At 34.7% G+C, this 144,179-nt stretch overlaps 8 protein-coding genes and 2 long non-coding RNA genes across 21 annotated transcripts; 5 read left to right on the top strand and 5 right to left on the bottom strand.

Annotated features, from left to right (window-relative positions):
• Positions 1–9,071: 9,071 nt before the first annotated feature.
• LOC130993576 (uncharacterized) lies at positions 9,072–11,829 on the top strand. Its single transcript, XR_009091717.1, has 3 exons — positions 9,072–9,196; positions 11,049–11,115; positions 11,720–11,829. It is a non-coding gene; the product is annotated as an uncharacterized LOC130993576 (long non-coding RNA).
• Positions 11,830–29,229: 17,400 nt separating this feature from the next.
• Positions 29,230–30,459, top strand: LOC130993575 (uncharacterized). The gene is made up of 2 exons (XM_057918503.1): positions 29,230–29,544; positions 29,769–30,459. The coding sequence occupies exons 1-2, from the start codon at positions 29,382–29,384 to the stop codon at positions 30,254–30,256; spliced, it is 651 nt and encodes a 216-aa protein (XP_057774486.1). The 5' UTR covers positions 29,230–29,381; the 3' UTR covers positions 30,257–30,459.
• A 24,576-nt stretch (positions 30,460–55,035) lies between these two features.
• LOC130993574 (beta-fructofuranosidase, soluble isoenzyme I-like) lies at positions 55,036–58,700 on the top strand. 2 transcript variants are annotated; one of them, XM_057918501.1, is made up of 6 exons: positions 55,048–55,440; positions 55,582–55,590; positions 56,681–57,540; positions 57,614–58,008; positions 58,089–58,176; positions 58,264–58,700. In XM_057918501.1, exons 1-6 carry the CDS (start codon positions 55,071–55,073, stop codon positions 58,462–58,464), a joined length of 1,923 nt encoding a protein of 640 aa, XP_057774484.1. In that variant the 5' UTR covers positions 55,048–55,070; the 3' UTR covers positions 58,465–58,700. The 2 variants fall into 2 exon arrangements, with proteins under 2 accessions (XP_057774485.1, XP_057774484.1); XM_057918502.1 differs by lacking the exon at positions 55,582–55,590 and having other exon boundaries at positions 55,036–55,440.
• Positions 58,701–74,142: 15,442 nt separating this feature from the next.
• LOC130993986 (uncharacterized) lies at positions 74,143–75,556 on the bottom strand. The gene is made up of 4 exons (XM_057919024.1): positions 75,426–75,556; positions 75,219–75,348; positions 74,633–75,127; positions 74,143–74,550 (listed from the first exon to the last, which is right to left on the bottom strand). Exons 1-4 carry the CDS (start codon positions 75,554–75,556, stop codon positions 74,143–74,145), a joined length of 1,164 nt encoding a protein of 387 aa, XP_057775007.1.
• Positions 75,557–76,794: 1,238 nt separating this feature from the next.
• LOC130993572 (uncharacterized) lies at positions 76,795–84,906 on the bottom strand. Of its 10 annotated transcripts, none has more exons than XR_009091711.1 (4): positions 82,378–84,430; positions 77,830–81,961; positions 77,342–77,413; positions 76,795–76,989 (listed from the first exon to the last, which is right to left on the bottom strand). It is a non-coding gene; the product is annotated as an uncharacterized LOC130993572 (long non-coding RNA). The 10 variants fall into 10 exon arrangements; XR_009091715.1 differs by having other exon boundaries at positions 76,795–76,983; XR_009091716.1 differs by lacking the exon at positions 77,342–77,413 and having other exon boundaries at positions 76,795–76,983.
• A 4,597-nt stretch (positions 84,907–89,503) lies between these two features.
• On the top strand, positions 89,504–95,371 carry LOC130993985 (uncharacterized). The gene is made up of 4 exons (XM_057919023.1): positions 89,504–89,564; positions 93,395–93,756; positions 94,207–94,850; positions 94,923–95,371. The coding sequence occupies exons 1-4, from the start codon at positions 89,504–89,506 to the stop codon at positions 95,260–95,262; spliced, it is 1,407 nt and encodes a 468-aa protein (XP_057775006.1). The 3' UTR covers positions 95,263–95,371.
• Positions 95,372–96,027: 656 nt separating this feature from the next.
• Positions 96,028–104,004, bottom strand: LOC130993983 (uncharacterized). Its single transcript, XM_057919022.1, has 8 exons — positions 103,744–104,004; positions 99,021–99,231; positions 98,393–98,919; positions 97,380–98,312; positions 96,995–97,291; positions 96,815–96,922; positions 96,546–96,734; positions 96,028–96,462 (listed from the first exon to the last, which is right to left on the bottom strand). Exons 1-8 carry the CDS (start codon positions 104,002–104,004, stop codon positions 96,028–96,030), a joined length of 2,961 nt encoding a protein of 986 aa, XP_057775005.1.
• A 1,958-nt stretch (positions 104,005–105,962) lies between these two features.
• On the top strand, positions 105,963–110,557 carry LOC130993571 (monocopper oxidase-like protein SKS1). Its single transcript, XM_057918500.1, has 9 exons — positions 105,963–106,465; positions 107,337–107,446; positions 107,557–107,827; positions 107,912–108,050; positions 108,322–108,688; positions 109,166–109,531; positions 109,616–109,694; positions 109,886–110,088; positions 110,169–110,557. Exons 1-9 carry the CDS (start codon positions 106,331–106,333, stop codon positions 110,266–110,268), a joined length of 1,770 nt encoding a protein of 589 aa, XP_057774483.1. The 5' UTR covers positions 105,963–106,330; the 3' UTR covers positions 110,269–110,557.
• Positions 110,558–120,009: 9,452 nt separating this feature from the next.
• On the bottom strand, positions 120,010–123,412 carry LOC130993570 (NAC domain-containing protein 7). Of its 2 annotated transcripts, none has more exons than XM_057918499.1 (4): positions 123,001–123,412; positions 121,327–121,499; positions 120,982–121,253; positions 120,010–120,903 (listed from the first exon to the last, which is right to left on the bottom strand). In XM_057918499.1, the coding sequence occupies exons 2-4, from the start codon at positions 121,484–121,486 to the stop codon at positions 120,343–120,345; spliced, it is 993 nt and encodes a 330-aa protein (XP_057774482.1). In that variant the 5' UTR covers positions 121,487–121,499; positions 123,001–123,412; the 3' UTR covers positions 120,010–120,342. The 2 variants fall into 2 exon arrangements, with proteins under 2 accessions (XP_057774482.1, XP_057774481.1); XM_057918498.1 differs by having other exon boundaries at positions 121,327–121,502; positions 123,001–123,312.
• A 5,651-nt stretch (positions 123,413–129,063) lies between these two features.
• On the bottom strand, positions 129,064–136,882 carry LOC130993565 (uncharacterized). The gene has a single exon (XM_057918495.1). The coding sequence runs from the start codon at positions 136,848–136,850 to the stop codon at positions 131,409–131,411; it is 5,442 nt and encodes a 1,813-aa protein (XP_057774478.1). The 5' UTR covers positions 136,851–136,882; the 3' UTR covers positions 129,064–131,408.
• Between the last annotated feature and the right edge of the window lie 7,297 nt (positions 136,883–144,179).

Here is a 144,179-nt window from a genome sequence, read left to right as displayed (position 1 = left end):
ACACCAATGAATATATATCATCTTTTTTTGTCTTCACCATCTCCATTGCAAGACTTCTGAAATTGTGCAAATTTAACTTCTTTATTTTCTTTCCGATCTCCATGTTAGACAAAAGAAAAAGAATGTAGTTTATCAAACTCAACTTTTTTCCAATCTCCACATTTTGCCCCTTTTTCTCAAAATTTTGGTGGGGCAAACTTTTTTTTAAAAAAATAATTATACATATATATTAATATAGTAAGTATGCTAAATTTTTTTTGAGGGGGGGGCAATTGCCCCACCACCTCATAGTGTAGCTCCGCCCATGAATGAGGCTCGGCCCTTAGTCTGCTTCTTGTGCTTTCAAGGGTTGTTTCCGGTTTTTCTTTCTTTATATAAAATCGCATTTATATATTTATTTTCTTAATTTTCAGTTTATTTATTTATTTATTTTCTGAATTTCAAGTTTATTTATTTATTTATTTTTGAATTTTTAGTTTATTTATTTATTTATTTATTTCCAGTTTATTTATTTATTTATTTATTTCCAGTTTATTTATTTTCCATTTTATTTATATATTTATTTTCTGAATTTTCAATTTATTTATTTATTTGTTTTCTGAATTTCAAGTTTATTTATTTATTTATTTTTGAATTTTCAGTTTATTTATTTTTGAATTTTCAGTTTATTTATTTTCCAGTTTATTTATTTCCAGTTTATTTACTTATTTATTTATTTATTTCCAGTTTATTTATTTTCCAGTTTATTTATTTATTTATTTTCTGAATTTTTAGTTTATTTATTTATTTATTTATTTATTTCCAGTTTATTTATTTTCCATTTTATTTATATATTTATTTTCTGAATTTTCAGTTTATTTATTTATTTTCTGAATTTCAAGTTTATTTATTTATTTATTTTTGAATTTTCAGTTTATTTATTTTCCAGTTTATTTATTTCCAGTTTATTTACTTATTTATTTATTTATTTCCAGTTTATTTATTTTCCAGTTTATTTATTTATTTATTTTCTGAATTTTCAGTTTATTTATTTATTTATTTTCTGAATTTCAAGTTTATTTATTTTTGAATTTTCAGTTTATTTATTTATTTATTTATTTATTTTCGAATTTTCAGTTTATTTATTTTCCAGTTTATTTTTATTTTTTTTTTGAATTTTCAGTTAATTTATTTCCAGTTTATTTATTTATTTATTTCCATTTTATTTATTTATTTTCTGAATTTCAAGTTTAGTTATTTATTTATTTTTGAATTTTCAGTTTATTTATTTTCCAGTTTATTTACTTATTTATTTATTTATTTATTTCCAGTTTATTTATTTATTTTCTCAATTTTCAGTTTATTTATTTATTTATTTTCGAATTTTTAGTTTATTTATTTATCAAGTTCATTTATTTATTGAATCGGCACTTTTGTTTAATGTTTTCTCATTTAAATGCTTTCATTTAATTCACCTAATAAAATAATGCCAAATAGTTAGTGCAAGATTAGTAAAAGTAACCACAATACATTAACACTACCCTTTTAGTCTTTTACACCACATTTACACCACCTTTTTCAGCTTTCTTAAAACTCGTGCCAGCACCCAAATGGGGCACTTTTTCGTGGACGGAGGGAGTATATATTTTTAAGGGAAAAATTAATAATGAAAATGAGTATGAGGAGTATTCAAAACCCTTACATGTAAAAAAAAAAAAAAAAGCATATTCTTTGAGGATAAATAGGACACATGTAAATTAGAAATAACATCAATCATGAATTGAGTAAACATAAGCGAAGAAAAAGATCGAATCTACTTCCATGATGGAATTTTGATTCATTCCACAATATTATCAACATTTGATCTGAACCCTTTGAAAATAACATCATTTCTTACTTGTCATATGCTCCAACAAATACACTAATAAATAATGTTAAAAATCTTCTTGTTGTCTTTTCCGTTTTGAATGCAAATAAATTGTGAAAAATAGCTCATAAGTGTAATAGATTCGGCCCTCTGAAACCCGAGCCATTCAAAGAACTTTCTCTAAATTTTAATAAGAGAATTTACAAGAATGCATAAGATTATCAACATTTTCCTAGGAATATGAGCACAAAATATATATTTTATACTGATCATCAATAACAGTCATCATTTTCACCAAATTATCTCTCGTAGCTGTGTTACATAGTGCATTCCAAATGAAAGAAGATACCTTACTCTGGACAAACTTTGCACCATATTTTGATCAAGAATATATATTAGTCTCTTCTACTGCAGATACCTTCTTGAAAAGTGAATTGTACATTGATTTCGTTGGGATTTATTACATTAACCAATTGAGGTGACACATGGCAAATTCCATAAATGTCCTCTTCTAATAAATATTGTATTCTCATAGTGATATTTTTTTCTAATGTTCTATTATTTTTTTGAGATACAATATGCAAATAATATCATGAAATTGAATATATATATATATATATATATATATATATATATATTATAATGAATTAATCAAGCTACTACAAACGAGACCATACACGAACTGATAATCATGCTAGTATATATTCATCCACAAAGAGTATACAATAACTACCTTATTTTGTGTCCATAAAGAATATACTGCAATTTTTTCTTAGCGCATGGCTCCACACTCTTTCTCTTATATTTCAATTTTACAAACTCATGTTTACCGAAAAATCATCATTGACCCACACTTAACAACCACAACTAATTATTATGGAACCTTGTATCCACTAAACATGTGCATTCATCAACTATTCTATTAAAATCCGTGTCAAATATAATGTTTTAAGTGCTTTATGGACAAATGGGGAATAAACTAGACCAAACAAATGAAAAAAATAATTCACATGACATTATTAGAATTTGAACCAATAACTTTTTAAAAAAAATGGTGCTCAATTATGTGTATTTGTTGGCCTAGTGGTAGATGGTTAATGCCCAAGGCCCGAAGTCTTGAGTTCGAGTTCACCGTAATATGATTTTTAATTTTTTTTATTTACTTGTATAATTTATATATATATATATATATATATATATATATATATAGGGAGAGGTTCAAGAAAGAACCATATGTAAAAGAAGACCGGAGAACCATTTTCAGCCATTCGATCATCAAGATCTACGGTGGATGCATCATCTTGTTTGATGAATGCAAATCCTGGGTTCGAATCCTGAAGGGAGCATTTTTTTAAATTTTTTTAGTGCATTAATTTTAACAGCAAATGCATTAATTTTTACAGTGGATGCATTAAATTTGATGGTTCTCCCGTTCTCACAAATAATGTAGTTCTCTCTAGAACCACACCCTATATAATATAATATAATATAAAAAAATTGATGCTCAGTTTTAGCCCTTGAGCTTGGCCTTGTCGACTCTACAATGGTTTATTTACGAGAATACAAGTGTACTATTCTACTACTTCCTTCGTCCATCAATTCGTGTTCTAATTTGTTATTTTGGTTCTTTCAACAATTCGTGTCATACCCATTTTTAGTAAACTATTACTTTAATAAATAAATCACTTTTTCTTAAAAGACTTACCCATTTTTCCACTCAACAAATAAATAATATATATATATTTTTAAAACGCGTGTTCTCTTTTTCTAGGACACGAATTGGTGGACGGAGAGAGTATTATTTAGGGTGATCATGAAAACGATTTATACCGATCGAGGTAAGATGTTTAAATGGGCTTCTTTGACTAACCGTATTAACAACTTTTCAAGGGAGCAAATCTGCTTCTTTGTTGACTAACGTGTATAGATGTGAGAAAATCAAGACAAAAGTTGAAGTATAAATGTCAAGTTATGGGTTTTTCAAGTGTGATACATCGTACACGTAAATTTGTCGCATTATAGATATTTATATTGGTAACTTCTCTAACTGATGATTGATGAACCATAGTTACGGCTTGTTAAGAAAAATCAATTATATTGCTTGCTAGATACTCAAATATCCATAATCAACAATAAATTTTAATTAATTGAACGGCTGAAGCAAAATACTATAGTGCCTAATTGTTAATCTTCAATCATTGTGGATGCAGTTAAAGGGGAAAGTGCATTAATACTACTTTTTAGATCACAATGTGAGACTTTTAATTAGATAAAATATTCGTCTTAGGTCGGAATATTCTATGTGCAGTCCGCATGGCTATAACTACAATCTTGAATTTATCTGTCCATGATTCCTATTTTCCAACTGACGTATCATCTTATTATTATTGTTCCTCTCTAAATCACTGATAGTTCAGTGTAGGAACGAAACCAAAATGTTGCAATTACAATAATATTTTTTTTAATTTAAAATTACGCTATACTTTTAATTGTTGCATTTACATTAATATTTTTCAATTCTTGGCTACAGTATTTTCGGAAGAGTTAATTTGAATATACATAATAATTTATTTAAGTACTTTTTATCAAGGATGTATTACCGTTAAGAATGTGTGGATGCCTCAAATATTGCCAAATATTCAATGCGGTGTTATATTTGCAGTATCCTAAAAATTATGTTGTAATTATAAATTTGCGTTAGATTGTATGTTTGCGAAATTTAACTGAGGCGCGCGACTATAGGAATTGTCATTATTATTTTAGGTGGTCTTGGATACAACCGAGTTTACCGTATAATTGAATTGTATGGTACAATCGGTCTTGTCATTTTCAGACCATGACCCACACATCTGACCCGAATTCGTATCCTGACTTGAACCTTATAACTTATAAGCTCCTCCAAACACCATCTTAGAGGGTGTTTGGCTGAGCTTATAAGCTCCTCAAAACAACTTATAAGCTCTTTCAAAGTGTGACAAAATAAGCTCTTAAACAACTTATAAGCTCCCAAAAACATAAGTTCCTCTACTCTAACTTATTTTTTTATAATCTCATGTGCAACAATCCTTTTAAAAATATTTTTTAACTATAATTTATTATTTTCATCATATATAATTCAAGATCATTTTTCTTCGATTTTCTCTCTCTAAAAAAATATTTTCTCTCTCTAGCAAAAAAAATCTCTCTCTAGCTTATAAACTCAATTATCCAAACACTTTGATAACTTATAAGCTTTTAAAAATTACATTTTATAAGCTCTTGAAACATCTTATGAGCTCCAAGAGCTTATAAGCTCTTTAAAATAAACTTAGCCAAACACCCTCTTAGTTGTGCTCTAAGTCAAGCACGCTTAATCATGAAGTTCATTTCGAGTGATCACCATTACAGAACACTCGTATTATTGATATATCTAGTACCTATTAATTTATTTAAACTCTATTTCAATATACAATATCATTAATCATTCATAACCATATAATATGTCGAGATAATATCTAAGACTTGTGGTGCCGGCGAAACATTGACGGTAAATATATGATCGAATTTAAAATAATAAAAAATTAATATTATCGTAACTAAAAAAAAAGAAAAAGAAAATATGAGTATGAAAAAAAAACAATCAAATATACAATAAAATCAATATACAATCAAATAATAATCGTAATATGCAATATTATCGTAATAAATTATTAATTATTATATTTATTTAGATTTATTAAATTATTAGATTTATTATAATTCAATATACAATATCACTCATTTATTAAATCAAATAATTTATTATTTTAAAATAATAATATTATTAATATTTTGAAAATAATGAATCTAATAATTTATTAAATCTAATAATTTATTACAATAAATCTAATAAATCTAATAAATCTAATAATTTATTATTATTTGCAAATATTATCCTATTTTTATTAATAATCAATATTATCTAATTTTTTAGAATAATATTATGAAATAAAAATCATTTTTAAAATATTCTCAATAATTTAAAAATAAGAATTAAAGAGAAAAATAATTAAATATTTATATATACAAATATAATAAATAAAAATAAAAAAAAAACAAAATTTAAAATTTTAAAAATAGAAAAAATAATATTAACGACCGATTTTTCGATAGTTAATAAATAAAATAACTAAATAAAACAATAAATAAAATGAAAATAATTTTAACGACCGAAAAATTCGGTCTTTAAAAAATAAATATATAAAAAATATCTTTTTATTCAAACAAATATTAAAAAAACTAAAAAATAAAAAGAATATTAACGACCGAAAATTCGGTCGTTAAAAAAAATTGAAAAATAAATTTAATTAATTTTTTTTTTAATTTAAAAAAAATATTAACGACTGAATTTTTTGTTGTTAAAAAATAAAAAATAATAAAAAAATAAAAATTAATTTTAACCACCGAAAATTCGATCGTTAGAAAAAATAAAATATTAAAATAATAAAAAATAATTAGCGACCGAATTTTCGGTCGTTAAAAAAAATTTGAAAAAAAAGTTCGGTCGTGAAACGGTCGTAAATAGGTCGTTAAGGCCGCAAATTTAACGACCGCAATTTTCGGTCGTTAAACGCGTGTTTTCGTGCAGTGTATCACTTTTATTTATAGAAACTGACACTTTTATCTGAGCGTACAGTAAGAGATAACTCTCATACCCCCTCCGTCCCACTATTGTTGGCCCAAAACTTTTTAGCACGGTAATTAAGAAGGTGTAAAGGGATAAAAAATGGTAGGACCTACATTTTTCGAATGATTATTTATTACTCCCTTCGTCCCAATAAAAGTGGTCACATTTCCATTTTGGTTTGCCCACTAAAAGTGGCCACTTTATCAAAATAGTAATGTTTATTACTCCCTTTGTCCCATTGATCTTGTCCCGTATTCCTTTTTTGTTTGTCACATTGATCTTGTCCCATTTCTATAAATAGTAACTAAACACTAAGAATTCTTAATTAACTTATCTCTCCTACTTTATCACTTTATCACACTCTCTCTCCTACTTTATCACATTCTATCTCCTACTTTATCACTTTATTACATTCTCTCTCCTACTTTATCACCTTCCATTTCTCTCTCCTACTTTATCTACTCTCCTTAATAACCGTGCCGAAACTAAATGGGACAAGCCCAATGGGACAGAGGGAGTATTTAATTAAGCCTAATTAGTTAATTTAATTAAAATTTCTAACTAACGATAAACACTCTTTAAATAAACACACACACACACATCACGCAGACATACACACACAACCGCCGTACCCTCTCCCTCTCGTCTGTGTTCTTTGGTCGACGGCGGCGCCGCGGCCGCCGTCTCCTCCCCCTCTCACACTTTCTATGTCTCTCCTTCTTTCACCCTCTGACTCTCTTTCTCATCTCTTGCTTATCTCTCTCTATCGACCTCTATGTCCACCGCTGTCGCCTCCTCCCTTCCACAGACACCTTGACAGCAGTGCTATCGGTGAGGCCCACAGCCACTCCATCTTCTGGGATCTGTAGCAGTAGCAGTCACCGCGGACGAAGCCACAACCATGGCTTGGAGCAAGGGACGATCGCCGGCTTCGTCGGAGCAGCGTCACAGATCTCGGTTTGCGATGCTCGATTCTTATGCTCACCAGAAAAATTATTGCCACAGCCTTAATTCACCGATTCTTTTTTATTTTTCTAATTTGGTTTTTGGTTTTGGTTTTAATTTCTTCAACCTCTGGTTTTGATTTTTGTGCTCTCCAAATTTGGTGATAACACCAATTTTAGGTTTTGATTTTTCTGCTCTCCAAAAAAATTATCGTCATTGATATTTGGGTTTTGGTTTTTGGGTGAGAACAATGTCTTATATTTACACAGAAAACGGAGAATAGAAGCAGTGAGAAGAAAAAGAATCGCCCAGATGTTGAAGAAGGTCTTAATTAATTCATTAATTATTTAAGGGTAAATATCACTTTAAACCCCAAACTATTTCCGCACTATTATTAAAATGCGTTTTTATATAAAAGGAAAAGAAAAAATGATCTCATGAAAGCACAAAGACGCAGACTAGGAGATCGGGACTCAAAAAAGAGATCAAGAAAACAACGAAAAAGAACTCACAAGCCAGAAATGTTTCAACACCCTAAACACACAACTAACTAGTAAAAAGGAAAATCCATATTTGTGTGCTGCTCTTGCAACTCCATTTCATCTGTCCATCTACCGTTGGCGATATTATTCATAACCTGCATACTAGCACTTCTGCCATGATCAATGACAAAGTCTCTAGGCTTATAGCCCATTTCCACTGCGTTCCTGAGGCGATTTTTTATAGTATCTTCTGAACTCTGTGGAACACGTGGACGTTCCATCCCCTTCGGAGGACGGCCCCGTCTCTTAGGCGTCACATTTTCAGCGAGCATTTGCATGCCCTGGTTAACTTGCTCCTCTAACCTACCTAGACGACTAGCAAAATCATCTGTCGTAGTAGTGTTCGAAACCCTGCCATCATGAGAAGTGATGTAATACCCGGGCTTTTGATGACGTGTTTAATTGCTTGAGTTTGAGTAATTAGGGTATAGATCCCTTGTTTGATTACTTGTACAAAGATGAGGAGTTATATGAAGTTTTCTTGTTTTTAAAAAGATGTTGAGATGTTCTTTTGATGATGTGGAATTTTATATCCGTAATTGAGTTTGAGTATTTGAATAATTCGAGATAATTATTTGAATGAGAACGGTGAACTCGGAAGTGAAATCTGAGTCCGTTAAGACGTTTTTGAAATTTTTGACTTTTTGACGATGAATAGTAAAAATACTGCTATTTCGTCTTTTGTCGATTTTCAAAATCTTACGTGCATGTCGTCGAGAAATATTCTTAGTTTTTCGATACGAGTCCAATAATGAAAGTTTTTATTTTTGGACGATGAGTGAATAGTAAATTGGGATTTCTCGATAAACGAACCGAGCTCGTTTATCAGAATTTCGAGAACGGGCATGCGTTTTCTATATTTATATAGAATTACGAGTGTAATGAAAGTGAGTAGGAGTTGAGAGGGCGAGTAACGAAGAGTATGAGTAGTTAGTCGTTAAGACGAGACGAGACGAGACGAAACGAGATATTTAACGACTAAATATCTAACCTACTCTACCCCTAACCACCCCCCCAACCGCCCAAACCCCTTTCCCCTCACTAACTTACGGCTGTTAGCAGCCAACACCCCTCACTTTTAATTTTTAATTATCTCACACACACTAAACACACACACAACTCACACATATCTCCATTGTTGAGGAGTTGGAGCTTTTGAGCTCCGTTTTGAGCGAGAAGACGAGCCCCGATCATCTTTTCGATCACGTATCTAAGTAGGTAAGATCTCTACCTACGTTTTGATGGTTTTCTTTTCGATTTCCGTCGACGTCGAAAAACGTCGATTCTCGACTTTATTTTGAAACGACGTCGGATCGTCGTGAAATTTTAGTATGTTGTTCTTGGGTAGATGTTGAGCATGTTTAATGAAGGGAGTAAGAACGGAACGAACCGTAGCTATGAAACCCATGAGGGCAGCCCCGTTTTTCACATATTAGCTTGTCTTTCGATTTTTGTTTGATCGTTTTGACTTGATATTTGTGCTTAAGGGTATGCTAGAATCGATATATATTAAATTCGTATTTTCCAAGCACGAAAATTGTATAAGTTTTTAGAGTATGATTATTTAAATTCGTGAAGTTTGAGACGTTGCATAATGAATATTATTGCGTATATGTGTTCTACGATATCACATGAGCATGCTAATTGATTTACAATTTATGGATGATAATTGTTGAACGAAATTAAAACTGGAATTCTGTCAAAATTTTACAGCAGTTTCAAGCTTATGTTTCGATGAGTTTTCATTGCTTGATGGCTCTGAAATTTTAGTATATTTATCTATGATATGTGTATTTCGTTGCTGCAAAATTTCATGTCTTTTGGATGATGTTTGCTATTTTAAAGATATTTTGAAACATCCTTGACAGAATCTGTCAACTATTGGTAGACTTTACAAAAACGTTTATATCTATTAATCCATGAAGGATTTTGCATCACCGTTTTTTTTAAACGAAACTAGACTTCAATACTTTTCTAAAAACATAAGATTTCGATTTTTATGACCTCTGAAACAGAGCAGTTTATTATTTCAAAAATGCCCTGTTCTGCTGTCATATTTTTCCAACAGTAAAAGTGTATGAGTTTCATTGTTTATTTGGCAGATCATATGAACGTTTTCTCTTGTGAAATTTTAACCAAATCTTCAAGGATACCTTTAGTTTTGGCTGATTAAATTTTATGGAATTTTATTAAGGTTTGCCTTGGTTTCTAATGGCCTAAACAAAATTGGCAGAGACTGTCAATCTTTGACAGCCTGCACTAAAAGAGCAATATCTCCAAAAACCTTTAACCTTTTTGGTTAACTACCATTTTTAGAGTGAACTACACTTCATGGAGTTTTTGAGATCAATTGGTATGAGAGTTCATGATGATTGAGTTGGTTGTTATGAATTTTTAAAGATGACACAAAAACAGCAAAACTTTCTAGAAAACAACTTGATTATATTTGTTTTGATGGATGATACGATATGACTAAATGGTGTGAGTTGTGAGAGTTATGATTAACGCACATAAATGTTGGTATCTGACACTCGAACAATTGGTGTCGAGTATAAATGATAGTTTACTGATAAAGAGTTTTGATGATTTTGAATTGTTTGGTTTGCGTTGAAAAGATGTCAAGATGTTAAGTTTTGAGTCGAGAGACGAGTTCACGTAGTGAGATTCACGCGTTGAAATCTCGTGGCTGACATTATATATGAATAGGTCATGCCGAAATTTTTAGTGAAATTAGAATTTGAGCATAGTCAATTCTTGTTGACCCGTGACTCAAATACATGCCTAATGGAAAGTTTAACTTTCTAATCGGTTAATTAGACGAGATGAGAGCGAATAAATCTGCTAAGAAAGTGGACTTTTCGATGTGTTAAATATTTCTTTTAATTGAAGCGCTGCTAATTATAACATAAGGATGTTATAATTAATGAGTAATGACGAGAGATAATAATTGTTATATTGATTAACAATCAAGAGAGATGAACATTAGAGATACTAATGTTTCATAAAAGAGATTAGATTATTAATCGAGGTTTCTTTTATAACTTCTCACCAATTCTTCATAACGATGAAGGTCCTTTTGGGAAGTAACGACTTGAGGGAGAGAGTGACGTTACTCATTGATACAGAGACACAACGAGGTGGGCATTACTTTTACTATACGTATATAGAGATCCCCTACGTGTCGTAGGCCTCTTATACGAATGAATGCATGAGATGATTTAACTGTTAATTTCAGTTTTATATATCTATCAAACGAGTTTAATGCTACCTTTGAACAAGTTATTTCGTTACAAATTTTTGAACTGGAAAATATTACAACTGTTGTCTTGCCATAAAATGTTTAAATTTTAGTATGATATCTATCTGCTTTGGCTTTGCCAATGATGCAATCGAATTCGAGTCCTGAGCAGTTGATAGCTATCCTGCCAGGGCTAGTGTACACCAGTGACCGTGAGTCATCTAGCGGGTTGGCCGGTCAAGTGACCGTGAGAGGTGGCCACCTCTCCGGCACACAGTTTCAGATATGATAGATTACAAAAGAACTTAGTCTGATCAGACGAACTTTAAGAATCACAAATGAACTTAGTAAGCTTGGGCCTTTTTAGCGAAAAAACTCCCTTGCTGTACTGATTATGATGGCATGACAATTTACAGTTTTGAAGCATGTATTTTTATACCTAGGCATACGTGCCCACTGAGTGCTTTTGTACTCAGCCATGCATATGTTTTCTAAATGTGCAGGTTGAGCTGATGTGATGATGGTGCTGCAATGAGCGGAGTCTCCAGGGTTGTTAATAAATAGTTAACCTGTCTAGAACATGTCTTCATACATATGTCTAGCTACTTTCCGCTGCAAGATGTTGTTGATGTTATAGTATGTTATGTCATACGTTGAGTCTTAAAAGAATGGTTTCATATGATGTATAACTTGATTAATGATATTAATTAAGTTTTATGTTGTCTTTCATAGACTGTTCAAAAGAGTATTAATGAGTAAATACGACGATTTTTCTTAGGTTGAGTAAGATTTACGTTTTCAAATGACGCCCCTTTCTTTCCCTTATTCTTTAACCCCATCCCTAGTCGTAGATCACTCGGCTTAACTATCCTTAGTTAAGGCGGGCTGTGACAGAGTGGTATCAGAGCGAAGGAAAGCTCTGAATTAGAAGTCTTGAGTTTAGTCTAGAATGAATCACTAGACTAATAGTTATTAACAACCGTGAGCTCAGCGCACCATCACACCAGGCTCAACGAGGTATGTAAAATTTCAAAGTTTATTTGACGTTAAATTTTGAAGAGCATGATGTTGAGGTTATATGATGAGTTATGATGTTACACTTTAAAGGTGCATAGTTTGAGTTTGAGGATGACAACATGATTAATAATGAGTTATTATGTTGTAAGAGCATATGTTGATGTTACATGATGAATCATGAGAGTGTTTATATCATATGATGTTATATGATTGAGGATGCATAATTATGAGTTATGATGTGATGTATTTGAGATGTTTTGTGATGAGAATTGTTTGAGCAGTTGTGATAAGTCACGATGATTTAGATGAAGGAATCTAATGTCATTGTTAAGAGAGATTTTTTTTACTAAGTAGAAGGATGAAATGAGAACTTGGAGCTAAAGCTTGAGAGAATTAGCAATTGCTTTAAGTACTTGTTGGTTTGAGTTATGAGTTTGAGTTATGAGCTTGAGTATAATAGCATGATTAATGATGAGTTATTAGCATGTTGCAATGAGATATTGTACGATATGTTGAGTTGTTTTGTGACGCGAGTTTTGCTAACGCAACCTTAATGGTACTTGAGGAGGTATCATGAGCCATAGTCTTTGGAGATGGCTTTGAGAGAGAATTGTTGAGTTGTCTTACTGAGTCACGATGATTTAGATTAAGGGATCTAATATCATTGTTTAGAGAGATTCTCTACTGAGTAAAGATGGGACGAGATGAGAATTTAGATGTTTTGAGCTTGAGTTTTAAGATAACAGTACTACTTAATAGGAGTTTTGCTAAGTTATGTTTTGTTTATTTCTGTTGCTGGAGCCAAGTAAAGTTAGTTCCTAGAGTCACCTTTAAGTTCTCCTTATAGGTTGGCCAAGACTGTTGGCACTGCACGAAAGTGGACTGCTGTGAGATCGAACTCAGGGAAGATCGGATACGAGGACGAGGCGTACAGTATGTGGTACAGAGATACCCTAGCAGATTTTCTAACACATGTTCAAAGACTATGAAATGATGAAAGCCTTATGGTTGTTACTAGATTGGATGGCATCGTGCACCTTATCCCCGTGCTACCAATCGAGTGGTAGGATTGAGCAAGGAAGAAAGCCTCTCAATATGATGGGACAGGTCGTCTTGAGCGCTGGACCCACAGGAGATGGGATTTGTTACAGATACCTAGATTTTTCTATGCGGATCTACTGACCGGATGCTTGTTTCCTACCAGGGACTCCAGAAGAGTGTAGTAGATATCGAGTCGATCCTTGAGTATCAGTTACCAAAGATGATAAAATGTTAAACGATAATGAGGATGAGAAGTAGCCGAGGAGGGCTAGAGTTGATGAGGATGAGAAGAGAAGCCGATGTAGGCTAGAGCTAAGGATGATCTTGAGAGTATGCGCGGTACACCCTCGTTTTTGATTAGTTGCAATTACATTGCGATGTATATAACTTACTTAGGAGATACTGGTACTTGAGATTTTGACATGATGATAGATAAGCATGCGAATTTAGTACCCTACTGATGTTAAATAGATGGATGTTCCTAGAGTGCTAAAGTAGCAACTAGATGAGTTAACTGGTAGCAATTACCGTAGGAGGTCCAGACCGAGACATAGTACTATTAATGGTGTCGATTTAGAAGGGACATTACGATAGATACTATGGTTTTTGTAGGGTTTATATAACCCCTTTATGTAAGTCCTCTAAAAAGAGGCATTCTACTGATGGATATATTAGGTTGACCAGAGTGGTCTTTTTGTTAGCATTTCGTGAGTGCTTATTGCCTTACAGATGAATGTTAAAGTGACCGTGAGGGTTTCCTTAAAGTTGAGTTAGTAAATTGAACTTGAGTTTCGAGGATGCTTAGAGCGTTGGTCGAGTTGAGTTTTCCTTTTGTGATTTCAAAAATGCCTCAAAGATGTCATCAAGAGTGTGATGTGAAGGATAGGCGGGATAATACTCCGCCACCACCACCGTAACATGAGAGGAGAGTCGAAAAATATTGAACTTTCGAAACAAGAGTCTAGAACATAGGACCCTGAGTTTAAGCTTTTAGCTTGCTGGTGCGAACTTAAGTTTTGTTATGTATAGTATGTTGAGGGTTTAGAAGACACAGAATTTCCAAGTTCGGGATAGTATATCCCGTGTGACTGGGGAGTGATTATGTTGGACCTGGCCAGTCCGCATGATCCAAATCTCAGTAGACGTGTTTTGGGTTTATAAACCCACGTGTTTCAACTTTCGGTTGAAAAGCCAGATGAGTTCTTACTCTAGGTCATTTTTGTTCGACCTGGTAGTTACTTCATTCCACCCTCTGGTCATTCATTTGAGTCTCTTGAACAATTTGTTTTGATGTCATTATAGGGTTGAACCCTTACAACTTTTGAGTTATCCTAGTAGATTCTTTTGATGTATAAGACTAGTGAGAGGCACGTCAGAGGACTTTAACACCCGAGCAACTGGTAAACTACACCTGAGAACAATTCAAGGCTACTCTTGAGAAGTATGTACCGAGGAGTACAGTAAGCAGCGAGAGGTTGATGATCGAAGTTTGATGCAAGGAAAGAAATCGATTGTAGAGTATAACTGAGAATTCTGTGAGCTATCATGATTTGCTCATCAGAAGATGGATACTGATGAAGAGATGTCTGAGTTTTATGTGCCGGTTTAAGGCAGGACTTTAAGGTAGTATGGGCAAGTTATTGGATGCATCAGTTAGAATCCTGTTTAATACAGGAGCCTCGCATTCTTTAAGTGTTTGAAGCATGTTACCTTCAAACTCGAACCAAAACGAGCTAGTCCCAAGTTGAGAGTAATCACTCCTGTAGGAAGAGCTACTACAGTTTCTCACATGATTTCTAAACTAGAGTTTGAGTTAGGATCACTAAAGATGAAAACAAGAACCTTGCACTTAATGCCTATGTGGAACGTAGACATTATTCTAAGGATGGACTGGTTAGCAGAGAACTTTGCCCCGATTGATTGTTAGAAGAGACAGATAACTTTCCAACCACCTGGGAAGGAACAGACATGTTTTCACGGCATTGATAGAAAGAAGAGAGTTCCAATCATTTCGGCACTTCAGGCGTCGAAATTGGTAAAGAAGAAAGGAGCACAAGCTTACCTAGTTTACTTGAATGATGAAGGAGAATCAAGTAAAAACTTTGAGGATGTAGTAGTGGTAAGGGAATATAGAGATGTATTTCCTGAGGTCTTACCAGGATTGCCACCAACAAGATAGTTGGAGTTCACTATCGACCTAGAACCTGGATCAGCACTAGTGTCGAAGGCACCCTATAGAATGGCGCCTAAGGAGCTACAAGAGCTGAAGATTCAGCTACAAGAATTGCTCGAGTTAGGTTTTATTAGACATAGTGTATCCCTGTGGGGAGCACCAGTCCTTTTTGTCAAAAAGAAGGATGGCACGTTGAGAATGTGCATAGATTATCGAGAGCTGAATAAATTGACACTCAAGAACAAATATCCTTTGCCGAGGATAGATGACTTGTTTGATCAATTACGAGGAGCGAGTTTTTCTTGAAAGTTGACTTGAGATCATAATACCACTAGTTCAAATTTTGACAGGAGGATACACCTAAGACAGCTTTTCAAATGAGGTATGAGCACTATGAGTTCATAGTTATGCCATTCGGTTTAACGAAGGCACCAGTAGTTTTCATGGATCACATGAATTGAGTTTTCATCAATAACTGGATAAATTTGTCCTAGTTTTCATAGATGATATTCTCATCTATTCGAAGAATGAGCAGGAGCGCCAAAACATTTGAGAACGATGTTGGAAACGCTAAGAGTTGAGATGCTTTTTGCCAAATTCACCAAGTGCGAGTTTTGGTTGAACGAAGTAACTTTTCTAGGACATATTGTATCATCCGAAAGAATTAAAGTTGACCCCGTCAAGGTACAAGTTGTACATGAGTGGAGATCACCAACTACGCCTAACAAGATTCTCAACTTTTTAGGCTTAGCAGGATACTATCAGAGGTTTATTGAAGGATTTTCCACGATAGCAAGACCGATGACACAATTACTTAGAAAATAAGCTAAATACAATTGGAAAGAGGAGTGTGAAAAGAGTTTTTAAGAGCTTAAAGGAAATTGACTACAGCACCAGTGCTGATAGTCCTAGAAATGGATAAAGAGTATACCATCTACGCAGATGCGTTAGAGAGTGGGCTAGGATGTGTTTTGATGCAAGAAGGAAGAGTTATAGTCTATGCATCACGACAACTTAGACCCCACGAGATAAATTATCCAACGCATGATTTAGAGCTTGCAGCCGTTGTGCATGCCCTGAAAATTTGGAGACATCATCTCTACGGAGTTAGATGTGAGATTTTCACGAACCACAAAACTTTGAAATACTTTTTCGAGCATAAGGATATTAACATGAGGCAAAGGAGATGGCTCGAATTAGTAAAGGATGTTAACTGCGACATTAATTATCACCTTGGCAAGGCCAATGTAGTAGCCGATGCATTGAGCCGAAAGGTCTCGTCAAAGTTAGGATGTCTTATCACGAGAGAGGATGAGCTTATAAAGGACTTTGACAAGATGAGGATAGAGATGATAAAACCACCAGAGACGATAGCGAGTATTGTTGCGACGATGCCTAGTTTGAGGAAAATGGTGATTGAAGCACAAGGAAAGATGAGACAATAAACAAGTTACGAGAAAGGATAAGAGCAGGAGATCTCAAGAGTTACAAAAAAAAAAAAAAATCAGACAATGCTATCTTATTTGAGGGGAGAAGATGCATTCCCCGCGATGATGAACTTAAGAATACGATCATGAGTGAGACTCATGACACGCCTTACACCGCCCACCCAGGAGGCACAAAGATGTATCAGGTTGTGAAAAATAGATTTTTGTGGGACGGAATGAAATGAGACATAGCTTCGTTTGTAGAACGATGCTTAGCTTATCAGCAAGTGAAAGCATTACACCAACGACCCTATGGGAAGTTAAAACCGTTGGAGATTCCCAAGTGGAAATGGGATCACATAGAGATGGATTTTGTGACAGCTTTACCCAAAAGTCAAAGAGGAAATACAACAATTTGGGTGATTGTAGATCGACTAACAAAATCTGCCCATTACATACCGATCCTAATCGCGTATGGACCAGATAAGTTAGCACAATTGTACGTTCGTGAGATTATAAGATTGCTTTGAGTACCGATGTAGATCACCTCAGAGAGAGATCAAAAAAAAAATATTACATCACGTTTTTGGATGAGTTACAAAAATAGTTGGGTACAAGGATGAATTTTAGCATAGCAGACGATAGAAGATATGATAAGAACTACTATCCTTGATAGAGGAGTACATTGGGAGAATGTGTTGCCACTAATTGAGTTTGCCTATAAGATGTGAGACAAAGTTTCGAGATAGGAGACAAAGTTTTCTTGAAGGTTTCACCCTCAAAGGGGATGAATAGATTTGGAGTTAAAGGACAGCTTAGACCCAGAGTTATAAGTCCTTACGAGATACAGCAAAAGATAGGTCCAATAGCGTACAGGTTGGCTTTGCCACCTAGCTTTGGAAACGTGCATAACGTGTTTCACGTGTCATATTTGAGAAGATATATTTGAGAAGATATATTTTCGACCCAAACCATGAGGTTTACTAAGAAGAAATGATCTTAGAACCAGACTTGAGTTATGAAGAGAGACCTCAGATGATGCTAAATCATAAAATTCGGCAATTGAGTAATAAGTCGATTGCATTGGATAAGGTCCAATGGAAATATGATAGTTAGAAAGAAGTGGAAAGAGAGCTTGAGGATAAGATGTGAGAGAAGTGCCCGAAACATTTACAGGAGGTACAAATTTCGGGACGAAATTTATTTTAAGGGGGAGGGTATGTAATACCCGGGCTTTTGATGACGTGTTTAATTGCTTGAGTTTGAGTAATTAGGGTATAGATCCCTTGTTTGATTACTTGTACAAAGATGAGGAGTTATATGAAGTTTTCTTGTTTTTAAAAAGATGTTGAGATGTTCTTTTGATGATGTGGAATTTTATATCCGTAATTGAGTTTGAGTATTTGAATAATTCGAGATAATTATTTGAATGAGAACGGTGAACTCGGAAGTGAAATCTGAGTCCGTTAAGACGTTTTTCTTACGTGCATGTCGTCGAGAAATATTCTTACGTGCATGTCGTCGAGAAATATTCTTAGTTTTTCGATACGAGTCCAATAATGAAAGTTTTTATTTTTGGACGACGAGTGAATAGTAAATTGGGATTTCTCGATAAACGAACCGAGCTCGTTTATCAGAATTTCGAGAACGGGCATGCGTTTTCTATATTTATATAGAATTACGAGTGTAATGAAAGTGAGTAGGAGTTGAGAGGGCGAGTAACGAAGAGTATGGGTAGTTAGTCGTTAAGACGAGACGAGACGAGACGAAACGAGATATTTAACGACTAAATATCTAACCTACCCTACCCCTAACCACCCCCCCAACCGCCCAAACCCCTTTCCCCTCACTAACTTACGGCTGTTAGCAGCCAACACCCCTCACTTTTAATTTTTAATTATCTCACACACACTAAACACACACACAACTCACGCATATCTCCATTGTTGAGGAGTTGGAGCTTTTGAGCTCCGTTTTGAGCGAGAAGACGAGCCCCGATCATCTTTTCGATCACGTATCTAAGTAGGTAAGATCTCTACCTACGTTTTGATGGTTTTCTTTTCGATTTCCGTCGACGTCGAAAAACGTCGATTCTCGACTTTATTTTGAAACGACGTCGGATCGTCGTGAAATTTTAGTATGTTGTTCTTGGGTAGATGTTGAGCATGTTTAATGAAGGGAGTAAGAACGGAACGAACCGTAGCTATGAAACCCATGAGGGCAACCCCGTTTTTCACATATTAGCTTGTCTTTCGATTTTTGTTTGATCGTTTTGACTTGATATTTGTGCTTAAGGGTATGCTAGAATCGATATATATTAAATTCGTATTTTCCAAGCACGAAAATTGTATAAGTTTTTAGAGTATGATTATTTAAATTCGTGAAGTTTGAGACGTTGCATAATGAATATTATTGCGTATATGTGTTCTACGATATCACATGAGCATGCTAATTGATTTACAATTTATGGATGATAATTGTTGAACGAAATTAAAACTGGAATTCTGTCAAAATTTTACAGCAGTTTCAAGCTTATGTTTCGATGAGTTTTCATTGCTTGATGGCTCTGAAATTTTAGTATGTTTATCTATGATATGTTTATTTCGTTGCTGCAAAATTTCATGTCTTTTGGATGATGTTTGCTATTTTAAAGATATTTTGAAAAATCCTTGACAGAATCTGTCAACTATTGGTAGACTTTACAAAAACGTTTATATCTATTAATCCATGAAGGATTTTGCATCACCGTTTTTTTTAAACGAAACTAGACTTCAATACTTTTCTAAAAACATAAGATTTCGATTTTTATGACCTCTGAAACAGAGCAGTTTATTATTTCAAAAATGCCCTGTTCTGCTGTCATATTTTTCCAACAGTAAAAGTGTATGAGTTTCATTGTTTATTTGGCAGATCATATGAACGTTTTCTCTTGTGAAATTTTAACCAAATCTTCAAGGATACCTTTAGTTTTGGCTGATTAAATTTGATGGAATTTTATTAAGGTTTGCCTTGGTTTCTAATGGCCTAAACAAAATTGGCAGAGACTGTCAATCTTTGACAGCCTGCACTAAAAGAGCAATATCTCCAAAAACCTTTAACCTTTTTGGTTAACTACCATTTTTAGAGTGAACTACACTTCATGGAGTTTTTGAGATCAATTGGTATGAGAGTTCATGATGATTGAGTTGGTTGTTATGAATTTTTAAAGATGACACAAAAACAGCAAAACTTTCTAGAAAACAACTTGATTATATTTGTTTTGATGGATGATACGATATGACTAAATGGTGTGAGTTGTGAGAGTTATGATTAACGCACATAAATGTTGGTATCTGACACTCGAACAATTGGTGTCGAGTATAAATGATAGTTTACTGATAAAGAGTTTTGATGATTTTGAATTGTTTGGTTTGCGTTGAAAAGATGTCAAGATGTTAAGTTTTGAGTCGAGAGACGAGTTCACGTAGTGAGATTCACGCGTTGAAATCTCGTGGCTGACATTATATATGAATAGGTCATGCCGAAATTTTTAGTGAAATTAGAATTTGAGCATAGTCAATTCTTGTTGACCCGTGACTCAAATACATGCCTAATGGAAAGTTTAACTTTCTAATCGGTTAATTAGACGATATGAGAGCGAATAGATCTGCTAAGAAAATGGACTTTTCGATGTGTTAAATATTTCTTTTAATTGAAGCGCTGCTAATTATAACATAAGGATGTTATAATTAATGAGTAATGACGAGAGATAATAATTGTTATATTGATTAACAATCAAGAGAGATGAACATTAGAGATACTAATGTTTCATAAAAGATATTAGATTATTAATCGAGGTTTCTTTTATAACTTCTCACCAATTCTTCATAACGATGAAGGTCCTTTTGGAAAGTAACGACTTGAGGGAGAGAGTGACGTTACTCATTGATACAGAGACACAACGAGGTGGGCATTACTTTTACTATACGTATATAGAGATCCCCTACGTGTCGTAGGCCTCTTATACGAATGAATGCATGAGATGATTTAACTGTTAATTTCAGTTTTATATATCTATCAAACGAGTTTAATGCTACCTTTGAACAAGTTATTTCGTTACAAATTTTTGAACTGGAAAATATTACAACTGTTGTCTTGCCATAAAATGTTTAAATTTTAGTATGATATCTATCTGCTTTGGCTTTGCCAATGATGCAATCGAATTCGAGTCCTGAGCAGTTGATAGCTATCCTGCCAGGGCTAGTGTACACCAGTGACCGTGAGTCATCTAGCGGGTTGGCCGGTCAAGTGACCGTGAGAGGTGGCCACCTCTCCGGCACACAGTTTCAGATATGATAGATTACAAAAGAACTTAGTCTGATCAGACGAACTTTAAGAATCACAAATGAACTTAGTAAGCTTGGGCCTTTTTAGCGAAAAAACTCCCTTGCTGTACTGATTATGATGGCATGACAATTTACAGTTTTGAAGCATGTATTTTTATACCTAGGCATACGTGCCCACTGAGTGCTTTTGTACTCAGCCATGCATATGTTTTCTAAATGTGCAGGTTGAGCTGATGTGATGATGGTGCTGCAATGAGCGGAGTCTCCAGGGTTGTTAATAAATAGTTAACCTGTCTAGAACATGTCTTCATACATATGTCTAGCTACTTTCCGCTGCAAGATGTTGTTCATGTTATAGTATGTTATGTCATACGTTGAGTCTTAAAAGAATGGTTTCATATGATGTATAACTTGATTAATGATATTAATTAAGTTTTATGTTGTCTTTCATAGACTGTTCAAAAGAGTATTAATGAGTAAATACGACGATTTTTCTTAGGTTGAGTAAGATTTACGTTTTCAAATGACGCCCCTTTCTTTCCCTTATTCTTTAACCCCATCCCTAGTCGTAGATCACTCGGCTTAACTATCCTTAGTTAAGGCGGGCTGTGACAAGTGATTCCCGCTGCCGCAAGTGCATCCTCATTCCCGCTGCTTGTCTCAAGAACCAAAGCCTTACGATCCAAATTTGAGGAAGTCAGGTCATTCCCCAAAGCAACCTCAGCTGTGCTTCCATCCGACATCTCAACCTGAATCTCCTCGTCCACCTCCACATCGCTCCCAGCCTGCTGAATATCATCCCCCTTGTCATCCGGAGCCGTCGCCGCAGCTGGCAAATCAGGACTATGAGGCCGCAGCTCCTGAACCGCCGAAACAACCTGGAGTTGTTGCTGCTGTATTTCCGCACTATATATCAATTATATCCTGAACTATTGAAAATAATTTTTTAAACCTTGAACTATCAATTTTGTATCAATTGTACCCTTTATCCATTTTTCATCCTTTGAATTTTTAATGAGCAATGTATATAATCACGTCGTTTTATATAATATAGGTCAAAAAAAGAATGGTTCTAAATACAGTGTGGTATCCGGTGAGCCACGTCAAATATTTGAAGCTCAAAAAATGAACGAATGGTACAATTGATACAAAATTAATAGTTCAAGGTTTAAAAAATTATTTTCGATATTTCAGGATATAATTGATAGTGCGGAAATAGTTTGGGGTTTAAAGTGATATTTACCCATTATTTAAGGGTGTTTGACGTGACAAACAAAGAGGCGAGGGAGGTGAGGGTGGCTGATGGCGGCGACTTAGCCAGAGGAGGGAGGCGGTGGATGAGAGGTAGGCAGGAAGAAGAAAGTGAAAGGAGGAACAAAGTCTCTTAATTAACTCATTAAATTTGGTGGGCCACACTCAATTTCTTAATCTCCGTGTCGAAAAGAATGTGGCCACTAATATTGGGACGGAGGGAGTACCTTATATGGAAATGGGACAAAAATAGTGGGACGGAAGGAGTACAATTTTTTTTCAATTTAATTAATCTTTGCGCGCACTAACACACACATAGAGATCTCTATAGATTAAAATAAAAATTCATTTTAAAATATAAAATAAGAATCATTTTTAGATTATTAAGATTTATTGGTTAATTTATCGATTGTTGGATGAATTTAAGGTATTGGGTTTGATAGTGAGCTAAAATTTTAATTTTTAAAATTCAAACATTTATACAGCGAATTTAGACGTATGATACATAGAATTCAGACATTTGCACTGCGATTGTCCAAATGTTAAATCTCAACCGTTAAATTATGAGTATATCAATGGTGTAAATATGTTTCTAGTTTATACCCTCATATATGGTGAGATTTTAGATTGATTTTTTGGTGTTGATTTAATATATTCTATGTCTGATATTTAGATTGAAGCTGAGCTTAAGTCGAGATTATGGAGTTGGATGACGATCCATAATGTGCAGAAATCATCCGAGGACTTCAGGAGCTGGTTCGGCGCAGCAAAACCAGGAGATTCTTGATGTGGCTGGTTTTTGGTTTTATTTTGTTGTATCTTCTTTCTCTTTTGCCTCTTCTCCTTTTGTACTATTTTTTGGTACTGCTGGTACCGGTTTTATGAAAGTTTCATCCTTTTTTCTACTCAAAAAATTTACCTGGTGGAGGAAAAAATTTACTTGGGTTCGAATCATGGAGTGAGAGAAAATTTTACTTTTTGTTTTAATATCGTTAATGAACACTATACACTAGTTTATTTATTATTTTCACTTCTCACGAGAAATAGCAATCTCACTAGAGCCTAACCATATATAGGGATTAGTTATACTGAAAATGCTATCTTTCGTGATAAATAATAATGATTGCATAAGTCAGTATATAGTGTTGCACAAATTTTTTACCTAGGTTCGAATCATGGAGAAAGCGAAAATTTTATCTAATTAATTGATTTTCGTTATGCAACCATTACAAGCAGCTCATGCAAATTACAAACATCTTATGCAACATATATATTGACTTATGCAATCATTCTCCATTCTCACCACAATTGTCCATTCTCATTTGATCTTATCCCTATATATATATACATATATTCAGGGCCGGTCCTGTATCTCACAGGGCCCTAAGCAAAAATTTAAAAATAGGCCCTTATAATTTTTTTTATATCGATAAAACAACAATAATATATTAACACAAACTTTTTCAACCAATTATTCAAAAGAGTTTTCAATCAAAAGAGAAGAAAATATAAGTTATTAAGAATTCAACATTAACGGTATGATCTAAATGAAGAAAAGAACTTTCATAAGACGAAGCTATGTAAATAAATACTTTATAATATGGTTCACCATAGTAGCAGTATTGAATGCAATCTGTCCTCACAATATCTAACCAAAACACAATTTCTTGTATATCTAGCAAGGATAAAAAGGACAAAAATATTAGAATTTTAGAAAAAATAAATAATATGAAATATTGATAGAACATACAATAAAAATTAGTTCAAAATAAAGATATGTTTCTTACTTTATCTAAATACAACACGTATTACAGTTTTAGAGGCAAATGTATTTATCAAGTTTGTAATCTAACTGATCAACCAATTTTCTTTCAATTGATAACATAACCAAACCATTCAACCCGTCTTGCGATATAGTTGATCGTAGATTCACTTTTTTTTAGAATATCTTTTCAGTTACTGCATATATTTTTGGAATACTATTTGTTAAACAAAAATAATTATATATATATATATATATATATATATATATAATTGGGCCCCCAAAATTTTGGGGCCCTATGCGGCAGCATGTTGAGCATGCCCTCAGGTACGGGCCTGCATATATTTATATATATAAGGAAGAGCTACCGTGAGTTTTATGTACAACACGCATGAATTCGCTGTATAAAGGTATGAATTCCGAAAAATAAATTTTTGCTACATTTGGGATTCGAACTCAGGACCATAAATTCATCCAACATGATGATGAATCAACCGTAGATCTTGATGATCTAAGGGCTGAAAATGATTCTTATTTTATATATTAAAAAGTGTACTTATTTTAGTCCTCCCCTATATATATATATATGTATATGTATATATATATATATAAGAATCATTTTCAGCCTTAGATAATTAAGATCTACGGGTGATTCATCATCTTGTTGGATGAATTCATGATCCTGAGTTCGAATCACAAATGTAGCAAAAATTTATTTTTCGGAATTCATACCTTTATACAGCGAATTCATACGTGTTGTACATATAAATTCATACATTTTTCCTAGTTCTTTATTTCTTATTTTAAGAGGTGCTCTCACGGTAGCCCTTTACTCTCTCTCTCTCTATATATATATATATATATATTATGAAATAGTTCAAATGAATTAAGGTTTCCCATAAAAAATTATGAATTGTTTAAAAAATATATTGATGAAATAAAAAAGAACAGAATCATCACCTATGGGATTTATCAATTTGAACTTTGGATTACGAATGAAATTAGAAAAATGACGAATTCACCGTAAATCTTCACGATCTATAAGGTTGAAAATAGTTCTTAAATATTTTATACGATAAATACTGATTTTTGTTATGGACATTGTAAATTATAAATAATTGTTCATTTTTTAATACTTTTAGAAAATTATTACGGAATAAAAATAAATTATTAAAATGGGTAATAATGTCAGTGTCTTTTTTCCTTTTCACAAAATCTTGGATACACTTGGGTGTACCGTACAACCGGGTTGACCCGTATCCATAATAGTATTATTTATATGGGTTAGGTCAGGATATGGATTCAAATTAGGGTATGGATCAAAATTTTAGTGAAGGTATAACCCGGTTGTACGGTACACCCGGGTGTACTCAAGATCACCTCTTTCCTTTTTGATAACCCAAACTCAAGTAATGAGAAAGGAAAAATCTTCTATACACAAACTTGAAGAGACGACAATTTATTCATGTCACGAATATCTCGTCTTTCAACTCATATAGAGCAGTTTACACTATTTTAGTTTACACCCTCCTTCCCCGAAAGCGTCTCATTTGAAGATTAATCATATTCTAAGAAGTGTCTATGGCATGAATTTATAGTAAATGTAGTGAAATTTTCCTCTTTCTCTCTTTTTTAATTTTTTTTAGTATAACATAAATCTCTATACTTTTTCAGTTTTCAATACAATAATTAGAAATAAGAAAAATAAAATTATTGTACGAATTTTGAGCCGAGATAGGTGAGTGTAATTAATCACTCACTAAGCATAGTAATTAGTGAAGAGATGAGTTGTAGCATAAAGATTCTATATGTCGGCGACTCCCTACCTTAAGGAAGACGGCAGTTACAATTTGACCGTTTGGCAATCCTTTTTCTTTAAGGAAACCGTTTGGCAATCCTAAAGTAAACAAAATGTTGTCCATATTCAAGATTTATTTTCTTTCTAAAAGGAGTCTAATTCTAATAGTCGATTTTTTCGTAATTTCACCCAACTCTTCCAATCAACAACTGTGCCAAATCCGTGTCATTTTCCAAAAGCCAGTCGGGTGTTTCTCATTGGTCATCATAATATTCAGAAATATACTAAATTATTGAAAAAGATGGCGCGTAATATATTTGACAATTTGTTATTTGGCGTCGCAACAAAATATTATTATTTGAATTTTCTTCTTGTGAATTATTCAATTTTCTATAGTGGATTAAAGCACGTAGAAGATAAATAGTGTGCAATCATCTAATCAATCACGACAGTTGTTGAAGGGGGCAGGGGACCAACCTTCTTAAAAAGAATTCCTTTCAAACAAGTCGGTCTTCGTCATCTAGGACCTTCTTTGGGGATTTATTACATGAACCTCCTATGGTTTGTGCGTGTGTATATATGTATATGTATAAGAGTTTAAATAAAAGTTTTTAATTATTATGAGAATAGAACATTGTTTTTAGTTCTACCGTCGTGTCAATATTCATGGTGAATGAATTATCTTGATTTGAAATTTTCACAAAGAGTAAAAAATACATTTGTTTTTGATTTAGTTAATTTCACAATAAATCCAATAATTTCATAAGTTAGGTGCAACGTAATTACATTCTTATGAAAAATATAATTCTCACGACAGTCAATTTCTATGTCTTTGTTATAATTTTTGTTTAGTCTTATTAGTTTTCTTCCCATTTTTTATATAGAGAGAAATTACAACAACTATCTAAACGTACATGGTAAATTTAATTTTTGAATAATAGCATGCAAATAAAGCACACTTAGATAAACAAATGTGACAGACTCGACTTAAAAGATGATGGTGGGATGTTAATTTAAAACTTTTGATTTTAGGAATATTCGTTTTTAGGCTTGTAAACAAGTCGAGAAGAGCTGAATACTAGTTGGCTCGAGCTCAATTCATTTAAATATCGGGTGTTCTAGCTAACTCAAGCATTTATTTTGTTGATCGAACTTGTTTAGCCACCCAATTATCGAGCCCATGTTCAGTTTGTATAACACTTGATAATAATGTATTCAAGCTCATATTGACTTGTTTGATATTGTGTATATAGTGTTTGTTGTGGTTTGATCAACATGTTGATGATACGTGAATGAAATCAAGAATACGAAAGGAAAAATACCAAGAATTAATATGGTTCGATCGTAAAGATCTACATCTAAGAGAGGTCACCATAAAAGATTCACTATCATGACAAGAAAATATAGTTACAAAATTGAGCAAGACATTGCTCTCAATAGCAGAATTCTACAATTCTCTATCTCTAACTTTAATCTGTTTCTCTCAAAGATTGTTATATGATATGCACCATGTGCGTGTTTAATTAATAACGGCTATGGCTATTTATAAAGGTAAATTAACTTCCGCATAACTGTAATTCAGCAACGAAGTTCATCAGCCAGTAATCCCATCATTTAGTATACTCATATCAGCAGATCTACATCCTATGCCAGCTGAACTGACTTCTACTGAAAACTGATTTCCTCAGTTTGTTGCCCTATACTACACATCTCCACCTTGACAATAAACTTCCTAGATTTCCTCCAAGCCAGCCCCACTACAAGGCTCTCCCAAAGATTTATCGAGACATTACAAATATCAACTTAAGGTAGTATCTAAATTTAGAACCTTATCCTTTAGATGAGATGATGCCCAAATTTCAATTATGACATTTCAAACTCCAAACGAGATGATTCTCAGTTCTGGATTTTCAAACTCCAGGCGAGATTATGCTTAACAGAATTATGGTCTTTCCAACTCTATACAAGATGATTATCATAAGTCAGTTATGATCTTATAAGCTCTATATTATTATGATACTTACCTATGCTCTTTCAACTTCAGATAAGATGATGTTCAAAAGTCAGTTATGGTCTTTCAAGCACTAGATAGTGATGTTTAGATGTCCGACGCCCAAAACTTAAATGTGGTATTTCAAGATCCAAACAAGATGATATACTCAAAAGTTCAACGTTCAAAAGTTAGATATGATCTTTCAAACTTAATATGATATTTACAAGGTTCGATGAAATGATGCTCTGATGACATATAGTCTTAAATTATTTTCATCCATCGAAGTAAAAATATATATATATTAAAAATTAATAAATTATATAGCAATAAATGTGAAACACTAATCCTCCATCGTATCCTACGTCAAATTTATTTATTTTTTCTTTTTTATACACATCAACCTCTTATAGAATTTTATCAAATGAAAACTTATATAAAATGGTATTTCTATTATTTGAACAAAAATCAATTTTTAATTAAAGAAAATTGTTGAGATTAATATAATTTAAAATATACCATTAATTTAATTAATCTAAAAAATATCAATTAAATAAATAATTTATATAAAAATATTTAATAGATTTTGATTATAAAAGCAATATAAAATAATTCTCTGTGGAATTTCAACAAGTAACATACTAATTAATTTTATAGAGTTTATCGATCTACGAAATTGCACTCAACCGATTAAACTGAAATTGTTGCTAGAATATTTTTTTTTTTTTCTAATTATGGCTCAACAAGTAACATACTAGGGGCGTAAAAAAAAAGTAGGGTTTGCTGAGATTGCACTCAGCCAATTAAACTGTTGCTACACATAGAGGGTGCTAGAACATTCACAATTGCCGTTGAAAATGACTAGTTTTTCAATTTTCAATTTCCAAAATTAAAGTTGTATAACGTACGACCACGAACACGAAGAATCTATCATTCTATCTATATATAGTTAATTTCTAATATCCTATTCTAAAAAAAAAAATTCTAATATCCTATTAACCATATATCTTAATAGCAGTAGATTATCTATTTTAGAAAGTTGTCTATCTATTAATTTCCAATAATCTCAAATTAAATTTAAATCAATATTTATCATGTGAAAAGTTTTAAAAAAAATGAATATAAGAACACTCTCAGTCATACTATACATATATAATTAAACTATTATACAGGATATAAATTAGAAATACTATATTATCAAAAATAGGAAATCCTCCCGGGTCTACCCAGAAAACTCTATAAATAAGTGTGCGACGGTACCTTCCATAAGCTTGCCCACTTCTCCTTTATTTATTTCTTCTTCATTACATTCTCTCTCTAATCTCTATCATCATCATATCCAAAAAGCAATCAATAGGACCCCTAGAAATCCACCACAACTATGGGTGGATCTTCACTTCCTTCTCACAATCTCACTCCTAAGTCCATCAAGTTTCTCTGTAGCTACGGCGGCCGGATTCTGCCCCGCCACTCCGACGGCAAGCTTCGTTATCACGGCGGGGAAACCCGCGTGCTCTCCGTTGATAGCTCTATTTCCTTTTCCGGTTAGTACTTTTATCATATTGATGTTGCATCCATCTATTTAATATATTGCTCGTATATATGCTTATAATTGGTGAAGTTTGGGAAATCTGTTGCACATTTACACGAAGCTGTAATTATAATTGTGATCGTGTAGCACATCTAGCACAAGTGTTTCAGATTTAGGTTTTATTTTAGATGTCATTTGGGGAAATTTTAATTATGAGTTTTCCTTTATAAATTATAGAGTTGTTGGTGAAGATGGGAGAGATGTGTGGATCATCGGTGAGTTTGAGGTGCCAATTGCCCGCGGATGATCTGGACGCTTTGATATCGATAACCTCCGATGAGGATCTAGCCAATCTCATCGAGGAATATGATCGTGCCGCGGCGGCGCCGTCTTCTTCCTTTAAGATCAGAGCCTTCCTTTCCGCCCCCAAAACCATCAAAAAGGTATCTCCGCCTCCCTCCTCCGCCTGCTCCTTCAACAGCCACGCGTCTACGCCGAAATCCCCCTTCGGCTTGTACTCCGGCGGCGGCGGTATACCTCCTAGATGCCCGTCCTCCGGCGGTCGGCCGTTCAAACGGATCTCGTCAAAGCCGCCGGCGTATCCTATTATTGGCCAGAAAGTTACCGGGAAAGTTCCTCATCAGTTTGTGTATCTGTATCAAATTGGGCAGGGAAATGGTTGCCGCGTCGGTCGCCTCGTCCACAGCGGCAACCACTGGCAATAGCCAGAAATCATTTATGGAATCTTCTTATATATATAGAAGTAGAAAGCTATGGTAAAAAATGTAGATGTGAATTATGATGATGTCAGATGCATAGATACGGATGTAGTAGTATATGATCAAGAAGGGGATCCTATTTTTATTGATCCCCGATCGGCGATCTTCGTGCCAAAATTTATGGAAATTTTATGCCTATTTTCGCTTTCCGATCCATACTTATGAATTATGATGCTTATTGCTTTTGTTTCATAATTAATTATGATTAATCATCAATATGGAGTATTATATTTCTTGATTATCCTTTAAAAAATTTGGAAGTTTTTAGTTATTTGTTCAGTTTTGTAGAAGGGTTTCTTCTTTTTAAGCCAAGAGAATATACTACACAAAATAATGTTTCAGATTTCTTATTAGAAATCCAAAGATGTTCTATATCAGAATATTTAACAGAACAATTATAAATATATTACTAAATGAATTTTGACCTAGATATTCTATGTCTTACGAATTTTTCTACGTTTGAACGACCTTGCATTAATTGTATTCTTTCAAGATTCCTTTTTGCTCTCCTTAATAAAAAAAATTGTACTCCCTCCGTACACGAAATATTGCCCTATTTACCCATTTTTCATTGTCCACAAAGTAATTTTTACTCCCCCGTCCACGAAATATTGCTCTATTTACCCATTTTTCATTGTCCACAAAGTATTGCATTACTCTGCTTTTTGTACTACTATACTATTTTTTCTTTCATTTATTTACCATCAATTGCCACGACCCACCTTACAACAATTTATTTCAATTTTATATTCTATTATTAGTGAACCCACCACACAACACCTTTAACACTTTAGTTAATTGTTCTTATATTTCACTCACAATCACTTTATCAGCTTTCTTAAAACTTGTGCTGAACAGTAAATGGGGCAATACTTTGTGGACGGAGGGAGTAGTATTTGCCTAATGAGAGGTTCCGCATCTTGATGGAATAACAAAAAGATTTGTATCAAATCGCACAACGGATTTTTAATCTATCATAATACTAATATTTAGATTTGAATTTATATTCGTGTGCATATCTTTGGTGGCATATCTAATATTAGACATATTGATCATTTACTATTACAAACCTATATCATATGACATAGTATATGCAATTTTATTGGTATAGATAGTGAAGATACTCGCATTCGGATCCAAATCATTCATAGCATATTCGGTGGCATATTGATACGTATTTGAAATTTGTTGGTATTTTAATTTTGATTGCAATGAGGATTTTTTTTAGAAGTAATTAACCAGGTAATATTATTAAGGAAATGTCATCCAAAACAATGTCCCTCGACCACGGAGGAAAATTCACAGTCCAACATATAGGGATTTATTTGAAATGTTGCTGATATTTTGATGACAATAATTGAATCTACATCTTAACATGTCAAATGGTTTAACACAAAACTACTCTTTATCTTTCCATGTATTGCAGATGCATGTAGATAAAAAAAAACTTCCTTGTCTATTCTACAGTAGATACCTTTAGGGGTTATAAAAAAGTTAATCAATTCTGATCTAATTTATATTTTAGACATGCTATAACTCATATTTTGATGACACTAATTTTTTATTTTTAAAAAAATCTACATGCTTAAATATTTTCAGTGATGGAAAAAAAAATGACTTAGGCATATTCTTTTTATATGTTAGGTAATTTAATTGAGAAACTAGAAAAAAAAAAAAATCATGCCGCGTCATTTTTGCATTCGTCAGAAAAATTCCAATGTATTACTTCTGCTTTATATTGAGAAGTGGCGTAATTATTTAAACGATCCACCAAAACATATATAAACAAAAATCGGATTAAAATTGATGAGTTTTTGACAACTAACCATAATTTTAGATGTTGTTTGCGTTTTTCTTTTTCATCACTTGAAAATAGTACTAAAAAGAGTTTCCTCTAAACTGAACGGATCTGATTTTATTCGTCCAAAATAAAAACAATAAATCTATGCAGCCACATTGTGGCCACCCATACACTAATATAATAAGGATAATCTTGATTTATTTAATTTATTTTTTTAAATAAAAATAGGATTTAGTTATTTTATTATATTTTCTATATTGTACTTATTTTTTAATTTTTTTTTGCATTTTTTATTTTTAATTTATTTTTTAATAAAAATAAAAAAGTTGCCAAAAATTACAAAAAAATTACTATAATGTAGAGAATATGATAAAAATGACTAAATCTTATTTTTATTTTAAAAAATATATTAAATAAATTAAATTATTTTCTACTTAAGTAAATTGTGGACAGCCACATTGTGGCTGTTTAACATTACTCAAATAAATACTCCACCATATCATGATATTAGTTCCTCTCCATCTTTGTCCTCAAATTCAATGCAAAACGACAATTTTATTGATTGATGATACTGAAACTGGGAATCATGGCTAGCTATGATTGGTTGTTTGAATATAATATCAATAAATAGTTGCAGCAGAAATTGGGAAAGAAATGAAAAGCCTTAGTTTGATTGGATAATTTCAGAAAAGCCATGCTGCAATTGAGTTGAATTGGAGATATTGGACGTGGCCACTGCAACTGCAATGCACCAATAAATTCAACTCATCGAAACTGGGAAGGAAATTCGGTGCTCGATCATGACTGCTGATTCACACCAAATTAATTACTTTACTAGTACTATGTTTGGGTATAAAGGATTATGGCCATAATAATATCAATAAATCTATGCAGCCACATTGTGGCCACCCACACACTAATATAATAAGGATAATCTTGATTTATTTAATTTATTTTTTTAAATAAAAATAGAATTTAGTTATTTTATTATATTCTCTACATTGTACTTATTTTTTTAATTTTTTTTTGTATTTTTTATTTTTATTTTTATTTATTTTTTAATAAAAATAAAAAGTTACCAAAAAATTGCAAAAAAATAACTATAATGTAGAGAATATGATAAAATAACTAAATCTTATTTTTATTTTAAAAAATAAGTTAAATAAATTAAATTATTTTCTACTTAAGTAAATTGTGGGTAGCCACAATGTGGCTGTTTAGCATTACTTTCCATTATACACACAATTAGTGAATTTGTTGAAATAATCTGGTAGATTATAATAATGCTAATAATAAATTCTAGTGGAATTCACCCATAGATATGTGATAATTGCCTTGAGATATAATAGTATGGTTTTAATAATCTTTTTTTTTTTTTGTGTGATAACTTAACAATTACTATTATGGCTTTAATGAAACTTTTTTTTTTGTTTACCTTTCTATTTCCCCAATAAATTTTAATGAATTGAAGGATGAAAATGAAGTAAATGAAAAAGAAAGTGCAAATTGAGGATAAGGAGAAAGTGGGTTAAAAGGACTTAAGGTTATCCTGTCCCACCCATGTGGATCCAATAGGATGGAAAGAAAAATAAAATTGCCTCTCAAATATATCGTTGTCATTTTTTGGTGTCAAAGACTTTGATTATTAGCTAGGCTCTCCTTAAGAATTGCTGATGTGGTTGTTATATTTACTACTGTTGTAATAAATTTTAAGGTTGATGATTAATTATTGAAACATAGGAATTGATTTTGGAAGTTCTCATCTTGTGGGGCTATATATAACAAAATATTACTGTAAATGTAAATTAATATATGGATATTTCTGCAAATAAAAGCTAGACTCCTAGATTAAATAATTTCTTTAACTCGGGGCTTAATTGAGCACAACCTCCGAACTTAAAGCGCATCTAGAGAATTTAAAATTTCTACTACTCTTTCACATTAATCACGAAAAAGACCTTCGAAAATGAAAGAAAAAGTTTTGTAATGCTTCAAAGAGAAAATAACTCGTTCTATGAGATCCTTTTCATGATAGTATTAACTGATAAGTTACTTTTTTTTATTTTTTTGAATTATTGATAAGTTACTTTTAGCTAGGGGAGTTGAAAAGTTACTTTTATGGGAGTTTACTTGTGAGGAATAGTTTAGACAGTGAAAAAAGGTCGATTAATTCATTGATTATATATTAAGATGGAATTGAACTTTAGGATATTTTAAATTCTTTGATAATATCTACTATTTGAACTAAGTTGCTTGATTCATATTCTATTAAGGAATTGGATCTAAAGAATCCTAATAGGAAGAATAAAATTACTCAATCATACAAGTTATGAATGTGCTCTGAATGTATAAATTATATTTTGTCTAACCCACAAGTTATATCTATAGCGGATGAGTAGCCACCGCTAAACAAGCCTTATGCGAAAAACTCGATTTACAAAGCGATAAAAGGGTATTTATTTTTCATGATTGAGAAATTATATAATTTTGAATAATTTTATCCTTATTATTAGGAAATTAGTTCAAGTAATAGAAATTAAATTATTAAAGAATTTCTGATATCCCAAACTCTAATTCATCTTAATAACATATAGTGAGGTAGTTATCATGGAGCCTCCGTTGCTAAAGGAAAAGAATATATATTATGCATGACGTTAATGAAGAGGGATAGATGCATGTATTAGTGTGTGAGATGAATTCCAATTTAATATTCGCAATTGGAGAGCCACCAAAACAAATATTCAACATCACCCACTTGAGTTGAACCAATTAAAATACGAAAATGCATTAAACCTATAATAGTGTGTTTGAATTGATAATAAGGCTGGATATGATAATTAAGGACGTCTTTTGATAAGATATCTTGGAGAATAAAAAGGCCAAAATATGTGACATCAATGCTCCATTTGTTCGTGAAATCAAATGTAACGACACAAATTTAACAAGAAAAAAATATAAAATATCTGCATTAAGGTTTATCCAGTACACCCCACCTCATCCCACTCTCTCCTTTATGTTTGATTCTTTACTCAAAGTGTTTTCAGTTTGGATATAATATCTTAGTGTTAACAAAATCCATTATCCAAAACCTGAAAAAGATCTTGATGATCGTTTTCGAAAATATAGTTCGTCCTCATCCTTCAACACACTATTTCGCTTCTTGTTTCCAAGTGAAATGAGGCTACTAAATTATAATCACTCATTTGACAAATTATGAATAATTAAGATTAAATGAGATCCTCTAAACAGTTTTCATATCACATGGATTGATAAATGATAAAGCATCTTCTTCTTTTTTTTATTGGATAAACAGAAATTTTAAGTGCGAGTGGATTCGAACCCAAAACCTTTAGCATTAGATATTGATCACTTTATCACTAGACCAACACATGCACATATAATAATGCATCTTTTGGTGAAAATAGTAGATAATATATATAAGACAGAGGAAATATTTTTATTTTATCAGGTACCTCATATCATATTAGAACAAATTCAAATGAACTCGTATATCTTAATTTAAACTTGCGGATTTGTGTTCTATTACTCTAATCTTGTTTATAGAACATTATTTAAATGAGCAATATATAGAAGAAAAAAAAAATCCATTACTAGCAGCCCCCATTTTGAATTCAACTTCTTCTTCTGCTTCTTTCAAGTGACAATCTTTGAAAGTGCTTGATCTTGGACCACTTAAAAGCATGGACCACATGATTTTATTTGTTAGGAAATTTTGTGGGGCTTGCCACTTGCTTGATTTATGAAATATTTAAGTAACTAGATAGGTACTATATATGTTTTCATTCTTCATTTCCCATAAGTGTAAGAATATAATTCTCAACTCTAGAAGCTCCGGATCCCTATTAGATTTTGTTTTCAATTTGAGATTTTTCAAAATATTTGAAGAAAAAAGAGCTAATGCTTACTCATTTATTTATATTTACATGTCAAGGAAAATCTGTAGTTGCTACTTGATGATGTATTTGAGTTAACTCAATTACTGTACAGAGAAAAATGAGAGATTATTAAGGGCACAAAACTCAATCATAATAACAAAAATAATTGAAACCATTCCATTATTATTATATAAGCATTTTTTTTCGTTATTATTATTATTATTATTATTATGAGGGAGGGTAGAGCTAAGACTGGGGAATGTAAATTACTATCTTTCAAGAGTTCTTAAGTAATGCAAACTATAAGGATAAAACTACAGAAATTATATTTGTATTATATTTTCAATGGAAAACTAAAGAAATTATATTTTATTATATTTTCAACGTCCCATTGATAATGACACATTTTCTATTTTTATTTATCACACTCATAATGACTAGTCTAAAAGTAGAAATAATTAGAGCTCTAACCCTCCTTAATTTCGGTGTCCAACTTACTTTACACATCATCCTTAATTAGTAGTGGTCCCTATTTATTTTATAGGGTTAAGTATCAATTTCACCCCTAGAGTATAGGCCCTTAACACGTCTGACACCTTATGGCCGGGGGTGTCAGTTAAGCCCTTGAAGTTCCTAATTTTCTCCAATTAAGTCATCTGACTTAACGGCCATTTGACACTATTAACTATTTTAATGTTTTAAATTTTTTTATTTTGTTGGTGGTGGGATCCACACCTTCTTCTTCACCAAGCTCGCCGAAAACTCGTCGAAAACCTAATCCACCCCTTCATCCTTCTCCACCACAGCCGCTCCTTCCTCCCTCATTCTCTCTCGACTCTCTCAGTCATCACACACAAATAGACTCGCACCCCCCTTCCCGAAACTCCGGCGTCGCAGCGGCGACAAGCCGCCGCCGCCGCCTCTCTCTAACTCCTGAGAAAGAGATCCACAGGGTCTCGTCAACGTCACTGTATTGAGAATTCTCATCGTCACCATCATCGCGGACGTCTGCATCCAGATCTTCAGGATGCGGTCGTTCCTCCACCACCGCGTCCTCCTTCCTTAGGAGATCCTCGCTCTCATCCTAATGCCATCATGCTTTTCGTGCTCGCCTCCACCACGGGCATGGTGCTCACCACCAAGAAATACCTTGAGACCAAGTATCAGGAGAGGCAAAATTTTGCCGAGAGCCAGGAATTCTCCGACATCGGGTCGTCGTGGTTCGATTAAGATGCTCTGTCGCTGACGGTAGAATCTTGAGCCGTGAATTCAAAGTCGAGGATTATTGGACTAAGAAGCTCGTGGAATGCCAAGGAAGGCTGATTTCTCCATCAATTAGGCACCACATATGCAGAAGATTTCTCTACACCGCGAGAGGATTCGTTGTGTAACTCCTTCTCAGGAGATAGAGAGAGGCGGCGGCGGCTTGTCGCCGCTGTGACGCGGAGTTTCGGGGAGGGGGTGCCGAGTCTATTTGTGTGTGATGAGTGAGAGAGCCGAGAGAGAATAAGGGAGGAAGGAATGGATGCGGGGGAGAAGGGATGAAGGGGTGGATTAGATTTCCGGCGTTTTTTTGGCAAGCTTGGTGAAGAAGAAGGTGTGGGTCCCACCACCAACAAAATGAAAAAATTAAAAAAATTAAAATAGTTAACGGTGTTAATTGGAGAAAATTAAGTACTTCAGGGGCTTAGTTGACACCCCCCGACCATAGGGTGTTAGACGTGATAAGGGCATATACACTTGGAGTGAAATTTATACTTAACCCTATTTTATATTCTAAATATCTCATTCTTAATTCTCGGGTCTAAAAAAAGTATGCAATTATCAGACAGATGAAGTAATATTTTGAGCCCAATGAACAGATAAAAGGGTTGTAACTTGTTAATAGGCTTGCTACTCTCAAATTTAGTCTCTTGTATTCATTCACCTATAGCACAGGATTAGTGGATTGAAGCCCATAAAAGGAAGTGGGCCGCTTCAAAGAAACTTTGTCTTACAAATCTTATGGGCGCTTGTAAAAGTAATAATCACTGCTTTCTTGAATTTGATAGAGATTTCTTAAAGAAATGGGCCGTCGTTTTGTAAGAAGCAAATCTCACATTTAAAGAAGTACTGATGTGTGAATTATTATTATTATCATCATTCTCCATTTTATATTTAATTTATTTTTATACTTACCATGCACCACTATTTTCGTACGTATTACTCTTTCCAATTTCAATCGTTCTTTGGAATAGTATTAATTTTATACTATTATTAAACTAAGTTTTGACTTTGAGAGATTTCTAACATGTACATTGGAATTATTACAGAGTTCACAAGATAAAATATGAATAGTCCAAAGTTGAATTTTCGATCAATTTAATTTCATAGTGAAAGACTTCCGCCCGATCAGCCTCTGCAACACCACCTATAAAATGGTAGCGAAAGTCTTGGCGAATCGTTTGAGAGCTCACCTCCATCTTGTGATTGATGAGTCGCAAAGTGCCTTCATCCCGGGTCGACTTATCTCGGATAACATTTTACTTGGATATGAATGCATGCACTGGCTCCGAAACAAAAAGTGTGGATCCGATGGCTTTGCAGCGGCAAAAATTGACATGAGCAAAGCTTACGACAGAGTTGAATGGCGCTTCCTCAGGGATATGATGTCAGTGCTCCGTTTCCCTCTTCACTTGATTGATCTCGTGATGCAGTGCATATCCACCGTGGAGTTCTCCTTTGTGGTTAACTCAAAGGTTTACGGATCTCTCACCCCCACACGAGGTATCCGTCAAGGATGTCCCCTTTCACCTTTCCTGTTTGTTATATGCGCACAGGGCTTCTCGTCTTTATTGCGAAGCTATGAGAATCAAGGCCTCTTCTGCGGCATCACCTTGGCACGCCACAGCCCGACGATCACGAACCTCTTCTTCGCTGACGATAGTCTCATTTTCTTCAAGGCAAAGGAAGAAGTGGCCCGGAGTTTCAAAGAGATAATTCAACTTTATGAGATGGCGTCAGGACAAGTGATCAATTTTGAAAAATCATCCATCTCTTACAGCCCAAACACTAAGCAAAGTGACATTGATGCTGTGACGAACAAGCTGGGTATCCGGGAAACTCAGGGTCACGCCATGTATCTCGGCCTCCCCACGGTGATTCTCAAGCAGAAAAAGATACACTTTGAATACATCCGAGATAGGGTTGTTAAGAAAATCCACGGATGGGACAACAAGTTTTTCTCAGCAGGGGGTAAAGAGGTACTCATCAAATCCGTGTTGCAAGCTATTCCGACGTATGCAATGGCGTGTTTTAGAATTCCGGTGGGGATCTGCTCAGATATTGAAAAAGCGTGCTGCGACTTCTGGTGGGGAACAAATGACAACGGAAAAAACTTACATTGGGCTTCATGGGATCGGTTGTGCAAACCGAAAAACAAAGGTGGTGTGGGTTTTCGAAAATTGTGTGCTTTTAACCAGGCTCTCCTTGCTAAGCAAGTGTGGAGATTACTCAAGAACCCGGATACTCTCCTGGGAAGAGTACTCAGGCAGCGATATTTCAAGAAATGAGACTTAATGGAGGTGAAAGTATCCCCTAACAGCTCTTTCACATGGCGATCCTTGTGTTGGGGGAGAGACCTTATCGAGCGTGGGAAGCGCTGGAAGGTCGACGATGGTAAAAGCATAAATGTCTTAAAGGATCGCTGGATTCCGGGTAGAGATCGATGGCGAATGCAACCTAATGAAATGGACGACCAGCAGAGAAAAGTTGCTGATTTTATTACAGCGGATAAACGATGGGACAAGGATAAACTTTCAGAGGTCTTCCCCAGGTTTGTGGTGCATGCCATATGCTCGATTGATATCCCGAAAGAACCGAGACCAGATTGTATTTTTTGGGGTTTCGAAGAGAAGGGACGTTACTCAGTGAAATCGGGGTACCTGTGTGCCACTGATTACTACTCAATGCCAGAGAATGTATCCTCAGATTTTGATGATTCGTGGTGGAAGAAAGTTTGGGGAATGAACGTCCCACCCAAAGTTAAACATTTCAGCTGGAGAATCCTCAACAATCTGATCGCGGTCGATGACACCCTCGCCAAGCGTCATATCCCGGTTTCAGGTATTTGCTCGTGGTGTAAAAAAGATTGGGGAACGATTGTGCATTGCCTGATCACTTGTGAATGGGTTCGAGATGCTTGGAAAAGGTCTTTTTTTTGGGAGGCTATTGGCCCGTCGATACATCTTGCCTTTAGGGATTTGAGCAGAGTAGTGGATGATGTTTTTGGAGATGAAGGTCTTGAGTTATGGTTTTTTCAGTTGTGGTTTGTGTGGAAATGCTTTTGCGACTTCAGGCACAATCCAACAAAAGAGAGAGTACCTGTTGAGTTCGAGGAATGCCAGCTTTGGCTTCAGGAATTCAAGAAAGCAAGAGCCAACACCTTTATTACGGACCGAGCCCTTCCACTTGAGGGAGCGCGAAACTGGTTCCCACCACCGCCGGAAGTTCTTAGACTCGATGTGGATGTGGCATTCGAAGAAGGGGGGCAGCGTCTGGGAGCTGGATTTATTCTGCGTGATTCTGGGGGCGCGATTGTGGCAGCAGCCTGCCAACGCATCAGTCACTCCCCCACGGTGCTTCTAGGAGAGCTGCACGCAATCATGCTTGCTGTTGGTTTTTGCATTAGGAATGATTTTGGCCCGGTCGTTCTTTACACGGACTCGCTCCTTGCTATTCACGTGCTTCAGGAAGAGAATCGGGGCTCCGACTCCCTCTGTGACGAACTGTGGGAGGCGTTCCAACAGGCGAGAGAAAAAGTTGTACTTGAGTTTTTTCACGCTAGACGTGAAGCAAACAGAGCTGCCCATGAGCTAGCTCGTTTCGCTTTTGTTGTGTCTGATGTAATGATCTGGAAGTCGGGTTTCCCACTCTGGCTCCTAGATATTGCTCGTTCTGATTTTTTGGAATGATATCTTCTTCTTTTCTCAAAAAAAAATTTATGGCAGGCACAAGGTATGACTAGTTTAACGAAACCCGTCAAACATGTTATACCCTGAAGCCCACACATCCGAACAAAAGCAAATATTTAGAAAGAGGAGAAGAAAGGAAGAAGGATATATAATTATAATATTCTTATTTTGAAGAAACATCAATTTTCTACACATTCTCCAAAAATGTACTCCATGTTTAAAATATATTTGGCTGGAGATGCATATAAGGTGACCCACACAAAACATATACCACATATTCTATGTTACAGGCCTTTCGGAAAGGCTAAAGGCACAATGCTGTGTGCGTGTGTTTTATTTAAGGACCCAAGGTGTGATAATGGTGTTCTATTTCATATTTAAAATGGTGTGATAATATTATCCCTCCTTTGTAGTATAAATGAGAAATGAGTAAGGATCAAGTAGGATATGTGAGAAAAGAAATAAAGAATTTAAAGGGTGAAATTTTGTTTATCCTTCATTTCCCCATGATAAATTTACAACAAAAAAGAACGCACCCAATGTATACAAAAAAGAATTATGAAGTTATTTGTAAAAATTGTCTGAAATTTCATAAATCCAAAAAATTATTTCAATTATGACGATATAGAATGCCCGGAGTTGATATAAAAATTATGTGAAACTTCTAAGTTCATTTGATGTTTTCCCAAAATGCAAACAAATATAATAATTCTCCTTTCTTGTGAACCATAACCTCGCATAAACAATTTTATTTTCTTTAGTAAAAAAATATTTTTCAATGCTCGTGATAATTCAACGAATAATTTATAAAGTACATGGCGATCATCCCAGTGGCGGATCCATGATTAAAAAACTGGGGGTGCAAAAAATAATCTTATAAACATTGACGGAGCTAGGATTTTTTTAAGGGGGTTGAACTTTTACGGGGGTTCGGGGGCGGTAGCCCCCGAGAAATTTTTTTTAGGCCTTCAATATATTTTAGACATTTTTTTTACTAAAATACAAATATAATTAGTAATAACTCTGCATTCCAAATACAAAATGTGTACGTTCAATTTTTTTATTTAATTAAGAATTGAGGTAAAGGATTGATTATACTATGTTAATTTGTTAATTTGGCGGAGCTAGGATTTTTTTGGGGGTATGGGGATTAGAGAAAGGGAGTTAAAATATGTTAATTTGGTGTTTGGTGTCTGTAGGCGTGTAACTTGTAAGTTGCTTAGGGAACACTCCAACCTTTGTATCTAAATATATTATACTATGTATATATACTAAGAAAAAAAATTTTTTTTTGGGGGTACAGCTGTACCCCCTTGCACCCATCTGCGTCCGCCCCTGGATCATCCTTGTTGAGGAATGTATATATACAACTCAAATTCTCCTTCTCTATCTGTGCGTAATTAGAAAAATTCGTGTTGTCAAAAATATTTTGCGAGAGAAAAAAAAAAACGGTGCGAGATTAGGATTAGTATGATAAGAGAATTATTATATTTTATTAGAAATATTTCAAGTGATTTTAGAATATCCACATAATTTTCACGTAACTTCGAATTTTCCACATTATCATAATTTGAACCTAAAAGTGTACATAACACATTTACCACATGCATGATACTCCCTCCGTCCACGAAATGAGTACCCATTTGTGGACGGCACGGGTTTTAAGAAATGTATGGAGTGTAGTGTGAATAGTTTAAGGGTCCCACTTTTTGAGTGTATTAATTAAAGAGATGTGTGGGGTACACTTGCCAAAAAGGGAAATGGGTACTCATTTCGTGGACGGACGAAAAAGGAAATATGGGTACTCATTTCGTGGACGGAGGGAGTATTAAATTGGACTAAGTGCGTCTGTATGGGAAATGAAATAACTGTTCACATTACTAAATATTGTTCTTTCTTCTTTTTACTTTTTGGTGAGCCGCCATTTTGGCTCGTGTTTAGGCGTGTAAAATGTTTAAGGAGTAATAATCAATAGTAGCTTAAATAGTTAAATATGTCTCAAATTAATTATCATTATTTTTAAAATTATATCTAAAATATTAACTTTGACAAAATAATACTCAAATTACATGAAGTTATGCAAATTTACCATTAGACAAAAAATTTTGCACATAGAAATATAGTAGAATCACTGCATCGCAATTTAAATGTGACTTGACGTGTGTAAAAATAAATTATTTTAATGTCAAGTAAACTTGATACACGTTAAAGTTGTGATATAAATTTTCTCAACTTTCAAGTATCTAATTTTTTTTTCAAAAATAAATTTACATAATTTTTCGTAATTTATGTACTCCCTCCGTCCATGAAAAAACTTCCTAGGAGGAAGTGACACGGATTTTAAGAAAAATATTGTTGAGTGTATTGAGAGTGGAGAAAAGGTAATTGAGTGTATTGGAAGTGGTGAAAATGTGTTATAATTAATATTGGGAGTTGTGAAAAGTGAAAAGTAAGAGTAATTATAAGTGGTGGGGTATAGTCCAAAAATAGTTCTTTCGTGAATATCCCAAAAAGGAAAAATTAGAAGTTCTTTCGTGGACGGAGGGTGTATTAATTAGTCAAAATTGATAATTTAAAATAAAATAATAATTATAATAATTTAAAATAAATTTAAGTATTCAAATTAGATAATAATAGCAACTACCAAAAAAAAAAAAAAAAAAAAAAAAAAAAAAAAAAAAAAAATAACCAGGGGGCTTAGCCCACTGGCCACCGGGTCCTCACTTAAGTGAAGTGACCCGGGTTCGATCCCTCTTGGGAACGAATTGGTGATTGGAGATATAAGGTGGAGTTTGGTGAATGGAGAGATAAGGTGGTTCTTGGAGTGGATGGGGAACTAACTACTAACATCTAATAACATCTAACATGACTTTGACCGATCAAAAAAAAAAAAAAAAAAAAAAAAAAAAAAAAAAAAAAAAAAGCAACTACCAAAAATAGAAAGAGAAAAGGAAAAGTTAACAAACTTTCTTTGATGTCACGATGCGAGATTTGGCCAAAATCTGAGGCCGATTATTCATTAATGAAAATATTAAATTATGAATAACTAAATCTTGATTGTTGTGTTGTCGCCAGCCTTGAACTCTGTCACACATCACGTGGAATATATTTAGAATCGTCACTACTCCCTCCGTTTTTTTTAATAAGTGTCATATTTTACTATTTTCCTTGTTTCTTAATAAGTGTCTCATTTCAAAATTTGAGAGTATAATTATGATATTCTTCCTATTTTATCCTTATTTAATACTTGTATGAATATAATAATTAGTTGTACATATGAATTTATTATGATAATTACTAAGATTACAAATGTAAATATCTTATTTTATTGGTATGTGTATTTTGACGTCTGAGGACACTTAATACAAAACAGAGGGAGTATATTCTAGCTACAATTATATAATAATTTTTTTTCTATCAATATTAATAAAATTATAAAAATAATAATTATTGTGATTAAAATACTCTTATATCATGTAACAGTGTAAAATACATTTTTAGTTGTTACACACGTTTTACATTGTTACACATTTGTAAAAATAAAACTCATTTTGTCTCACAAAAACATTAACATTTCTATATTGATACAATATCCCATCACAATTCCTTTACTGTTTATTTCTACTTTTTATAAAGTGAGATCATTTTTCCACTCACAATACGTGTCAGCATCTCTGTCTTCTTGTAAGTTTACATCATCTAATGAATCGTTAGTTGATCTTCTTATACTTAGTAAAATCTTCGAATTTTGGAGATTGAACCTTCAAGCTTATCAACTGATCCATCAGCTAATCCTTCAAGTGTTTGTACCATAAACATTAGATGTACACTATTTAACACATGAACTACAGTTTACAAGATACACCCTTGTCATACAATTATCAGTTAGGATTTTGATATAAAATTTACAACAAACTAAATACTATGTTGGTCTCTTATCAAACCATAATTAATACTCTCTTTCTCTGTTCATGAAACATTATTTGCGGTGAAGTGGACATGAGTTATTAGAAAAATTAGTTGTGTATTTTGTGAGTGGAGCATAGGTCCCACAACTTTGAAATATTTTGATAATTAATGGGTTTATGTGGATCAATTAAGGGCAATATGTATAAATATGTAAAATTTTAAGGGTGATAGTTAGTGAAATTATGTCTAAAAACAAATAGGAAGATGTTTTGTGGATGGACGAAAATGACAAATTATGAAAATATTTTGTAGATTCAAATTATGACAAATTATGACAAATATGAAAATGACAAAATCTATATTATAAATATAAATAAATTTATACTTTAAGGCTTAGTCAGAGGGTTTCTTAGGACAGTAACTTAAGTTGATTTGGAAATTAGGACAATAACTTTTGGACTTGTAAAAATTGGATACTATAATTAATAAGTGTTGCACCCGCATGACATTTCTTGGCCAATTATCGAATTTTTTACATCCTCTCTGAAGCCGTAAAAATGACGTGCTTGCCACATAATCAACCCCTCCGTGCGGGCTGTCATGTGCTTGGTCCGTGTAAAAAGTCCCAAAATTCAATAATTGGTCCATAAATGTCAGGCGGGTGCAACACTTATTAATTAGTGTCCTACTTTTACAAGTTCGAAAATTATTGTCCTAATTTTCAAGCCTTAATCTCTTATTTCAATCTCTTCAATTTTTCTTTAAAGACGTAGCAGTTCCAACCTATAATGCCGCTCCTTTGCCATGACTCTTGAAATACCTTCTCGAAATCAGGGTGCCTTGTCCAAACGTTGAAACATCGGAAACGTTTCGGGGCCCAATCTACAAGCTTTGTTTCTCAGCAGTATTGGACAGTGGTCTGAGACCGACCTTTGCAATCCTCTAACTTTTGTATTAGTCCATATTGACAGCCACTTCTCATTGACCAGAAATCTATCGAGTTTCGACTTACATTGGCCTTGTGGTTGATACCACGTGAATTTTCTGGCTTGCATTCGGATTTCCACCAGGTCGTTATCTCTCACAAATTTTTCGAACACCAGTATATCTCTCTGAGAAGATTGGGATCCCCTACCAACCCTTTCAGAACAGTTTCTAATTGAGTTAAAGTCTCCTGCAATTCAAACACAACAATCCCTATATTGCTCCACAACTCGACCAAGTCTATCCCACAGCAACTCTCTATCGTTCAAACTTTGGGGTGCATAAACGTTCACCAAAAAACAAAAATTGTTACGTGAATTCCATTTGTCGTTCACTATCAAAGCTCCTGGTAAATCCCATTGGCTGGAACTGGAGAATTGCAAAGAGATGATGAGAATGTCTCCTGACCTTCTTTCGGCTTTGCGAAGTGCAAAAAGAAAGCCTTATGCGCTCCAAATGAGTTTAAGGTCTAGATCGCTCAAGTTCTCGGTTTTAGTTTATTGGACAAAGCTGATATCAATTTCCATTTTCTGTATAATCTCCCATACCTCTTTTTTTTTATCTTACTCCCCAGCCCCCGGATATTATACGACAGCATCTTCATTGATCACGCTTTTTCGGATTCTCCTCGATCCCATCTTTTCCTTTGCCACTGACCATTTGCTTGGCCATCACAAGATCTCCATGGTGGTTGGTCAGGCCGATAACCTTCCCAAATTCCCAGATTTTAAGGCCTTCGTCAATATGTGGTTGATTGTTTTTCGCACTATCTTCCTCCGACTCTGGTATGGATCGAGTTTCACTCGACCAATTTCCTCTTCCCTCTTCGTTGTCTGGAGCTTGAGGTGGGATCTATTTTCCATCGGGCCTTTTCCTAGCCATCATTTTGAAGGAGTTTTTCTTGTTTCTGTGCTGCAAAAACCGATTGATCCCTAATTTGAGCGAGTAATCACCCCCAATTTTTTTCATTTCTTTCTTTTGTTGAGTTTGATTGCGCCTCTCTCTCTGGGGTCTACCAAGGTTTAGGGCCTCGGGTGATATCTGCTCTGCCCCCGGTGTTGTGTTGGGCTTCCCTTGATAAGATTTTGGACATGATTCCTCAGGAGAGCCCAGCCCAATTAAATCGGTTCCTCCGTTTTCGCTCATCCCTTCCTGGAAATTACCCAACCCAACAGAAATCTTATTTCCCCAGCCGGTTCTCAGGTTATTGGGCCCGTTATCGTCGGCTGGATTAGAAAAACTAAAGCCCACCCTTCTTGGGTTCAAATGCGGAAATCCATTAGGGCTTGTTTGCACTAAAGCATTTTGAGTTTCTGACAAATAGCCCCCACTCCTCGGGGTTGACACTGGTGGGTCCCTTGAGTTAGCCTTTTCGTGAGAGACGTCTTCTAGAATCTGACACCCTAATGATTGGTTGGGGGTGGCGTGCATGCGATCACTTTCAATAGTTGGAAAAATGGTTGCACTCATAACAGAATTCGAGGGGTCGTCCAGTTGAGCCGGTTTTGGATCGGATTCGCCCCTTCTTTGAGTGTTTTTCGATGCCCCACCGATTAGAGCATTTGTCGGAGATTCTGAGAAAACCGCCTCCTCCTCTTCTTCTGAGCTATCTTCCCCTTCTGACGTCGAGAGCTCTTCGTGAGATTGGGAATATTCTGGTAGAAACTGTTCTTCTGCTTCCTCCACTCGAATCTTGAAGTGTGCACCATCTATTTTACATTCAATAGTTTTATCGATCGAGGCTAAACCTGTTGAGATTTGAATTAGCGCGATATCCAAATGATCTTTGGCCTTTATTTTTCCGTGAATCTTCAGAACCATCCCCAAACAAGCCCCTATGACATTGAAGAACCTTGAGTTCCATGCCTGAAGAGGGACTCCATACCACTTGGTCCATACTGTTCTTTGAGTGTTCACGTCGATATATGTCCACGGTCGAACCCACTCGAACCAGAAATTCGACCATTCGTCGAGATCTTTCATCAGATCCTGAACCGGTGTTTGGTTCAAACTTTGAATGAGTTTGCGCATTCGCTTTTGATTTCTTCTTCGATCTCTTCCCAAACAAATTCCGTTTTCACAAAGCCTGTATATGACTTCCGAAGCCATGATGTCCCATCTTCTGTTGATTGGAAACCAAGCACTTCATCTGCAGGAGGTTCAATTGTATGGCTTATCCCTCCAAGAATCTCCGCGAATGATTTTCCATTTACTCTCATGCTCCTTGGGGTTATTTGAGTACTCCTGTACCTAACAGCCATCTCTTTCTTCGCTGAAGTGCCACCTGCTTCCCGCATTTTCTTGTTGCTCGTTGGCTCTACCAAAGCTGGTCTCTCAAACCTAGGTATGTAAGCTCTTAGTTTGTAGCTACCGAACCAGGTTTTGTTCAGTTCTTCCAGGATCCTTGCTCTGTCAGAGCCTTTCTCAAAGCGAACGAATCCAAATGGTTTACCTTTGATGTCTCTCTTCCTTGGGCAAAAAATGTCTATGACCTTTCCAAGCTTGTTGAAGCTTTTTTCCAAAGTCTCAAGCCAAGTTCCTTCCGGGAAATTGTTGAAAAAGAAGGTGGATCCATTTTCATGGTGCCTATTTTCAAACCGGAGTGTTTTGGACTTTGGGTAAGACCTGGGGTGTGGGTTGATTGAGTGCCTCGCCGGAGATCACTCGTGGCGGGATGAGACTACTCCTCTCCTCCTCATCTCCCTCCACTCTCCTTCTCCCTCTCTCCATTTACATATCAGGCCTAATTAATACATCAAATGAATTTGCTTTAAATTTATGTGTTCGACCATATGTTTGATGTATTTTATTTTTTAAATTGTGTAATTTTTTTTACTTTATAATAGATTTAATACTTTTTATTTATTAATAATTAAATTTAGGAATAATATTTATTTTATATAAAATTAGTAATTGAATTTTTTTTGGGGGGGAATGTATAATTTGTATGATTTAATATATATGATTGAAGTATACAAAGTAAAATGAAAAAAAATAATTAAATAATACTCCAAGAGAATAATTGGAGTATAACTAAATAACTAATGTTGTTCCAAGAGAATAATGATGTATGTAATGAAGATTATTTTTAATATAATTAACGTTTGTTGGTATATTTTATTTTGTTTCATATCTGTTTACCTATAATAATTTTATTTTATAATTTATCATAACGAGCTTGAATTATTTAATTCAGCCCATTTTAATTTTTCATATAGTCTAAAGAGATTCACGCCCAACAATTTTTTTCTAAAATAATGCTCATCTATCCATTTTTTTATATAAACTTTGATATAGTGTAGTCGATCTATTCATATTACCTCCTTTATATGAGGTGTGTATTAAATGAAATTTTCTTTGTATACAATATTATTTTTTTTCATTAAAATATTTTTTAATCTTTTACATTAATATTAAAATATAACTTATATATAATTATTCTATTTTATCCTTATTATTACTTCATATATTATTTTTAGAAATATTAAATAAAATTATTTTAGTAATAGAAAACTTTAAGATATTTTAAATTAAAAAAGTAAGTATATTTTAAAATATTTAAAAGACTAATTTCACATATTATTTGTGCCGCATTAGTGCATTTTAGTGAGCATATAATGTTGAACTTTTGAATAGATGATTCATAATTTAGTATATATTGTTAATATTATTCATTCAACTTTTAATCCTTTTTCGTATATATAGTTAATATTTTTTTTATTTTTTTTAAAATAAACATATTTATGTGATCTAATTATATAAAATATGATACAGGTATTTACTGAGAGATTACACTCATAGTTTTTATAGCTAAGTATTTATACATTTTATAGCTACTTATTTATATAAGATAGATGATAGGTTTTCACATGATCAGATTATTTTAAAGGTAAAAAGTAATCAATAAGTATTATTACTCACAAACAAATTTCTCTTTTAAATTGTGATGTAGAATAATATTAATTTAAACGGATAATAATTTTCTCATAGTGGTCCAATGAGCTAATGATAAAAATTATATATATATATATATATATATATATATATAGGGTTGAGTTCAACAGAGAATTATCTTTTTATTCATCATGAACAAATCTATATATTTTACGAACAGATCAACATAACTAATGAACATACGTATTTAGTAAAAATATAGAAAAACTCGCCACCAACAGGATTCGAACCCGGGGCAAATTGCTGTTCATGCGGTACATTGATTTGTTCATTAAAATTATAGATCTGTTCGTTTTTATTTTACGAATTCTCTATTCTCCACAATATTTAGCTTCTCTGTTGAACCCTTCTATATATATATATATATATATATATATATATGTGTGTGTGTGTGTGTGTGTGTGTGTGTGTGTGTGTGTGTTTGTTTGTTACTAGGTTTAATTCATGCTTAAATAAAAAACACAATGAAGTTATAATTAATGTTTAAAATTTTCATATTGTTGTATGCATTAATTTGAAAATATATTATTCACACATATGCATATACTATAAAATATATAAAAATAGACTTGGAACGAATAAATTATAATTATTTAAAAACTCGTTTAGTTTCGATGTTCGCCGTGTATGACACGGAAGGGAGTATCAGTATAGTAATATTAAGAAAGAAGGAAAAGTGAAATGCTATAATGCACGGATTCGCCGGAAATCACCACATTGCAGTATCCGATTCGCTCAAGGGTGCGATTCGCGTGCGATACGCACGGGATTCACCACATGGCGAATCCCTCAAAAAAAAAAAAAAAAAATGGGTGCGCGAATCCGGTGCGCCAATCTCACGAATCCGGCGGTGGCGAGGGAGCGCGACTGCGTCTGAAGATGGAGGTTGAGCGCGGCGGCGTCTGAAGATGGACTTCGTCGAGGGAGCGTCTGGAAGTCGTCGAAGCTCAGCCCGGAGTTGGAGCGCCTGGAAGTCGTCGAGGGAGCGGTGGAGCGCCTGCCCCAGCTCATCCACCGTGATTGGGGAAAGAAAAGGGGGGGGGGAGGGAGTCGGTGGAGCGCCTGGAAGAGAAAGAAGGAAGAAAAAGAAAGAAAAGAGGGGGGGTGGGGGAGTCGGTGGGGTTGGGTAAGGAAGAAAGAAGAAAAAGAAAGAAGGGGGGAGGGAGAGAGAGAGTTTGTCGGCTGAGTGGGGGTGGGGTAGGTAGGGTTTTAATTTTTTTTTTGGTTTTGATTTTTAAAGTATTTTTATTTAAATTTTTGTTTCTTTTTTTTTTAAATTTAAAATAGAATCGTATAAATGAGATTAAATGAAAATGAGGATTTAAGCACCTTCTTATTACAAATTTATATATATATATATGTATATATATATTTGATTGGTTATATATAATAAAAATATATAATATAATAGACGTATCCTACACGAATCGCACCCTATAATTTTTAAAAATCCGTATCCCTGCACCCGAATCGTATCGCTCCCGCACCCGCCCCTCGCACCCGTGCAATCTAGGTGAAATGTGAAAGAAACTTTTCTTGATGTCACGATGGGCCGATGGCCCGATACGGCATTTGGCCAAAATCTGAGGCGGATTAGAGTTATTGATGGAATTGTTTTTTTAGGGATAAAATATTAAATTATTAAAATCTAAAATGTTGATTGTTGTCGCCAACCCCGAATTCTTCGTGAATCACGTGGTGTAGGTTCTGGCACGTTCTTCTGTCGTGGGTCCCAAATCATGAATCTACAATTCTAAACTTTTCACCTCATATTCATTCTTCAAGACGTAATTGTCTTCCAATAAATAAATAAATAAGACTAAAATAGTAATTACATTTCAAATGGCAGAAGCTAGGGGTGGGGCAGGGGCGTCACTGGGCTCCCTTGGGATTTTCAAAAATACTAGGATATTTTTATAATTTTATATTAAAAATAAAAACTATATAATTTTATCAACATCATTATCTTGTTGAGCTATTTTATAATGTACATGTAAACTTTCGAGTTAAGACATTTAGAATAAGTAAACATATAATTAATTTATACATATCATGTTTGGATTGGATTCTAGAGATTTATTTATTGAATTTTATATTGAAAGTTACTTTGCCTTACAAAGTTTCATGGGATTTTGGAAAATAAAACCACGGACTATTTTGAATTTATAATTTTAATGTCTTTTTAGTTTGACGAATTAAATCATTATTTTTTTCAAGTTTTGCAATTTCGTCCCCCAATTTTTTTCGATCGCTAGAGCGTCGAATTGGAGCTTACATGGATTAGTAAAGACGATGACATTTTTGTGAGGCCTAAACGACATCGTTTCGTACCATTTCAATTAAAAATTTCTCCAAATTAGAAAGAGATTGTATCTTGTATTTGCACTCTATATAATATTCAATAGTTAGTAATTTTATTGCAAAATACATCGTAAAATGAATATGAGCTTGAAAATCTGTTAAAATGTGTTTTTTGTAATTTAAATAATATTATAATTGTGTTATTGATTCATTTATTTTTAATTTAATTTAATTTTTATTTTTTAATTTAATTATTAATTTTCTTTTAAATTTTTTTGGACCCCCTGAATCGAAAGTCTGGCTCCGCCCCTGGGCAGAAGACACACCTTAATTATGAGTTATGACCAACAGTAGAAACAACTAATCGCATTCTATTAATTGTTTCAAGGTTTGTAAAATCAATAACACACATGTTACACAATACACAGTAGAAACAACTAATCGCATTCTATTAATTGTTTCAAGACGCTTGTAAATTAAATGAACTTACCCTCACATCACAAATCTTATTTATGTTACATCTTGTCGTCTGAATGTTGTAATACATAATTTTATGATACAAAAAATGAGAAAATTCTTAAATTTGCAGGTCTGATGGAGGGGTAACATAACATAAGGTTCTAATTGAGTCGTTCTTAATGGATTTCAACATGTTTAATTGGATTTTTTTTAAAGAAAAAAAAAAGACGTGTGGACTCAACATTGTGATAGCAGTCTATGCTTAAATAAATTGGAATATTTATTTTGTATTTTTTGAAAAAAGACTATATATGTTTCGGGCAGGCTGACTTTCTACTGTAAATTCTGTTTTAAAATTTCACTTCAATATCACCGATCTATGTAGGTTAAACACAGCAAATGAAAAATACTAACAATCAAATTATTGCGCGAGTTTACAAATTAAGTTAAATTTTAAACGCTGTTAGTTTAATTATGTATATATATATAGGGGCGCGCTCCAGTGAAACCCCCTATTTTTTGTGTAACATGAGTACAATGAATAAGACATATAATACTAATTAATGAACAAAACGTATATCTAATTAACAAGATGTATATACTGATGAATTTTTGTTTAAAAAAAAATCGTAATGAATAAGAAATATATACTGATGAACAGAGCCGTATATACTGATGAACAATATAACAAAATTTAAAATATTCTGCTCCCTCCAGGATTCGAACCCTGCGAAAAAAAAAATCACCCTCCAGATACAATATCAGTCATAGGATTGATAAAATAAACGCATCAGATCGTGCCCTAGATCTCACTAAAATTAGGGGGTCTCATTGGAGCGCCCCCTATATATATACTAATCAATTAATGGTAAATTATCAACTTGTATAAAACTATTTAACTTGTCTACACATATTATCAACCTTCCTTATTTTAGTAACTCAAAATTAATATGTACCATTAATCTTTGTATGATCCACAATTAATATAAAAAAAATACTAGTAAATTGTTGTATAATAGATAAAAAGCATTACCAATTTATCTTAGAAGAAACAATATTATATGTACAGATAAATATCATAAAAAGAAACATTATTTAAAGCGAAAAATGATGTATTTAGTCAAGACATGGTATTTCAATAAAGAGGAACTACTCATTAAAAAAAGAAAAAAAGATGAATTACTGGCCAAGTGAGACGAACCGACCATAGAGCATCTTCGTCCTCGGTGTAATTGGTCTGTTTATTTACAAATAATGTTCCATTATAATTTTTCATATGCGCTTCTGAGTTTTGCAGCTGGAAAAAATATTACTTTTAAGAGAAATGATTTATGTACATGCTTGATGTGATCTGAAATAACTCCAATATATGGTTATCTACGATAATTAATTATTATAAATATTGGCCTAAAGCTGTACGAGTATATGATATTTTAATCAAATAATTATAAAATCTCGTTGTATATATAATGTATTTTCTATCTGTGTCAGGGAGCATATGGGAGACTATTTTCTTGTGGGTCTCTCCTACCTTATAGTGGTTTTGTTAGTTTCATAAGTGAAACGTGTCTGTCTTCATGTGAGGATGGTATAACTGTCATTGTTGTATTCGATGTTATACTTAGTTTTTCATAATTGTATCAAAGCACATACTATGTGTTTCATCCATCAATGCAAAAAATAGGATATACTATATCTTTTGATGAGTAAACGAAATTTATAAAATACAAAGTTAGGGCATACTCTATAGGCAGAACACCTCAAACAGTGGGAATAGGGAGGGAAATCTAGCGAATTTAGGAAAATAAATTTTTTCGTCTTCATTAAAACCTTGTGAGTAAAACGTCACATGATATTTAATATAAGTAAATACCGACTCCTATTACACTTACTATAACTATATTTTCTTATATATGATTGTTTTCTTTGTGTCCTTATACCGTTGTATTTGTATACTTAGCTCAACTCTACTTTACTACTTTGGTGCTCCTCTCACAAAAATAACAATAATAAAAAAAATCATTAATATTATAAGTGCAACGGACAATAATACTTTGTTGAATTAAAAAATGTGTAAATCGATTGAAACACATTCAGTTAAAAGTTTCGTAAATAAATTTGTATAGTTGAGATTTTTAATAAATATAACCAAAAAAATCGTATGAGACCATCCATGACCATCCCATGGATGAATCATGAAAAGAGTTTTAAGCTCATGTGCAATGAAATGCTTGTAATGTTGAATTATATTTAGATACTAGTTCTGATCCGGGTCATAAAATTTGACGAGTCACATAATAGTATAATATTCATATTTGATGAAGATCTTAAATCGATTATAAAATAAAATAAAACAAACAAAAAAAACTCTTGATGGGACAAAATTCCAACTCAGCACACACACATACAATCCTACCCAAACACGTCACGTGGTGCTAAAATTAAAGTACTATTTAACACCTCCACCTTCCGTAGTAAAATTCCAATCCTCCATTCAGCATAACATGGCCACCGCGTCTCCTCCGGCGGCGAGATACGATCTGGAAGGCGCCACCTCCTACCTCCCCATCCCCGCCGGCCCTAATCAGCCCCGCCCCCGCCCTTCCACGAAGCTCCTCTCCGCCATTCTCTTCTCATCTTTCCTCCTAATCTCATTACTTCTCCTCTTCACAAACCACACCGCACCCTCTCAAGTCAAACTCAACGACGCCGCCGCTGCCCCTCACACTCCGTCGCGAGGCGTGTCGCAGGGGGTGTCGGAGAAGGTTTTCCGGCAAGTCAGCGCCAATGGTTTGACTTTTCCATGGAACAGCGTCATGCTTTCCTGGCAGCGAACAGCTTTCCACTTTCAACCCGAACAGAATTGGATGAATGGTCGGTTTTCAGCTTAATTCTACTTTTTTATTGGTTTAGTAATTTTAATTATACGTCGCTTTCGCACATTATCTAACTCTTCCTTTCTAATTTGTTATTCAAAACTTCTGCTTGGATTAATCTCTGGTGGCTTCTGCACAGATCCTAATGGTCAGCTTTTCAGCAAACCCTTTTTACTTTATTGTCTTTTTTCATTATTTAATTATCTTATTACAAATTAGGTTTATGATCTCTGTATAATTCTGCGTTTTTTCAATTGTTTGATTTGGCGAATTTTGAAATTTTTGTGTGGGCAAGCTGGATTAATTATTGGCGGGTGAGGGTGTAAGTAAACCACGATATCTGTGAAACTAAATTAAATTTTGATTTTATTATGTTTTGGAGTAATAATATTAATGGGTGACACTTGAGGGTGGGCCAATGGGGGGCCAGATTTTGCATTATTGTTGCCTTGGGATATATAGTTGAGGCTCTATATACCTATTCTTCATAATATACTATTATAATTTATCATAATTCTTTACACGAATTATAAATCAAATATTCATGCTCCAAAAAATAAATCACTCTAGCTATAGCTGTTTCTCATGTTACTGTGGTCCTTTTGCCCATTGCCACATCATCTCTCCCTAATTTCAAATTTTGTAGAAAACCAGGAATACCTTCTAGTTTACAAACTACCATTGTTTTAAAAGTTTGACTCTTTCCTTTTTTCCAAAATGTGCATCGGTCTAGATCTTCATTTTAATTTTTCGATTTTTTTTCCCTAATTTATATCTTCATCAATTAACATACTAATTCAATTTCTGTCAAGTAAAAAAGAAACATATTTCTGTGCACTAATTAGTTATATTTATGTATAATAACTTCAATCTATATGTAATATATGCGTGTGTAAGTACATAGATTAACATGTACTCTGAATTACAAGTATTTTAATTATCAGTAGCTATCTTGCTCGCATTGAACAAAAGTAAATTTAGAAAATCTATTTGCTTAATTGGCCATGCCTAATCACATGTGATTATTCAAATCTCAATAAGTGCATTTACTATAAATGATATAGACGATGTTGATAGATAGCTGATTATTTAATTTAGTCCACATGGCTGCACCATGTGCACCAGAACTTGAAAAAATGGCCAATCATGTTGTTTTCTGTTTTCTATTTAAAAAAATAAATAGAAAATGACAATGACAAATATTCGACTTTATACTAAATGAAGATGCAAAACGACAGGTCCATTATTTCATATGGGATGGTATCACCTCTTCTACCAATACAATCAAGATTCAGCTGTGTGGGGCAACATCACATGGGGCCACGCAGTCTCCAAGGACCTGATCCACTGGTTCCACCTCCCCTACGCCATGGTCCCCGACCAATGGTACGACGTCAACGGCGTCTGGACCGGCTCCGCCACCATCCTCCCCGACGGCCAGATCATCATGCTCTACACCGGCGACACCAACGACGCCGTCCAGGTGCAGTGCCTCGCCTATCCGGCCAACCTGTCCGACCCGCTCCTCCTCCACTGGGTCAAGAGCCCCAGCAACCCGGTCCTCTTCCCGCCCCCCGGGATCGGCTCCACCGATTTCAGGGACCCCACCACCGCCTGGCTCAGCCCCGGCGGCGACAAGTGGCGGATCACCATTGGCTCCAAGGTGAACAAAACCGGCATCTCTATCGTCTACGAGACCTCCGACTTCATAAAATATGACTTGTTGGATGGCTTCTTGCACCAAGTTGCGGGTACGGGTATGTGGGAGTGCATTGACTTCTACCCGGTCTCATTGACCGAGGGAAACGGGTTGGACACGTCGATTAATGGGCCGGGCGTGAAGCATGTCATGAAGGCCAGCTTGGATGATGATAAGAATGACTATTATGCCCTTGGGACTTACGACCCGATCGGCAACAAGTGGACACCCGATAACCCGGAGTTGGACGTCGGCATTGGCCTCAGATATGATTACGGCAAATACTATGCGTCCAAGACATTCTATGATCAGAATAAGCGGAGGAGGATTCTGTGGGGTTGGATTAGCGAAACTGATGCTGAAAGCCTTGATCTCTTGAAGGGATGGGCTTGCGTTCAGGTAAATTTCATTAACTAGTTTTTCTCCCTTGCCATGCACGATAATAGTTATGACGGTTGTTGTTTTGGTTCAGTCTATTCCGAGGACGGTTGTCTTCGACAAGAAGACAGGTACCGACATACTTCAGTGGCCAGTGGAAGAAGTGGAGAGCTTGAGAGGAAAAAGTGTTGAGCTCGACGTGAAGCTAGGACCGGGTTCGATTGTGCCAGTTGAAGTTGATTCTGCCTCTCAGCTGGATGTAGAGGTGTCGTTTGAGGTTGATGAAGAGGCCGTTGAGGCGGTGGGTGAAGCCGGTGCGGGTTACGACTGCACTACTAGCGGTGGTGCTTCCAATAGGGGAGTATTGGGACCATTTGGCATCGTTGTTCTTGCTGATGACAAACTAACCGAGTTGACTCCAATCTACTTCTATGTGGCTAAAGGGCCTAATGGCAAGACAGAGTCTCATTTTTGTGCTGATGAATTAAGGTTAGTTTCTTCTGATCATTTGAATTTTGTTTATTTTCTTAGTGCTTACAAATTATTGGTGTAATGGTTTGTTAATTTAGGTCATCGCAAGCTCCAGATGTCGTGAAAGTAGTTTATGGAAGCAGTGTTCCTGTTGTTGATGGCGAAAAGTTCACCATTAGGTCATTGGTATGTGACAAATTACTTGTTATTTTAATTTTTCTAGCTTTGAAATAGGAAAAGTAAGTTTGATAAATTATGGTGTGGGGAAAACAGGTGGACCACTCGATCGTTGAGAGCTTTGGTCAAGGAGGAAGAAGAGTGATCACTTCAAGAGTGTATCCTACCAAGGCCATTGATGGTGCAGCGCGAGTTTTCTTGTTCAACAACGCGACTGGAGCAAGCGTCACTGCATCACTTAAGATATGGAAAATGGGGTCTGCCGATATTCGCCGCTTCCCTTCGGATCAATTGTGATATCTATATTCAACATTCAGTTATGTCATTGATTTGCATATTTATATCTCATATGTGCAGAAAAAAGCCATTAGATCTTTGAGGAGATGATTGCTTTTATTTATTTTTTTTAGAATAATTGAAGGGTTCTTCCCCCTCTTTCTTTTGATGTTACCACATATTTTTTTTTTTTGTAAGACTGTAATAGATAAATGTTAGTATTTGTTCAATGCTGGAAATGAGGTTATTTGATTTTTTTTTTTTTTGCGATTTTTAATGCGTATTTGAAAAAGATCAATACTCTATTGATATACTCTTGAATAATTTTCAACTAGTACGGCCATTCGTGCGATGCACGACTAACATCGAAATTAAACAATAATTTAAATAAATAAATTTTAAATATTAAATAAAATTATAATATAAATAAATATAAAATACATTTTAAAAATAAAATAAAATAATCCATGTCAATTACTCAATGAAATCCTGAATTTGAATATATAAATTTTTAACTTTGTATAAAGTGTAATGATAATTAAAGTTATTAAATAAATTTTAAAAAAAAATCGATAATAAAAATTAGCATTACGCATTATTATCATTATAGAGTATTACACGTTATAATAAATAAATAAATATTTTCATACACAAACATAAATAAAAAGGTTGTAAAATTTTAATAAAGAGAGAAAATAAAATATTTTACATTTTAATCTTTTTCATATCTTATTTATTTTAATTCATTTTTCATGATTTTGATACTATATTAAATTTAAAATGCATATTGAATATTTTTTTTCATGAATCAAATGTAACAATGTTTAGAAAAGAATTAAAATACATAAAAAATAAATAGTGAAAAGATTAGTGGGAGAAGAGAGAGAAAAAAGAGAGGGAGACATTGGAGGAAAAAATTCCTCTTTATATATTATATAGATATATATTAAATTAAATTTTTTGTCATTATCTTTAATTTGATATGTATGTTGAAGATTTTATTATTAATTAAAATATATAAATTTTAGAAAAAGAAGAAGAAATGAAAATAACAAAAAAGAAATAGAAAAAGGGTATATAAAAAAAAATTAGCATGAAAAACGGGTACATTAAGATATGCTTGGGGGGCTTCTTTCTTTGTAGCATTGAGTTGGCCAAAAATGTAGAAACGTGAATTTAAAAAAAAAAACTAATTTTGTTTTTCAAATTTTAGCGGTAAAAAGTAACCGTTGAACTGCTCTTTTATATAATATATAGATGGCTCAAATAATTCTTAAGGCCCAAAAAATTAAGAAACAATGGTGTCAAATGGTCACATTGAACATGCAAACACAATATTTGGCCACTAATTGAAAAAACACTAATTATGGCTATTAATTAGGCAATAAGCCTAATATACCCCTAACTGGGCGGACTGGGTAGGGTCAGGAGCGCGGGTCGCGTGCCGGGTAGGATCAGGCACGCGGGTCGGGTTAGACACTTATGGCACTATTAGTGCCATAAGTGCCAACAAAATTTTTTTTTACTCCCCCTGCCCTGTCTACCCCCCCAGACCCCCGACCCCACCCACCCCCAAGCCAAAAGGAACTTTTTAAACACTTCCCCTAGGGTTTAGATATTCCATTTAGGGTTTAGATTATCCATTTAGGGTTTAAATGTTCCATTTAGGGTTTAGATGATGCTGTTGTTTCTATATTTGTTCTGCATGTTACTAATAGTGCCATAAGTGCTAAAAAGATCGTTTTACTTTATTTTATTTTAGATTTTCGTTGGCACTTATGGCACTATTAGTGCCATAAAATAAAATAACAAAAGTAAAATTTGATTTATTTTTATCTAGGGGGAGTAATTTTTTTTTTATTTTTGGCTTGGGGGTGGGTGGGGTCGGGGGTCTGGGGGGTAGACAGGGCAGGGGGAGTAAAAAAAAATTTCGTTGGCACTTATGGCACTAATAGTGCCATAAGTGCCTAACCCGACCTGCGTGCCTGATCCTACCCGGCACGCGACCCGCGCTCCTGACCCTACCCAGTCCGCCCAATTAAGGGCAAAAACGTCCCAAAGCTATAAAAATGACCAAAATTTATGTTTTTTCAATGAGCGGCCATAATTTGTGTTTTATGATCCATTTTGGCTATTCCAAAATTTTACTCAAAAATTAATATGTGTAACTCGATATGTTTTCCTATCCCTGTTTATTTAACTCTGACAATTTTAAAATTATTGGCTTAAACTTTTTTGATGTAATTTTCTAAAATATTTATTGATATTTTTGGGTAAACAGTTGTATAGCACTATTTATTTTGTCTGGAAAAAAAAAAACTCGTAAATCATGATCGGTGTTCCCACGTGATGGATATCATAGTAATGGATCGTCATCCCTCCTATTGGGCTTGGGCTCTTTCTAGACTTTCACCACAATAAACAAAATAAATTAGACTCCAGTCCAATAGCACATCCACAATTCTCTATTTTTATTTATTTAAAATTTTTATTTTATGCTTTTTAAATTTCAAAATATATTTTCATGAACTATTTTCATCACTTATTTATTTCCAATATCTACACTTTCCTTATAGATTTAAACAATCAATTTATCCTTGTCTGAAACGCATGTATATATGGAAAAATCATATATATATATATAGGGTGTGGTTTTAGAGAGAACTACATTATTTGTGAGAACGGGAGAACCATCAAATCTAATGCATCCACTGTAAAAATTAATGCATTTGCTGTTAAAATTAATGCACTAAAAAAAATTTTAAAAAAAATTTCCCTTCAGGATTCGAACCCAGGATCTGCATTCATCCAACAAGATGATGCATCCACCGTAGATCTTGATGATCGAATGGCTGAAAATGGTTCTCCGGTCTTCTTTTATTTATGGTTCTTTCTTGAACCTCTCCCTATATATATATATATATATATATATATATGTGTGTGTGTGTGTGTGTGTCAATACAAATTAATTAGTCAATATTAATAAATAAAATACATCATTTTCCAATCTTTCATTACTGGAAATCTGGAATTATTAGTAATCTTTGCGTCAAAGCCGTAGAATTGAGATTTTTCAACTACCAAATTAATTGTTTCTTATATTAGGCATTGGGCATTCTTTTTAATTTTTTGAGAATACAAATTGCATGCTTTTATTGCTTAGTATTATTGTTGAGCATTTCAAATTGTGAGATGAATTTCAATTGATTCATTGTTGCTAAGACCATTAGAATATTTTTCTCCACATGAATCATTGTGTTTATTAAAAATGGATGTGATCGTTTTTGTTGAAAGAGGGATTACATGAATGAAATAGCGGTTTTATTAAAAAGAGAAAGCAAAACCAAGAAAGCCAAGAGAGTACAACGAAGCAAAAAAGACCAAACCAAACCAAAACGGAAAGGAAAAAAGGAACGAGCAAGGCGAGAAGGGCAGCGTCAAGAGCTCCGGACTGACCATTGCCCCCGAGTCACCCTTCATCAACCATCGCGAAGACCCGAACAAAGCATGCAGCACACCAGAAAACTGCACACCAGATGTTCGAACAAAGAACAACCAAGAAGCCACCCACCAAGAACACCACGAGAGCCACGCCAACAGCTCCCGCCAACAGCTGCATGCCAAAAGGCACCAAGGCCGCCACCAAGTGCCCGCCAACTTACCAACAGTGAGAGAAAGCCGAAAAGAGATCAGCCACCACAAAACCGGCCCCAGCGTACCAACTGTTTGACAGAACGCCGGAGAGAGATCAGACACCTCTATCCCGCCGAGCAGCGCACTTTGCGCAAAAAACTGTGAGTTGCCATGTCCGCGATCACCAAGTCTTTGATCCTATCAATCCCATGAGGCCACCAGCCCTCCGGACAAGAGAGGTTAGCCATCGAATCTGCAACTGCATTGCCTTCGCGAAAGATGTGAGAGACCCGAAGAGTGAAATCCATTAGACGCGTAAGAGTCACTTTCCACGCTGCATGAAAACGCCAGGGAACATCAAGAGTTCTTTCGTCTAAAAGCTTCACGACATAGCTAGAGTCAGCTTCCAACCAGAGTTTATACCAACCGCGCGAATGCGCTATATTACTCGCAGTGATGTAATTCCGCCTCAAACGCATATCCTTTGCCACCATTCAAATGGAAACAACCTCTGACCACACCAAACTTATCTCTATAAACCCCACCTACTGCCATCTCCCCAGGAGCGCCCGCAGCCGCCCCGTCAGTGTTAACTTTGATCCAATCCTCAACAGGAGGCCACCAATGCACGCAAACATAAGTTGGTGGCGGCACCGCCCGAGTGGAAATCCCAATAGCACGAGTGATTAAATAATCTGACCACTCATTAGAGGTGTGTCCAATACGAGCAAAAGCACCATCCACTTCCTTAAAAGAAGCTTTTAGAAATGTTAACACACGTTGATGAGCAAACTTCACGCCATCAAAGATAACCTTATTCCGCCACGACCAGATAGACCAAAGAGTAGTAATAACTCCCAGCTTCCAGAAACTTTGAATAAGCGAGGAAAACGAAGTCGCCCAAGCGTTCACTAAAAACATATTAATATCTGCACAATCCAAAAGTTGGGGGATTTGGAACCATGCCAGAACTTCCTGCCAGATTATGGAGATTTTCGAACACTTCCAAAAGATATGATCAATGGTTTCCGCATTATTCATACAGAAACAACAATAGTTAGGAGTTATTAAACCATTGCGAATCAATCTGTCTAAAGTAGGCAATCTCCCATGAATAATACGCCAGCAAACAATAGATCGACGCTCTGGAATGTATTTGTTCCAAATCCACGAACCCCAACAAACTTTAGGGAACCGGTGACCTGTCTGAGCAAAGGCTAGAGCAGCCGTGACATCCCCGCGAAGATAATTTTTCCAAAAACGAGAGTCCTCCTCTCCCTTAATTGGAAACGTGATGATATCAACAACAATATCAGGGTAATTCTCCACAAAGTTTGCCGAGAAATGCCAAATCCCATTCACTAAATAATCCGCCACCGATTGATTCAGAAAATCATGCATGAAAATAGGAATAGCAAGCTTATAACCTAACCAATCGTCAGTCCAAAACCGAGTGTGATACCCTTTCCCCACCAACGAGTAGGAGTTTTCCACCAGCTCTCCAATTTCCGGCTTTAAACCCAACCAAACCGAAGACCCCACCACAAAGTCCTTTGCCAAGCAAAACTCATCCAAGTATCGAGATCTCATCAGATTATAAACAAACTCCTGACCTCTAATCAGCTTCCACGCCATCTTCATCAAATAGCACCTGTTCATCACAGAAAACGAATGAATACCAAGGCCTCCCTCCTCTTTCGGCGCACAACACCTTCCCCAGCTTACCCCACAAGTAGGGCCTTTATCCACATCGCCTGTCCACACAAAATTTCGACACTTCCTGTCCAACTCATGAAGCAGCGTTTTAGGCCATCTAAACACCATCATGGAGTGTACAATCGAACTCTGAATAACAGACTTGACGAGACAGAGGCGACCTGTCGTGATTTGTCCACATGTTAAGGAATTTAAAAGAACGTTTAGCAGGAGGAGCAGCAAACGAGCATTGCAAGAGCAACGGCGAATGATCAGAGGTCGCGCGAGGCAGTACATGAGTATTAATAGATCCCCAAAGATTCGCAAAAGATTGAGAAAAAAGAGCACGATCAAGTAACGATTCCACATGTCTAGGCAGAAAACGACGGCCAGACCAAGTAAAACGAAGACCAGAAGTAGGCGACTCTATAAAGCCCGAATCATCAATAAACTTGCGAAAATCACGACAAGAGCCCCTTGGAGGCATAACCCCACTAATCCTCTCATGAGAGTCAGTTATTGCATTAAAATCACCTATAAAAACAGTGTTGCCGTGAGCAAAATGTAGTAGGATAATCCACAACTCTCTTCTGACAATGGGATCATTCGATCCATGAATAACCGCCAAACGAAAATCCAGATTCTGCCAAGAGCAGTCCACAATCACAACCTGAGGAGAGGAGAACACCGTTGACACAATCACCGAAGGCTGCGCAAAAATCCAAATATTAGAGCATCGAGGAAGCCGGTTGTTCTGATGATGGGGAATCATATTCAGAGAATTCCAAAAAGAATGACCAGTATTACGAAAAGCAGTTTTAGGTTCAATCAAACCCAAAATAATAGGCTTAAAAGAGCGACAGTGCTCTTTAAGAAGCAGTTTAGAAGCATCCGTAAGCCCCCGAATGTTCCAAACTAAAATATTCATCAAATATCGATTTTAGGGAGCGGGTGCTCGCCCGCCTCAACCTCATCCGCCCAGGACCTATTCCCCACATTCTGCATGGCCCTCAAAGGAGCCGAGTCTGTCGAATCCACAACAAAATCCCTTGGGTGCAGCCCAATCTCAGCCTTTTGTCTCAAGCGATGTTTAATACTCTCATCTGTGACTTGAGATATGGTTCGAAAGCCCCTTCCTCGTCCCACTCCAGGAGGTCTCCCTCTCCCTCTTTTGACGTGTGTAACAGCATGTTCTCCGGCATCCTCCGTATGTGAATCCCTATCAGTTAAGTATTGCTCTAGCCGTTGTATTTTCATAGCATTTTCAACCGCTAACGCTTTTACCTCAGAGGCACTTTCAATCTTCCTCTCCTATTCCGCTGCCGAGTGGTAATTAGCTTGAACCTCGTTTTCAATGGCAACATCATTAACATTGGAATTTTCCGTCGGATCATCGAACTTACTTTTGTCGGGCGATTCCACTAAAGTGACAGGCGAGGCATCCACCACCTGCTTTGTGACCCGCTCTCGTGAATCCCGTCCTGATGACAAAGCACCCAGGGGGTTCAGCTCAATCTCAACAATAGCTCTGCTGCCTAAAATTGGCGTCTCCACCTCCACCTCCTCCGTCAGAGCAGCAAACCTGTTGCTATTGGTATTGGTAGGCGACGAAGCACCATTACTCATGGTAGTAATGCGTGTTCCCTTCCCCTTCTCCAAAATCTCCTCCGTTCTATCTTTCGATTGCCAACTCTTGTTAGTCTCCACAGGGCGATTCTCCTTTGCCACCGCAACAGGCTTATCAGGTTTAATATGCCGGCGGCATCTATCAACGGTGTGTCCGGTAATTCTACAACGTGAACAATATAAAGGCATGGATTCATAGCTAAATTCCACATAGCAAGAGGAAGTTCTTTCATCAATATAAACTCCCTCCAGCAAAGGAATTGAAAGATCCACTTCAATCAAAACTCGTGCAAAGTGCCCCACTGTACCCGCAGCAGCGCTACTTTCAATGCGAATCGGATGCCCTACCGCACGTCCAATAACCGCAATCACCTCTGGATGCCAAAACTCCAAGGGGAGATTATAAATTCTCACCCAGATTTGCGCTATGGATGACGATTCTTTATAGGGATCAAAGAATTTTGTCCATTCTCGCAGTCTAACGCACCCCGAAGATAACTCCAAAACAGGCTTGGCTTTTGCAATCTTTTTATCCTCCATGCACTTAAACTTTAGCGTAAAGAATCCTTTCCCCATAGGAATGCACTGCCAATCCGACAGTTTCCAAAGATTTTGTAGTTCACGTTGTATTTCCACAAGTGGCTTCGGCTTCTCTCCTTTCCGAAAAATCATTCTACCAATAAGAGCAAATTGGAAGGATTCTAACTGTTTCTGGTAAAATTTCTGAGGAATAGAGATAGTCACAACATCTCTCTCCTTCTTATGTGTGAAAGCCTGAAAACGGTGCGCCGGCACGTCGGTTCTCCTATCTCTTGGGATAACAACATCAGCGTACGCAGGCTTTGGAATCTCGGCAGTGTTTACAGCCTGCTTATCCTGCGAATTAGGGTTTTGCGAAACCCTAATGGGAGAGTTTTGGTTGTTGTTATGTAGGTTGAGACATCCATCAGCAGGAAACCTTAAAGCACCAGCAGTCGAAGTAGGCGCCATGGAATATGAAGTAGTTGGAATCGTCGGATTAGAGAACAAGACAGCCGGAACAACATCCGTCTGCTTAGAAGCGTTGAGCGTGAAGTTATTCGATATCGCCGGGAGATTGAGAGCAGAATTATCCGCAGAACTGCGAACGACCTGGCCGGAATCCATGAAACAGGTCGGCGGCGGTAGGCTAGGGTTTAGCAAACGTTGAGAGAATTTGCTTCATAGTTTTATTGGTTTCTTTATATTAAGCACCACGTTGAAAGAGGGATTACATGAATTATTTGATAGATGAATAATTCACCAATCTATATAATCTACATAAAACATGAGTTTAACGTAAACTTTTTCCCACCAAAATTTATCTCTCATCATTTTTTTTTATTCTCTTTTAAAATTTATCAACTTTGATTACTAAAAAAAATATTCAATATGGATGTTAAATTAAAGATAATGACAAGATCTTTATTGATGTAAAAATTATAAAAAAATAAATTTAAAATAAATAAGTTATTATTGTTTAAAGTCACAATTTTTTTTTTATCTCTCCTCTCTCATCTATCATCTCCTCTCTCCTATCCACTTTCTTGTATTTGTTTTTCTTTTCTTTTTGTTTTATTTTTCTTATTTTTTTATTTTTTTTCTATTTCATTCCTACTTCTACAATTTTTTATTATTATCAATTTAATGCGATAAACTTATATTTGTTCATTTTAGAACTCTATAGAATAAAAATAAAATTTTAAAGGTAAAAATTTATGTTAATATAAATTTATAGATAAATAAGTAAATATATATATATATATATCCTAAAAATTGAATTTCAAATATGATTTAGATTTATTAAATTTTCATAGTATGTTTTTGTATGAATTTTTATATTTATTTATATTAACATATTTTTTTATTATGTCTTAATTAAATTTAATATATTAGATTGACAATTGACATTTACATATTTATTAAGAAACTCATTGAAAATGAACTCTTTTTTTATAGTAGCACATCTATTTAAATTTACTGAAAGCATATACATTTTATTTTTGAAAATGATCGAACGACACACATTCATGCTCAACCTTTTATTTTTCGACTCGCCCATTGATAAATAAATATTTGTTTGTAAAATAACATGAGTAAAAAATTTGATGCATATATAAATAATTATTGTCATGTTTATTCAAATTACATAGCGTATATACACTAACGACTCACCGATAAAAATATTTATCAAATTTTTTTATTAAAATTGTAACCCAACAAAAATAATGCAACATCATCGTTCAACATTATAAAATTAAACTTAATAAATTAATGATTTTCTTTATGAAAATAAATCATATATTTTCAGCAAAATCAATTATTTGGATGTTGCGTAGGAACTTTATTTTAAATTTGCATTTAAACAAAATGACCACATAAAATATAATTTAAATATTCATTCAAAAATATATTAAACTATATATATGCTATGCAGAAAATAGTTTTGTGCGTCTTAAAATATTGTATGACGTGAAGCTGGATCGCAAATTTGCTCAATCCTTCTTCAAGATCTTGAATGAATTGAAAAGCTGGAGTCATTTGCAAAAACGAGTTGCAGAAAAAAAAAATGTGTATGATGTGGTGTTGGAGTGAGATTATAAATATTGTAGTATTGAGATTACTAGTACGCACTCCCGTGCAATGCACGGGACATAACACATTTTATAATTAAAAAAATTAAATACATACATATATAAACATCAATCTATTATTTTTTTTTTATCAGAAAAAACGTAGGTATATTAAAATAGAACCGAAGGTACCAGAGGTACCACAAACCATTAAGTACAGAGGAAGGCCGAGGGGCCAAGAGAGAACCAAGAAGAAAAAGAGGTATCCCAAACATAGATGTTAAAGATATTATTCCAGCTCCACATTCTAGTGATGATTTCCCCCACTGTACCAGGGATGTCCCACCCCTTTCGGTCGAATCTGCTTGCGTTCCTTTGTCTCCAAAGAATCCACACAGTGCATACCCAAAGAGACTTCAAGAACTTCTTACTCTTCTTACCTTTGCCCAAATGGGAGAAAGCAAGATAGTGATCCTGCAGATCTTGCGGTCGGGCCGTTTGGAAACCAATCCACCTTGAAATACCATCCCAAATTGCCGAAGCCTTCGGACAGCGGAGAAGAGTATGGTTAAGGTCCTCAACTGATTCGAAGCATGCGTTACAGTTCATCTCAACTTCATCGATCATGACATTTCTTTTTCTCAAGAAAAGATAAACAAATAAGTTTACATAATAAATAAATAAATAATTCTTACACACACACATCACTAAAAATAAAATAAATTTAAATTGTATCAAAAATTTGGTTTTTTAGATATATAAATCGAATTCTATTTGTTGGAACATGTTAACATGACCGGTACGGATATCTAACTAATTATTCATCTAGACATTTATATTAAAATCAATACAAATTCTTTAAAAAAAAAAAGTTTATTCTTTAAACTAAAGAGTTCTAAAAAGAATCAATATAATCAAATTTTATTCTTTAAACTAAAAAGAATCAATATAATCTTTTTCTCCTTATTTGCCTTAAAGGCTATTATTATTAAAAAGTGTGCAAAAAAATATACAAAGGTTGATATCGAACAACAGTATAGAAAATTAAATAAATTTAATATAAAAAGGAAAGCAAAGAGAGAGAAAAAAAAAGTTGTTTGTTAAATTTAGGAGAAATAAGAGATAAAAAAATATTACTTTAAGCGCAGATTGTGTTATGGGAAAGTAGTGCAACTTTCCAAGATTCTTATTCCTGACTTTTCAGAGGTATTCTTTTCCGTATTCCCAGGATTCTTATTTACATATATATTCAATATTATTTGTAGTATTATTTTATTAAATGCAAATTATTATTATATTATTATTATTATTTAATTGATTAATTCATTCATGAATTATTTTAAGAAATCATAATCCCAATTCATCCACATAATCATTTTCCTGAGAATCACAATTCCAATTCACATTACTTTCCAGACAAACAAACATGACCTAAATTTTTGAGAGGAAAGAGAAAAAAATTCATTAAAATTTTAATTTACCATAACTTATTCGTTCCAAATTCATTTTTGGTGATTTTTATATCAAATTAATATCATCTTTGACAATTTAAAAAAAATAAAAAACACAAGAAATACAAAGAGAAGGGAGAGAAAAATTGGTGAAAAAATATCACCTTTAGAATTGTCATTTTATATATTACTATATAAATATGGATAATTGTTGTCATATTTTTTCTATAAGGAAAAGAAAATAAAATTGACAAAAAATGAAAATAAAGAAATTAAGTAAACACAAATATAAAAATAAATATAAAACTAAAATCAAAAGACAAAAGATTATTCATTAGAGAGAGAAAAATAATAAGTTTGATATTTCTAACTTTTATAATATTTTTTATTTTAACTCTATATCAAACATAATGTTTATTAAATTAAAATTATTTTCATGATCTTTAATTTAATATGTATATTCAATCTTTTATTATTATCAAAATATATAAATATTAAAAAAAGAAGTAGAAAAGAAAATAACAAAAAAATAAATAGAAAAAGGGTCATTCTTTTTATAATGAAAAGCGGTATATTGTGGGGTGTGGGGTGGGGGAGAGAAATAACAAAAGTGCAGTTTATTTCGGTTGCATTGTGTAACTTGTGTTAGCCGAAAAATAGGAATCATGAAGTGAAAAAAAATAAATTGATTTTTTAAAATTTGGCAGCAAAAATTAGCCGTTAAATTGTTCTTTTATATACTAATATATAGACATGACTGATGTATGAACGTGTCTAAATGGGCTAGTGGATTGAGATTATTGTTCGAATTGAGAAATTGTTTACATTTTTTTTTATATAGTAGCATATCATAATTTATTTGTTGGTTTGACCATGTATCAGTTGGATAATGGATTGAGTAATTTCATTTTAATCGTGTTTTATAATTTATTAATAAATAGATCTATTTGAATTAGTTCATTTGTGAGTGTGAGTGTGAATGTTCATGCGTGAGTTTGAATTAGTGGAGTGTGAATGTGTTCTAATTTATTTATAACCTTTATATTATATTATATTATATTATATTATATTATATTATATATATATATATATATATATATTATCATTCAAATCAATTTCAAAATCAAATTGATTTGAAATCAATTTGAAGTTGAGAGTTCCCTATTTAATATAGTACAAATTTGGTAAAATAAATATAATTTGACTAAAAATATACTTCATTCGTCCTATAAACATATGCAGTGTTTTTGGTAACACAAACTTTAAGAAATGTTATGTGAATGTGTTGTGAGTGATAAAGAGGTATGTCGTTAATCTGCTTCAATCTAACCGTAAATTAAGAATAGCTATTAACTTATCTAGAATATACTGATAAAAGAAACACATATAAACACAATAATTAATGAAAACATAAATTAACGCTAATTTAAATTCTAATCCTAAAGAAAGCATAATCCATTTCAACATAAAAAAGCATAGAAAAGATACTACGACATATTATAGCATAGCTAAAAATTACAGAAATTAATTAACGTTAAATGAAATATACAATAATCACAAACATGTATTCAAAGAAAAAACATTGACATTATTAAATTCAAAGGCAAATTAAAAACAAACACGCAATGCATAATTAAAGCAAAAAATAAATTATAGAAGGGAAACAAGAATAATGTTTGCACGAATGAGAAAACGAGTAGCCCTTACAATAATCTAGACAAATCCAATAATCTAGACTAAAAGCAAAAATTTAATATTCTGATCTGAAATTGTCTAAAATTCTTTTTCCCCAAATTTAATTTGCAAAGCAAACATGAAGAAAAGCTACAGAAAGTGGTATATGTATGTGCGTAACTCCCAACTCTCATTCTCAATTCTTTATGGCTGTCGAGGTATCCCTTTGCAGTTTTCTCTCGGCGGTAGGAGTCGGGTCCTCTGTGGCTGTTGAGGTATCCCATCGAAGTTTAGTTTGGTTATTCTATTAGTTCTTAAATTGAGGGGAAGTTTAGTTTGCATTTGGGGACGAGGGCCTTCTACATTAACTATTGTTGTTTAAACTATTTGTTTTGAGTTAGTTTTTGTTGTTGTTTATTCATGCGTTGAGCAGGCTTTTGAGCATCTTGTTTTGTCTACATAAATGACAAATTGGGAGATTGTTAAAATATAGATTATACTCTTAGGTATTTGTCATTATGTAGACTGTATCTTCTCTGTTTGATACTTCTTCAAATACTAGTACCAGAAAATGTTCTAGCTTGTCTGATACTTGCAGAGTCTCCTTATCTGCACAGAATTTGTAAGAAGATATACTTCATAGTTTATTATATTCGTAAAGACTCCTGAACAAAAAGAATTCCAATCTCCTTATTATTAAAGGTATAATATGTTAAAATTATTGTTGGTTCTGTTTATGGTTATCTTCAAATAGATGTGTATCATTCTTACAATAAGAGCTTGGCTAGGGTTTTGCAAGACAACCTTCTATATAAAGACAATGTTAAGAACGTTTGAGAGATGTCACTTTTATATACTTTTGAGTGTTTAAAGTATTTTGAATTGTTATGTAAAGATTATACGGTGTTTATAAGTGTGATTGTGTTTCGAAGCTTCTCATTGTGTGAGATAATATTGTTTTGTTCTTGCATAATATATTCGTTTACTTTGTTAAGGGATTAGTGAAGCTTTTTTAGCGATTATTTGGTGAATGGATTGAGTTCACACCCAGGTTATAAGTTGCAGACTTGCTTCCAATTTTCCACCGTGGGTGAAGTTTTGGGAAGGTATATGGGCCTAGTAAGAGAGACTGAGAGTGTCTTATTGTGTAAGTCCATGTGTATCTTAACTTCAATTAGTGGAGGCCCCCATAGTAGGTGTGTTAACCGAACTGGTAACTAATTTCTGAGTAGTGTTCTTTATTGTTTTACTAATACTTTACTTGGCATTAGTATCACTAACCATACTAGAAATATCTACTGCGAGCATTTATGCATACGAGTAGGTGACAATTTCAGAGGTTATATAATTGAAATATATTAAAATTTCCACACTTATTTTATTAATTTTTTAATTCCCATATTACTAATATAATCATACTTTAATGTTATTATTGCATGCATGATTAAGTCCAAATGAATGAAGAGATGTGTTCGAATTCAACAATCACTTCAGTCACTCCCAATAAATTAAATGTAAACATATGAATTTTTTTCAGACTGATGTAATTGGTGTTGATATACAGTTTTCAACAACAGAGATTTCAAAGAAGTTGAACCACATTTATACAATAAGACATCTTCAAATCTATGTAAAAATCATTAATGATAAATTATCAATCTCTATTGATGTGCGAGTCAAGATTATATCTTGAATTATTTTGGGTGCTTTTATATATTTGTTTGGTTTGGAATATGTTTGCTTAATATACTTATTTTTTTATGTTAATTAATTTTATTCATTTTTAAGTGAAATTTGATGTAGTTCTGTTGACTGGCGTTATATGTTATAAATTTTAAATGCCACTTATAAGTGTACCAATTATCGTATGAGAAAATGAAAGAGAATCCAAGTGATGTTACACTAGAATCTGAACAGCGGACGGAATTGCCATGTTGATTGGCACTCCTCAATTATACTCCCTCCGTCCCATTGTATCTGAGACTCTTTCTATTTTGAGCGTTCTACTGTAAGTGAGACTCTTTCTTTTTTGGGTAAAAGTTTTTTCCTTTAAACACATTTTCACTTTTTTATCTACACACAAAATATACATTTCTTAAGTCTCGTGCAAAAAAAAAAAAGATTTCACTTACGGTGGGACCGAAAGTTGATATACATGTACATATATTAAAATTCAATCTGTTTTCAAGTTTTGATCTGATTATGACTGAAAGTTGATATGAGTTTTGATAATAACTTCGAACTTAACGTGACAAAATTAAATGAGTTCTAATTATAAATTTGTGTTTATGAATCATTATTCGTAAAATATGTCGTTGTAAATCCGACTTATGAGGCATAACTATAATATAAAAAAATCATCAACAATGACAAAATCAGATTAAATGAATAATAATTTTATTATTAAAATAATTAAAAAATATTCACTACAAGAAAAGGCGGCGTTAACGACCGAATTTTCGATCGTTAAGACCTGAAATTTGGTCGTTAAATTGGTTAACGACCGAATTTACGATCGTACAAGGACGTCGCAGCTTCGATCGTCGCGCGGCTTTTAACGACCGAAAGCAAACGGTCGTTGTTTCTAACGACCGAAAATTCGGTCGTAAATATCGTTGAGCATACGACCAAAGTTCGTAATTCAACGACCGTTTTTTCGGTCGTTGGTTAACGACCGAAAATTTCGGTCGTTAATCAACGACCGAAAAACGGTCGTTGAATACTGTTTATACAGTTATGAGACCTTGCTTTGACTCGACCGAAAGATTCTTTCTACGACCGAATTTCGGTCGTTATTATTATTTTTTATATATATATATTTATATTCAGATTATTAGTATACTATTATTATTATTTTCCATAACATAGCAATATATAAATGATTCATAATAATCGTAGTCCCAAATCATGAAAATACTAAAAACAAATAATCATCCCATAACAAAGTAGAAAATCCTAAAAAATATCAACAAAAACAAAAATTCAGTATTCAAAGCATAAAAAAGTACATGAAAACATAGTCAGCATAATCAAAGGTCTGGGTGAGTCTCATTAGAAGGGGTGGATGGTCGAAATCCTCGCATGAGCAACGCGATCTGGGACTGCATCTCCTGTATAGTCCTAGCCTGCTCCTCCTCTCTCTGTCTCCTGGCCTCTATCTCCTGCACTGCTGTGGTCAGAGCCCTCGCTGTGGTGTCAAGATCCTCCCTCAAAGTGGTAAACTCAGCCTTTGAAGGAGCATCGAAGTGTGAGGTGCTGGTGGAGGTGCTCGACTCACCGCCGCCTGAAGTAAGCGCCTTCGACATCATCATACCTAATCCCATGATGCGCCCCTTCGGATCAGGAGTGACTACCTCTCGGAAGATGCGATCCACGTCGGCGGGTGTGACCTCTCCCTGTATCTCACGCAGCTCTGCCACTCGCCTCTCGACCTCCAACTACAATATAAAAAATGTTAGAACAGTAGTAAAATAGATTATTATAACAAAACAAATTAAACATTTGCAATTAACGTCATACCCCGTGCTGCGCAGGTCGTCCGGCGGTATACTGTCCATTCTTAAAATGGATACGTCGAAAGGTAGCCCAAGACGCCGCGTCAAAAGGGATATTGCTCTCCCGAGCCTTCAAAAATACGTTAAAGTAAAGTAACGATTTAATAGACATAAATCCATTGAAATAAAATTTAGAATGTAAAGTTACCAGATGCTCAGCATGATCTAGAGCGCTACGCGACCCCCCATGATGGATAGCCATCCCTGTACCAACACCGCAAGGCTCAGAACGACGATTCTTAGACGCCTGTGCAGACCTTGCCTGAGTTTCAGGCAATGCCCAATAAGCCCTCCAAGCAGCCTCAACAATAGGATTGAGATAATCAATCTTCTTCTTGTGTAGTAGGAGGGTTTTCTTGCATGCAGAAATGTAATCCTTATATGCTACTCGAGCCTCTGAGATCCACGCCTTCTTAATTTGGTGTCTGGTATATTTATCTTGTTGCCAACAAAATGCTTTCTGTTGAAAGTTATTGAAAATAACAGTAAAATTAGTATTTGTGAGTGTTCATTTAGAATAAGACATAATTATATATATTACATGATTATACCACAAATTCGTCGAAGTACACGTCCTTCATCTCCTCAGTCAAATTCTTCCAATTCGTGCCACTTGCATCTGGCATACCTTGGAAGCTATCAGTAGCCCTAGCCCGAATAGGTCCACTCGGCCTCAAAACACTTAGAAATTTGAAACTTAGATTAGAATTAATGTTTATTTACTTTGGAAGTAAATTGATATATATTATTAAACAGACCTGCCATGAAGATGCACCCATATGCGCCCATCAGTAGCAACACCAGTCGGTATAGCCCCCGTGGGCGGCGTCACGGACACATCCGCATCGTCGGTCGAATGCGTAGATCCGGATTGGCCAGAAGTAGACATCTATATGATAATTTGAAGTGATTAATTCATTAGTTCCAATAAGGATTGTAGACTACATTAAATACATAAGTTGACAAATATATTTACTCAATTAGAATCAGAATTTGAAGACTCGGGTGAGTCTAAAGGAATGTCTTCATTGTTAATTTCATCATCTTCATCGTCATCTATCTCCACCTCGCCTCCAAGTGGGTGAATAATTGTTGGGATGTCATCTATAGTCGTTGGAGATATTCTGCCTATGACTTCCTCTTGAAACGGCAAAGATGTTGTTGGAATTTCAGTTGTGGAAACTTCAACAACTGGCCTTGCTTTCACTTTACAAGCAGCCAACCAATTCCTTCTATTGTTATTTTTACTAGGAAAAGAGGAATAATAAACTTGTATAGCTTGATCGGCAAGGATAAAGGGTTCATATTTGGAATAACGACGATTTTTGTTGACTGAAACCAAATTGAAGTTACGGTCAACTTCAGTTCCACTTCCAATCTCAGGGTCGAACCACTCACATTTGAACAATGTTGTTGTTTTCTTTGCCAAATGAATCCTCACAGTATTTGGAGTATCAAATTTTTTGTTCTTACATTTCGTGCACGGGCATTTGATTTTATTTCCAATCATTAATTCTGGTCGAGAAGATGCATAATGGATAAATACTTCCAATCCATCCATGAACTCCTCAGTAAGACTACCTTCAGCATAACGCCTATACATCCACCCCCGATCTAAACTCATAATTATACTTCCTGCATTCATATTGTAACACCCTAATCTAATTAAGGAGTTAAATATAAAATTTAAATAAATATTTAATGCGGAAGTCTTTTAAAATAATTTAAAACTCACTTTTAAAATAAATATTTTCGAAAATAATTTTAAGAAAAAGAAACCTTTAAATAAAATTGGTTTTTAAAGCACTTTTAAAACGATTTATAAGATATCAAAAATTTTCAATAATGTATTCAAATATAAATCTTGATTTTTAAATCATAAATTTAACAACTTTATTTTCAAAGCACGACATGAAGATGTCAGAAAAATAATTAACTAATTAATAAAACTTGTACTAAGGAAAAACTCTAAATATAAAATAATATCTTTTTAGCAGCGGAAAATATAACAAAATAAAATCTTTATATAATTAAAAATTATGTATGTATCCATGTATATATTTTCGTAAAGATATAAATTCTTAAATAAATATTTGAAATGAATTTAAATATAAATTAAACAAGTCATGACATTAAAATAATATAACAACATTTATTTAAACAAATCACACACAAATCTCAAATAGTATAGAATTTCAGAGTTTACATAATCAAGAGATATCACATGAAATAACATAATATGTTTTAGGAAACATTTATCTTTAAATAGATTCGACGCGCCCATTCGACTCTCCACGCGCCTCCGATATCAATCACCTGAAACTGTTGAATATGGGATGAGCATACAGGGTACACTCAGTGTGGGAACATGCAATAATTGTCCATGTTAATAAAATGGTAACACATATTGTCATAACGTAACATAACTTCCATACGCACTGTGGCAACTCCAAGGACTTTAATGTCCCGGACCCTATATATGGATCCCTGGCGACAATATAATGGTTGCAACCCTGTAACATGAAATCGCTTTGTGGCATACCAAGGACGGTGAAGTCCTGGACCAATTATGCTGGCCCCTAGCGATAAATATTTTTACAACACATACGGTAAACACATAATATTAAAATGGACAAATATTAACCACGTGCATGTACTGAAATAAATCCCACACCTGAAACTTGAACTTTTGAGCTTTGAAAATTAACTGCAAGAATTTAAAGTTCACGTCCTAGTCGCGTCGCACCTAGTCAGATAAATTCAAATAATAAATATAAGGCCTAATTAAACTTAAAAATAATAATAATAGTAGTTTAAATCTTAAGAATTTATTATAATAAAATCATTTGGAAAAATCATTGGTCTAATAAATTATAAAAGAATTTTTCTTTAAAAAAATATTTTGGCTCAATATTTAATGAAAACTAAATTTAAATTAATAATGTAAATTGAAATATAAAATTTAATAATATCATTTGTAAAAATATATGAAATTTCAGCCCATAAAAATAAATAGAATTAAGCCCAATTTATTTACTAAACCTACAGCCCAATCACTTAATAAACTGAAGCCCAAAAATTATAGTTAACCTAGGGCCCAAGCCCATTCTAACTTTCCCTAATTAAAACCCCCAATTCACCAAAACACATACGCAGCCTAACCTCTTCATTCTCTCTGCCGCTCTCTCTCAACCGTTCACTCCCTCTCTTCTTCTCTCCCTCTCAGCCTCCTACCGCCGCCACCACCAGACGGCACGCCGCCTGCCAGCGCCACCACCCCGTCCATGCCTCCCACCTCTCCTTTGGCCGGCAGCAGCAGCCGGTCAGGCTGCCTCCCTTTCCAGATCCGGTGCTGCCAAACCAAACCACCGTCGCCGCCTCTGTCTTCTCCCGCCGGCCGCCGTGGCGCGTAGCACCGGCGGCGCTGTTCAACAGCTCCCCGTATCCTAGGCACCATCCCTCTTCCACTTCTTCTATCTCTATTTCCCATGTAATATATAAGATTTATTCTATTTTCTTTTTCATGTATTTAGCAATATATATAAATTACAGAAAAATAGATGTATGCATGATTGGATTTTGAAAACAAAGTTTTTGATGTTTAGCCTTGGTTTTGGCGAAAATGCAGAAAATTGTTGATATGCTTGAAATGAAATAACTTTTCAAAAAGTTATTAAAATTACCAGCTTGAATGAGTGAAATAAATCAGTTGCTGCGAATTGGAAATATTTGAGTGAATTTTTGTTGATTTGTGAATTTGAGAATGATACAATGATGTTTAAATAGATTGAAATATTTGACATAGAACGTGTGAAAGTGTGAAAAGAGATCAATCAAACTTTGTTGCTTCAAAGTTAGCTGCTTCAAAATTTGCTGCTAAATTTGCTGCTGTGGAAATCAAAATTGGCTAGCTGTATTTTCGAAATATTTCCAGAAAATGAGAGAAGCTAATTTTATAAAAAAAGTGAGGCGGTGGAAAGGATAAAATGAATTCCTTATTGCACAAGATTGACTAAATAAATTGGATGGCTGTGGAGGATTCTTAAACTGGAAGAATTAAAGTTGTGGTTGAAATTCTACAAAAATTTAAAGAATCACATTCGATAAGTATCTAAAATATTATGGGCTTTTCAATATTTTTACCCCATGAATACAAGTGAGGCTCAAACAAATAGCCTACAAAAATATTTTATACAAGGCCCAAATTATACTAAAATGTTAAGAATAAAATTTATATTTAATAATAGCTAATGTTTTAAAATTATGCAAAGTTACATAATATATTTGGCCCAACATCATAAATCTGCTCCAATATAAATAAGCTATAATTTATTGAGGTCCAAATTCATATAAAAATATTTGGAAAAATAAAGAAAAACTTGATTTTTCCGAAAGTATAGTTTTGCTTTGTAAAATTTGCAGCGATGATGGTCATATTTAAATAGGTAGTAAATTACTTGTTCGTCAAAGATTTGAATGTGAAAGAAATCAAAGTTTGCTGATCAAAGTTTGCTGCTGTAGAAATCAAAGTTTGCTGCTGTGATGTTTGTCAAATACTTACGGAAATGAATTTATTCAAAATGATTTCTTATAAAAGATTTTCTTTTTAAGGAATTTTGGTTATGTGCATATGTACAGAGGGGTTTGGTTTAATGGGCTTGTGTTGTTTCACAAAATAAATGAGAATGAAAGAAAAACGTAGTAATTTGCTGTGATAAATTAAAACATGAAATCTCACAGAAACAATAAAATTACCAACTGAAGTTTTGTGAAGGAAATATCAGAAATGAGAAGTCTGTTAACCTGAATGAAATTTGTGCTCTGGAAAATTTTGATGAAATGAAACCTAGTAGGTTATTTGGGTGAATTTAAATGTGATAGCAGTGAGTGATACGTGGCTGAATAAAATTAGGTGGCTGAAGGAGATTAAATCAGAATATTTGGCTAAGGAAAAACTGAACCACGTAACATCTCATTTTAATTAAAGAAAGACATATGAGCTTATAATAATAATTGGGCTTTAAAGATGATAAATGGGCTTTCAAATAATAAAATTTTAACCCAATTATCATAGAAAAAGAATAAAAACTATGGCCCAACATATTTATTAAAAATATTTGATAACATAAATTTGTATCTTTTTATAAATATAATCTATAGTTCAAAGTCATTTATCTAATTAGAGCGGTTAGATATCTGATAAGAATGAAAATAGGAATGGCTGGCTTGGAGACTTCTTTAAACAAATGTAAATAAATAGAGTAGAAATTGTTAATTTGCAGATACGAAAATAAGGTATCCAAATCCTTGAAATCATTAATAAACTATAAATGTTGAAACTTGAATAATTGTTTTAGGATCATTGCAAAAGAATTTGGCCCATTAATAATAATAAGTCCCAACACTAATAAAAATTATGAAAATATTTTATTCTTAATCCAAAATTAATATAATGTCCATGATAAATATATTTAAGTAAATAAATTTATTTAGGCCCAAATTTATATAAAAATATTTTAGAATATAAAACTTTATTTCTATAGGTATAACCTAGAATTTAGAGTCATACATCTAGCTAGGGGCGCGACTAGATAATTCATCACAAACTCGACTCATAGATTTATATTTTTAATATCTCGAAAATACAATAAATTTTCAAATAAAATTTGCAAAGGTAGTAAATGGTTTTGGGCTGTGACAAACCTACCCACTTAAAAGAATTTCGTCCTCGAAATTTGACAATTCATAGTTGCAATAATCTTCAACATAATAACTTGAATACTGAACTTGAACATTTTCACATAATAACTTCAATCATTGTAGCAAATTCACTATACTTTCAACGTAAATAATTTATACTCATCCTCTTGAAAAATATTTGAAATATCTTTACTCATAGCTGCAATAATCTTCAACATATAATTTGAATACTAAACTTTCTCATAATAACTTGCATAATGAACTTGAACTTTCTGATAATAACTTCAATTATTGCAGCAAATTTCAACATACTTTCAACGTAAACAATTTATACTCATCCCTATAAAAATATTTTGAAATACTTTTAAAATACATTTACCTTGAAGTCGGAGCACGTAGAGGTCGAATGGATTTTCTCACACATGACATTTAAGAATTTTATGTAAAATATTTTGCAGAGTCTACAGGAAAGTAGACCTGCTCTGATACCATGTTGTAACACCCTAATCTAATTAAGGAGTTAAATATAAAATTTAAATAAATATTTAATGCGGAAGTCTTTTAAAATAATTTAAAACTCACTTTTAAAATAAATATTTTCGAAAATAATTTTAAGAAAAAGAAACCTTTAAATAAAATTGGTTTTTAAAGCACTTTTAAAACGATTTATAAGATATCAAAAATTTTCAATAATGTATTCAAATATAAATCTTGATTTTTAAATCATAAATTTAACAACTTTATTTTCAAAGCACGACATGAAGATGTCAGAAAAATAATTAACTAATTAATAAAACTTGTACTAAGGAAAAACTCTAAATATAAAATAATATCTTTTTAGCAGCGGAAAATATAACAAAATAAAATCTTTATATAATTAAAAATTATGTATGTATCCATGTATATATTTTCGTAAAGATATAAATTCTTAAATAAATATTTGAAATGAATTTAAATATAAATTAAACAAGTCATGACATTAAAATAATATAACAACATTTATTTAAACAAATCACACACAAATCTCAAATAGTATAGAATTTCAGAGTTTACATAATCAAGAGATATCACATGAAATAACATAATATGTTTTAGGAAACATTTATCTTTAAATAGATTCGACGCGCCCATTCGACTCTCCACGCGCCTCCGATATCAATCACCTGAAACTGTTGAATATGGGATGAGCATACAGGGTACACTCAGTGTGGGAACATGCAATAATTGTCCATGTTAATAAAATGGTAACACATATTGTCATAACGTAACATAACTTCCATACGCACTGTGGCAACTCCAAGGACTTTAATGTCCCGGACCCTATATATGGATCCCTGGCGACAATATAATGGTTGCAACCCTGTAACATGAAATCGCATTTGTGGCATACCAAGGACGGTGAAGTCCTGGACCAATTATGCTGGCCCCTAGCGATAAATATTTTTACAACACATACGGTAAACACATAATATTAAAATGGACAAATATTAACCACGTGCATGTACTGAAATAAATCCCACACCTGAAACTTGAACTTTTGAGCTTTGAAAATTAACTGCAAGAATTTAAAGTTCACGTCCTAGTCGCGTCGCACCTAGTCAGATAAATTCAAATAATAAATATAAGGCCTAATTAAACTTAAAAATAATAATAATAGTAGTTTAAATCTTAAGAATTTATTATAATAAAATCATTTGGAAAAATCATTGGTCTAATAAATTATAAAAGAATTTTTCTTTAAAAAAATATTTTGGCTCAATATTTAATGAAAACTAAATTTAAATTAATAATGTAAATTGAAATATAAAATTTAATAATATCATTTGTAAAAATATATGAAATTTCAGCCCATAAAAATAAATAGAATTAAGCCCAATTTATTTACTAAACCTACAGCCCAATCACTTAATAAACTGAAGCCCAAAAATTATAGTTAACCTAGGGCCCAAGCCCATTCTAACTTTCCCTAATTAAAACCCCCAATTCACCAAAACACATACGCAGCCTAACCTCTTCATTCTCTCTGCCGCTCTCTCTCAACCGTTCACTCCCTCTCTTCTTCTCTCCCTCTCAGCCTCCTACCGCCGCCACCACCAGACGGCACGCCGCCTGCCAGCGCCACCACCCCGTCCATGCCTCCCACCTCTCCTTTGGCCGGCAGCAGCAGCCGGTCAGGCTGCCTCCCTTTCCAGATCCGGTGCTGCCAAACCAAACCACCGTCGCCGCCTCTGTCTTCTCCCGCCGGCCGCCGTGGCGCGTAGCACCGGCGGCGCTGTTCAACAGCTCCCCGTATCCTAGGCACCATCCCTCTTCCACTTCTTCTATCTCTATTTCCCATGTAATATATAAGATTTATTCTATTTTCTTTTTCATGTATTTAGCAATATATATAAATTACAGAAAAATAGATGTATGCATGATTGGATTTTGAAAACAAAGTTTTTGATGTTTAGCCTTGGTTTTGGCGAAAATGCAGAAAATTGTTGATATGCTTGAAATGAAATAACTTTTCAAAAAGTTATTAAAATTACCAGCTTGAATGAGTGAAATAAATCAGTTGCTGCGAATTGGAAATATTTGAGTGAATTTTTGTTGATTTGTGAATTTGAGAATGATACAATGATGTTTAAATAGATTGAAATATTTGACATAGAACGTGTGAAAGTGTGAAAAGAGATCAATCAAACTTTGTTGCTTCAAAGTTGGCTGCTTCAAAATTTGCTGCTAAATTTGCTGCTGTGGAAATCAAAATTGGCTAGCTGTATTTTCGAAATATTTCCAGAAAATGAGAGAAGCTAATTTTATAAAAAAGTGAGGCGGTGGAAAGGATAAAATGAATTCCTTATTGCACAAGATTGACTAAATAAATTGGATGGCTGAGGAGGATTCTTAAACTGGAAGAATTAAAGTTGTGGTTGAAATTCTACAAAAATTTAAAGAATCACATTCGATAAGTATCTAAAATATTATGGGCTTTTCAATATTTTTACCCCATGAATACAAGTGAGGCTCAAACAAATAGCCTACAAAAATATTTTATACAAGGCCCAAATTATACTAAAATGTTAAGAATAAAATTTATATTTAATAATAGCTAATGTTTTAAAATTATGCAAAGTTACATAATATATTTGGCCCAACATCATAAATCTGCTCCAATATAAATAAGCTATAATTTATTGAGGTCCAAATTCATATAAAAAACATTTGGGAAAATAAAGAAAAACTTGATTTTTCCGAAAGTATAGTTTTGCTTTGTAAAATTTGCAGCGATGATGGTCATATTTAAATAGGTAGTAAATTACTTGTTCGTCAAAGATTTGAATGTGAAAGAAATCAAAGTTTGCTGATCAAAGTTTGCTGCTGTAGAAATCAAAGTTTGCTGCTGTGATGTTTGTCAAATACTTACGGAAATGAATTTATTCAAAATGATTTCTTATAAAAGATTTTCTTTTTAAGGAATTTTGGTTATGTGCATATGTACAGAGGGGTTTGGTTTAATGGGCTTGTGTTGTTTCACAAAATAAATGAGAATGAAAGAAAAACGTAGTAATTTGCTGTGATAAATTAAAACATGAAATCTCACAGAAACAATAAAATTACCAACTGAAGTTTTGTGAAGGAAATATCAGAAATGAGAAGTCTGTTAACCTGAATGAAATTTGTGCTCTGGAAAATTTTGATGAAATGAAACCTAGTAGGTTATTTGGGTGAATTTAAATGTGATAGCAGTGAGTGATACGTGGCTGAATAAAATTAGGTGGCTGAAGGAGATTAAATCAGAATATTTGGCTAAGGAAAAACTGAACCACGTAACATCTCATTTTAATTAAAGAAAGACATATGAGCTTATAATAATAATTGGGCTTTAAAGATGATAAATGGGCTTTCAAATAATAAAATTTTAACCCAATTATCATAGAAAAAGAATAAAAACTATGGCCCAACATATTTATTAAAAATATTTGATAACATAAATTTGTATCTTTTTATAAATATAATCTATAGTTCAAAGTCATTTATCTAATTAGAGCGGTTAGATATCTGATAAGAATGAAAATAGGAATGGCTGGCTTGGAGACTTCTTTAAACAAAATGTAAATAAATAGAGTAGAAATTGTTAATTTGCAGATACGAAAATAAGGTATCCAAATCCTTAAAATCATTAATAAACTATAAATGTTAAAACTTGAATAATTTTTTTAGGATCATTGCAAAAGAATTTGGCACATTAATAATAATAAGCCCAACACTAACAAAATTTATGAAAATATTTTATTCTTAATCCAAAATTAATATAATGTCCATGATAAATATATTTAAGTAAATAAATTTATTTAGGCCCAAATTTATATAAAAATATTTTAGAATATAAAACTTTATTTCTATAGGTATAACCTAGAATTTAGAGTCATACATCTAGCTAGGGGCGCGACTAGATAATTCATCACAAACTCGACTCATAGATTTATATTTTTAATATCTCGAAAATACAATAAATTTTCAAATAAAATTTGCAAAGGTAGTAAATGGTTTTGGGCTGTGACACATATATTATTAAGAATTAAATTAGTTTAAACATAAGATTTCATTGTGATGTTCGAAGGATGGTTCAACATTAAGTTGATGAATTAATGATTTCGATTAAGATTAAGGTTAAGAATAAAATTTAGAATAAGAGTGAATATTAATATCCGATAAATGATGACAATTAAGAATTAATGAAAGATGATTGTAGTTTAGAATTAAAGAAGGATGACGATTATGATAATGGTGTTGAAGAAGGAATATTCGACTTTAGAATTAAAGAAGGATGACGATTATGATTTGAAGAGAAGAAGGATGATTGAGGATTGTATTTCAACACAACAAAACCAGGGCGGTAGTCATTGCTACCGCCTCCGCCTCTCCCCCACCGGCGGCCCAAACTCCAATAATCACAATCATAAATAATCAAAACAGGCTATTCGCCTCTCCCCCACCGGCGAAACAATCATGCAATAGTTATAATTAAAACATGCTCAACACAAATAATCATATAATCATAACACGTTATTCGCCTCTCCCCCACCGGCGACACAATAAACAAATTCAAATTTATAATTATAAATAAATTTATATACCTACCTATATATATACGATTAAGACCTAAAAGATGATATATTAACTAAGATTTTAACTAAGTTCATCACTAAGTTCTTCACTAAGTTCAAAGATGATATATTGTCACTACTAATTAAGAATATCACTAAATTATTGAAACTAACTTACTTCTATCCTAAGATAAATTTAACTAAGTTCTAAAAACAAAGAGCATCTAATTAACTAAGTTCTACTAATCAAGACCATACTACACTATCAAAAATAACAAAAATAAATCATTAACAATGCATAATCAATATAGTAATCCACATAAACTCATGCTTAACCTAAACTAATCATCTTAAATCATACCAAATTTCACATAAACTAACATAAATTCACATAAACCTACAACAATTTCACATAAATTCATAAAGTATAATTATGAAAAACCTAACCTTTATAAATTCACAATTTATTCAATAACATGCAAATATATTAACCAAAATTAAAATTTATAACCTACATTACATAAGTTAGCATTACTAACCGAAAATAGAGGATTCCGGTAAGGGAAAGGACGGTCCGGCGACAGAGAGAGGTTTCCGGCGAGGCAGCGGGGCGGTCCGGCGAGGGCAGTGGCTGGGATTCAAAATAAACAACTTAAATTCCATAAACAACAACCCAAACACACACCACAACCACTTACCTACGGCGGCGAGGGCGAAAAGCAGCGGCAGCGGCGAGGGCGACGCGATTCCGGCGACGGGCGAAAAGCAGCGGCAGCGGCAGGGGCGCACCGGGCGGACAGCAGCGGGCACGGCGTCGGGGTCGGTGGAGGTGGCCGTTCGTCGGGGAGGAAAGCAGGCGGCGGCCGGGGTCGTCGGACGGCGAGAATCGACGGCGACGGGGAAATCGGTGGGGATGGAGGCGGAAATCGTAAAAAAATCGGCTAAGGAAAAATTGGGGAAAGGAAAAGCAAACCCTAAGTAAATCCGTTCAGCAACGACCGATTTTAATATTAACGACCGAACTTCGGTCGTTGCCATATTTATTATTTTTTTTTAAATTCAGGTTACCAACGACCGAAAATCGGTCGTTGGAAATAATTTAAAAATATTTATAAACTGCCTACGACCGAATTTCGGTCGTTGAATCCAAGGCACCAATTTACGACCGATTATTTAGGTCGTTATATTGCAAATATAAATAAAAAAAACAAAATTAATATCGGTCGTTGACATTAAAAATTCGGTCGTTAAGCCCGCTTTTTTAAAGACCGATTTTTTCGGTCGTTAAACTTGGTCGTTATACCCTTCTTTTCTTGTAGTGATTTATACATTATAAAATAAAATAGCAATTGATCCATAAACCATTGCACAATATTATGATTTTATATGAAATTCCAATTCATGGTTTTGATCCATCCAAACACAAAGGATGTTTTGGGCAATTTAAAAATGGTGAAAGCAATTGAGTCAGAAATATTAAATGGCTATTTGGTAAATCGATGCACTATTTAATAACCAAAAGAAGTTGAAATGCATCCATCCATCTTCTTTTGCCAGACAATCTGATGTGGTTTTTGGATGTCCCAAAAATGTATAGTGCCACGTCCTCCCTTTTTATTTGTTTAATCGTTTTTCTGCATCAAAGCTGATGGATCAGTTGACCGTTAAAACCTCTTCAATTTCTTCATTTTCTCTTTCCTTTTTTCAGTTACTGTTTTATTAACACACTAAGCGATCACTATTTTTTTTAATTAAATACACTACTGCTTACTCATCATTTACAGATTTACTTACGTGTTAACTTATCAAATTTCTATATGATCACACTATTTGGGTGCATAATTGAACAACTTCACTTAGCGGTCACTATTTTTTTAATTGAATATGTTCTTTTAAGTCTTAACGATCACTATTTTTTTTCCTTCTCAAACAAAACAATGATCACTATTTTTTTTTTTTGAAATAAATATAGTTAAATTACAAGATGACATCTTCTATGTATAATTTCACTCGGAGTCTATTCTTGAAACAACTCTAATTATATTAATAAAAATTAAAATATATTTTAGCCAGTTTCATCAGTTTGTGATGAGAGTGGATTCCATTTTATCACGAAGATTTCAGCACTTCATCATCATCATTATTATTATTATTATTATTATTATTATTATTATTATTATTATTATTATTATTATTATTATTATTATTATTATTATATTGTTATTATTTTGATGGGGTTTATTTTGCACGATTGATAAGATGCATGATAAAGTATTTTTATCCTTAAAAGTGTTTTCTTTAGGGCTCGTTTGGTTTTCAGTAAAGAATTATGTAGGATAATTTGTAACCAGGATATTTAGCGTGGATAATGACAGATTATTAATACAGAGTGTATTATTAATCCTAAGAAATCTTGATTAATAATACTGGGTCGTGGGATTAAACCGGGTCATCCGCATTATTACTATATATCAAACACTAGATTGATCTGTACTAAATTAGCTAATACAGTGTATTAGCCAATATCAAACACGCCCTTAATTGATAAATTTATCATGAGAAAAAGAGAGATAACGAAATTTCTCATTTTAAATCCTCTCTTTTTTCGCCTCGTTTTCTACAAAAGAGAAATTTATCATTTCTCATTTCTCATTTTCACTTCAAGAAGAAAAAATATTATCTCTTCTTTGAGTGGAAAAAAGGAATGAGAAATGTTGAAATCTCCGTTTACATAAAATGAGGGAAATAACATTTAAAGGAAATCTTTTTTTGTTATCGATCCTTTTCTTAGTGTAAATAGAATAAAAAAATAAGGATAATGAAATCTTATTAGCAGTGGAACACATTTAAAAAAATAAAAAGTTTTTTTTGTGAACATCTCAAAAAGAAAATTTTTAAAAAATTATTGTGGAGGATGGAAGTATATTTAATTAGTGCCATACATATCCACATCATAAATAAGTGGATATATCGTGTGATTTTTTAGTGTTGTCCGAAGGTGGACATAATCAAATCTTATATGACATCGATAATTTTTTTTTTTAGTCAATTAGTGTCAATAATTGTGCTTAAAGTTAGTGTTTGGTAGTTGGAAGAGAAAATGACGAGATACGAAAGTAAAACGTCCTCGAATTCTTCAATGTCCAAGTACATTAAAGGGAACAGTATCCCCAATAAATGGAAGACATCAATAATAAGTAAAGTAATATTATTATGCTCCGAATTAATTATCTTTTATCATCTTTCTTAGGAGGTGGAAATTAAAAATAAACAAAAGGATGTATTTTATCATAATTTATTTTCAAGATATACTATAATGTTTAATTTCTACATTGTAACTAATCAAAGAATATTTTAACCCATATTCATCAAAATAAAAATATTAGAAAGCAATGGTTGAATAATTAAATGTAACCTTTTGGTCTAGAGCTGTTTAAGAGGAAGATTTTTTTTTTTGACATTTAGGGTGATGAGCAATTTAGGGGATTATATTCAATTCAGAACTTCAAAAATTTTGTTCCTAGCGCAGGAATATTGCTGACTTTGTTCCTAGCGCAGGAATCAATGATGGCTGGATTTGGAATGGCGCCAAGGATGGCGTTGTTTCCACGAAGACAGCTTATGAAGCCATTAGAGAAGCAAAGAACGCAGCAGCAGATACAATTCCTTATCAGGGTTCCTTGTCGAAGGTTTGGGGTATGGCTGCTTCACACAAAGCAATGGTGTAGGCATGGAGACTGCTTAGAAACCATCTACCAACTTCTGACAACCTGAGAAGAAGAAACATCTTGGCGAACGATGAAGAAAGCAGCTGCAATGCATGCATTCAAAATCTTGAAACGGCAAATCACACTTTTCTACATTGTCATTTGTCCAAAGACAGAGAAGATTTGGGACGGCATCTATTCATGGCTGGGTTTCAATTTTATTCGCCCACAAAGCATCGCCACACATTTCATCCAGTTCACGCAACTTGGCAAAGGAAAAAAGATGGAAAAGTTTCTAAAAGCATTGTGGAGTTGTACTTGTTGGCTTATCTGAAAATGGCGAAACGAGAGCAGATGGGAAGGCAAGACTTGGGACATCAAGAAAGCGATAATGGAGGTAAAAGCTAGGATGTGGAGTTAGAATTTTTTTTTTTGGAATTCTTGAGATAGAATCAAGTTTTTCTACTTGGTTGTATGGCGATTTATCACAATGGCTGTTGTAATTGAACATGGTACTTCTGGTACCGAAGTTTGATCTTTCATATAATTTTCTTAAAAAAAAAAAAGAACTTCAAAAATTTTGACATATTTTTTTATAGTTTGTGGATTCTATTAATTTCATGGATTATTTTAATTTTATGTAGAGTTTAGCAGATTCTGTTAGATTGATTTATCTCTATTTTCATAGACTTTATAAAGTTTTAACGAATTTTTTTGATAATTTGACAAGAAATTGATTTAGCTTTTTTTTTATATATATAGATATATAGATTAGTCAATCTTATAAATATATATTGAGAAAAAAAAGAATTTTTTTTGGCTAATGGGTCAGTTTTTTTGGCGGGAAATATATATGATTGAGAAGTGTATTTATATTTATTTACAAAAAACTGCCAACATCCCCTTTCACTGTACCATTCCAGAAACGATGGTCAATAATATTTGAGAGAAGAAAGCAAAAAAATTAAGAGAAAAAGTGCTCTTATATCTATTCACAAAAGAGCTGTCAAAATCCTCTTTCATTGCACCAATCCAAAACGATGATCAATATTTGGGAGAAAAGGAAACGAAAATAGCTGAAAAATTTGACATACCTGATATCTCTTTTAATTTTTCTTATTGACGTTGACGATGGAGAGAGAATGTCAAAATCTCTTATGTAGAGGAGATTTATGGAGGGATTATGTATTTATATTAGGGATTAGTATCCCATAGAGTCCATGATATATTAAATCCTACAAATTTTCAATATCACCAGATTTTGATGGATATTTAAGAGTCATAATTGTATTTCAACAGATTTTAAAGGAGTTTTTAATATTTGAATTGAATACCTATGGACATTTAAAATACAAAAAAAAAAATATTTTGAATAGTCCTAATCTAAACATGAAAATTGTCATTTGATATACATTCAATGGGTATGAGTGATTAGGATATTTACTATACTCATAAAAAACAAATCATAGTGATATTTTATCATGTCATTCTAATACACCATACAATTATTTATTCTTGTTGGATGAATAATGTTTTAAAGACAGTTAAAATTTATTACTCCACATTTAACTTTAAATATTAGTCATTGTACTATTAAATCAACACACATAGAGTATGCATTGCAATTTTCATATCAAGAGTCAACAACTTATAATTTTATGGAAAACTTTATTAAGTTGGTGCCAATAGCTAAGACAACTGAAATTAAATACCAAAATTGGCGGCAAGAAAAGATGAAGATGGACAAACAGTAGGTAGGGACACTATAGTGTTAATAGGGGAATCTACCCACATCTATAATATGTCTTGCAAAATTACCCACTTTGAAAGTCAAAGACCGAAAAGCAAGTTTGATGGTGATGGGTTGCTTGGTTTTTTGTGTAAAAGTTGATGATGATGGAAATTGTGTAAGAGTTGTGTAAGAAAACAGTTAAAATTGGTACAAAATGTGAGAAAATGTCAACTCACGTCACTTTCATGCATTATAAGATTAAATAGATTTGCAAATTTATAATAAATTAGGGGACGTTTGTATGTTACAAACATTGATAAGAAGGCCAAAAAAATCACAAATATGTCAATTCTTAAGAAATGTTTTTTTCTGAAACCAGTGAACCATGTATCCGCCAGTAATTCGTAGCCGGCCGCAGTAGCCGCTGAAGTTTGTTACTGGCGGCTACTATTCAGCGGCTACTATTTACTAGCGGATACTTGTGTTATTCGCTGCAAAAAAATATTTTTTTTCATAATTAACATGATTGTGAATTTTTATCCTTCGTGATCTTTTATTGTTACATATGCACCGTTATTTTTAGATTTTTATTTAATTTTACAAGGGGAAATATGAGAGATAGTGAAATATTTACAGTACAAGAAGTACACATGGATGGGAAATATGAGAGATAGTGAATTTGCCAAAATTTGGATTATAGTGGGGGTAATAACACTCACTTTATGCATGATTTGACTACACATAAAATAATAGACTTGCACATAAAATAATAAGAAATTATATACCAATTATTTTGAAATTCATATATTCGGAAATGAAATAATAGTCTATAGCCAAAAAGTAAAGTATCCGCCATTAAATTATTTTCTTTATCAGTAGCCGCTAATAAAACATATATGGCGGCTACTGGGTCTTTTGTACGATTTTCTGGCGGATACTGGGTCTGTGAGGAAGAAAATATTATTTTATGTCAAAATATGTATAATTGTTAATTTTTCAGCTTGTTATGAATGTTTAAATATAACATACGCATTACTCTTTTGTATTTGTTGTTTTTTTTTTTGTTAATTTTATAGTAAAAAATTAAAAGTACATACTGAGAAGGTGACTCTGCAAAAATTTTGGTTGTAGTGGGGCATTAATGCTAATTTTATGCATGTGTGAGGTGACATGCAATAATAGATTGAAGCCGTATTGAATGAACACTACACTTCACGTGAAACGTTTGCAAGGAATCAAGTTTAGTCCTTATAAGGCTGCATTTGTGAATGACCAAAACACAAATTGAAATACTCACCTTGAATTTAAGAAATTCAGGCATACTCTAAAGATTTGAGTGGTTTTGTGCGAGAGCAGGCAATTTGTGTTGAATTTCAGCCCGAAAAGGTGATTCTCCTGTATTGTTTGTATAAATTATAGTTTGCATGTTTAATCGTATGTTGTTTTTAACGTTGAGAGCATGTTTTACATTATTTTAATGAATTTCTTTATTATCTGACATTTAAAAGCTTTTTAGAGAAATATTAAACCTGTTTCTAATATAATTGAATGTTTTGAACAAAAAAACTAAACTATCCGCCAGAATTTCATTAGCCGCCGACAATAGCCGCCGACCCCACAAGGTCAGCGGCTACTGGTGACGGATAACAATATTCTGGCGGATACTTTATTTTTCGAGCTTATTGTGATGTTTTAAACTTTTTAAGCGTATTTTAATACTATATTTTATGTGGTTTTATAGATGGAATTCGTGAGATACATATATGTGAGATACAACGGAGTCGTCGATGGTATACACTATGTTGGCGGGGCTACGGAGGTCCTTCCCCTCTTAAATGAAACAGTTGCGAGGCTGATATACAGCATCAACAATGTGCTGACAACGCATTCGTTGAGCCCGAACTATCAATTGTATTATTTGGCGACCAATCGATTTGGAAGGGAGACGAAATGCGTAATAAGTGACGACGATGATGTGCAAGGCTTGTTGAAAACTGCAGAATATCCCATGGTGTACGTTGAGCACAACAACAACCCGGTCGGAGAAGCGTACATCCCTACTTTTGATTTTGGCCAGGCTTCGGGATACGGATATGATGAAGCACAATCTAGTCAGTATGAGACGTCGTATCATGCTCGCGAGAGCGCGCCTCCAACACAGTACTTTTCATGGGATGGGCAATTGTTGGACGAATCCGCATGGAATCTGAATGAAATGTGCGGGAGATTCAACCAGGTGCGGACGGATGAAGCCGTACAACCTGAAGACGAAGCCGAAGAACCTGATGACGATTCTGATGAAGAAGACGAAGAATACGATCCAACGAACGAGTCGGGCACAGATTCTGCCGCCTCTGAGGATTTATTAGACGATGATCTGATAGAGTTCACGGCGACCGAGCGAGCAGGTTGGATCCGACAAAGTAGAACCCGTCACGGAAATCCGACGGACTCGACCGGTGATCTATCTAATTGGATAGTTCCGTTGATTCCAGTGGACGCCACGACTTCGCTCGTTGCTCACGAGAGTGAGCTGTCCAGAGTTGCTGATTTGGGGAAGAACTCTTTTTACAACAGTAAAGAAGAATTGGTCCTTGCTGTTGGCTTCTGGAATATGAAGCAAGGGGCTGAGGCAAAAGTTGTACGCTCAGATCAGGGACGCCTCTATTACAAGTGCAAGCACTCTGATAAGTGCAAGTTCGATGTGCGTGCATCTTGTCACGGCGGAGGGATGTGGGGAGTGCATAAGTTTAAAGAGCACTCTTGCGAAGGGGAGTTGGGCATTTTGAAACGAATAAAGGCACATTCGAATGTGGTTGCAGCTTATGTGGAAAAAAGAATACGCGATGACGGAGAGGTCATTAAGCCGAAATCTATTATGTCGGAGTTGTTACGTGAATTTGGCGTCAGAATCAAATATGATGTCGCGCTGCGTGCAAGAAATCTCAGCTTAGAGAAGATATACGGTCGAATTGATGATTCGTTCCTTCTTCTGCCCAAATATTTGTATGCCCTAAGTCAAGCGAATCCAGGCACCGTGATGGATTTGGAAGTAGACGAAAACAACCGGTTCAAACATCTGTTTCTTGCTCTTGCGGCTTCCATCACACCTTTCTTCTTTTCGCTTCGGCCAGTGATTGTGGTCGACGGCACACACTTGAAGGGGAAGAACAATGGCATTTTGTTCGTCGCCGTGACAAAAGACGCAAACGAGCAAGTTTTTCCGTTGGCATTTGGTGTCGGGCCGATCGAGAATGATGAGTCATGGAAGTGGTTCCTCTCAAATGTGAGACAAACTTTTGGTCAGCCCGACAACTTACTAGTTGTCTCTGATGCGCATGTCTCCATTGCTAATGCTGTGAAGAGCGAGTTACCAAATGCTACTCACGGACTTTGCTACTACCACTTGCAGAACAAAATTAAGGGCTACGGGCAAGCTGTTGTTGAGCTTTTCCGCCAGGCTGCATACGCCTACACGGACTCAGAATTTTCACGTGCAATGTCGGCTATGGCTCAATTGAAGCCGGCGGCGTACGGGAAGTTGATGCGCGTAGGCCCTGAGAAGTGGGCACGATCACAAAGTCCGGTGACCCGTTATAGTTTTCTTACATCTAATGCTGCCGAGGCTTTGAATGCCCGTTTGTTGTGGGCCAGACGCCTTCCTATATGCTCCATGCTGGAGGCAATCAGGATGGTTCTGGAGCAGTGGTTCAATGACAGGCTTGCGTCTGCGGAAGAGAGCGATGACCTTCTTACTCCAGAGGCAAAACAGAAGATAAGTGCGGAGATCTCAAAGAGTCGTCGCTACACTGCGAAGAGGACCTCCGAGAGAAAATACAAGGTTCGTGCTGGTGATCGTCGCTTCATGGTTGACCTTCAAGCGAAGAGCTGTGAATGCAATGAATTCGACCTGGACGGCATGCCGTGTTCTCATGCGATCGCAGCCATTACGTATGCTAAATCTATTTTATTATAAAATTACAGTTATTAGATGCCTACTAAATATAATCTTTCTTTTCGCAGTGAGGCGAAAGAGCCAGTGGAAGATTACGTGGAAGCTTACTACCTGCGGAGTTCACTGGTTCAAACATACTCCGGTCCAGTAAATCACTTGCCTCCCTTAGAGCACTGGGAAATTCCGTTTGAAGTTGCAACTGATATTGTTTTGCCAAACCTTTCTCGTCGACAAGCTGGTCGACCAAGAGAATCTAGAATTCCTTCAGCTGGTGAGAGGCCGACTCAAAGGACCACAACAGCGGATGCATCAAGTAGTCTGGGAAAACGAGCACCCAAAACCTGTGGTCTATGTGGCTCGCCTGGCCACACACGTAGAGCATGCAAGGGTACGGGCTGGGAGCAGTAGTTTAATTACCTTTTATATTAAATTTCGATGGATATTGATGTTGGGAGTATTGGATACTGATTGAATATTCAGTAGAGCTAGTTCATTCCAGTAAGTGATGTTCTGAAGTTGGGAGTATTGGATACTGATTGAATAAATTTCGAAGCGGTGTCATTTGCATAATATCGATGAACTAGCAAACACCATGAAATGCTCACTATCCGCCAGTAATTAATGGTTTATCACTAGTAGCCGCCCAACAATAAACATCAGCGGCTACTGGCCGCGGATATGTATTTACTGGCGGATACTTTGATAATTAGCGGTTTTTTGATGTTTTAGAAGCTATTGTGTTGCCTGATTTGAAATATTTGAAGCAGAAAACACACGCCTTTAGTAATGACCAACATGGACATGTCTTAACAATTATGAGTTGAAATTATGAATGAGACTTTGGAGAAGTGAACAATGTTTTATATAAAAGTTTAGTTAATAGCATAAAACACCCAAAGTATGCTTTTTTATGCATTAAACTATCAAATAAGACGTTTAGCCCAAGTAGCCGCCAGAAATTAATTACCCGCCGTGATTAGCCGCTGAAATGTTTTCAAGCGGCTACTGCTTGCGGATAATTATTTACTGGCGGCTAGTTGCATTAATCATCTTATTTCATAATTTTATCTATGATGCAAGTGGAAAATCATAGAAACATACTCAAAAAGATACTGCAACCTCTAATCAAAACGTCATTTGCATAATTATCATTTAAATGTACAAATACATAAGCTATTTCGATGCGGGGATGTAAAACTCGTAGATGCTACTGCCTATCTTGCGCCTATAGTCGGCGGCGTGCCCATTGCCCCACGCAAGGCTCGGCGAGCCTGATATCAGACGCTCCACATACATGCACGCAAAAACACCGGAGCTGCATTGATCTGGCTGCTGAAACTGCTCATTCTCGTCGGCATATTGGATTGTCAACCTTCGCCATTGGAGGTTTTCCAACGGGTTGTCGACAATCGTGGTCCTTGCGAACCACTGGGACACTTCAAGCATCTTACCCAACAGGCACTGCAGCGGATATAGGGCGGCGATCACATCGAAGCGCGGCTGCGGCATGGTCTTGAACAACTGCGAATCGAAGATGTCGCAAACTCCACTCAGCAAATCCACTCGGCATGTAATGTAACGTCCACACACATGTATAGGCAAAATGAGCTGCACACGCAAATGCAATTGGTGAAGATGAAGTAAAAAATGAACTACTCCAACATATTGATACTGTAGATATATATGTGTACCGTTGTGGCATTCATCCAATCGCCATGAGTCGAAGATACCCCCTGCCCATGCACCATATACATCTTCTTGGAATGCGGTTGCCACGTAGCAAAAACTCCGTCGGAATATATAAACCGCCCTTCTGCCTTCGCGGGAAACATTTCCCGCCACGCTGACTTCAACTGCGTGAATTCATCATCGAAATATTTCTGCAGCAATTAAACATTATATTAAAAGCATATTTGATTATAATTCTGTATCCAATAATAATATTTAATTAAATGCTTACGAATAACTCTGTATCCAATACGATGGTGGTCCTCGCATCAACACCGTCTATCAAGTCATCACCCCTCATCAACCTCGATCTCATCGTCATCATGTAGCAATCAACAGCCTGCACGTACTTAAATGTTAGTAACAAGTGACCAGACTTACATGATAACAACTGATTCATAAATTAACCAACATTGGACGAGAGGTCAGTCCTCGTGTTTTGCATAGTGGTCCAAAAGCTAAACGGGAGAGGGTGTTCGCTCTCTGCCATCGACATCGTCCGGTAGTTGCCACGGTTGCCAGCTTTCATCATACGGTCAAACCCGTCAACATACTGTGAGTCGACGGGTCTCGGCACGGCGCTGTGCACGTATGGTGATCGAAGTGCAGCCGACGGGTTCCGTTCTCGGCGACTTCTGCGTGGAGCCTCCGGTGCACAAATACTGAGGGGAACAGCAGCTACTGCCTCAGAAACTGCCTCAGAAACTCCCTATAATTCACTTAAAACAACGCAAGTTAAACAATGTTGACATAATTTAAATTAAATGACTTGTAAATTTAATGCAACGACAACATACCCCTCTAAACTGCTTCCAATACTCGTGCATCTCATCTTGAGTCAGGATCGGAGCCGAAGAACGGGCCGGCTCAAAAGGGTATGCTGAACTCGTGCCCGGCTCAGCCCACGAGTAGCGTGGCCCACCATAAGAACTGGACGCCTCGAATGTGGGCATGTGGTGGACACCCATGTGCGGAGTCTGCACATGCCCAAAACTAGTCGGGCCACCAAACGGATCATGCTGCCACTGCGGGGTGTGCATGGCATCACCAGTAGTCTGTCCCACCTCTCGTGCAGGAGACTCATGTGCAGGGGATTGGTGATGCGATGGGGCCTCTGAGGATGTAGGCTGCGCCGGATCGGAGTCGGGCTGGGGCTCGCGTCTCCTGTCAGAGTGAGATCGTGGAGCAGGTCTGGGCACGTGAACATCAGTGCTATGCGAGCATCGGCAACGCATAGCATCCAACGTGTCCTCGAAATATCTCTTAATCCTCCTGAACAGGCTGTCCTCCACGGTCCTCGCTACCCGTTCCTCACTCTCGCGCATCATGTGCTGCATGCGCTGCCAATCCTCCTCGCTCCATTGTGAAGGTGCAGGAGCATCCTCGTGCCTAGGCCTCGGGGCTCTGTGACTGTGAGACCTTCGACCAGAATCAACGGGGTGATCGCCCCCAATGCTCTGATCGTGATGGCTGCTGCTCGATGAGGTGTCCACTATTTGTCCCCTCGGGCGCTTGCCAGTATCCTGTCTCATACTGCGACGCCGAGGTTGATGCTCAGGAGCATCCTCGTTGTGGTCCCCACCAGTGTAGCGCTGCCGAGGCTGCCTATGACCAAAGACTGCCGGCTCTGGTACTCGAACCCCTATCCCGGCATTGACGCCTGCCACCGATAGCCAGTAAGATGTCTTGGCCTCGTACTCATCGGGGACCATCTCCCATATCCCGTTCTCCTAGAAACAAAAAAAATGTAGTCAAACATTAATATTCATAAAATAAAATAATATTAACAAATAAACAACTAAATTATTACCGGAGACTCAAAATAACTCTGTAACCCATCCAACTTGGTCTTCACGAACGTCCACCTCCGAAATCTAGGGTAAACCCCCGCATTGCATATTGCTATGGCTGGGCCCAAATAGGGAATTTTCTCAAGACCCCAAATGAATAGGGCCCAAGAAGGACCGTAGAAGTGATACTTTTTACAATCCTGTTTGATTGTGCTGTGCTTCAACCTGTAGTTCAAGCTTCTATACGCGCACGATCCCCAAGGAAATCTGGAAAAGGCCGGCAAATCATCCACCAGCTTCCAAGTCCAGGACTGCACGGGTCGGCGCACGTCCACTCCTAATACAAATGCGTGTAGCACCAACAAGTGGGCCACACGGAGGTACAACCCGCCGTCGGTGTCAACCACTGGATTGACGGTGTCGAAATATATATCCGCCAGGTCCCGCACTGACACCGGCTGAGAGCGGCAAAATTGTCTAAATGTATGAGCCCGACTTAGATCGTGCTCAGCCTCGGGGTCAAAAGGATCATCCCCAAAGGACAATCCTGTCACGAGAGCGAAATCTCTCGGAGTAAACTCAACGTCCTCTCGTTGATGTAGAAGCAGATCTCATCATCCTCATCGTCTCTCGTGATCTTAAGATGACGAGAGACAATATGGTGCAATGCAGCATTGCACTTCTGGCCCGGCTGCCAATCCAACATCATCCCAAAGCACCCATGCCTGAACGTATTCTCCAGTGCAAAACCGCCAATTTCGTTTAGTCTCGAGACTACTGTCGATAGGTAACTAATATTGTTGTACGTACTGATCTCAACTGTTGGACGATTGATTTGCTCGGGCCTCGAATAAGGGACCTATTCAATACAAAAAATAACTCAATTTACAAAACATAATGAATTAACAAACATCAACTAATAATAATGCATAATTAACTATTAAATTACTAGAAACATAAATAAAAAAATATAGAACCACAATAAACAAGTATCCGCCAGTAATTAATTTTTTTAAGAATTAGCCGCCTGGTGTTTTCAAACCCGGCGGCTACTTCTTAAAAAGATTAATTACTGGCGGATATTAGGTAATTATGGTTCTATATGTTTTTATTAGTATGTTATAAATTTTTAAATTCTGAATAACCCAAAAAACGTTATTATTTTATGCGTAATACAGTAAAATTAACCTAATGATCTAAATAGACGATTAAATATATCTAAATATGCTTCAACTAAATAAAAATTCCAACAACACTGAAACTATACTCAAACTTGTAAGAGCACTCAACTACACTATATCTAACATATACGAAACATATAAATAAATCTAACAAATACTATATCTAAATCAAAATTCAATACTATACAAAACATATGAAAATTCGAAACATATAAATTGTAACATAAAAACATATAAATTCTAACATAATGATTCTAACATAAAAATTCACCCATATACAAAACATATAAAAATTCGAAACATACAAAACATATACTTACTTAAAAATATACAAAATTCGATACATATACAAAACATATAGATTCTTAACATATAAATATATCTAACATATACAAAACAAATAACAAGTATACTTACTTGGTTTGAAGAAGAAGCCATGGCGTGAATTGTGTAAAATATTGTGTAAATGGGCTGATTTTTTCCTTCTCTCAAGTGGAGTGCGGCTGATTTGAAGAAGAGGAACAAAACAATGGATTTTTTCCTCCAGTGGTTGATTTTTTCCTTCTCTCAAGTGCGCGGCTGCTTCTCTACTTCTTAACCCTAATTTAACATAAAATATTGTGTAAATGGGCCCTACCCAATTTATCTCTCTTATCAAAGCTTCAATTTTTTCAAACAAATCCCACAAAAGCCGTGCCCGCTCAATTCTAGCCGCCCGTGACTTAATTTGCTGCAAAGCCTATAGATTCCCACACTATAAAGCTTCACCCTTGCCGGTTGAATTGTCCAATCACAATTAAATTAGCTTTAGCTCTTCAAAATTGAAAAAAATACAACAACCATTAATTGGAACGATAATAAATAAAATTTATATATATTGTGATATAAAAAGCAGTAATAAATGACATGGTACTATTATCCGCCAGTAAAAAGTATCCGCTAGAAGTAGCCGCTTAGGGTTTCTTTCACGCGGCTAATTCTAGAGGATACGAATTACTGGCGGATAATTATATGGTAGGCTCTCTAGTATTTTGCTGTTTCATAATATATGATTATATATTTTTTTTATCCAACATTTTCTATTATTTTATGTGTTAGGCTATATTAATTCCTGTTAAATAAAATAAAATAAAAAATTCGAGACTTATTACACCACTATAATCCAAATTTGTCTAAATAGAAGCCTATTATGTATTTCTACTTCATAGAATATATTTTAAAAAAAGAAATACAAAATTAAGGTAAGTTTGTGTATAATAAAACAGTAATACGAGGATGACAAAAATTGTACTTTAAGTATATTTGGAAACAAAAAAAAAATTATGAACCTAATGTATACATTATCCGCCAGTAAAACATAGCCGCTAGCATTAGCCGCCGGGTTTTTAAACCCGGCGGCTAATGCATTCAATGGGTATGAGTGATTAGGATATTTACTATACTCATAAAAAACAAATCATAGTGATATTTTATCATGTCATTCTAATACACCATACAATTATTTATTCTTGTTGGATGAATAATGTTTTAAAGACAGTTAAAATTTATTACTCCACATTTAACTTTAAATATTAGTCATTGTACTATTAAATCAACACACATAGAGTATGCATTGCAATTTTCATATCAAGAGTCAACAACTTATAATTTTATGGAAAACTTTATTAAGTTGGTGCCAATAGCTAAGACAACTGAAATTAAATACCAAAATTGGCGGCAAGAAAAGATGAAGATGGACAAACAGTAGGTAGGGACACTATATATATATACATATGAAAGTGGATAAAACCTTTTCATATCAACGTAGGTTCGAGATGGGACCCACCGCGTGGACCCTACGGATTTCCATGTGAAAGCGTTGCAGCAAATCCGAACGTTGGAGTTGGAGGTGGAAAAGGGGGTTAGCGCGCTAGTTGACTTGACTGCCCTCGCTCACCGGCAATTGCCGGTTGCCTCCCCATTTTAGATGCAAAACTCACTAATTGTGGCCTAATTTTTCGGCGATGACTAATGTGTGAATGGCATTAGATTCAATGTCCTCCCATTTTATGTGTGTCATTATGTTTTATTTTTATATTTATTATTTTAAAAATATTTTTTATAAAAATAAAATTTAATTTTTATTTTAAAAAGGGATGAGAGGGAAATCAGCGAAAGGAACTCTCTTTAGGGTTTCAACCGATTTGTTAAGAAAACCTATTTTAGGGAATAAAATGGGAAGCCTACTAAACAAAACATGAGCCGAAAATGGAAAAAAATAAAATAAAATAGGTTTAGCCCAATTAAATTGGGTGAGATTAATTAATGATGTTAAAAATAATAAGGTGGGTCCATTTGGTAAAGATGGTAATTTTAAAAACAAGGGAGGATATATATGTCCATCAAACAGAGTAGGAAGTTAATTGATGGACAAAAATTTAGAGACAAATAGAAAGTTGAGTGGTGGACGGAGGGAGTAATTTTTTTAAAAAAGTATATACAATGAGTTTGAATTTATCAACCTATTATTAACGAATAAAAGTGAAATTAAATGATAAAAATAATTATATACCCTAATATGATGGAATAAACTCTAGTTAATAATCACAAAATTAAACTAAAGCATACAAAGTCGAAATTGAAGAAATAAAAATATAAAAAATATAAAAAATAAATAAAATTAAAAGTAAGACACGAAGTGTGACATAAAATGTGGTACACTGAATCTCTTTCCTATGTGAACGTAAAGAATTTCGAATAGAAACATCTGTTTCATAATTTAGTATATTCATATTGCTTTTAGTTTATTACTCCCTCCGTCCCAAACGAAATGTCTCATTTCTTTTCGGCACGGAGATTAAGAAATGTGTATAAAGTAGATTAAGTGGGTTGGTGGAAATTATTTAAATATTAAGTATAGAGAGAGAGTGTATTGCCAAAAAGGAAACATGACATTTCGTTTGGGACAACCCAAAAAGGAAAACATGACATTTCGTTTGGGACGGAGGGAGTACAATTTTTAATTATTTTTTATAATTTTAATTTATTTATTTTAATATAATAAAAAATAATTAACAAGAGTTCACTCATCCAGTTAGGGTTTATAAGTATTCAAATTAATAATAAATTATTGGATCAAATATTCAAAGTTAATATAAGGGCTGAAAATGGTTCCTAATTTATATTTTAAGAAGCGATATATATATATATATTAAAATTTCAATTTTTAGTAATCAATATTAATTAGAGTTCGTAATATAATAATATGTTTTTATTTTATAATAAAAAATTATAAAATAAAGAGAGTAACAGTTGTATATGATGGTACACACTAAATTATGGAACAGAGGATCTCAACCGAAAAGATTTTACAAGGAAATTTATTTATTTCAGTGGTTTTGTTTCACCCGTGTAATTAAAGGAAATGTATAATATTGGAAAGTAATGAGGAAGCTTTTAATTCTGTTAGACAACTTTTGTTTTATTTTGGAAACACTTTAAATGGCAAATTAATATAGAATTTTCTTATAATTTTAAAATGTACTAATAAACAGATAAATTAATCCAAGATGAAGTTGTAATAATAGTACCCTTTATTTATGTCAGCCTATCAATAGGGCATTTAAATTATCGTTAATTATTTCCTTGAAATATTTAAAAAAAATTATATGGGATTCGTAAGTTCGTAACACTTATTTAAAAATAAAAATCTTATATATATAATAAAATAATGTTCTCTCTCCTATATGACTATTTGAAATGTACCATCAATTTAATTTGATTAACTTAAATTAGTTAAAAAAAATAAGGGTTAATAGCCGAAAAATACATGAACTTTCACGAAATTCGCAAATTGCACATGACCTTTAAAACTAGCCTCAGAATACATCACCTTTTAATTTTGTTGCAAATTGCACATGGCGAAGATTCCGGCAACTCTTAAGTTTGACCGGCGATGACATGGACAACCACGTGGTTTTTTTACACAGTGGCAAGCCACGTGTGTAAAACAACGTCATTTTGATATTTTGAAAAATTTTCTAAAAAAAAAAAAGAAATCCTAAAATTCGGCAGCCATTCCACTGCCTTCTTCCTGCTCTAGGCGGTCCACCGCGCCGCCGTCACCATTTCCAGAATATGGCGAGCCATCACCGGTTTCCCCTTCCGATTCAAAGGCTGAGCAACATGACTCTGCCCCTTCGAAACACAACCACAACCACCGCAACATGACCGCCCTCCTCCTGGCAAATCCGGCACTCCCCCATCCCTATCAGTGGTGCATTCTCATCTTCCTCCTCATTCTCAACTGTCACCACCACTTGGTTATCTTCTGCCATTGATGATGAGGAACCCACTATTTCAGGCTTCTTTCCATTTAGCCCACATCTCATAGCCTCAGGAACCGGCTGGCTCGGCCCACCCGCCTCAGTCTTCGGCGGCTGGTTCACATTCCCCACCAAAGGTTCAGCCATTTACACCTTGTTTACACCACCACCGCCTCAAGCAACAACAATAAGCACAAAAAATCATGGATTGAACAAGTCAACAAAATCCGCCTCCCACCCTGCTAACCCAATCACACTCCACAGTTCAAAAATCAAGAATCCCCCAACCCTAAATCATCTCCTTTCCAACGATTGGGAAAGAGAAAACCCAGAAAATAGAAAAGTAAGATAATGAAAGAGAAAACAAGAAGAAAACATAAATGTGATGATGGGGAATGGCGGCAGCGAGAAGCTCGAAAGTAGCGGACCTGATCCGGCGTGGCGTCCTTGCCTTGCGAAGTAGCAGCCCTAATTTGGGGATCTAGAGTTTTTTGAAAAAAATGGCGGCGACCCATTTGCTGTCCTCGTCGGGAATCGAGGCGGCACGAGTCTAGGCGGCGAAATCGAAGCACGAAAAGGGCGGCGACATTTGCTGTCCGGCGATGGTGTGCAGGGTGCAGCGGGGTGGGTCGGCTGGGAGTGATGAGGGAGGCGTTGGAGATTTTGGTTGATTTTTCCCCTTTTTTTTCCTTTTTTTTTTATTTATACTCACTCAAAACGACGTCGTTTTGAATGTCAGTGAGTCCACGTCTGAAAATTTCGATGCCACATCAACACCGATCAAAGTGGTGGTCAACGAGTGTGCAATTTGCAACAAAATTAAAAGGTGATGTATTATGAAGCTATTTTTTAAGGTCATGTGCAATTTGCAAATTTCGTGAAAGTTCGTGTATTTTTCGGCTATTAACCCAAAAAATAATTTATATAATGACTACTTTATATATGCCACAATAATAAAAACAATATAAAGTGATTATAAATTAAGATATAAAATAACATCCCTCGAATTTTGATGGTTACAACTTACACACTAGTATATGTATTATTCAATGACAAAAAATTATAGATCTTCCAAATATTTAACAAATTATAAATTCATAACCAATCTTTTAATACTCTTACAATTTTATCTCGATCTAATTTTTTTTTGTCTTGGAGGTCAAATCTGGATGTGGAATATATACTTATATAACATATTTTATGATTATGCATATTCACTAAATATAAATAAAATATTCAGTGAACATAAATAGAATTACTAAGATATATATTGATATCGATAAAAATTTATGATTATACATGGACTTTATAACATATTATTTTTTTACTCTTAAATATTTAATTAGCATATTTATGGCTTAATTACATAATGGTATGATTGGTTAAGACCATGGAAACCCCCCCCCCCCCCCCCCCCCTCCAAAAAAAAAACCATAAAACTCAAAATATGAGTATTGCTGAGTTGAAAGAATTTTTATAGTGGATTGATAGATAATAATGATTATACATCTATCAATTTATTTGAGGGTGCATTACTTAACTCATTTGAAAATCAAATAAAAGACATTGTTTCATTAGTCATCCTACTCTAATAATATCAACAATAATTCTTATTTCAAAGGTCGAACAATAATTACTTCAAACTCATATATTGTACAACTTAAATTTTTTTATTTTCATAATATTAATAAATAATTGATTTTTAAATAATAAAACTATTTATTTAATATTTATAAAAAAATAATATCTCATATATATGACACGGATGTAAAACTAATATTCCTATTCCTATTATAATAAGATGAGAAACCATCTAAAATTTTGATGTTAGGCATTAATTACTATCGGTTCACCAATGAATACAACGAGAAACCATCATTATTCCTTTGGATACCCCTCCTAATTCAAAATCCTAATCCTAAATCCTAAATATTGAAAAAGTGCGTTGCTTTTTTATACTAAATGATAAGTTTCCGGAACATTCTTCGTTGGCATAGATTTTTGATTTTTATATTAAAATTCCGGTTAATAATGATTAGAGAAAGAAAAGAATAGAATAATAGTAATTAATTAATAAAAGAAAACCAACTGTCATGTAATGAGGCCAAGAAGAAAGGGGTAAACCAGTAACTGGTAAGAAAGACGCAAATCACGCCACCCAATTCTTGAGCGAAAAAGACAGTATTGTTTAAATCGGGCATGCCAGCATTTAGGGCGAGACGAAATCAAAGAAAATCCAGCGCACCACCCAGCCGCTCACTCTCTCTCTCTCTCCCCCCCCCCCCCCCCCCTGTTTCCGTAGTGTTCCTAGAGGAAGTTGAAACACGCTCTTTGCATTCTCTCTGTATTTCTACATTTGGTCTGTGTGAGAAAACAAACAGACGTCCAGTTTTGAGTGAGGAAGTAAACGGATTCCGTTTCCCAGTTTTTCCTGTTTCATTGCTATAGCAAGTTTCTGTTGTCCAAATCACCAATGGGGACGTTCCGGTTACTGTATTGGATCTTCTTCGGTTTGCTGATGAGAATCGGTTTTTGTGCCGACCCGTTTGCTAACTTCGAATTGGACTACTCTTACATCACTGCTTCTCCATTAGGTGTTCCTCAACAGGTGAATTCATTGGTTCATTTCGTCGTTGTGATTTTTCGCTTAGCGTTTCGAAAGTTGACGTGTTTTTTGTTGATAATAATTTTCCGATTTGTCGGGATTTTGGGAAAATGTTGGATTGAGATTCATTATACAATGTGGTTTATGCCTGCCTTCTTCTCGTTTCTGTTAGTATGCGTGTTTTATTTTAACTTCTTGCTGGATGGTTGGGGTTGGTGTGGAGTGTTTCTAATTGCCTCTGCCTTTTGAGATTTTTCTCAATTGAAGTTGAAGTTTGATTTTAAACTGCAGCGTTTATTTTTCTCTTTTTTGTTTGAGTAGTTTTCGATTTTTATCTATTGTTTTCTACAAAGGACATTATTGCTTGATAATTTCAAAAGTAGGCCATATGGACCACAGTAGATTTGAATACGAATCTGTTATAAATGGTATCTATTTAATTGTTTAGAGGCAGCATTTATTCTTCATCTCTGACTCTGGCTGCTCTTTTTAAGGATTCTTTGATTGGTTGTTTTATTTTATTTTTTGTCAGTAAGCTGTACGAGCTTGCAATGTTGATTTTGTTAGTAGGAGTGATGTACTGTTTATAATTTTTGTTTTGTTAGTAAATTTCTAGTGTGGTGGTAATGTTGCACCATTTACTTCGTTTTGTAGGTAATTGCTGTCAACGGGAAATTCCCAGGCCCTGTTATCAACGTCACAACTAATTACAAGGATTCTTTGATTGGTTGTTTTATTTTATTTTTTGTCAGTAAGCTGTACGAGCTTGCAATGTTGATTTTGTTAGTAGGAGTGATGTACTGTTTATAATTTTTGTTTTGTTAGTAAATTTCTAGTGTGGTGGTAATGTTGCACCATTTACTTCGTTTTGTAGGTAATTGCTGTCAACGGGAAATTCCCAGGCCCTGTTATCAACGTCACAACTAATTACAATGTTGTGGTAAATGTTAAGAACAAGTTAGATGAGAATCTCCTAGTCACATGGTATACTTTACCTCATTGGATTATTGTTTATATGAATATTAAACAGAATCATATTGTGTATTATCTCTTCCAACTCGTTTAAGAATGGTAGTACCTTGTCTTTCTCACAGGTCTGGGATTCAGATGCGTCGAGCTTCATGGCAGGATGGGGTTCTGGGCACAAATTGTCCCATCCCGCCAAAGTGGAACTGGACCTACCAGTTCCAGGTGAAGGATCAAATTGGTAGCTTCTTTTACTTCCCATCACTTAACATGCAGAGGGCATCGGGTGGATTTGGCTCTTTGGTTATCATGAACCGCAATATTATTTCTATTCCTTTCAATACTCCTGATGGAGATATAGTTATCATGATTGGTGATTGGTACACACAAAACCATACGGTGGGTGCTTGCCAAATTTTATTTGTTTGTTAATGCTGAGTAAAATACGGAATGTTCTGATTTTGAGCATGTGTGTGAATTCAGGCTCTAAGGAAAGCCCTTGACAGTGGAAAAGATTTAGGAATGCCGGATGGAGTTCTGATTAATGGAAAGGGACCATACAGATATAATACATCTCTTGTTCCTGATGGCATTGAGCATGAGACTATTAATGTTGATCCTGGTAAAATTTATAAACATGTCCCTGGATTTGCTGTCAATTCAATTGATTGGATCTTTTGAATTAGATTATATTGATGTAAAGTATCTCTTGTTTTTGCTTCGTTCTTTCTATCCCTCACAAAAGCAATCATACATAATGCTATTAAGAATCTTGCCCACATCCCTTTTAGGCATCACCAATTTGTTTACATGCTTCTTTGTATGATGTCATGGTAATCATAATATGAATTAACCTTGCTTTGTGTTTGACCTTCTCATTTTGGAAATTGCAGGTAAAACATATCGTATTAGGGTCCACAATGTTGGGGTGTCTACTAGCCTGAATTTTCGCATTCAGAACCATAATTTGCTTCTGGCAGAAACAGAGGGTTATTACACATCTCAGCAGAACTATACCAGCTTGGATATCCATGTTGGGCAGTCTTACTCTTTCCTGGTTACCATGGATCAGAATGCAAGCAGCGATTACTATATTGTTGCCAGTGCGAGATTTGTAAATGAGACACTCTGGCAAAGAGTTACTGGTGTTGCTGTTTTGCATTATTCAAACTCAAAAGGAAAGGCTGCTGGTCCACTTCCAGACCCTCCGAATGACGTTTATGACAAATCATATTCACTCAACCAGGCTATGTCTATAAGGTCTGTAGTTTCTGCACTTTTAGCACATTCACTTTTTGTTTTTATTTTTATATGTTTTTGTTCATCGGGTAAGTAATTAGCTAAGAGACACTGACCATGCAAATTTCCACTCACAATTAAGATTTGGAGAAACATCTTCTGACAATAGTGTGTTGTCAACACCTATATTAAGCGTTTGTGTGTCCTAGCTTTCGTTTACCTGCAATTGGGTACAATTAATTTTATTGTGAGCTTTAGGTAAATGTATGAAAGATACAATGAATTAGGACCAGTGGGTGCTTTAGCTGCTTGACGTTTCTCTTTTTTGGTGTTAACGAAAAGAAATACTAAGTTGATTTGATAATAATCGTAAATCATTTGGAGTTTAATAGTTGTAATACTCTTCTCACTGTAATTGTTTCGGCAAACTGTTCTTTTCTTCTCATCACTTGCTGTTTGTCACAAATTTTCTAATCTGTTTCCATGCTCTTACCTCAGGCAAAACATTTCTGCTAGTGGAGCTCGTCCTAATCCACAGGGTTCTTTTCACTATGGTTCAATCAACGTGACTGATGTGTATATTCTCAAGAGTCTTCCACCAGTGATGGTTAATGGGAAACTACGAGCAACATACAATGGGATATCATTTGTTAATCCTGATACCCCTATACGGCTCGCTGATGTGTACAAGGTGAAGGGAGACTATAAGCTAGATTTTCCTAACAAACCGCTGAATAGGCCAGCAATCATGGACAGATCTATCATCAATGCTACATACAAGGGATTCATAGAAATCATACTGCAGAATAACGATACAATTGTTCAGACATTTCACGCGGATGGATATTCATTTTTTGTTGTTGGGTATGGTCTCAATCTTTAGTTATAATTATTTTACAGATGAATTGTTACCCTCCTATCTATATATTGTTTGATCATTGATCTCAGGATGGGCTATGGTGATTGGACTGAAAACAATAGGGGTTCATACAACAAATGGGACGCAATATCTCGCTCTACTGTCCAGGTATGAAGTGCATGTTTTATTGTAATTTGGGCATGTAGTTGATCAATCCAATGTAGAATTACATTTTGAGTGCAATCACTTGCCATACGGCCAACCATTTGTGCACAATACAGTCTGTTGTAGCTATCAAATTTGATGCCCTTACAAGATGTTTTACTGATTTCTGGTGCTCTCTTATTTTTGATGGTCAGGTTTTTGCTGGAGGATGGACTGCAGTCTTTGTGTCGCTTGATAATGTTGGTGTCTGGAACCTTAGGACCGACAACCTCGATAGGTGGTATCTTGGCCAAGAGACTTACATGAGAATCATCAACCCTGAAGATTCTAGCAACAAAACAGAATTGCCAGTTCCTGATAATGCTCTCTTCTGTGGTGCCCTCAGCCACATGCAAAAGTGAGTAAAATTCTACACCTGCAAATTATCGCATTTGCTGATTCGTATCAACATTAATGAATATTTGATGTCCTATGCAGACCTCAGAAAGCTTCTTCAGCAACCACATTGCATGTACGACGCTTGCAGCTCTATCTTCTGCTTGCGATTATTCCTACACTATTTTCCATTTTGCGCTAAGCTTTGCAAACGATGGAAATGGATCGATCGGCGCACTTGGATGTGGTGTGGTAAATGTTGTTGTTGGAAGTGTGGACAGAATCGTTTTGTTTTCATTAATTTTTACAATCAATATTTGATATACCCCTTTGTCTTGTAAGATTAGCAATTGTCAAATTGTCCAAAGCATTTAGTGTCCTCATTTTTAGGTCATTAACATTGTCGAAGATGTACCATTCTTAAGCCCTCCCACCCTCTCTAATTCTAACTTTGTTCTTTTGGCAATTGTTATTAATTTTTTGGTGGGGCATACATTATCCAAGGGTGTGTGTGTTTTGACAATCTAACTATGTTTGATAACTCATATTTCAATTCCTCAAAAAAAAAAAAAAAAAAAAACCAAATCGTCTTTGAATGAGGTGAGTAGAATTCGTTAAGTTAAATTTTAGGCGAATGAATCAGCCTGTGAGGAATGTTGTTGACTCATCTGCAACTGCAACTGTATAAATAACTAATTTATTATTCCATATGAACTACGCCAAAACGTTGGAATGCAGGGACGGAGCCAGGAATTAAGTTCGGGGGTGCTGACTTTGAACGGGGCCTGCGAGAATTTTTTTTTGGGCATTACATAAATTTTAAGGCATTTTTTTACTAAAATACGAGCATAATAATAATAAAGAACAATATTTTCAATATATTACAATTTTTTTTTAACATTTCGTATATTTTAGACATTTTTTTATCAAAAAACAAGCATAATCTAAATAATAAACAAATTTTTTTTGGGCATTCATACATTTTCTATTAAAAGACAAGCATAATAATAATAGTATTAATAATAATGAACAATATTTTCATAGATTGTATAGTTTTAAATAACTCAATTATCTTTAAGTTAAGTATATGAGTGAATATAACAAGTAAATCAACTTTTGTATAACAAAATTATTTTATAATAGGTATAGACATATATCTATACATATCTTTGAAAATAAATTTAATATAAAAAGAAAATCTCAAAATTTGGGAGGGGCTTCAGCATGTTGGAATGTACGAATAACTTTTTGTTGAGAATATTCAAAATAGCTGAGAAATGTAGTAATGGAACGTCTATTTGTAACTGGGGTTGCTTGTTGGAAAATTTTTCTCTTTTGGGCCTAATTGCAGTATATCCCTATTTCTGACGAGTCAAATGACTCAAATCCTAAATTTGTGAAATCATTATAGAAAAAATGTGCATTTGAGCCTCAATTTGATTTGGGAGTGAAAATTCAAAATGTCCGTCACCTTAATGCTAAAATTACAATAATTAAAAAATAGAAATTAAAAATTAGAATTAAAACTATTTGTAAGCTACGTTAAATTGATTTTGTATTGAATTCCACATAGAAAAATGTATGCTTCTGTGCAATGTGTAGTGCACTATAAAAAGAGAAGTTACATTAAGTTGATTTTGTATTTGGAACTCCACATCAAAAAGTGTATGCTTTTCTATAATGTGTAATGCATTATACAAAGAAAAACTAATATTAAGTTGATTTTGTATTGAATTTCACATGACAGAGTGTAGGCTTCTATACATTATGTAGTACAGTATAAAAAGTGAAACTACATTTAGTTAAGATAAAACTGAATTTTTTCAAAAAATAAATAAATAAATAAAAAATTAAAATTGAAATCTTAAAATTTAAACAATTTGTATATTAAAAATCAATTTTTTTTATTTGGGCGTGCTTCGCATGTGCTCCTCTCTCTCTCATCCTGAGCCCCGTCCCTCCCCTTTGCAGCAGTGTTGCCAAACTCGCGCCTACTTCGCGAGTTGCGATGCAGATCTCTATAAGAATAAATGACACTTTTATCAATAATAAATGAAATCTTGCACATAAAATATGAATAAAATGACATCCGTTTCATTCTAACAGACTCGTTCTATTATTAACTACAAGATCTGCAATTTAAATGCAAAAGACATTTATAAAATGCGATTGATGAATCCTAATTAATAATTGAAAATTTGAACTAAAATAGTAGAAATAGAAAGTGAAGAAGAGAAACTGTGAAATAAGATTATAAGAAATTGATAGTGAAAGTGAGAAGTGGTTTCCCCCTCCCCATCTGCAGCGGCGGTGCATGGGCCATGCAAGGCGGAACCACCACCACCGCCTACACTTTTTCCGCTTAGAGGCCTCCCCTCCAACCCTCGTTTGCCTTCTATTTAATTCAAAATACATAATCAACTTAATGTGATCATTTAAAATCTATTTACATGATTTCAAAAGAATAAAATATATTTACATATTAGAAAGAAAGCAGATTAGTAATGCTGTCTAGAAAAGACATGAAATTATTATATAACTCCACAAAAGCATCACAAGTCATTCATTTATTTTGGAAATATAGATTTGCGGTGTGACAATATTTTGGCGCAATTTGAGGAATTGAGGCCGAACTTGTGTTTGGCCCAGTGAGCATGTGCAATCCCACTGGAAACATTTACTCAAGGCTATTACTATTAGTCTAATAATTAGTAGCTTTTTTTTTTCTTAGAGAAAATTAGTATTACTATCCATAAATCCTAAACTTAATTAAAATAAAATTGTCGTGTTTGCAAGACGAATCCATGAAAGTTTTCTCAAATGACCAACTTTAATTGAACTTTATGCAATAATTAATCTAGAAACACTCAAAATGTAATTTTGATTTGTTAGGAGTAATATAAATTATTGCTTCAATTGGTTTTGAATTGAATAGACACACAATCTTAAAAAACATATTGGAGTGTAATTGTATTAATTTAATTCAAATTATAATTTAATAACACAATAATCATGAAAAGTTTTAAATAACTTTAAGTGAATTAGCTTTAGAGCATCACAACAGATCTCTCAAAAGTAATCATAACTTTAAATTTGTACTAAAATAATAAAAAGTGAGATAAAATGATCATCCAACAGATCACCTATATTAAGTTGGGCCCACAAAAAAAATGTACACCCCCTCAAATTTAATCCTAAATTTACACCCCCTTAAATCTAATCCTAAATTTATAAATAGATAATGAAAAATAGGAGAGCTACTGCATGTAATTGTAAAATAGGGGTTAAAAATAATTTAGGGAAGACTTTAGGAGTATTTTTAGGAGTAAAATTTTGAGAGATTTGTTGTGGATACTCGAAGTTATAAAGTACTACATCTAAAGTGGCACGTGCGTACCTATAAAATCATTAAATTAATTTAAATACATATTTGGGCAAATAGCCTCAAAATCCATGAAATTTCTCGCGATTCTCATTTTTCCCTTGACCTTAGAATCTCGCGTATAAATCCATGAACTTGTATCCGATTAGTAATTTTCTCATAAAATTTAAAATTCCCCCAAAATAATGCTTAAGCTAATTTTTTCGGCGACTAGAACGACTGCGTTTCAGTTAACCATTAAACATCGTCGTAATTGTTTTTGGGGATTAAATCAAAATCAACTCAAATCCCTCTTCAAATTAGGGTTCTTCACGGAGAAATCTGAAAATTTGAATTCATTAAACAAATTGACCACTAATTTTAGGTCCCAATTCACACTAAGTAAAGAATTTCCGTTGAATTTTCTTTAAATTTGCCAGAAATTAGGGCACAAACTTATTCTACAACAAGGACTTCGTCCGCGTCTCCATGGCCACTGGCGCCTTCGTGTTCCCCACAACGACAGCGGCACCCCCACCTCCGCTGCCTGCTCCATCCGACAGATCTTTTTCCATCGTCGACACTTCCTCACGTAAGCAAACATCACCACCAGTGCTAACACCAACGCTACCCCTCCCAACACCGTAACCACAATTATCCAAACCCTTTTGTTTCCATTTCCCTTCCTCATTCCGAGGATACTCCGCTGCGCACCTCCGCTGGGTGCCGGCGCCGCCACCGTCTCCACCACTATTAAGTAATACCCCTGGTCAGCAGTCAAACAAGTCGTCCCATTCACCACGTCGAGCAGCATAGGGTTTTTAAATTGAGATGCAAAAAGGCGACGTTTTGCCCTTAATTAATCTACTCAGCATAAGTGTGACACATATGTGACACGTCATCTAATTAATGGCCGGAAAACGTTATTATGGGAAAATTACAAATCAGAGCAACAATCATGAATTTATACGTGAGATTTTAAGGTTAAGGAAAAAAATGAGAATCGCGCCGAACTTCATAAATTTTGACGCTATTTGCCATACATATTTAAGTTGTTATTACTCATTTCGTCCCATTAAGTATGACTCCTGTGTTTTGGACATACAAATTAAGGAAATGTTGATTAAGGCCATAAAGTAAAGGGACCACACTTATTTTTAAGGCATAAAATGAATTTTGAACCATTATAAATGGAACATGATAAATAATGTCAAAGTTCATTTTTTAGGATAATTAATAAAGTTAGCAAGTTTAAGCTGCACGAGAGAGAGAAAGAGAGAGAGGGATCTGCGGTGTGTGCTATTTTGAAAAAGAGATAGGGGGAGAGAGAGAGACCGAGCCATATGTGTGCAGTGTTTGCAGATTTTTTTTTTTAATTTTAAAAAAGTTTGACAAAACGACGTCGTTTTACATGATCGCTGGTGCGTTCACGTCTACAAATTTTGGGAGACACGTCATCTAAAATTTAAGGGATGGTCAACTCATTTGTAAATTGCAATTAAATCAAAAAGTGATGTATTGTGGAGCTATTTTTAAAGGTCATGTGCAAAATGCAAATTCGATGATAGTTCATGTATTTTCTGGCCATTAACCATAATTTTAAATATATCGTAATCTAAAAATCCGATATTCTATTTTAACTTTCAAATATCGTAAGCTCCGACTTAAATTAATGCATGCCGTTTTGAGTTCTAATAAAAATGGAGTCGAAAATGCCACGAATTCTTGAAAAGAAATACTCTCTATATTTATGAAAAATTTGTCAGAATTTTATTTTTGATTTGTGCACGAAAAATTTGCTGAAAAAATTGTCAGAAATTTGCACGAAAAATTTGCTGATTTGTCAATTCATCTAACTTCATTCATATTTATTTAAAGTGAAATTCTTACTTTATTAAAAAAATTATTTATATTTTATTAAAATTTGTATTTTTATAGGCAGGGAAGTACTAAAGACAATTATCCATTCGACAAAAAAGTCGTGGAAACATATGGTGGAATCAACGAAGGAATAATTGTGTTTTTGTTTTGAAGTTGACTGTAAAAGATAAGGATAAAAACACAAGGGAAGAAGAATGATTGAGAAAAGAATGTGCTGTCTCCCTAATGGCAGACTGACTACTAAACAGGATGAAATATAGTATTTGAGTTATTTTATACTCCCTTTTCGGCATTCGATATTATATTTGGGAAATTTACATTTTCTATTTTTTATTCTCAATGTTCAGATTTAAAATATCATTTCGACTTAATACATATATTTACATCCAAATAAGCGTTAATGGTGAAAATTCATCGAACGAGAAAATAAAAATCAATAATTATCCATAAATTTAATTTGAATAATATTAATTAATTATTATTTTTTAATTAATAGAATTAAATTATTCTTATTTTAACTTGTACGAAATTATTTCAATCTCTCTCTCTCTATTCTCTGTTCTCTTAGCTCCTCTCTCTCTCTCTCTCTCTAGGCTTTTTCTCCGACTCTCTCTATTCTCTCCGTTTTATCTTTCTCTTGATTATCTCTTCGGTGCTAGCGGCAATGTTCATGCTCTATCTCTTTCTACTCTAGATTATCAGACACGTTCATTAAATCCGAAGTTAGCATCATTAAATTTGGTATGAATCAGATTTACTCATGAAATTCATTAAGTAAATTGTTGTAATATTATTATCATTTTTGGTATTTATTCATTAAAATGATAGTTTTCAGATTTAGTCGTGTTATTCATCTAGTTATCTTTTGAATTTAAATAAATGATACACTTGATATACAAATGACTGACTATTTGTACCAATTAGAGCACCATCTAGGTACGAATGACGACTATTCGTACTAGTTAATTTTTAAATTTAAATGAATTATTCTTATATCACTTATGAAACCCCTCCTTGCCCACCAGATATACCTTGTGAGGAACTTCAATCAAGTCTCGATAATTTTCTATCTGTAGTACCATCAAAAAATTAGAAATAAGGTGAATTATAGTTGGTACACTTGGTACGAATCATTTCCATTCATTCTAGGATTTGGGATGAATGGTACGAATAAATACATTTGTAGCATTCGTTCCAAGTTTTGGCGCAACACTTGGGACAAATGGTACGAATGAACTCATTGATATCATTCGTTTCATGTTTTGGTGACCAACACTGGGTAAGCATAGTACGAATTGGTACATTCATACCATTCGTGCAAAACAATCCCGCAGTTTGATTCGAAACAAAAAAACCTTTGATTCATAGTTCCAACAAATTAAACTTCTAGATCTACGATGATACACAACAAAAACTTCTGGATCTCTAGACGAGATGGTACGAATTTTTCCTACTCAATCCAATCGTTTGAACAAAAAAAATCTAGATCTGATTCAAATGAGCAAGAAAACCCCAAATCTGATGCAAATGAGCAAGAACACCCTAGATCCAATTCAAATTCGTAGTTTGTAACAAAATTGATGAACAAAATCCAATCAAATGAGCAAAATAAAAAGAAATCGTGCAGCAACCTTCAAAATAAAAGTTGAAAATTACCAGCATATATTCGTAAAGGGGTTCATTTTTGTACTTCGTCTTTTTCCTGTTGTTCGTTGTATCGCTGGATCTATAACGGTAATTTCCAATTTTTCTTTGCCGAATCTAGATCTACTTATGAAAATACTAGTGGCGGGAAAATGCATTTTACTAGCAAAATTAGTGGTGGAACAATAGTACTGAAAACTGAACGTTCCTGCGCAACGGAGGAACAATGATGGCGGCACGCTAAATTAAGCGAATTTAAGGTTAACAAAATTTCGCATTTTAGTGAGTTTTTTTTTTTTTTTGCGTAAAGCTTAAAAGTGAGATGGTAATTCTTGGTTAACAGGGTAAATTATGATTGAGATTTACAACATGGTATTTTTGTCTAAAAAAATATAAAATTAAGTTGGCGAATAACTATTAATATCTACTATTTGTAAATTCGCCTCTTCAAGAAATGTATTGTATTGTTAAATTTAGAGTGATTTAATTTTGAGACGCAGAGACCAAAAGGTTGAGCATTAATGATGTGGCACCACATTTTTATTTTATAATCCCTCTGTCGTGTATATTTTGAAGAATCCCATCAAAGACGATGGCATGTATATGTTGGGTCAACAATTAATGCTTATTAGTCGGTCTGCATGCGCACTTACATATATGCATCTCGACCTAGCATTGTCGTTAGTTAATTTACATACTACAATTAGCAAGGTTTAATAGTTAAAATTGCTTAGCTAGCTAGAATTCTTTTGGCAACATGCAGGTTGCAACCGTTACTCAATCGATGTATATATACTCTATCGACTAAAGTCACTAGCTATCATGAAACTAAACCATATATGTAATTAATTGAAGATATATTAGTGTTTATATATAACTCCAATTAATTTTAAAATGGTCATTGTACAAAAAGAGACATTATATTTAATTAGTTATAAACATAAAGTAGTACTCCCTCCGTCCCAAACGAAATATCCTATTTTCCTTTTTGGGCTGTCCCAAACGAAATGTCATGTTTCATTTTTTGGCAATACACTCTCTCTCTATACTTAACATTTAAATAATTTCCACCAACCCACTTTATCTACTTTATACACATTTCTTAATCTCCGTGCCGAAAAGAAATACAGTAGGTCATTTCGTTTGGGAGGGAGGGAGTAGTATATTTGTTGTATTGAGTGAGTGTGAGCGTAGATACCTAGTACTATATATGGGAATATACGTTAGTAGTAATTTGAGAGTTGAAAAGTAATAATTGTGAGAATGCAGGCTGCGGGGAGTGATGGTGGAACATTATACCATTTCACATGATCAGTTTGTTTAATCATGTTTACTTCCGCCGCACACAATATATTAATCACCCATCCCCATAATCATATCATCATGCTGCTCCTGCGCATGACTACATATATATATATATGTATATATATAGATTTGACCACAAGAAACATGCGTTGACCAGAGGATTCCATGTTTGCCACTTCCCAAGATTGAGGTCAAATGAGTAGTGGATTTGAAACCATCTTTTCCCAAATTTGATTCCTGCGACATTTTCCTGATAAGACAGTCCAGCTCCCACCATATATATCTCCATATAAACACCAATATTTTCCCACTACTTAATCAAATCAACACAAAACAAGCCTTCGCTGCCGCAAAGTTTACGAATGCAACAAACTGCAAATTGCCTGCATGCAGCTTTACAAACAACACCCCATTGGTAATGGTATACGTTCATCACACACACACGCATTACATATATATATATATTCTTCAATCTTCATATAACATATATTTTTGGCTTAGTTTGTATATACGATCAGTACTACTACTAGTAATGCGTACAAGTTTATGAATAAATGGAATTTTAAATTCAAAGCAGGAACTACATTACTTCACCCCATAACCATTAGTTCTGCTTCTTTACAAGTTTGAAAGCATGCAACGCCTAAAACGTTATTCTTCAAATTCTGGAACGCATTTTGCCTTTTCTAATATCCTCTACAAGGTAAAGCGCGCCCCTTACATATATATCCATTTTTTTTCTCTCTCTTAAAATATATACATATATATATATATATTACATTTTTGGAAGCATGTTTTAAAATATTTACACGATGGTAGTTTTCGCAATTTCCTCAGACGCGTGGCAATAAACCGCAAATGCAATATGAGATAATTTATGCGGTAGAAGATTCAGCTTGCAAATGCAATAGGAGATGTTTAATTAATGCTATAATTGTTTTAATATATTTTGTATGAAACAAATTAAATTAATTAAAAAGTTTCTATTACAGTGGATTTCATGTGTGGTCACTTATATTTGATCGTTCAACTCATCTCACCCCAAAGATGTTTCACTATTTCATATGTGGTCATTTATATTTGATGCGTTTTCAACTCATTTCACCCCACATATATTACACCCATATAATTAATGTATGTATATATATACACACACACAAAGTAGGTAGGCAGCTATTGGACCATTTGTATCTTCATCATCATCCGATCTATCAATTAAACTCGAAAGCTTTTGCAAGTAGATATAGTTTACTTATGTGTAAAGGATAAGAAAAGCTTTTGTAAAAGTTTCGGACCATCCCATACCAACTCTCAAGATACAAAGCCAAATATTGCACAAGCCTGCCCTTCTAAGTGACGTTGTTTTGGGACACCAAACCCCAAACCAAGCAAAGAAAAGGAAATTCTTCTGTTGAGATCACTCACATATATACAATTGAGTGCATAATTATTTTGTATCATTAACACTTCCCCGGCCCATTTAAATTAACGCGCTTTTACTATTACACATTCATCAACTTTGATCGACTTGTCGTTATTGATGATGTTTATAGTGCTTGTACAAAATATTCATAATATATATCTTCTCATTTCCAATCAGCAAATTTTACATTCGTCAGCATTCATATATAACAAAACACATACCAAATTAACCCTGTCAAATTAAATTTCTTATTTTAAATTTATCTATATTCATGAAACAAATAAGATGCTACTAAAAATTCTTGGATGGTGGGATAAAAAAATAAGGCGTTTTTACAATACAAAAGGGAAATATATATTTTCACTGATGAATACAGAGGCATTACACAGATCTTCTGTAACCACAATTACAGCATAAACATCTCTGTGGTTATCTGAGATCACAACAAATAGGCAAACGCTGCCGTTTCAACTCATGCAGCAGCCAAGGGCTAGCTTCCTCGGACCACTTGGAATTATCTTACAAGAATAACATATGTACTAAGTTTTTTCTTTTTTAATTTAGTTTCTATAGTAGTATTGGAAGATGAATAGCTAGGTCATATTATCAGTTTTATTATTTACAAGAAACAGTATAATCGGTAGACGCCCTTCTCCAGTGGATCACTTCCACAGATCAATCTGACAACTGGAAGACGATGTGGTGGCGTTCTCCGGCGCCATCTCCTGCTTGCTCAAATCCCCGGCCGCCGGAAAAGCCTCGTTGTCCTTGGAAACCTCCTCCTGGCTGAGCTGCGACGCCACGAACTTGTCGAGAACCCTCCAATCCGTGACTTGCTCGGCGGATTGGTCGTTGGTGTTCCTGAAGACGGAGTGGAAATTCTGATCGAGGTGTTGTTGGTGGTCGTGGTTATTGCTGAAGCTGAGGCCGCGGCAGCTCATGGCCTGCTGCTGCTGCTGCACAACTTTAGGGCTTTCTAGAAGGGGCAGCTGGAGGAAGTGGTCGGCCGGAACGGCGTACTGCAACGGCATCTCCTTCTTGTAGGGATAGTTGCTGTAGGAGAGATGATTGTGATTGGGATTGTAGGAGTGGTGCTTGGGAGATTCCATGTCCGGCATGAACGACACATGCTCGTCGTACCAAACCGGCGAGTCGTGCTCGCTCAGCTTCTGCGTCGTCGCGATCCGCTTCTTGAAAACCCTGCACACCACCCATCCTTCTTCCTGCACACCACCCATGATATTTCTTTTCTTTTAATTACTCAGCTGCAACAGCTCAACAACATTGCGTAATATACATACCTGAGGTGTTCCGTTTTCGTCTGTTTCGAGGCGATATTCATGCATGATCCAGTCTGATTTCTGGCCATTCGGAGCTCGGCCTTTGTAAAAAACTAAGGTTTTCCTCATCCCGATCAAGTCGTGCTTGGAGTAAATGGCCTTATCGCGGCCGGTTGCTTTCCAAAACCCGGCCGCCGTCGCTCGATTCGTGCGTGTTCCGGTTGGGTACTTCTTGTCTTTGTGGCTGAAAAAGTACCATTCGTTTTGATCTTCTGTTCCTATTCTGCATAACTCTACCAAACATAAGAATTAATGTCAGATATTTGAGCTCATGAAATGTTACTTTTGTGAATAAACTAAACGTACCTTGGAGATCCCATGGCTCAATTTTGTAGAGATCAACGTCTTTGATGACGTCCAAGTCGATACTCCTGTTACTAATCTTCCTCCGGAGATAATAATCCACCAGTTCTTCGTCCGTCGGGTGGAAACGGAAGCCCGGAGGAACGTGTGAAAACGTATTCATATTCGAATCACACCTGCTTTACATGTTCATCACCACAATTTCTTTTAATTAACAACAAAATTATCAAGTTTTAGAGTTTTATATATCATGTTAATTAACTTTCATCAAATAGCTTAATCATCCAAGAATTGAAATCAAACATTCCGTACGTGGATGGTCCAAATGACAATGTTCATATTATAATTTGCGCGTGTCATAACTTCCCTAATTTTTAATGCGAGTGCTACTTTATGTGAGTGAGTACTGTGTGTACGTATTACTAAATGTTTGTTCCGTATAAAACATTTTTTACGAGTCTTTGGGTTGTTTATGTGTACGTAAAGAAACAACAACATATGTACATATAAGTGAAATATTACTTCAGATTTAGTAGCAAACATCTCTATGATTACACTGATTTAATTTCCTTCTAAATGTAATATCAATATTAATTATCAAAGCTAAGAAAAAGGAACTGCAGAGATAAAATTATCACACAAAAACATGAAAAATCGTACTGAATTTTAGAAAACATTCGATTACATGCCTGTCCGCTTTTAATTAGTAAAGTAGAAAGAACAAAAAGTGCCTTGATGAAATAAATCTTAATGGAAAATAAATTAATGATCTGCATAGAATGTTAATGGTACTAAGTGCTTCTCCATTTGTAGCAACACAATCAGAGTCTTCTAAACTTGGAATATCTAAATATGACTCCACATGATGAACTAGCTAGTCCTAATTAATTTGGAATTCATTTGGATGTAAAAATCGACAGATTTGGAATTCTGAAATTATTTTCATATAACTTGTAAAGCTAAATGAGAAAAAAAGATCACAAAATTAATGAAAGCATATGGAGTCTTAAGCGTGCAGTCAATGATGAGGGATTCCAACAAGAAATTGTAAGGCTAGTATCATCCCATCTTTCATTACCAAAAAAATTTCTCAATGCAAGATGGATGGGGTGGATACCAAATTAAATGAATACTGTTTTTTAGTGCTGGGATCATTATGAGGAAAAAAAAAAAAAAAAGCATGTGAGATGCATGCCAAGTTCTCATCACTCTCGTTATAATTATGTATTTTAAAAGAGAGCATGTAAAATCATAGTATGAAATATTCCAATATTTCTATTATACACTCTTATTCATAGTAACAAAAACACCCTCTACAAAAAGTGAAATGAAACTAGGTGAAAAACAAGAAACAAACGTGAAAAATGATTTTGATGAAGCCACACGAAATATTACTTTCTCAAAAATCAAAAGATCGTGAACCTCACATAGTAGTTAGCAATCACGAAAATTCAAAGGCCTTAGTCTTAAATAAGAGCATGAAATAACAATCATCAGCTAAAGCTAGATCACCAAGTGATTAGATTAGCATTAGCTTAATTAAAGCAATGGCAATCCTAACATCAATCACAACTTTGAGTTCCCTCTGCAATGGCTGATCGCGTAAGAATTTCATTTCACACACACACACGAGAGAGAGAGAGAGAGAGAGAGAGAGAGAGAGAGATGAAGGCAAACCTTGAGAAGCTAGTTTGGGAAATGGAAGCGATCTGGGGTAGAGCAGTGGAGGCAAAGTGAAAAAAGTTGTGGGGGAAGATGAGCTCCAATGAATAGAATTGAAGCAGCAGAAGGTAGCGAGTCCTCGGGAGTAAAACCCAGCCCTTGACACACACAGTGATAACTGCACGCAATGTCTCGCAGGTGTCGGGGCTGATCCCGAGGAAGAGAGAGAACTGAGCAAGGGGAGAATGGGAACGCCAAATGGGAGTTATATATGTGGAAGATGAGAAATGGAATTTGTAGAGAGAGAGAGAGAGTGGAGCCCTAATGATGAAAGGTTAAGTAGTATTTTGATTGTCTCTCGCTGTCAAGACTCAGCTGAATTGTGGGGAAAGTATTTTTTGGGCGCGAGAAAAGGTGGCGCGGAATTGGCCACCCGCAACTGATAAAGACCTCTTTTCATTTCTTCATCTCCATTTCATTTCCCGATGCCTTCTATTCTTACACCTTTAATTCTTTCTATCTTACATATCAATACGTGACATCACTCACTATTTTATATGCTTTCACTATTCATTTCTTCAATCGTACATTTATTCCGTTTTTTTTCAGCAGTTGTTGAATGATAGCTTCAAATAATTATGAGATTTGTGTTATTGTATAATTAAATGTGTATTTTCTCCCTATTTTGGAAGTACATCGTATTCGATCTAATTCACTTCATTTAACTCTATTCCTAATCAATCATTTTTCAACACTATCATTAAATTAGTCATCCTCTCAAACAATCCACAAAAATAAAAATAAAACATTCTCCGTCTTTTTATTGATACAGCTAGCATAAAAATTTATACAGATATAAATAATATCAAGAAAAATATATTTATCAATCATATGGTTGATATTGTATCTGAAGGATGATTTTTTTTTCGCAGGGTTCGAATCCTAGAGGGAGCATAATATTTTAAATTTTGTTATTCGTCAGTATATACTGCCTTGTTCATCAGTATATATGTCTTATTCAGTACCAATTTTTTAAATTTTATTTTTCATCAGTATATACATCTTGTTCATTAGTATTATATGTCTTATTCATTGTCCTCATATTACACGAAAATTAGGGGGTCTCACTGGAGCGCGCCCCTATATATATATATATATATATATATATATATAGAGAGAGAGAGAGAGAGAGAATGGTTCAACAGAGAAGCTAAATATTGTGGAGAATAGAGAATTAGTAAAATAAAAATGAACAGATCTATAATTTTAATGAACAGATCAATGTACCGCATGAACAGAAATTTGCCCCGGGTTCGAATCCTGCTGGTAGCGAGTTTTTCTATATTTTTACTAAATACGTCTGTTCATTAGTTATGTTGATCTATTCGTAAAATATATAGATTTGTTCATGATGAATAAAAAGATAATTCTCTGTTGAACTCAACCCCTATATATATATATATATATATATATATATATATATATATATATATATAAATGGAATGGTGGTTCCAATGCGATCCTTCGCGCGCACACACACACACACACGCATATAGGATTAGGTTATAGTGAGATTTAAACTTTCGCTGCCTCTAGGATTTGAACCCAAGTTTAAATGGTTATTAATGCATTACCAACAGCTTATGCAACCTCTATATATATTGGTTTATTCATATCAATTCTCATTCTCACAATATATAACCATTCTAGCTCATTGGAATAATTCCATATATATATACACACACACACACACACACACATATATATATATAATGTATGAATTTTATGTAAAAACAACTCTTAAAACAAAAATTACAAACCAGCAAAAATGTATGAATTTTATGTAGAATACGTATGAATTCACTGTATAAAGGTATGAATTGCGAAAAATAATTTTTTTGTTACCTGTGAGATTCGAACTCAGGACCATGAATTCATCCAACAAAGTGATGAATCAACCGTAGATCTTGATGTTCTAAGAGCTGAAAATTATTTCTATTTTATATTCTAAGAGGTGTTTTTATTTTAGCTCATCCATATATATATATATATATATATATATATATATATATATAGGGGAAGGCTATAATAAAAACACCTTTTATTGTATAAAATATGAACTATTTTCAGCCCTTAGATCATCAAGATCTACGGTTGATTCATCACCTTGTTGGATGAATTCATGGTCCTAAGTTCAAATCACATAAGTAGCAAAAAAAATATTTTTCGCAATTTATACAGTTACACAGCGAATTTATACGCGTTCTACATAGAATTCATACATTTACTTTCTCTAAGATTTAATTTCAACCGTTTGATTATGAGTAGATTTAGATTATGAGTAGATCGATGGTGTAAATCTATTCATATTTTATTTTAATCCTAATATAAAATAGGAATATATTTACACCATCGATCTACTCATAATTTAACGGTTGAAATTAAATCTTAGAGAAATCGTAAGTAAATGTATGAATTATGTGTAGAACACATATAAATTCACTGTGTAAATATCTGAATTGCAAAAAATAAAATTTTTGTTACCTACGAGATTTGAACTCGGGACCATGAATTCATCCAATAAGGTGATGAATAATCAACCGTAGATCTTGATAATCTAATGGCTCATATTTTATATTTTAAGATGTGTTTTTTTTTTTAACCTAAGGGAGAGGTTCAAATGAGAAAGGAGATTTAAAATGAGAACGTAGAACAATTCGCATCCCTTGAATCATGAAAATCTATGATGGATGCATGAAATTACGCATATTTTAAAAATATTTTTACACTTAGTAGTTATAAAAAATTTAATTATTTAACACATCAATTATGTTAAATTGTCTCTACAATAGTATAAAGAAATTTGTTCAAATAATATTCGCATTTCAATATAGTGCTCATCCTCTTCTTATTTATTTATTTATTTATTTATTTTTAGTTAAATTAATTACTTGGTTCTAATTAGAAAATTCAAACTAAAAATGAATAAATTTTAATTAATATTTTATTTTAGGCTGAAATGTGCTAGAAAAATCGATAATACAAAAAAGAAAAAATAATTTATCAAAAGGGTGACATGACACAATCATGTCAGCAACGAGATTTAGGTGTCACCACAAGCCCAAATAATTAGTTTTAGGGCTGAGATAGGAGTGTAAATATGAAAAATAGAAATTATAGTCCTCATTTTTAAATTTCATAACATATATATCTTTTTGAAAACACTAAAAATTACTGCTTGTTTTAACAATTAACTTTTTTATAGTGAAGTTTGTATCTTATTGTTGAGTTTCACCTCTTACGTGTATTTGAATAAATTTTATTTACCAAAAAAAATAGAGTAAAATTTTGAAATAGCCAAAATGAATCATAAAACACAAATTATGGTCATTCATTGAAAAAACATAAATTTTGGCCATTTTTATAGCTTTGGGACGTTTTTGCCCTTAATTGGGCGGACTGGATAGGGTCAGGAGCGCGGGTCGGGTTAGGCACTTATGGCACTATTAGTGCCATAAGTGCCAACAAATTTTTTTTTACTCCCCCTGCCCTGTCTACCCCCCAAACCCCCTGACCCACCCACCCCCAAGCCAAAAAAAAAAAAAAATACTCCCCCTGCCCTCTCTACCCCCCCAGATCCCCGACCCCACCCACCCACCCACCCCAAGCCAAAAAAAAATTTACTCCCCCTAGATATAAATAAATCAAATTTTACTTTTGTTATTTTATGTTATGGCACTATTAGTGCCATAAGTGCAAACGAAAATCCAAAATAAAATAAAGTAAACTGGTCTTTTTAGCAGTTATGACACTATTAGTGCCATAAGTGCCAAACATGCAGAACAAATATAGAAACAACAACCTCATCTAAACCCTAAATGGAACATTTAAACCCTAAATGAATAATCTAAACCCTAAATGAAACATCTAAACCCTAAATGGATCACCTAAACCCTAAATGGAATATCTAAACCCTAGGGAAAGTGTTTAAAAAAGTCTTTTTGGCACTTATGGCACTATTAGTGCCATAAGTGCCATAAAATAAAATAACAAAAGTAAAATTTGATTTATTTTTATCTAGGGGGAGTAAAAAAAAAATTGGCTTGGGGGTGGGTGGGGGGGTGGGGTGGGTAGGGTCGGGGGTCTGGGGGGGGGGGAGGGTAGGCAGGGGAGTGGGAGTAAAAAGAATGTTTTTTTTTTACTTGGGGGTGGGTGGGGTCGGTGGTCTGGGGGTAGACAAGGCAGGGGAAGTAAAAAAAAAAAATTATTTTTGGCTTTGGGGGGAGGGAAGGGTGGGTGGGGGATGGGGTCGGGGGTCTGGGGGGTAGAGAAGGCAGGGGAAGTAATTTTTTTTTGGCTTGGGGGTGGGTGGTGGGAGGAGGGGATGGGTGGGTCTGGGGGGTAGACAAGGCAGGGGAAGTAAATTTTTTTTTTTTTGGCTTGGTGGCGGGGGTGGGTGGGGTCGGGGGTCTGGGGGCAGGGGAGTAAAAAATAAAAATAAAAATTTGGCTTGGGGGTGGGTGACGGGGGCGGGGGGGAGGGGAAGATGGGTCAAGGGATAGATAGGGCGCAGAGAATTAAAAAAATAAAAAAAATATTTTTTTACTTAGGGGTATATTAGGCATATTGCCTAATTAATTGCCATAATTTGTGTTTTTTCAATTAGTGGCCAAATATTGTGTTTTTGCATCTTCAATGTGGCCATTTGACACCAGTGTTTCAAAAAAATATGTATTTCTTCGATCTAATCATCGTATTTGATTGGGCGTATTTATACGCATTTATTTGGAAGTTTTTGATATGATTTTTGTGCTTAATTCGTGTTAAATATCATCTTTAGGATATGATTATGATTTTATATGTATTTTGATGGTATTTGATAGGTTTTGGAGAAAATGGTTGATTTTGAGAAAAGTTTTGAAGTGGTGAAGCTGTGTGAAGAGGAAGCTGTCAATGGGCACGCCGAATTCTGCCTGGACGAAGTCTGAAACAAAGAAATTATAAGCTGCCATATTTTGATTTTAAGACCCCATGCGCCACTTTATTTTGATGATAAGGCCCCATGCGCCACTTTTCTATTGTTTCTTTAGTTAATTTCCTTGGCCTTTCACGCCACTTTAGCAGATTAGGTTAGTTTTGTTATTAATAGGTTAGTTTTGTTATTAATAAGTGGGTCTGCGCCACTTTAATTGATTAGAATTAGGTTTAGACTTATTTTTTAGTTGCCTAATTAGACTAGGTTAGTATTATTTTAATTTCCTTAGTCATATATATATGTGAAGTCAGTTGCAACGAGGGATATATGATAATTACTTGACGCTGCTCTCTCAAGATTGGAGTGAATTACTTGACGATATGAGGATAAGTCTCGAGAAGACCGCACGAAAGTTGAAGAAGCAAGCTAAGGAGTGGAAAAAGAGATCCAATTCTGCTCCACCGAATCTTGAGGATCAAGAAGAAATTGAAGTTCCAATGGGTGACCGTAACAATAGGGATGAGGAGAACGATAGAGAGATCGTTGATCCTCGACAGGAACCACCTCAACTGATCAGAGAGTTAGGCCGTCATAGAAACAATCGCCCTTTGTGCATTGTCCTTCCTGCCATTAATGGCAACGCTGAAATACGGCCTGGTTTCATTCAAGTGCTACCCAAATTCGGTGATTTACCTGGAGAGAGTGCACACAAGCACCTGGCTGAATTTGATCTAGTTTGCTCAACTCTACGCCCTCATGGTTTTACTGAAAATAATTTGAGGCTATTGACTTTTTCTCATACTTTGCAGGGTAGAGCGAGAGATTGGCTTTTTGATCTTCCTCCTGGTTCGATTAGAACTTGGGGAGATTTAGAAGAACAATTCTTGCGAAAATTCTTTCCTGAGTCCAGAGCTGCAAATTTGAGAATGGCCATTAGCAGCATTAAACAGAAGAAGGCGGAGAGTTTAGCCGATTATTGGGAGAGATTCCAACAGTTGTGTCGCAAGTGTCCTGATCATGGATTTTCTGACTACCAATTGCTTACTAACTATTTTTATCGTGGTATGTCTTCTTTTGATAGGAAAATTGTTGACGCTGCTCTCTCAAGATTGGAGTGAATTATCATATATCCCTCGTTGCAACTGACTTCACATATATATATGACTAAGGAAATTAAAATAATACTAACCTAGTCTAATTAGGCAACTAAAAAATAAGTCTAAACCTAATTCTAATCAATTAAAGTGGCGCAGACCCACTTATTAATAACAAAACTAACCTATTAATAACAAAACTAACCTAATCTGCTAAAGTGGCGTGAAAGGCCAAGGAAATTAACTAAAGAAACAATAGAAAAGTGGCGCATGGGGCCTTATCATCAAAATAAAGTGGCGCATGGGGTCTTAAAATCAAAATATGGCAGCTTATAATTTCTTTGTTTCAGACTTCGTCCAGGCAGAATTCGGCGTGCCCATTGACAGCTTCCTCTTCACACAGCTTCACCACTTCAAAACTTTTCTCAAAATCAACCATTTTCTCCAAAACCTATCAAATACCATCAAAATACATATAAAATCATAATCATATCCTAAAGATGATATTTAACACGAATTAAGCACAAAAATCATATCAAAAACTTCCAAATAAATGCGTATAAATACGCCCAATCAAATCCCCCCACACTTAAACAAAGCTCGCCCTCGAGCACCAAAAAGAACAAAACGACAGGAAAGGAACAAAAGAAGACTCAAAACAGCAAAAACAAAGCTTTGGCAACAATATGATAGATAATATTCAAAGTCTTGATCAAGATACAATCATCCACAAACCACTAACCATGCTCTTGCTCAGAAAATTATGCCATGTTCTTCATTCAAGTCAAAATTGTGCAAATTCAATCCTGCCTCACCAAGTTCACTCAATTTCTCTCAAAAGATAAATATGGACAGAAAAGATTCACACAATTCACAACTTTATGCCTTCAAACACAGTTTGCCCTTATGTCACTATCTCCACCAAAATATGGAACCAATGCATAAATCAAAAGGTCTTGCATTTTGGTTATAATGGGGCTTGGGTACGTACAGGTGGGATAAACAAGAAAAAGGGATCAAAGAGGCTCAATATATGATTGAAAACATGCAACACACCAGACCTTCCATCAATAAAACTCTAGAGTAGCTCCTCAAAATATCCACAATCCTCAAAAAAAATATGCATCAACTCTAACATACTCTAACATATACATATAGAGCATAAACATGAATGAATGTATACACAATAAACCCTTTCTTTTCTTTGATCTTTTTCTTTCTTTTTCCTTTTTTTTTTCTGTTCTTTTTCTGTTTTTTTTTTTCAACAACATATATTCTCAATAAATCAATGAATCATCAACAACACATTAACATGATAGGAGTACTCATCTCGTCATAACCTAGTGCATTCACATGTTTTCAAAGGACAAAAGTAGGCTGAAATAGGCTTAGGCTCAATATATGTGGCTTTTAATCAAACAAAACAGGAGCAAATTAGGCACAAACGGGCTCACTAAGGGAATAGTGAAAGTTCAGATCATATGTTCAGGCCAAACAATGGTTATTCCTAAATGCCTTAATCATTTTCATGCATTAAGTTCTCAAACTCAGTCTTGACTATGGCAACCGGGCAAACCAGAAATTCAGCATAGAAGTTCGAATTAATCACTCATCAAAGAAACAATTGGAGCTAGTCATGTGTGCTCATTAAGGCTCAATCCTCACAATTTAGTAGGCTTCAAGTATTTTGATCAAATTTTGCACGTTTTTCTCATACAAGAACACCTACGAACATATGCACAATTCCATCACAAGAGCAACAGCCTATCATACCAAATCCAATATCATAATCTCAACTCTTCACATCATCATCATAACATTGCCAAAGGACTCGAAACTGACTCGAAGACCAAACCAACAGAGCAACAAAGCAAAGACACACAAAATAAAAACACCCCCCACACTTGGACAACACAATGTCCTCATTGTGTGAGAGTATGACAGACCAACAGAAACAACAACAGACAACTAAAAGAAAACGGAAGCTTCAAAAAGGAACTTCCCTGAACTGGAATCATGTAGGTGGATGAGGGGCTGAAGCTTCCGGCCATGAGGAATGGTGGGTGGGCGGTTCGCTGGTGATCGGGGCAGGGGTGGACGGGAGGGGGTGGTGTTGGGGGAAACCAAATTGAGGGAATTTTGACTTTAGTCAAAAAACCCTAGTTCCAGAATTTGCACCTTGCTCCCCTAACCTGCGAAAATGATCAAAACACACCCATTTTTTTTTTTTTTTTTTTTTTTTTTTTAGCAAAAAAACGAAAATAAACAAAACAAGTGCAAGAAAAATCGGGTTGCCTCCCGATGAGCGCCTTTATTTAACGTCCTTGGCTGGACAGAAAAGAAGTTCAAAATCCTTAGACAATGGTTGGAGACGTCAGGCTGAGCGCATTGAACGACTCCATTTCGACTCCAGCATAGTATGGCTTGAGTAATTGTCCATTAACCTTAAAACACTTTCGTGTTTCGAGGCTTTGGATTTCCACAGCTCCATGAGGACTCACACTAACAACTTCAAACGGACCCAACCAATGAGATTTCAATTTTCCTGGCATAATCCTTAAGCGTGCGTTAAACAAGAGAACCTTCTGCCCAACTTCAAAGGATTTCCTTCGAATGTATTTGTCATGTAGAAATTTGGTTCGTTCCTTGTAACGACTTGCATGATCATACGCCTCCAATCGAATCTCCTCTAATTCTTGCAGTTGAAATTTTCGCTCTTTGCCAACAACTTTCTCATCTAAATAGAATTCCTTTACGGCCCAAAAAGCTTTATGCTCCATCTCAACAGGTAGATGACATTGCTTCCCAAAAATCAGCCTGTACGGAGACATACCAATCGGTGACTTGAATGCAGTGCGGTATGCCCATACCGCATCGTCCAGTCTCAAACTCCAATCCTTTCGTCTCGGGTTGACTGTTTTCTCAAGGATGCTCTTGATTTCTCGGTTAGAAACTTCAGCCTGACCGTTGGATTGTGGATGATATGCCGTGGCAACTCGATGATGGACTCCATATTTCTTGAAAAGTGCTTCCAAAGTGCGGTTGCAAAAATGAGTTCCTTGATCGCTAATGATGGCACGGGGCACTCCAAATCTGTTAAAAATATTAGCTTTAAGGAATCCTGCAACTACTTTAGAGTCATTAGTGCGGGTGGCCTTCACTTCCACCCACTTTGAAACATAATCAACAGCCAAAAGAATGTAAGAATTCCCAAAAGAACTAGGAAACGGCCCCATAAAATCCATTCCCCAAACGTCAAAGATTTCACAAACCAAAATAGGGACTTGAGGCATTTCATTGCGAGAAGAGATATTACCTGTTCTTTGGCACTTGTCACAATTTTTGCAGAAATTGTAAGAATCCTTAAAAATACTTTCCCAATAAAAACCACAATCAAGAATCTTACGTGCTGTTCGTTTGGGACCAAAGTGACCTCCACAAGCATGAGCATGGCAAAAGTTCAAAATGGAATGAATCTCCTCATCAGGGATGCAACGTCGTATCACTTGATCCGCACAGGTCTTCCACAAATAAGGATCATCCCATATGAAGTATTTTGCTTGGCTCCTCAACTTATTCTTACGGGCTGTCTCTATTCCCTTAGGAAAAACTCCAGCAGTTAGAAAATTAACCAAATCAGCATACCAAGGAATGTTACCGTCGATGTGCAGCAGCTGTTCGTCTGGAAAGTCGTCTGGTATGGGCATACCGTCCGACACAGTCTGCAGTCTGCTCAAATGGTCAGCTACCAAGTTCTCGGCTCCCTTTTTATCTTTGATCTCCAAGTCAAATTCCTGCAAAAGAAGAATCCAACGGATCAAGCGAGGCTTAGATTCTTTTTTAGAGAGCAAATACTTAAGAGCTGCATGGTCAGAATAAACAACAACTTTAGAGCCAATCAAATAAGATCTAAATTTTTCACAAGCAAAAACGATGGCTAAAAGCTCTTTCTCCGTGGTTGTGTAATTGCATTGAGCCGGGTTGAGAGTTTTGGAAGCATAGTAAATCACATGGCTCTCTTTCCCAACTTTCTGCCCTAGCACTGCTCCAACGGCGTAGTCGCTTGCATCGCACATGATTTCAAAAGGCTCTCCCCAAATTGGTGGCTGAATGATGGGGGCAGAAGTGAGTCTACTCTTCAACAAATCAAAGGCCTCCTTGCACTTGTCATCGAACACAAAAGACACATCTTGATGAAGCAACCTAGTGAGAGGTTGAGCAGTCTTTGCGAAGTCTTTGATGAAGCGCCTATAAAAACCTGCATGGCCTAAGAAAGCACGAATCTCTTTCACATTAGAAGGATAAGGTAACTTAACAATCAAATCAATTTTCGCCTTATCAACTTCTACTCCTCTTGCAGAAATCACATGCCCAAGAACAATCCCCTCTCTCACCATGAAATGACATTTCTCAAAGTTCAACACCAAATTAGTGTCGACACATCTCTGCAAAACTTGTTCAAGATTAGTCAAACAATGGTCAAAAGAGTCTCCATGCACAGTAAAATCATCCATGAAAATTTCTATGCAACTCTCAATCATGTCAGAAAATAGACTCATCATACAACGCTGAAAAGTACCAGGAGCATTACATAATCCAAACGGCATACGACGCCATGCAAAAGTGCCAAAAGGGCAAGTAAAAGTGGTTTTCTCTTGATCTTCCTGAGCTACAAAAATTTGAAAATATCCAGAGTAGCCATCAAGAAAACAAAAGAATTCCTTACCAGCCAATCGCTCAAGCATCTCATCAATGAAAGGTAATGGAAAATGATCTTTCCTAGTAGCATTATTCAACTTCCTAAAATCAATGCACATACGCCAACCAGTTTGCAACCTCATGGGAATCAACTCATTCTTCTCATTCTTAACCAATTGAAAACCAGACTTCTTAGGAACCACATGAACAGGACTGACCCATGTACTATCAGAAATCGGATAAATAATCCCTAGATCAAGCAATTTAAGAATTTCTTTAAGCACAACTTCTTTCATGACAGGTTTCAATTTTCTTTGAGGATCCCTAGACGGCTTACTATTAGGCTCAAGTAAGATTCTATGCATGCAAGTAGAGGGACTAATACCTTTGATATCGGCTATAGTCCATCCAATGGCAGATTTATGCATCTTAAGAAGACTTACCAACCTTACCTCTTGTTCTGCACTGAGTTCATTGTTGATGATCACTGGCAGCGTGTCATCCTCTCCTAAAAACACATATTTCAGATGCTGGGGCAGTACCTTCAAGTCCAGCTTCGGTGGCTTCACAACAGAGGGTAAAATCGGTTCTGTGCTGGTCGGTATGGGCATCCTGCTCGACAGGTGCCGAACTGGAATTTCCTCCGTTGAGTACAGCTGCATGATAATCTCTCTAATGGCTTCATTCTCCTCAGTTTTGGAGTTCTCTTCAGTTAGGGAACTGAAAATAACATGCTCAAGCTCATCCTCCCTGAAATTCTCAACAAATTCCTCAACCAAATGGTCAATAACATCAATCATGAACACAGATTCAGGATCCTCAACATGCTTCATAGCCTCAAAAATATTAAATGTGACAACATCTCCATCAAATTCAAGGCTAAGCATTCCACTATCCACATCAATTTTTGCTTTAGCAGTTTTCATGAATGGTCTCCCTAAAAGAATCAAGGATTGCTTAGCAGAATCATCCATATCAACAATATAAAAATCCACAGGAAAAATCAAATCATTGACCTTGACAAGGACATCCTCAACAACACCTTCGGGATATGCAGTAGACCTATCAGCTAACTGAATGATAACACGAGTGTCTTTCAAAGGTCCTAATTGCAAATCCTTATACACAGAATAAGGCATGACATTTATGGATGCTCCTAAATCTAGCATGGCTCTCTCAACAGTCTTATTACCTATAATGCATGGAATAGTGAACATACCAGGATCTCGACACTTTTGGGGCAATTTTCTTTGCAGAACAGCAGAAACATTCTCACTCACTCGAATTCTCGCATCATTCCCAAACTTCATTTTCTTAGAGCATAACTCTTTTAAAAACTTTGCGTACCTGGGAACTTGTTTAATTGCATCAAGCAAGGGCAAGTTTATTTCTACCTTCTTGAAGATTTCCAGAATATCCTTCTCTTCTTCAATTCTCTTGTTCTGAGCCAACCTAGAAGGAAAAGGTGGTGCAGTCAGTGATTGAGGAATTGAAACCTTAGGTTTTCCACTTACCTTAGAAGAGCTAGGCTCGGTGGATTCTGGTGACTTTTCACTAATTGCATCGTCCTTGGCTTCATCGGGCTTATCTTTGTTCTGCTGCTTAGGTTGTGGCTCAGCTAGAATTCTCCCACTTCTTGTAGTTACTGCACTTGCATTTTCCTTGGGATTCATCTCCGTGACAGAGGGAAGTCGGCCTTGATTCGCCTGCAGCTTGTTCACCTGAGTGGCTAACTGCGTGATTTGTGTGCCCATATTACTCAACGCTGCCTGAGTTTCATGCTGGAACGCCTGCTGACTTTGCACCAAATTCTTCACAATTTCACTGCTCTGGGCGAGGCTCTTCATGATATCGTTCATATTGGGTGCAGAACTCGGTGCAGGACGTGCGGTATGGGCATACTGTCCAGCTTGCGGCGGATTTGGTGCGTACATCCCTGGTTCCTGCTGTCTCCACCTAAAATTTGGGTGGTTTCTCCACCCTGGATTGTAGGTGTTGGAAAAAGGGTCGTTTCGCCTTTGTCTTTGTGCGTTCATCTCTTGCTCATCAGCGGATCCCATGCACGCTTGCTCAGTATTATTATCCTGCAGAGATGGACATGCATCAGTAGGATGATTATTTTCAAAGCAAATTCCACATTGAACGTGTTGAGTTTTAGAGACAGCAAGTCCTCTAACTAAAGAGGTGAGAGCATCAATTCTCTCGTTCATGTTGGAATTTTCTACTTTCTGCACTGGCCTATAACGATCATCATCCTCATCCTCATATTGTTGGCCATTTGAAACCATGTCAACGATGAGTTGCTTTGCTTCGTCCAAAGTTTTATTGGTCAAGCTTCCACCACAAGCAGCGTCAACAATTTTCCTATCAAAAGAAGACATACCACGATAAAAATAGTTAGTAAGCAATTGGTAGTCAGAAAATCCATGATCAGGACACTTGCGACACAGCTGTTGGAATCTCTCCCAATAATCGGCTAAACTCTCCGCCTTCTTCTGTTTAATGCTGCTAATGGCCATTCTCAAATTTGCAGCTCTGGACTCAGGAAAGAATTTTCGCAAGAATTGTTCTTCTAAATCTCCCCAAGTTCTAATCGAACCAGGAGGAAGATCAAAAAGCCAATCTCTCGCTCTACCCTGCAAAGTATGAGAAAAAGTCAATAGCCTCAAATTATTTTCAGTAAAATCATGAGGGCGTAGAGTTGAGCAAACTAGATCAAATTCAGCCAGGTGCTTGTGTGCACTCTCTCCAGGTAAATCACCGAATTTGGGTAGCACTTGAATGAAACCAGGCCGTATTTCAGCGTTGCCATTAATGGCAGGAAGGACAATGCACAAAGGGCGATTGTTTCTATGACGGCCTAACTCTCTGATCAGTTGAGGTGGTTCCTGTCGAGGATCAACGATCTCTCTATCGTTCTCCTCATCCCTATTGTTACGGTCACCCATTGGAACTTCAATTTCTTCTTGATCCTCAAGATTCGGTGGAGCAGAATTGGATCTCTTTTTCCACTCCTTAGCTTGCTTCTTCAACTTTCGTGCGGTCTTCTCGATTTCTGGATCAAAAACTAATACGCCTGTACGAGAAGAACGGGGCATAAACTAAAAATAAAAGACAGACTAAAATCAGTAAAATCCTGCTTAAAACCAATCCCCGGCAACGGCGCCAGTATTCATGGATTTTATGCATAAATACCATATTCATCTCATATTAGTTCTCATTTAAACGTCCGTTCTCATCTGATCAAACTAAACTTATACTCCCTCCGTCCATGAAAAAACTTCCTAGGATGTAGTGGCACGTGTTTTAAGAAAAAGATTGTTACGTGTATTGAGAGTAGAGAAAAAGTTGTTGAGTGTATTGGAAGTGGTGAAAATGTGTTACTCCCTCCGTCCCAATAAATGTGGCCGCCCACCTTTCCATTTTAGTTTGTCCCACTAAAAGTGGCCACTTTCTTAAAATGAAAATATTTACTTTAATTAAGCTTAATTAATTAATCTAATTAAAAGTTTTAATTAAACCTACACCCTAATTAAATACACACATAAAACACATTTTCAGCACACACACAAACCCATCTCGCCACTCTCTCTCTCGACCGACCCTCTCTCTCTTGGCACCTGCCGCCGCCGCCGGTACAGCTACTGCGTGCTCTTCCCTCTCTCATCCCTCTCATCTCACCCTCTTAACCGTTCACACCCTCTGTTGCTGAAAACAACACGAAAGACGCCCAGTTGCCGCCTTCTTCATCCTCGCGACAGATCCACTGCCGCCTCAAGACCACGGTCGGCGCCGTTCAACGCCACAGTCATCGTCGCCCATCTCGCCCTCTCCCTCTCGTTCTCTATCGCTTCCTGCCTTCCGCCATCTCCTGCTTTCCGCCTTCGCCTCGACGACGGCGCCATCGATGAGGCCCACCACCACTCTAGGAAGTCACTGACTGTACCAATTTGAGGGTTTAGGAATCTGGTTTTGGAATTCGTTTGATTTTGGAGTTCGTTTGATTCTGGGGTTTGGTTTTATTTTTGATTTAGGAATTTAGTTTTGGTTTTGGGATTTGGTTTGATTTTGATTTAGGGATTTAGTTTTGGTTTTGGAGTTCGCCGGAGAAAAATGTGAGTTTCGTCTGCGAAGGAGAATTGATGGAGACCGGTGGTGGCGGCTCCTGCTGTTGCACGCCGAATGAGGCTGAGTGGTGGAAATTGAGAAGAAGATAGGTTGGAGAAAGGATTAACTAACTCACTAATTTTGGTGGACCACATTCAATTAAAACTTAACTATCACTTTCTTAATTAATCTCTGTGCCGAAAAGAAAGTGACCATATTTATTGGGATGGAGGGAGTATAATTAATATTGAGAGTTGTGAAAAAGTGAAGGTAAGAGTAATTATAAGTGGTGGGGTATAGTCCAAAAATTGGTAGAAAGTTTTTTGTGGACGTCCCAAAAAGAAAAGATAGGATGTTCTTTCATGGAGGGAGGGAGTATAATATATACTAGTAAATAGTAAACGATTTTCAAAATAATAAAATAATAATAATAATAATCGATTTTCGTGGTAATTCTTTTTCTTAATTGGGAGAAGTCCTTATACTCACCACGTCAAGGTAAATGACACTACTTCATATCAATAGCATTAGCATGAATGGCATTTTCCAATTCGTCGCCAATAAATATCCTTTTCCCACTATAAACAAAATCTCAATTGATTAAAGTTTCTTGGTGATTTCATCCTCTTCTTTTATGACTAATATATATACATATAAAGCAATTCAAATTTTGAACTAGAAGCCCTCCGAAGATCCTTCAGGAAGATTGAAAGAAGCTTTTGTTAGGTTCATTTATCTGAGCAAATTTTTGCTTTTCTACATTAATAATACTAATATTTCTATAGCCGTATTCTTTTGAATTCGAGTTTTATTAAACAATTAGTTTCTGCGGAAAAAGGGACCAACAGCAAATTAAAACCTACCAACCAATAGGAAATAGTCTATTCTAAGACTTCAATAAGACACCAAAAAGGGCCAATAAATTATTCATTGGTCCCTTGTAATTAAACTTGTATTAGTATTTCTTTTTTGGGTTTTCTTCTATGACTGCAAAATGGAATGTATATAAGTCTGAAAGGCCATTCAAAACCCCATGTGTCGAAATGGGGAAAAGTGGACCCCTATCAACCCTAGATATCTATGTTAAAATTTGTCCCTACCAAATTCTTGTCCATCACTAATGAGCCAGCAATATGGGACCCAAATGCGCACGGTGCATACTCGATTTGTTTGGGGATATTTCATTTTTGATAATTATGCCCATAAATACTTTGTGTGGTGACAAATAACTTTGGTGTTTGTTAAGTGAATCATTGTAATTAATTCTTGTCCTATCTTTCATTTATATTGAGGGTTGTTAGCTTGTTAACTTTCTCAATTATTACCACCATCATTGTCCCACCCATCTCGTCCCCTCAGGTTAAACTCCATTATTCATCTTTTTCTACACTTTTGCATTGGTTTCTTACACAATTTAGGTTTAACTCAGATTGTATTGACATTTCACTGTGATTAAAAAGAATTCTATCCAATCGTGTTTGTTGCACAGTAGTTGATCATGCATGCTGATGCTAGCTATGGCAAACAAAAACAAAAATATTAGAATGATTAAGCATAATTAAATCGTCTATATATAGAGTGAACTTAAAAGAGGTGACCTTCTTTGGCCACTGAGGGGAAAAAAAGGGGGAAAACAAAGAAAAAAGGAAAAAAGAGAAAATACTTTAAACCTTTTACTGAGTAAGGCGCCTACGTGTAAGATGATTTTATTACAATTTTGGTATTGGAGGATGAAAAATGAAAATATGGTCCAAAGCCAAAGGCAATGAAAATAAAAATTTGGTATGGATATTCACTCTTTCATCATAATATCATATATTTGCAAGGCATGATTGAAGTTACCAGCTGCTTCTTGCTCGTGAACTATACGCCTCCCGCTCCACCACCGACTCTCATCATTGTACCCCGTTATGTCTAAATATATAAATATATTTTTCTGTATTCTATATTTGTCATCATCAAGTACTTTTCATCACTATATATTTTAAAACAAATTAGTATAATATTGTTCACTTCAATTAAGCTGACTATAACGGGGTTTGAGCCTGTCGATTTCACCTCCCCCGTTTTATTATACTTAAATTAATCTCAACTTCCTCCAGCATTAACACAACATTAGTAAAGAACCAGATGAGCAGTTAATAATATATTCACGATGTATACTTGGACAACTTTTATGCACCAATTAAAATTTCAATCGATGAAATTAGATCTAAATATTATAATTTCTAAGTGCTTAAAATGTTATTTTAAGTATTATATATACATTCAATCTTACAATAATATTTTACTTTAAGGATGTATTTCCCTTCCTTATAAGAAAGTCATAAGCTCTATTTATCACCTTATATCTCGTTTGTTTTGACGTAATAAAAAATCCGAACAAATGGTAGTCCTTATTCATTGAAAAAGGAATAATTTTATACTTGAGGAAGAATGGTAATTTATACCAACATATGAGGAGTACATAAATATATTATCATACAAACTAAATAAAATATAAAAAAATATGATCATCATTTTAAATGATAAATTTAGTGCTCGTTTAGTTCAAGTAGAGGAATGGAAATGGAATGGAATCAAATAAAAATATGGAATTCTAACAATAACTATTACTACTTTTATTGAGTGTTTGGTTTAACAAAAGAAATAAATCATTAGTAACAAAATGAATCATAAATAAGGGTAATTATTAACTTATTATTTTAATTCAAACCAAACAACAAATGATAGATTCAATTAATTGAATTACTTTCCAATTTTTAAAAATATCCAATCAAACATGGGCTTATACCTTATTATATTACTTAGAGAGATAAAACAAACAAACAAACACACCCAAATAGATTGGGTAGCCTTTGCGATCAAAACTGTAATTAATCAATAGACCATGACTAATTACGGCTTCAGAATAGTTTTAGCAACTTTGCTTTTTCTAAAAAAAAGGTGACATGTATGTGTATATATATACTTCAATACAACACTTTATAACTTTTTTTAAAAAAAAAAATCTCGACAAATAAGATTGAAACAAGTAATTAGCCGGTGAATTGGAAAATAGGTCGGCGCGCGGAGCCGGAGCCGGAGCCGCGATGAAAAGTGGGAATCAGGAAATTGCGACATTTGGTGGTTGTGGTGGAAATAAAAAGAGGGCCCAAATCCAATTAATCAAATTGAGTTCAGTAATCAGTAATACCAATTCAGTGGTCCGGCGTGACATATTTTAAGCTTCTTCGGCTTCAATTAAGTTGCTAATGCCGTTGCATTGCGTTACATGTGTTGTCTTATTTGTAATTAATTACTCCAATTAAAAACCATATCTCTCCAATTACTTTTATATCATTATATTATAACCATAGATGCAATATAGTAATTAATAACTTTCACATGGAATTAAGAGGAACACCGTTTTATATTTATTTTTTCAGACCAGTGCGCTGTGTACACTGTTACCTAATTATTATATACATATCCTTCTAGGAAAACATATCCTGTAGATAACATATATTTATAAGACGAAGGTTTAAATAAGAATTGAAGATTGGGGCATCATAAAAGTAGAAACTTACATGTATTTATCTTCCTATTACAGTATTTAATTTCAAAATTCTTAATTAGTGAAATTTGGTCACCGTTAATCACAACAAAATTACATAATTTGTAAAGTAGTATTGTGAAATTTATAAATATCACTAAATAATACTCCATGTCATTAAATTTAAGCATGCCATAGAGTTTAATGGTAATTGAAAATGTAGCTAATTTTGTGATATGTAACTATAGTTATTTTTATGACATGTGAAAGTATAATACTTTTATGTTAATATAATTATAATAGTTCTTGGAAATAATTAATAATATTAGTGATAAAAGTAATATAATAGAATTTGTGTGTGTATGTGTGCTTGTGTGTGTGGGTGAGATAGAGAGAGAGTAAGATCATGCATAGTGTGACGCTAATATGTAACATTAATAATATTTTGTGATAGTTTTAAATATAATCAAATATCGTTATATGGATATATCTCACAAGCTTTATTACATTTCTAATGTAACAAAATTTGCTTATATTTTTATGTGTAATAAAAATATGTAACAAGTTGTAAATATATTTTTTGACGTCACTATTAGACAATTATATTGTAGTATACATAATCTATTTTTTTCAATAACATTTTTAACTAGCAAAAATCAGAAGTCCCTATATAATTTGAATGGATGAAATTTTGAAAACTAACATTTTTAGCTCAATTAAAAATACAAATGCATAAACTGCATCTATATATATATATATATATATATATATATATAGGGGATGGCTAAAATAAAAACACTTCTTAAAATATAAAATATAACCAATTTTCAGCCCTTAGATCATCAAGATCTACGGTTGATTCGTAACTTTGTTGAATGAATTCGTGGTCCTGGGTTCGAATCCCAAAGGTAGCAAAAAATTATTTTTCACAATTCGTAACCATATTGGATGAATTCGTAACCCTGTTGGATAAAATTCGTACATTAAAAAACGTTTATATTTATATTTTAAGAAGTGTTTTCACTGTAGCCCTCCCATATATATATATATATATATATATATATATATATATATATATATATATGGAAACCATGTGTTTTACAAAACATATTTAGGATTGTAAATGAATCGAGTTGAATATCGTGATTTTATTTGTATTTAAATACTTATCGAATCAAATATTTATATTCAAATTCAAATTAAATATTTTTTGAATACGAATATCGAATTGAATAAAAATTATTTGATTAGCTTTCATCCACTGGCCAGGGGGCTTAGCCCACTGGCCACCGGGTCCTCACTTAAGTGAAGTGACCCGGGTTCGATCCCTCTTGGGAGCGAATTGGAGATTGGAGATATAAGGTGGATTTTGGTGAATGGAGAGATAAGGTGGTTCTTGGAGTGGATGGGGAACTAATTACTAACATCTAACATGACTTTGCCCGATCAAAAAAAAAAAAAAAAAAAAAAAAGCTTTCATCCACAATGGCAGTAGCGATGTGCACTAGGGGTGAGCAGAAACCGAACCGATAGTCAAAACCGAACCGAACCGTATTGGTGCGGTTCGGTGCCAATTCTATTGGTGGTCGGTTCGGTTCGGTTCCAAAATTCAAAAACCAAAAAAATTTGGTTCGATTTCGGTTCTGAAGTTTTAGTTCAGTTTTGCACCGAACCGAACCGACTAATATTAATATTTTATTAAATATTTATATTTTATAATATATTTAATTTTAGTTTTAAGTTTTAACCTAAACTAAGAAACCCTAAGTCTTCTCCCATTCTTGTGCGCCGCTCCCTCCCATTCTACACTCTTGTAGCTTTGATAAGTCTTGGAATTTGTGAAGTTGATGATGATGAAATGGAGACTTGAAGGTTTGAAGCAAAAGAAAGTTTGAAGGAAGAAGAATGGAAGACATGTTCTTGACTTGTTATGTTTTTTTTTTTTGAGCTAAGACTTGTTTATGTTGCTATTTGTTAAACTTTGACATTAGAATTTGTGTTTTTGTGATGTTGGTATTATCATGTTCATGTTGTGGGGATTTGACATTTGAAATTTGTGCATTTTTTACCATTTTAATAGGTAATTACCGAACCGAAACCGACGGTTTTATCGGTTCGGTTTCGGTTCGGTTCCGGGCCCCCTATTGGTGCGGTTCGGTTTCAGTTTTCACTGTCGGTTCGATTTTCGATTTTGAGTTTTTGGTTCGGTTTTGCACCGAACCGAACCGATGCTCACCCCTAAGGTGCACGTCGCTTGTGGTGAAATAATTATTTCAATTTAAAATTATAATTTTATGAATTGTGAACTCTTACTTTTGGAACATCAAGAATTTCCCATTATGTATGTATATTATGTTTCTTTTTTCAAATTGTCAATTACTATATAATGTCAAATTGCGTTTCTTTTATAACGCATAGTGGTTGGTTGACATAAAAACTACTCCACTTTATTGCAAAAATTGAGTACATTGCATTAAATGTATAAAGATACTGCATTCGTCGTGACTTAAATTACACTAACAAAAGTAATAATAAAAAAAAAATCGCCTCTCATGTGATTCGAACTCAAGTACTACATTCATTCGTCAAAATAATACATCCATTGTAAATCTTTGACATCCAAGGTCTGAAAATGATTTCACATTAATTTTAAAAATGGGTTCTCATTTGAATATATATTTAAAATGTCTAATTAATTTTTTGAATATAAAATTAAATATAGGCTATTAACATCTAAATACACGGACTTTGGGAGTAGTCTATTTTTGCACATGAACTTTAATGT

Source organism: Salvia miltiorrhiza, chromosome 7 (assembly GCF_028751815.1).
Source record: "Salvia miltiorrhiza cultivar Shanhuang (shh) chromosome 7, IMPLAD_Smil_shh, whole genome shotgun sequence".
Taxonomy (NCBI): Eukaryota; Viridiplantae; Streptophyta; class Magnoliopsida; order Lamiales; family Lamiaceae; genus Salvia; species Salvia miltiorrhiza.
Note: the sequence above shows the minus strand (reverse complement) of the source record. Positions and strands in the feature narration are given on the sequence as shown.

Coding starts and splice junctions, on each gene's coding strand:
- LOC130993575 (XM_057918503.1), top strand. CDS start 29,382: ATGGGTGGATCTTCACTTCCTTCTCACAATCTCACTCCTAAGTCCATC. Junction 29,545..29,768: donor TAGCTCTATTTCCTTTTCCG/GTTAGTACTTTT, acceptor TATAAATTATAG/AGTTGTTGGTGAAGATGGGA.
- LOC130993574 (XM_057918501.1), top strand. CDS start 55,071: ATGGCCACCGCGTCTCCTCCGGCGGCGAGATACGATCTGGAAGGCGCC. Junction 58,009..58,088: donor TTTTGTGCTGATGAATTAAG/GTTAGTTTCTTC, acceptor TTGTTAATTTAG/GTCATCGCAAGCTCCAGATG. Junction 58,177..58,263: donor AGTTCACCATTAGGTCATTG/GTATGTGACAAA, acceptor TGGGGAAAACAG/GTGGACCACTCGATCGTTGA.
- LOC130993986 (XM_057919024.1), bottom strand. CDS start 75,556: ATGTCTACTTCTGGCCAATCCGGATCTACGCATTCGACCGACGATGCG. Junction 75,128..75,218: donor TGTACTTCGACGAATTTGTG/GTATAATCATGT, acceptor AACTTTCAACAG/AAAGCATTTTGTTGGCAACA. Junction 74,551..74,632: donor GACGACCTGCGCAGCACGGG/GTATGACGTTAA, acceptor TTTATATTGTAG/TTGGAGGTCGAGAGGCGAGT.
- LOC130993985 (XM_057919023.1), top strand. CDS start 89,504: ATGGCGAAACGAGAGCAGATGGGAAGGCAAGACTTGGGACATCAAGAA. Junction 89,565..93,394: donor TCAAGAAAGCGATAATGGAG/GTAAAAGCTAGG, acceptor CGTTGATTCCAG/TGGACGCCACGACTTCGCTC. Junction 94,851..94,922: donor CATGCGATCGCAGCCATTAC/GTATGCTAAATC, acceptor TTCTTTTCGCAG/TGAGGCGAAAGAGCCAGTGG.
- LOC130993983 (XM_057919022.1), bottom strand. CDS start 104,004: ATGGCTGAACCTTTGGTGGGGAATGTGAACCAGCCGCCGAAGACTGAG. Junction 98,920..99,020: donor ATTGCACCATATTGTCTCTC/GTCATCTTAAGA, acceptor CTCTCGTGACAG/GATTGTCCTTTGGGGATGAT. Junction 96,923..96,994: donor GGACTGACCTCTCGTCCAAT/GTTGGTTAATTT, acceptor AAGTACGTGCAG/GCTGTTGATTGCTACATGAT.
- LOC130993571 (XM_057918500.1), top strand. CDS start 106,331: ATGGGGACGTTCCGGTTACTGTATTGGATCTTCTTCGGTTTGCTGATG. Junction 106,466..107,336: donor CATTAGGTGTTCCTCAACAG/GTGAATTCATTG, acceptor TTCGTTTTGTAG/GTAATTGCTGTCAACGGGAA. Junction 109,695..109,885: donor TATCTCGCTCTACTGTCCAG/GTATGAAGTGCA, acceptor TTTGATGGTCAG/GTTTTTGCTGGAGGATGGAC.
- LOC130993570 (XM_057918499.1), bottom strand. CDS start 121,486: ATGAATACGTTTTCACACGTTCCTCCGGGCTTCCGTTTCCACCCGACG. Junction 121,254..121,326: donor TGAGCCATGGGATCTCCAAG/GTACGTTTAGTT, acceptor TATGTTTGGTAG/AGTTATGCAGAATAGGAACA. Junction 120,904..120,981: donor ACGAAAACGGAACACCTCAG/GTATGTATATTA, acceptor GGTGGTGTGCAG/GAAGAAGGATGGGTGGTGTG.
- LOC130993565 (XM_057918495.1), bottom strand. CDS start 136,850: ATGCCCCGTTCTTCTCGTACAGGCGTATTAGTTTTTGATCCAGAAATC.